Raw genomic sequence first — 131,399 nt, 5'->3', positions numbered from 1 at the left:
TTTGAATTAATGAGTTTTGATTGTATTTTTCAAATTTGATGAGATATTTTTAATTCTATATATTTTATTTTGATGATGAAAAAAAGGAAATAAATAAATAAAATTTAAATAAACCAAGAGGAGAATGTGAGACCAGGACCTGCTAGCGCAAAGATTATGGGAGTGCAGCTCATTCAATGTGCCAGCGTCTCACCACATCCTTTCCTCATTGGGCCTCTCCTCTTCCTCTTTGGCCATGTTTTCTTTGTGTCATTTGTGCTGCTCTTTGTTACTTGGCATTACAACAGGGCCACACATTGACCGTTTTGGGGGACAATAGATCCAAAAGATCCTCTGTAGTCAAAGGTTTTCTACCTAGGTGTGTTCTGTGCTCACCAAAGGCCTGAGCAAAGAAACCAAGAGAAGTGTGCCCAAATCCCAAAGCTTTGCTCCTTTGCAATCTCCCACAGATCTGGCTCACAGGTGTCTTCAATCACAGTTCCATAGGTAAGACGAGGTCATGTATTTCACTGGGAAATGATGCACTGCTTTGGCAAAGTCACCTGTATGTATATTTACCCAGGACAGCAGTGCAGCTGTGTTGTTTGCACCTTGTTTGCAGAAGGATGAGTGGCCTGGGAGGCCAATAACAAGTGACAAGGGCTCCTCAAATCTGCACTGCAGCCTGGCTGCCATTCAGCCCAGAGCTAGGGGATAATTTGTTCCCATGCACCAGTGCTTGCCAGTGGAATGAATTCCTGCACAGCTGGAAGAAGCAATTCTGGATTCAGCTCCAGCTGTTGGTGGGCTGCATGATCATTGACAATGCTGCCCTTCCAAAAATTATTCTGCAGTTTCCTTTCATAGTCATTTGAAGATTTTAAACTTCACATTTCAATTTGCTTTGCCTTAGGGAAAAACACTTCTGGGCCCAGTGCAAGCTGTAACCTTTTGACAGCAAAGTCCTCATGGTTGCCAGCTTCTGATGTTACACAATGTCACCTGGTGTGGGATCTCAGCACCTCAGGACGGAGGTGCAGAGTGGCCGAGACCACCCTTTGGGGCCTCGGGAGTCCTGGAATGCTGCCAGAAGTGTCTGGTGGCAGGATTTTGATCCTACACAGGAGACGACACCTGTATGAGGACTGGGAGGAATTCACTGGGTGAATGGTGAAGGGATAAGTTAATTAGAGTGTAAGACACAGGGTTTAGGATTTTGGTACAGGGGGGTCTAAAGAAGTAAGATGGAGGAATTGGGGCGTGTCCTGTCCTTCTTCTTCTTCTTCTTGGCCTCCATCTTCTGTGGTGATGGTGGCACTTTGGGATTGGTTATTACTAAAAGTGCACCGGTTAAAAAGGGTAGAAGGCATTGGGGAAAAATGATAAATATTGTACACGTAACTTCGGGTATAAAGATAAGTGACCGCCCAGGGGCTTGTGGAGTGTGCCCATGGCTGACTTGCTGTGCACACCTCTGTCGAGCTGAAAGAAAATCTTTTATATAAACAATTAATAAACACCAAGACCGAGACAAGATCAGAAGTCTCTCCTCGTCCTTTGAAGCGCCGGGCTCTTCAAGGCCATTCCTGGGCCTTTCCAGAACACCTAAACAGCCTGAACAGCTCACAGAAAACTTACAAGCCTAAACAGCCGAGAAACCGAGCAAATGGCATCCCTAGGCCATCTCCGGCCGAACATAAATCAGCGCCTAAAAAAAAAACATTGAAAAGCAACAAGTGGCGTTTGCTGCGTGGGCACCCCCCACCAACCCTTTCAAGGGGGGATCAGCCCTGAAGAGCTGAAGAGGTGAAGAGCCGAGAGGGCAGCTCCTGAGGAGAGAAGCCTGAAGAAAAAAGGAAAAGAAGAAAGAAGAAAAAAAACGGCCAGAAGAGTCTGCAAAAAAACAGCAGTCACTGAGAATTCCATCTCTCAGCTTCTGCCAAAGACAGTTCGTAGCAGAGCAGCCCGGATCGGAACCGGAAGGCGCCTCTGGATCCTTCTCCTGTGACCTGCTGGGCGGAGATCAGGAGCCTTCGGACAGCTCTGACGACAGATTCGGTGAGAAGGTCAAAAAATAGGAATATGGTGGGTACACTGTCCCAGGAGCAGAAAGAAATTTTGTCCGCCTTACAAGGCGTGGCTCAAACATATACAGAAAGGATCCCAAAGAAAGAATTAAAACAGCTGTTGTTGTGGGCAAGGCTTAATTACCCACTGGCCGAAACATGCCTGCTATTCGAAGTGGGGTTTTGGCAGGAAATCAATAGGCACTTATATTTTTTAGCAACAAAAAAGGACGAGACAGCGTTAAAGCTGCTCTTGCCGGCAAGGATAATGCTGGAAGGCATATCGGAGCAGTCGAAAAGACTGGGAGAGCAACGAAAAGTTGCGGCACCCTCAGAAGGAGGGTGGGGGGCAATGCTCCAGAAGAAAAAATTAGCTCTGGCCTCAAGAAACCAGGGGAAAGGGCTCTTGAGAAAAGAGAGCAGGAAATAATATTAAAGCCCCGGTCCCAAAACCCAGAAACCCCAGGAAGCTCCTAAAGCGTCCTGAAACTCCGGAGAGTACAGGGGAGTCAGGATCGGAAGGGGGGGTGAAGGGGGGAGAGAAGGGATCGGGGGGGGGTGGGCGTTTCCCGCGGGGGGCACGGCGCGGCAGCGACGGAGCCGGCGGGGAGCGCGGGTGAAGAGATAAAGGGAGACATGAGTGCAGACGCGGCTTTTGTCAGCGCGGCGCCGGGGGGTGGCGGCCGCTCTGGCTGGCCGGCAGAGTAGCGGAAACGCGCGCGGCGGACAAAACTCGCAAGAACCCAGGAGCAAAGTCGGCTCGAATTGCGGGGCGGGCCCGGGTGCTGGCGGGGGGCAGGCTGTACACGCCGGCGGGAGGAGCCAGGCAGACACAGCGTCAGAGGAGGAGGAGACAGAGTCAGGGACAGACCGAGGGGAGGAGACCTCGGAGGTGGAACTGGAGGGGGAGAGTGACGTCAGCTCGGGAGAGACAGGGAGCGGCTCGGAGAGCACCCATGCGCAGAGAGTAGAGCGCGGGCGGGGGCGGGCCAGGTCTCCCGTGACGTCTCGGGCGAGGAGGGGACGTGCTCGGGATCCTATGTCCCAGCGGCTCCACACCCTCTTTGGAATTAGCACCTTCGGTTGTAACCCTCGGAGTCCCAGTCCCTTCCCTTCAAGGAAGACGTTCTGGTGTTCAAGCTCCATTTTTAGCTGAATTAAAAGCCAAGCAGACACGGTCTCAAGTGAGATCACGAACACGGCAGTCGATAGGACGAGGGGCAGTCGAGCTCATGCTGTCATCCGAGCTGGGGAAGCCGGTGACAGCGCCACCTAGTGGGGGGCAAGGCTTTCGCTTGCATCTCCACAGATCGAGATGTGGGTGTCGGCACGACACGTGAAACCATTTTGAGTGCGAGAACATGAAAACACGTATCCCAGATACAAAGATCCAAGGAATAAAGAGACGAGTACTCAGACAGGAGTCGAGACTCAGATTGCCAAGACGACTCGGAAGAGAAATAAAAAGAAACTAAGGACTTTGAAGGAATTCTCTGTTAAGGTCCTGAATGAAAAGCAAAACAATGATGTCACACGGAAGTGAAGCCATGAGTTTCATGATGCTTATGTGCATCGTTCTTTCATTCATTGCAATAAGCAATGGGGGTAATTATTAGTCAGCCAAAGCAAAATGTATGGTAGAATTCTTTGACATCTCTCCCATTTGGAGAGGAATTTTAAGGGTAGAATTCTTTGACATCTCTCCCATTTGAAGAGGAATTTTAAGAGTAGGGTTCTCTGTTTTAATAGTTCTCCTAGTCCTCATACTTGTCGTCCCATGCATATTTGCATGTTTGAAACACGCTATGAATCGGATAACAAAAGAGGTCTTCCTGGTGCAAACAGAAGGGGGAGATGTGGGATCTCAGCACCTCAGGATGGAGATGCAGAGTGGCCGAGACCACCCTTTGGGGCCTCGGGAGTCCTGGAATGCTGCCAGAAGTGTCTGGTGGCAGGATTTTGATCCTACACAGGAGACGACACCTGTATGAGGACTGGGAGGAATTCACTGGGTGAATGGTGAAGGGATAAGTTAATTAGAGTGTAAGACACAGGGTTTAGGATTTTGGTACAGGGGGGTCTAAAGAAGTAAGATGGAGGAATTGGGGCGTGTCCTGTCCTTCTTCTTCTTCTTCTTGGCCTCCATCTTCTGTGGTGATGGTGGCACTTTGGGATTGGTTATTACTAAAAGTGCACCGGTTAAAAAGGGTAGAAGGCATTGGGGAAAAATGATAAATATTGTACACGTAACTTCGGGTATAAAGATAAGTGACCACCCAGGGGCTTGTGGAGTGTGCCCATGGCTGACTTGCTGTGCACACCTCTGTCGAGCTGAAAGAAAATCTTTTATATAAACAATTAATAAACACCAAGACCGAGACAAGATCAGAAGTCTCTCCTCGTCCTTTGAAGTGCCGGGCTCTTCAAGGCCATCCCTGGGCCTTTCCAGGCCACCTAAACAGCACCGAAAACTATACACCAGCCGACCACAAAAGGGCTCAGAGCTCCAGGCCCTGGGGCTGCCTTTTGTATCTCCTGGAAGCTGGGATCTCTGCCTTAAAGTCAGCATCTTGCATTTTGTTTCCCTCAGGGAGAATGGTGAACACCACTGAAAATCCCCTGATGAAATACACGCATCTGGATTATATTGGCAGCGTGTGAGTCCAACAGCAGTTACTCCTGCACAACCGTGGGCCAGGTGTTTTTGGGGTGGAATGTCTATCCAGCGTGAAGTCAGGCCAGCTGCAAAGATGATCACACACTGGGGATAGATTGTCCCATCTCTCAATGCTGCTCAGAATTTGTGAGTGGGCTCAGAAGGCATTGTCAGAGATGCCTTGCTACCGAGGTCTTGCCTGCATCAAGGAACAGGACCTGGAAGGTCTCCTTGTCTTTCAAGTGTGGGACAGCTCTGTGTTAATTTCTTTAGCATTTTTTGTATGTCTCAAAATCATACTGGCACACTAATGAAAATTGAAGAAACTTGCTTGCCTGAAAGAGCAACCTATGCCCTATCAAATCTGTGAGATAACAGTTCCTAGAAACAATTCTTTCCCCTGGTTTGAAGAGGGAAACACTCTGTGGTCAGGATAGGAACTACACCGTTTAGACAGTGAAACCCAAGAGGAAAGACTAACCTCCCTTTAGAAATTGAACCCCAGTGCTTCAGGAACAGGCCCAGTGCCCATGCACTTGAGAGGAAAATGCATCATCTCCCTTCTGGCAGAGCCCTCCTGCATCCTGCAGGTTTTGACACTTCCAGCAGACATCTCCTGTGTGGGCTGGCTTTCACTGCAAGATCTAAACAGCTTCTCCTTTCTCTGCTTCTGTTTTGTTTCTAGGACTTTTAGAGATGTTTACAGAGCACTTGACAGTGCCACAGGAGGAGAGGTAAATGTCAACAGCCCCTGCAGACTCTGCTGCACTCGAGGGCTTTCCCCTCTGGTGTGAGCCGTGGCTGAAGCTTTGGGCAGAGCTGTGCTGAAAAGGCACAAGAAGCACAGACTGGTGCCAGCCCACAGAACACATTTGGGACTTTGTCCTCCTCAGCTGCCAGAAGGAAGGCACGGAGGGCAGCAGTTCCTTTCAGAGAAGGACGCGCTCACTCGCTCTCCATTGCTAAAACAAAGGTGGTGCCTGCGAGCACCTCACTGCTCTTTGGGGCTACAGCTTCAGAGTCCTGAATTCTCATTTCTGGCTGCCAGCAAATCCATCTGAAAGTTACTGGTAGTTCCTTAGCCACCTGCAGTGCTGCACTTGGGAACTGCCCATAGGGAGAGACCTGCAAGGCGTCCCTGAAAGCCCTAAGCCCTGCCCATATCACAAGATGTACCCACAGAGTATTAAGGCATGGATTCCTTCTTCTGAGTCCCAAACCAAGCAGCAGAGAGTGTGGTCAGAGGTTTGTGGGTGATAACTGAGACACCGCCGTTACCAAGTGGTCAAGGCAAAATGTCAGTGGACCCACGTGCCCTGTAACTGGCTCCCAAGGGAGCAGAGAAATGGGCTGTTGGAATGTCAGTTCCTGATTACTGCAGTTCCTAATCACAAGGCAGTTTGGCACAGCTCAGCTGTGTCATTGCAAAATCACTCGCTCCACGTGCCTTGTGGTCTCGTGCCACCAACCTCTCAAGTTACTGATTTTCAATGTCATTTTAGGTGGCAATAAAAAAAATAAATCTTCAAGGAGTGAGGAGGAAGGAGCTAACCTTTAATGAAATAATGATCATGAAGAGGTATAGGAGTCCCAATGTTGTGAATTATTTAGACAGGTGAGAGGTCATGGTCTTATTCCATGGATGTGTGTTTACATAAAGCAAACATGAGAGGTTCAAAACCCACTTTGGTCAGTGGCAGCAAGTAAAGCTGTTAATTTTTATTTATTCATATTTCTCTACTCATCTCCAATGGATGAGAAGAGAGTGTATCTTGTCTGCGTGAGTCTTCCCTGGCACACCTAGTTTGACAATTACTCCAAAATTATTCAAAACCTGGATCAGCTGTATCTTCCTAACTCAATAGCCTCAAAGTTCACTGCCTCCACATTTATTTGGGATTGATTTTTTAAAGTTTCTTAAGTGCAGATGAACCATCCTAAAGTGGATTTCCCTTGGATTGTTGCCCCTCTTTGCCATTGCTATGCATGCCAGGAAGACTAGGTGCTTATTTCCAGAAACACCATGCCTGACATGTTTTTTATCTGGGCTGTTTCTAAACTGCACTTTTCATTTGCTGCCCATCTAAGACATCTCCTTTTTCACAGATGAGTTTTTCTCTATGAGACCACACAGATTGCAAATAATGCAGAGCCAAGAGGGAATGTCTATTCCTTTGATTCTGTCCTTGTCACAAAGGCATCTGGAAATAAGAAACCTGGAAGCAAAAAATCAACGTAGCCATGTATGTCCATCTCTACCCGCTTGTTTCCTTCTTTCAGCTACCTTCTGGGCGAGGAACTCTTGCTGGTTATAGAGTACATGGATGGAGGTGTCCTGAGCGACATCGTCAGCCAGACCTGCCTATCTGAAGATGAGATGGCAGCCATCAGTCGGGAGGTCATCAATCCCAGCTGTGTTTCCAAGGGCTTGGGCAGGATTGTCTGGGAAACAGGGGCTCAGAACAGGAGAGGTTTCCTGTGCCAAGCTTTGTTCTGTGTTGCTGGTATGCTATGGGCAAGTAAAAGCATCTGAAGTGAAAGGCCTGCCAGTGCCCCTGCACTCCCTGTAATCAGTGCCAGTACTCTTATCTCCTGCTGTTGTATTCTAGCTCTGTCTCTTGTGTTTGTATTTGCTGTTCTCCACCTTGCCTCTCTACATGTTTGCCTGGAGTCTGTCTTCACTGCATTCCTTGCCTGTAAAAGCAAAGGTGCTGGTGGCAGGATTTGAAACAAACAGCAAAGAAAGAAGAGACAGACTCGTTTCTCTCAGTGCTCAGCTAAAAAGGATAGGAGTGCAGCCAGAATGCTCTTTGCTTCTGAGCACATGCACTGCAGCAGGAGTCATCCTGGCTGGTTGGCAGGGGACAGCCGACAACAGCAGGTGCTGTTGCTCTTTCAAAAGCTGACGTGCCTTTCCTCAGAAAGGTCCTGCTCTGCAAGTGTTGGAGCAGCAAGCTCTTCCTCTCAGTGGCCATTACTGTTCTGCCATTACTCCCCATTCCCCTGGAGAGGGAATCTTTTAGATTCTTTGTTTCCTTTCTTGTGTGATGAAATCACATCACTCATTTTTGCCCTTCTGTTTCTGTTTTCTCGCTCAGTGCCTGCAAGGACTGGATTTTCTTCATTCAAATGATGTGATCCATCAAGACGTGAAGAGTGACAACATCCTTCTCAGAACCGACGGTTCTGTCAAACTGGGTCAGTATATTCTTGGTCAGGTGCAGCGTTTCAGGGATGTGGGTGTGGGGCTGCTTGGCGTGACTGCCAGCTCCCCAAAAATGGTGCTGGTGGCAGTGCAGGGACCGCTGCTGCGAGCTGATGGGACAGTTGCAACGTGCACAGAGGTATAAGGAGCCACAAGCAGTCAAGAGTGGCCTTGCTCTGTGTGGGTCCCTTCCAGAGGGAGGGAGTTACAAGTCTAAAGTTTCCAAAGAACAAAAGCCACTGCTAGAGGTAGTGTAAAACATGGGGGGATTTTTAAAATCGCCAATGCCAGGAGATTCAACAGAGCAATTTCAAACTTCTGCTGGGGAATTCTTCTGCTTGCTTTCCTAATTGCACAGAATTCAGATAAAACGAGTATTTTGTTTTCTCCTCAGCTGATTTTGGCCTCGCTACTCAGCTCACCCCTGAGCAGAGCAGACGGTGCTCGGTAACCGGGACTCCTTGGTGGATGGCGCCTGAAGTGGTGACAGGTCAACCATATGGCCCCAAAGTGGACATATGGTCTTTTGGAATTGTGGGAATTGAAATGATAGAACAAGAACCTCCTTACTTGAGCGAAAGTTCTGGCACGGTAAGGAGCAAATACTCACTGATCCCACTGTCTTTCTCACCTGTCCCATGTCCTGTGTGCCACTGGACAAAATCCCATTGCCATCTGCTGGAACTACTTCCACCAAGGTCCCCTCCTACAAATGTCCCTGCAACACATCAGCATCTGCTGTACTTTTGGTTGCATCAGTGGGGGAACTCAAGCCTTACCACATGCAAACAAACTCCAAACAAACTCCATTCTCACTCAACACTTTCCTTTGGGTTAGTGGTTCCAGTTCTTTTGTCTGTGTAGATGGCCTTAATAACAGGAAAAAAGCATCTTAAAAGTGTTGTTATCTTTCCAGAAATGAAGGAAGGAAACCCAAATCCAACAAAGTTTCTAAAACCGTGGTCTTTAGAGAGGAACCTAATCCTGTGTGCAGTTTCTTCTCACTGGGAAACATGGGCATGAGGGTGAAATGCACAGAGTCTCTTCTGCTTCTTGTGCAGTGCTGCTGAAACACTCAGTGACCGTGTTTCTCTCCTAGCCCAAGCAACATTCTGCACGTCACCAAGCCAGAGCCTGGTGATGTGGAGAGCCTGCCAAAACCTCCTGTTTGTTTCCTGGCACTTTCTGGCATGGGCCTACCATTAATGCATTGACTTGAGCAGCCAAATGACTAGAGGGTGTCCATAGGGATGGAACCTCTCCTTCTTCCGACCTAGACAATTTTTCTTTTGCTGCAAAAATGGGAAGCTGAAATTTTCAGACTGCTGAGAGACAGAGCTGCAGGTGGCTCCTGTGTGCCCAAGCAGGCATTTTCATCCCAATACATTTGTGCAGGCATCTTAATGTGTCTGTGTTGAAGAGGAGATTGTAAATGTTTGTTTCCCTACCTGGGTATTAACTGATGGATTTCCTTTCTTTTCTTCCAATTCCCATTGTTTTCAAGAACAGCACAAAAAGTTTGATGAGTTTTGTTCTAGGGCACGTGCGCTTAAAGGACCAACAAGCACTGCAGAGATGCCTTTCATGTACTAACCCTTGAAATCAGTTAGTATAGCAAAGTCCCTCTTCCAAAAACCATCTCAAGCTGGCATGAATCCTCAGAGAAGCAAATGTCCTTTTGCTGATGTAGTTCCCACTAACTAGGTCAGGCAATGAAATCAGCTGCCAAGGCAAGATCTGCAGGATGGTGGAAAAGCTGTGGCTGCATCGGGGTTTGGGTTTTTGGTTGGTAAAGGAAAGTCATCTCTGGGTCTCTGCCAGGGCAGAAACTGCCACTGAAGAACAGAGGTTAAACAAAGGGATCTGGGAGAGCCTTAGAGATGTGAAAGCAGGAGGTGGAGCCTGGTGTCTCCTTTCTCTCCAGGCTACACACCTGATAGCCACAGTAGGGACTCCACAGCTGCGGCAGCCCAAGCTCCTCTTGGCTTTGCTGCGTGACTTCCTGAGCTGCTGCCTGCAGACAGACGAGGAGCAGCGCTGGTCTGCCAAGGAGCTCCTGCAGGTAAAATGTGAAGGGGCTGCAGGTGAAACAGGCTCTGAGGGATGGGCTTCTCCTCCACTCAAGTCCAAGGCAGCAGATGAGCCCCCTTCCTCCTCACCTCCACTCTTGCTGCTCTTCAAATGAAAATGGTGAGGAATCCTAGACTGGGCTGGGCTGGCAGGGCCCTGTAAATGTCCTCTGGTGCAAGTGTCCTGCAATGAGCAGGGACATCTTTAAAGAGATCAGGTTGCTCAGAGCCCTTTGCCACCGGAGCCGGAATGGTTGCAGGGATGGGGCTCCTACAAGCTCTTGGGGCAAGCTGTGCCAGGGTGGCACCATGCTCCGAGTAAACAAGTTCTTCCTTAGACCTAGTAAGATTAGATGCCCTTTGTGTTTAAAAATATTTGTCCATATCATATTGTAACTGGCCCTGTTATAAAAGATGTCCCGCACTTTCTTCAAAGCCACTCTGAAGTCTTGGAAAGTGGCAATAAAGTCTCCCCGGGGCCTGTCCTTCACAAAACTGAATAACTCCAGCTCCCTCTGCATTTCCTGTGAGGAGAGGTGCTCTGTCCTCTTACTCTGTCTGTTGCCCTCTTCTGTGATTTGGTGGAGTGTTCAGTTTTATCTAATGGCAAAAGAATTGAAGTAGAGCAATGCAGGGTACAGAGACATGAAACCCAAGGAAGCCAGTCCCAGTCTAGGGGTCAGAGATTTGGCTGTGGGCAGGAGGGGCTGTGGGGGGCTCACTGTGAGCCTCTGCGGGGCCCTGGTTGGTGCCCCCCAGCCCACCCTCAGAGGTTTCTGCCACACAAACAGGGACAGCTGGGAGGGACTTGTCCCAGCCCCATCTGCTGCCTGGCACGCTCAAGCAGACGGGAACTGTGCCAGGGTTACTGCCAGGTTGTGTGGCAGAGAGGGAACTGCAGGGCCCAGTGCCACTGGTCTGGCCCTGCTGGGAAGGAAGGTGCCATCCAGCACACGAGGGGCAGGGCATGGAAAGGCAGACACTGCTTTCTGTCCATGTGGGAATCAGCACAGTGCCTGTCTTTCAAAGGCAGGGACCTATGTGAGTCATTGGAGTTTCCTGAAAGGAAGAAAGCCCAGGGACAGAAAGCGCCATTTCTAGAGCACTTGCAGGGCAAAAATCCCAGCATGATGAAGACATCACAATAAACAGATGAGTGGGATTCTGGGCCAGGTTTGCCTGTGATGGCAAGGTCTTGCACATTGGGGATGACTGGGGAGCAGATGGTCCCATTGCTCCTCTTTCTGGGTCTTTCCAGGAACTTGATGTATCCTGATTGAGTCCCTGAAGCAATGAGCTTGGAAAGTAATGGTTCACTGTTCTTTGTTGTATTTTTTTTCCGGTGGACAGCATCCATTTGTAACTTCAGCCAAGCCACCCTTCATCCTGGCACAAGTCATCAACTCAGTGAAGAAGACGAATAACTCTAACCCTAAACTCTAAACCTAAAACCTAACCCTAACCTTAAATGCTAACCCAAACCCAAACCCTAACCCTATCCCTATTTCTATCCCTTACCCTTACCCTTTCCCTTACCCTTTCCCTAACCCCAACCCTAAGCCTAAGCCAAAGCCTAAACCTAAACCCAAACCTTAACCTAAGTCTAAGCCTAAGCCTAAGACTAAGCCTAAACCGAAGCCTAAGCCTAAGCCTAACCCTAACCCTAGGAGACGAGAACATAGCAATCATGTCAAGATGTTATCTCTGTTACCAATTTAGAGTAGGATTGTAGAGTAGGGTTGCTAAAGAGATTTGTAGCATAGAATTATAGATTAGAGTTGTAATTAATAAAGTTTCTGAAACATCAACTCACTTGGAAGATTCTCCTCCTTCTGATCCCTTCAGAAAATTCAACATTTTTTTCTGAATTACCAATTGTTTTTTATTGGTGCTAAGTCACACATATGGCTTTCTTTGTATGGTTTCATAAGTGAGGAGGGCTCCTCTTCATTCATCCTCTCCAGACCGCACTGCCTTTGGAATATGACCCACTGGCTGGTTATGGCACAGCTGTGGTATTTCTAGTTGAGGCAGAAAGGGCAATGGCATTTGAAGGCAAAACCAAAGGAAGAATGAGGCAGCCCAAACACCCTGTGCAGATGCAGGCCTTCAGCTGTGACTGGAGAGCAATGGGGTTCCTGCCACTTGGATTTGTATCCCTAAATGCAATAATCTCTTTGTCTGGAGGAGAGCCTTGCTCAAGTGAGAAAGCAGAAAGATCAGAGAGGGTGCTCGGGAAGGTCTCCTGTGGCGCAGAGCTGTCAGCGCCTGTGAGGTGAGAGCGGGCCCGGCCTTGCCCGGGCTGGAGCCCCAGCAGAGCCCCGGCAGAGGCCGGAGCAGCCTGAGCCCCGGCAGAGGCAGGCTGGAAGGAGGCCCTTAGAGCTGCAAGAGGCAGCACCCGGGCCCTGGGTGCCTCCTGCTGGGAGCGGGCGAATCTTCCGCTCTCAGTTCCCAGGTGGCAGCTGGCTGCTGCCGAGGGGAAGCGCAGCCGTGCTGGGCACAGCCCGGCCTGGAGGCATTGGCCGTCTGGAGTGTGCCCAGGAGCAGGGAAAGGCCAAGGGCAGCCGCGGGCTGCTGGGCTGGCTGAGGATTCCTCCTCTTCTGCCGGCTGCCCTGCAACTCCTGGCAAAGGCCAGCAGTGTGTGCAGCACTCTGGGCACCGGGGCAGGGAGCCGGGCTGCTCGGCAGGCTGGAGCACAGGGCAGCTCCTTCAGGCCCGGCACTTGTGCCAGGGAAGCGAGGCCAGCGTGAGGCAGGGACAGCTTGGCAGGGCCCATCTGCAGGAGCCAGTGCCTCACGCAGCTCTGGGAGGAAGCGCCTGCAATCCTGCAGTTCTGCACTGAGCCACAGCAAAGGTGTGAGATGCAGAGTGTTTGGCAGAAATATTCAGGCCCACCAGGCCAGCCTGCTTTGTGCTCTGTGGCACACAGCAAGCGCTGTGCAATGCAGCTCTGAGCTGCTGGGAGAGAGGCAGTTGAGGTTGTGCCTGAGGTGAGTCAAGGGGTTAGCTGAAAATATCATTAGGATAATTGAAAAGTGCAGATGAGTTGAGGGGCCAGCTGGGGATAGATTTGGGATAGTAGGAGATTGCATATTTTAGTTAAGATTTTAAAATGAGGTAAGAAGCTAAGTTAGTAATACAGCTAGCAGAAATCACGTCCCTTAGTTAAAGAGTACCAAATATGTTAGGAACATAAAACTAGGAGTGACAGGGTTAGAGGAAGCAATTGTGAAGAAGCAGAGACCATAGAAATACCTTGCCTTAAGAATAATTGAACAGTTAGGAAAGGCTTGGACCATGAGCAGCAGGTCCAAAGGTCTTGCCAACTGACCATGGGAGAAGAGTTCACCATGAGGAAGGCGTCTTTCTTCCTCCCATACAACCACTCCCTCATTTCAAAATCCCAACAACCCAGTTAAGGGAGTATAATTTTGCAGCTGTAGTAGATATTCAGCTGATAAAAATGTGAAGCAGGCAGGAAATAATTATGTGTTATGGGTCCTTAGAAACCTTATGTAAAACCTTTTCTGTAGAAATAGAGACCAGGAGTCTGCAACTCCTTGCACATGTCTTTGGAAACTAGTTCACATGTGTCCAGTGCTGCAATAAATACCCTTCTTTTCTACTATAATTAGTCGAAGAGTTGTCTGTCCATGCTTCAAGGGTTATGCTGGAGTAGTAAACTGATTTAGATGGGAGCAGAAGAGTTTCAGCAGGCAGTTTTTGGAAGAGATGGAAGCCTCTTGTGACTGAAGGGAAAGCCATTTGGAATGGAGTAATGATCCCAAAGTCCATACAATTGTGTCTTTGCATCTGAATTTAAATCAGAATGATTATCGATAGCTTCATGCAATTTGTCTAAAAATTTATCAAAGTCTTCATTCTTTCTTTGGCAAATTTGCATAAAAGACATAGTGTGTAACTTATCTGGAAGTGCAAGGATAGCATCATATGCCAGTTGTTGGCTCATCTGTAAGACTTGATCAATGCTCCTAGCCTGGGCAGTGGCAGTAGCCCAGGGCCCTTTGCCAAGTAACTGTTGTGCTGTTAAACCATACAGAGGATACCCTGCACTCTAGGTCTTGCTGCTTCTTGAGCACACTTTTCCTCCCAGCTTTTATGAAACATCACCTGCTGATAGGGTGGCATTCAAAGTCTTTTTAGGGTATGCATACCAGCAGGAATTAAGGTGTTAGATGCAAAAATATACTGCAGAAGTGTCTGTGAAAGTTGGGATTTTCAACTAAATTGTGAAATTGCAGCTCTCAATTTTTCTAAAATCTTCCAACTGAAAGGTTCTCAAACTCTACTTGCAGCATTAGTTACTACAGGAAAAGCCTCTACATCATTGGAGAGAAAAGTCCCTTCTACAATAGCTTCTGGAATAACTTTTTTCTACTGTAGTTTCTGAGCTGCTTCTATTTCAGGGTCACATTCCAACTCTAATTCCACATTCTTTACAGTTAGAGAGGGAGGATTTTGTTTAACCAGTTCGAATGATGGCTCAGAGACAGAATGGAGGAGTTTTTGCAAGACAAGGGCCATATTCAGCCAATGCACAATCCAGCCTGCTTGTAATAATGGACAATGGACACCTTCATGAAGAATTAATTATGGACATATTCAGAAATGAGCTCGGTATATCCTTGAAAAAGACACATGAAGAAGAGTCATCAAGACTCGGCAAATTTGTCAGCAGGCTTGGGAAAGTGAGCCATGGGTGGGCCAGACAACCACAGCAAGATGCATAAAAAATTAGTTGATCCAATCAGCATTCTATTTTAGACATGTGAACAGCTTGGATTACCAATCATATATTAGCTAGAGACACGTGGACAGTAGAGATTTATTATAAATAGAGTCTTTTTAGGAATAATAAATTTAGCTCCACTGGATCATATTGGTTATGTTGTGATGTCCCTGAACCTCCGCACCACGCCCTTAAGGGTGGGTTGGTGTTGCCCATGAAATGTACACATCTGGGGAAGTGCCCTTGGAAGAGAGGGGCTTGATTCCCAAGGAAACTGCTTCCCCAGGAGCCCCCAGTGAGACAGGTGCAAGTGTCTCCATTTGACTCCCTGTGTTTCCTTCAGTCCTTGAGGCCCCTTGCACTTTGCAGAGGGGCATGCAAAGGGAGAAGGCTGTGAAGAAACACCAATTATGTTTCTTGATGCCGAGTGTGATTTTATACACACTCTGCTATGGTGCAGATGCTCTTCATTTCTACTGTGTTGATTATTCTTATCAATACATATTTCAATTTGCTCTGGCATTCTTCCCATAGAAAAGCTTTCCTTGTGTATTGGATTTACATCTGCAAATGTTGATACGTAACTTTAGGTACCTGAATTTAGCCCATTTCTCCTCTCACTTTAATTTCAGAAAATGTCAGAATTACAGATGTGTGCACTAAAGTATCCAAGATTTCTGTGCAACAGAAAGACGAGTAAACAGTAGTACAGCCCAATCTACATTACCTTTAGCAGTTACCAAAGCCAGTAGGTTTTTAGAAAAGTGTGCCTTCTTTCGGCAATATTACAAATAGATTGTTATATACAAATTATAATATTATAATATTGGCTTTACACAAATATTAAAATGGATTCTATATGTGTGACGTTAAAATTGTGATCTTTATAACTTTGTTATAAAGATATAGTTTTTATTTCTGTTGTTAATTAAGCTTAGAGAGCTCCCAAGGCCTTGAATATACTTGAGACTCATTTTGCAATAAACTATCTTTTAAAACTCTGTTTGGAAAGCAGAAGGTAGGTACATGAGTCATCTGTTGTGTTTGACTTTATTGTTATTTGAGATTGTAGTAAATACTGAGCATGAGCTGGGATGCAGATTGTAATTGCTCATCTTTCCAAAGATAGATATGGATACTAATAACATGTGCCCTGTTTATTGTTCCTAACTGACTAATTTACTGCAGTAGTTTTATAGTGCATTTTTATTGTTTTAGTATCTAAATGTAGTGGGAGAATATACATTTGACTTGGGGTAGTTTGGCTTTTGTTTTCAAATAATAAAACCACTCTCTTCAGCCTGGTGAAGAAGAAATCTGCCTCTGTCCTTGTGTACAGCTATGGATTTGTTTACATAGCTTCTCCTTCTCTTTTCTGCCTAGGCGTTCTCACCTGCAGTTTTCAGTAGAAAAGCAACAAACCTTTGAAAGGCTAAACCTCAACATAACTGTGACCCTCAATCAATACTTCCTTCTTCCAATTTCTTAAGATCTCTTTGTCCTGGGCACTCAGTATGGCCTTTTTCCTCAAAGTTCTTTGGCTGTCTTGAATGCTTACTGTGTAAAAGGTAATCCCTGATCTATTTTCAACTCCCTGCTCAGATGCAGACTGCTGGAAGGGAGCTAGGACTGGTACTGGAGACCTGGCAGCTTGTCCAGGAAGCAAAATTTTTGAAATAATGGTAATGTGGAGAAGCATGCAAGCCTGGGTGGTGAACTCATATATGCAAGTACTTGCAGTTTCCTGACAGGACTTTACAGTTCAAGAGTGTGGTCTCTTCTTATTTCTGTCCTTTAATGCTCGATCCTTGCCACATTTCTTCAACTTCTTTTGCATTGTCATCTTCCGTGTTTTCTTCCTCTCTTCTTCTCTCTGTGACTTTCTATGCAGGATGGATAACCTGTCATACACAGTCAGCTTGCTCAGTGACCGAGTAGTGATATGATGGTGTAGAAATTGTAGGTGCACAGTAGGCAAACGTGTCATGCTTCTGTGTGCCCTCTGCAGGCAGACCTGCTTCCCAAACCTTCAGTCAGACTTGGAAAAAAGGCTTGTCACCACTACTTTGTTGTGGTTTATGCATTGATGAAGAAACACTTCCATCTCAGCCCACTTAAGCCACTGCAGAGCAGGAGTTGTTGCTTTGGTAGCAGATGTGCTGTCAGGGTCCTTACAGCTCCACAAGATGTGCCTCTCCTAAAGCAGATTTTTGCATTTTTGTACAATAAAAACTATGTTTTAAATCGCACCAGTGTAAGTCATGCACTCCTGTAGATGTGTTTTCAGACAGAGACATTTATATATATGCCTAGTTAATGGCCTCCTGGGCAGCAGGAACAAATGAGGAAGGAAACTGGGCTGATAAAACATGCTTCTCCTTCAAAAAAAACACCCCAGTCTTCCCTTTCAAGAGAAGGCTATAAACTTTTTCTTGATTGGCCTAAAGAGGATAAACAAGTCTCTCCATGTCCTGATCTTTTACTAGTCTCAAATTATTTAGAAAAGTTTTAATTTCTTTTTTTTTTTTTTTGGTGGGGGGGTGGTGGTGTTGGGGTCTGCACTTCAGACCTGTTCTCCCAGCAGCCAGGGACCTACAGCTGCTGTGGGTGGGGCAGGTGCTCAGGTAATTACCAACAGGTGCTTGGTAATTGCTAACAGCAGTTGAGGTGAGAAGTTGGCTTGTGCCTGGCTGAGGGCTTGAGGACTGTGGTGACAGAAGGGATAGGGAGTGGAGTGGAAAATATCAGTTACGCAGGCAAATCTGAGGTGTAGGTGGGATTTAACTGGATTAGGTACTGCATTTCATGGACTTGATCACATGAAGAACTGAACATGAGGTAGGACTATTTAGTTGTTATTCTAAATGCTGCATTTACTAATATGTAATGTAGTTTCTTCGTATTTTGCTTATAAGCTGTCCCAAAAACATTGAAGTCCAACTAAAGTCTTCATAAACACAAGTTAATAGCTTACTTTTTGTTAAAAACAGAAGCTGAAAGGGCCAATGGCTCTTGCATTCAGTAATTCACACATTTTAAAAGAAGTGGCTCTCTCTTGTTCCTGTAGCTAGCTTGTCTCTTCAGGCTAGAAAACATTTCTGGGAGCATTTCCTTGCTGCTCCTATATCTCTATGCCCTTGGAATCTGATGCTAATACTATATTTTTCTAAAATTAGAAAATTTTAAATGTCTGTAGGCCCTTTCGTTTTGTAATCTGCACCTGTCACTCAGAGGGGAAAAAAGTCTGGTAAGTTTTTTTTCTTGTAGGCCTCTCAAATTGCAGCCCATTGCATTTAGCTGCAAAATCCTAAGTCATGCTAACAGGATGCCTGAAATGGACACTGGTAGAGAGTAAAAAAAATTGCCTGATGCAGATGCTATCAACTATTTTTAGTTCCTGACAGCCCAGTATTTCCCTTACCCAAGGACTTTTCATATTTCTTTCTCTTTTTCTTTTTCTTGCAGCTCTCAGTTCTGTGATGACTGAGAAAAAAAAATACAAAGTAAGCGTATGCAGAGTAGATTGACTTTATGAGAATTAGGGGGCAATTTGACCATACACTGATCTGTATGATTGCCTTCTTCTGTGAGATTGTAGTGGTGTTGTAATATGTGTTGGGAAATAATTAATGCTATAAAAGCATGTATTTCATATAAAGATTGCAAAATCCAACCAAGTCTCTGATCACAAGCAACCTGAGAGGCAGGAGTCTATTCAAATTCCGAAATTCCTGAAGGTGGTCAGATAACGATCAGAACTTTAGCCCAAGAATAGACACACCCAGCGCAATGATCACCATTATCCCGAGTCATCGGAAGACGCCTAAGAGCGATCATTGCCCTGTTGATAACATCGATCAAGATAGCCAAAGTCACCAGAAAGATACCTGTGAATACGTGACTTCCCTGAATCCGATCAGTGCTGGCTATCAACAAGGAAATGGCGATTGTCCAGCTCTGCACACTGCAAGAACCAACTATGAATATGCAGTTACAAAAGAAACTGGGACTTCTTTGCTCAAGCATAATAAACTATATAAAGCATCCCTACAAGAAGCAGCTCTCATGAATGGTGGAGGGTCCGATGCAATAGAGGTAGGATCCAGGTTCACCCAGCACCGAACCTGGGCTCGACACTGTCTCTTTGGCTGTGGTGGTTTTGAAGACCATATTTTAGTCGCGGAAAAAGATAAAGAAATCTTTTCACCTTTTTTATAATTTGGCTTTTGACTGATCATTCATAACACTTCCATATAGATGATTCCACATTTGGTGTCTTGATGCATAAATCAAGAGCACAATCAGTTCATGATTAGTACCAGTACAAGCTGAACTTCCCAGAGTAGCCAACTGAAAGAATCTGAAAAGAAGAAATGCAGGAAATGACTTGGTAAACCTTGCCTGAAAGATGGGTGACTTTTTTTTTCAGTAATCTGTAATCCATTCCCTTGGCTTTTGGCTTTCTTAGCAAGGCCATCTGCATCCTTGATTCCCGATGAAGTGAGAAGCCTGGGCTTGTGCAAGTGCCTGAAAGATGCCCTATTCCTCTGCAGGGACATTCAGGCTGGAACAGGAGCTGAAGCCCTCTCTGGGGCAGCTTCCTCCAAGCTGGAATTTGTGCCGTGCTGGGAGAGGAGGAGGGGGAGAAGGCTGGCGCTGTGTGGCAGGAGCAGGAGGATTGGCCGCAGGACATTCTGTCTGCACCGCTGCCCCGCAATGGGTGGCTGTGCCCGGGGCTCTGGTCCTGGCCCCGTGTGCGCTGAGCTGCCTGGGCTGGGCTCAGGTTCCCACTGGGACTGGGCAGAGCCTGGGCTCAAACTGGGGGCAGCAGCAGTGCAAAACACCTCTGGGCATCTGCATTTCCTGCTGCTGGGAAGGAGCAATGAAGTGAGTCGAGAAGTTCTGGTTTCTGTTTCTCCTGGTGGATTTTTTAGTTTAATTCCACACTGCGGAGGCAATTTCTGTGATGGCCTCTGTCAGTTTATTCTATTTCAACAGTGCCAGCAACAGGGCTCTGTTTGAGCACTGCAAATGTGGCCTGTGTGGCTTTAATTCCCCTCACTTTAGTGGTCAGGGGCTGGTGGACATTCCAGTATCTGCTGATCTTTATGCCTGTGACAAAAATACTGACTTCACTGTCATGAAAGCACCATGGGTAGCACCAACTGAAAGAGGCACTTGCAGTTTTATGGATAAAATTCAGGTGGCAAGCAGAAGAGGGCCAAGAGCAGTCATGATCCCCAATTCCCAAGGCAAAGGCGCCAGCAGCCTCCTGCTGTCACCTCAGGGTGAGTCAAACAGAGCTGAAAACAGCGCTGGAACCTGATCCTTTCTTCCTCTGAGGGCTGGCTCAGGGCAGCACAGGCAGGTCCTGAGCAGTCAGGGCTGTGTGTGGGTGCTGGTTGCTCTGCTCCAGAACTGAGCTGGAAAAAGCCCTTGGGAGCCGAGGCAGGAGCAGGCGGGAAGGGGCCGGCGCTGCTGCTGCTCCTGGCCAGGAGCCCCGGCTGGGCCGGGCCGGCGCCCCCTGCGCTGCGGCTGCTGCTGCTGCCAGAGCCGGGCGGAACTCGGGGACAGGGAACGGACACGGGGGAACAGCAAAGGCCTGGCGGCTGCAGGGATGGTGGTGCTGGGGCCAGTGCCAGCACAGAGCTTCAGCCCACAGTTAACCCCGAAGGAAACGCTGGGGAAAGGCTCCATTTCAGCCTTTCTGCACTCATGGCTGTGAAGGAACTGAAATAAAATGAGAACAAGCAGGGCCCAACCCCTTCTCCTTTTGGAGGAGCCCTGCGCCTGGGGCTGAGAGGGGCCATGAGGGGCTCTGAGGGGCCATCAGTCATGAGGCGCCATTAAGGGCCTTGAGAGGCCATGAGGGCCCATGGGGAACTCTGAGAGGCCATAGGGGTCTTTGAGGGGCTGTGGGAGCCCAGGCACCTCATGCAACCAAGGGTCCATCATGTCCCAGCAGGGCCTTGTGCAACCAAAGGGACCATGGTGACACTATGGAGCCTCATGGTATCACAGGTCCATTGTTACACAGCAGCCACAGCAGGACTGCAGAACCAAGGAGATCATTGTGACACTGCACAACTGTGCAAACCTGGGAGCCTACCAGGGAAAAGGCAGTAGCAAGGCCCTGGAAAGACACACCACAGGCTCCAGGCACTCCTCACAGCTCAGGGTGAGAAAAACGGCTTCCCCATGGTGCTCTGCAGGACTATGTTAATTTGTCCCAGTCCTGTCCTCTCCATTGGCCTTCTCTACCCCTTTTACACTTACATGTTCATGTTCTGGCGAGTTCTCCCTTCCCATTGGTGTATAACCCTGTCCATCTACCCTGGCATTTCCCACTGGTCCCACTGTACCACCCCTGAGCCCTCAGGATACCTGGTGCTCTCCATTGCACCCTCTTTCCCTCCATTTATGCCCTGGACAATCCTTTCTCTTTGGCCTCTGGACACTTTCAGCGTTTCTCTCTCTCTCTGTGTGTGTGTGTGAGTGTGTGTGTGTGTGAAGGTCCGCCCGAAATAAATGGGTGACGAATGATTTTTGGGTGCAAAAATAACCAACAAAAGGCACAGGGGTTTTGCAGTAACAAATCAACAAGGTGCAATTTTATTGATTATAACCACAGCTAAATATGTGTTTGGTTAAGGGATCCGGGGAAGAGAAGGGTAGGACAACGGAAAAAGGGAGGAAAGAAGGTCAGGGAATGGGGTATGGCTACCAAAACATGATGTCTTCGGGGTCCCGTCGCCGAAACTCGCTGGTACACGCATTGGGGAGATCTCAGAGGACAGTCAAAACCGAACCCCAATATATATACTGTTCTTGGTTGGGGGAAGGGTGGCTGAAATTAGGTTTCCATGGAGGGGAGAAGAATAGGAACAGGAGGAGGGGGTGAAACAGTTCCATTGTTTTCATGGCCGAATGCTCACAGGTACGTTAGGTTTTTCCCCCTCCCTGAGTTGGGAGGGAGTACAGTCCCAGTCTCTGGAAGGAGGTTGCCAGGGGGGTGCCACGGGGGTGCCATGAGGGTGCCAGAGGGGTTCTTGGTTCCTTGATGAGGGGATTCGCATCTCTATTGGTCCATCACAGTGGTTGAAGACAGGCAAGAGGGGTCTTCTCATGGAGCGGGGGGGACCCACCCCAGAGCTCAGTCCAGCCAGGTCAGGAGTTTGGAAGAAAGTCCAGTTCAATTGTCCAGAAAAGGGCAGCATGCCCCCTTCGAGTACAGCATGGCATGTTCTGCAAACATCACTTGTGAACACACTAGATAAGCAGGAGACTTTCTTTCCCAACTGGCTCAGCAGTTTTAACCCTTCGGCAGTCTTTTCTCATGATGATCGTGAGGCAAAAAATGAAGGATTTTTGGATGGACTTCTACACGACCCCATGACTCACGATTGTCTTGAGGAATCTTCATCAGCAGAACTCTAGAGTGTCTTCGAGACTCGTTGCACGTCGGTAGCATAACCCCGGAAAAGTAGGGATGACAGGAAAGAGGGGATAAAAGGGGAAGAGAAGGAAAAGAAAGAGGGAAAAAGGGAACCGACAAACTTAAACATAATTAATATTGATCATCATAACAATTTCCCATGTGGTTATCTGTTATAACAATTTAAAAAAAAATTATGATTAATTTTAACAATTTCAAAAAAATATTAATCAAAGCAATATCATTTGTTTAACAATTTCAAAATGATTACAACAAATCACAAATAATCAAAACAACAAACAAATCATAATATAATCATCGTCTTTTAAAATTATTTTCTAAAAATTAAAGTAACTTTCTGTAAATCATACTATATTTAAGAAGTTGTTCTAAAGCACATATGCTTGATTCATAACTGTTTCGTATAAAGTGTTTTGGGGACATCTATTGTATCGAGTACACCAGCTAAGCGGTGTGCATTGACTACAGTTGACAGTCTCTTAAGCTTTTTCATCATTCTCCAATTCAAAATGAATAGGGCTGCTGACACGATAAAGCCAAGCATAACTAGGATCAAAAGAACAACAATTGGATGGCACACACTGTTCAGAACACCTGTGGCAGTAGGTGACCACCCAAAGAGAGTATCCCACCACCTATGCTCAGCATCCTGCTTTACCCTCTCCATAACCCGGTGTATTTGTCTCACGTTGTGATGAACAGTCACCAGGGTCTTCTCCTTGATTTTCTCGAGGATGTCAACCAGGTCTTGATGGAGCAATAGTTGTCTCACGAGGGTGAGGTTCATTCCGATAGGAGTGGGCATCAGCTTCTGGATCAGTGTGTAGTTGGATTGCAGTAGGTGGTGAGAAGTAACTGGAGCTTCATAAGAGAAATCGCATCCTACTATCTTAGTAAAGTTACAAGCACAGAAATTTAAATGATTTTTAGTATCTACTATAACATTTTATATGAGCACAAAATCACAAATAGTTCTAAAGCATTCACATCTATCACCTATGTATATAAGAACTGTTTCAAAAGCCTCACTAGGACAAATCTCAAAATGACAGATATTTTGCTCTCTGTCTTAACAAATGTCTTGAGCTATGATTGCATTGCTTTCACAAATGAGCCCTTGTTGTTCTTGGGCAACACAAGATTCCAAATTAATAGTTTACCATTTCTTACCAATTTGACAGGCCCATTCTCTGTGTTCAGAAAAAATAGAGAATGGCTCCATCGTAATTCAATTCTAATGCTATAACAAGGAAAATCAAATGTACTGAGGCATTGCGTATGGTTAACACAAAAACTGTGGCTGTATTTAAAATGGGATCACAGGTCAAAATTCACTAGGTTCCACCAGGATTGGAATTCTCTTTCAGAGTCAGTGGCACTGTCCCAAATTATTTTCCGAATTTCAGTAGGAAAAGTGCCTTCTTCATCTTCTCTTAATAATTGAGGCAGCAACTGACTGCATCCATAATTGTGCCTGGATACAGCTGAGAGCCAAAGAAACATTGTTTTGTGTAGCACAAAGTGCATCAATTATCAATTTCTGATCATTTAATATGTTTGATAGCAGCCACTGGTGTGTTCACAAAAGCCAATAAGAATGACTGCAGTGGTTGCTGTACTTTGATCAAATCTCTAATTGTGACAGCCAATTTATTCAAGTTCAATTAATTTACATGTTATGTGTAATATCATCACCTGGTGTTACCATAAAGGAAGGGAAAACATTATTTCTGTTGTCCATCATTAGTGTTATCATAGTTTATCAGGTCTTCATGTCCCTTGGAGTTCTGAAAAAGCAAACACAACAGATTCTGCCACTAATAGGCAGAAAAAGTTAGAATAATGGAATTGTCAGAGAGGTTTTGAACAGCAGTGGTACTTCCCCTACAGCAGCAGGGAGTCCACCAAAAACAGGTTGTCCAGGGTAATGTGCTGGGTTCTTGAAATCATCTGGTTCCTGTAGTGAAGGAATTGTGATTGGAGCTGTTGGGCAAAAACCAGTGATTTTGGAGCACTCATTTACCCCCCATCTATAGTAAGAGGTATGAGAAGTCCATTTAATCTTTTCACCTTCTGCCCAATCCTGCACACTTTTGACAGTAAAGTGAGAAACATTACCAGATTGAATTTCCTGTGGGTTTAGGAAAATCCCAAACCATCCCTGCATTGCTTTAACAGTATTATCTCCTGTAGTTCTTTTAAAAGCATCAGCCTGGAGCAACCCAAATATAAACATAGCATAGGACTTGGTGTTAATACAGACAAGAAAGTAATTCTGTCCCTCACTTTGGAAAATACTCCAAACAGTTAACAGTTCCCCAACCTGGGCATTGTCCTGTTCCTCTCTGTTAGCAGAAGCGGGGGAGAGAGGAGGGGTTGCTTTAGTCACAGAGGCAGGTTTATTTTGGCTGCTGCCCAAGCTCCCAGTTTCTTGGATTGCCCAGTTCTCCTCCATCTCCCTGGGAGCCAAGCCAACCACAAACACTTCCCCTTCCAAGGCAGTGTACCTTTTCTCAGCATCTTTGAAACCACAGGAATAAAAACCAACAGGCTTTTTCAGACCCTCAGGACCCTGCTGCCAAATGTGTACTGAAAGTTGTGAGGAGGCAAATCCCCACTCCACCTGAAAGGGGTCTGTAGGATGGATAGGGTCCAGTGCTTGGTGAGCTGTCACTTCAAGAATCAGCAATTGCAATGTTTCCTTCTGAGAAGAAGTCCAATCCCATTTTATTCTTTTTCTCAGCAAGTCATAAAGGAGAACAAAAGGGTCATTCTGGTTACTAAGAAATTTATCTGGTCTTTCTATAGGAGACAGAGCTACTATGGTTTTCTGAAGGAGAATTGCTGTAGGTTTAAGTGTTCCCGGAAGCCTTTGAGTTAAAGAGGTCATAATTTCAGGCTTTACAGGTGATTGGATTGGAGATTCAAAACCAGGAATTAATTTCTTTTCATGAATCAATTGCAGGCAGCCGGATTTGTGAATGTTTTCCAGGAGTTGGTCGGGGGTACCGACCAAAGGGTCTCTTTTTCCCAAGGGGTTAAGCCCCTCAGCCCAATGAGCTGTGTGCTGATTTAGGGACCATGGCATGTGTCTGTCTGCTGTTGTTAGGAATGCCCCATGTCCCCAGCACCCACCGGCTTCTTGTTCTGACAAAAGAATATGATCTCCCCCAGTGAGAGACACTTGACAAATGTGTTCTGTTTCAGATTTCTGGGGGAGAAGCCCGTACTGCTTTGTAAGTTTTGTTAATTCAGTAGCAGTGTACGGGATTTCTTTAGTGGTTTTGTGTGGGTTAAGATCTTCATTATTGATATAGTTGCATTCTGTTTCAATTAGAGGTTTTATGTTGTTACAGCAGTGTTTCCCGCAATTTTTCATCAGGGTTAATTCTGTTTGAGAACAATTCTGACTAGTGTGAGGAGTTTCTTTCTCCTCTGTTTCTTTTGAGGAATCAGAGTTCTGTGAATTTTTAACATGTCCCTCTCTCAGGGCAGTCCGTAACAAGATATTTACATTTCTTTCTTCATCCAATTGTTTTTGCAAAACTTCAACTAGGTTTTGGAGGGAGTCTATGATAGCATTTTCCTCACTTTTTCACTTAAAGCGAGTTTCTATAGCTGCTGTGAGACAGGCACCCAAGACTGAGCAGAAGATGGTTTTATTTGTGCCCAGTTTAAATTTTGTTTCATGTTGCAAAGAAGATATGCTATCAATAACATTTTCTAAGTTAAACCAATTGCAGTTTGCCCATTCTTCTCCCCCTGGAGAAGGTGTGGCATTGTATTTAGCAAGCAGAGCATAAAATTCAGCTTTCCCTTTTGCACTGAAGTTTCTAGTCATTTTGTGAGGGGACCAAAGCTACACCAGGGAGTTAACTTAAGTTACACAAATAACACAGCCTTTTCACTGTCCCCTTGCTTCCCTGGGTAGTTGAAGAGACAGAATCAGTCTGGGAGGCTCTGTGAGGTTGCTTCCAATTTGTCTCTTCCTTCCCAGACAGTACAGATACGCAGTCACATGAACACACACACACACAAATGTTTTCTTTGTGAGGGGACCAGAACCTAGAACAGGGGGAAAGCCACTCAGCCTTCACTGGGCTGCCCCTCACTCCCCTGTGTAGGTGAACGGACAATATCTGTCTAAAAGGTACAGCTTAATTTCCTCAGGTCTGTCCCTTCCCTTTTAGACAGTCCAGGTACACAAATACAGCAGTAACAACAGTAACGGGTTCAGATTCAGCTCAATTACAACAGTAACAGGTTCGGATTCAACTCAAATACAACAATAACAACAACAGTATCAATATCAATATCAATATCAGTATCAATATCAATATCAATATCAATATCAATATCAGTAACAGCATCAATATCAGGATAAGTATCAGTGTCAGTGTCCGTGCCAGTAAGATCAGTAACAGAAGTGACAGTAACAATTTCCCCTGCTTTTGCACCAAAAAATCTTTTGTATCAATTCCGGAGCCTGTGTGCTCAATCGAGGGTGAGATTTGGCTTTGGTGTGTGCAGTCTGCGAGAGGTTACAAACTACACAAAACCTGCAAAATCTCACTGGCTACTGGAAATCCTGTCTGTGATGCCAATTATGTGAAGGTCCGCCTGAAATGAACGGCTGACGAATGATTTTTGGGTGCAAAAATAACCAACAAAAGGCACAGGGGTTTTGCAGTAACAAATCAACAAGGTGCAATTTTATTGATTATAACCACAGCTAAATATGTGTTTGGTTAAGGGATCCGGGGAAGAGAAGGGTAGGACAACGGAAAAAGGGAGGAAAGAAGGTCAGGGAATGGGGTATGGCTACCAAAACATGATGTCTTCGGGGTCCCGTCGCCGAAACTCGCTGGTACACATCTTGGGGAGTACTCAGAGGGCAGTCGAACCGAACCCCAATATATATACTGTTCTTGGTTGGGGGAAGGGTGGCTGAAATTAGGTTTCCATGGAGGGGAGAAGAATAGGAACAGGAGGAGGGGTGAAACAGTTCCATTGTTTTCATGGCCGAATGCTCACAGGTACGTTAGGTTTTTCCCCCTCCCTGAGTTGGGAGGGAGTACAGTCCCAGTCTCTGGAAGGAGGTTGCCAGGGGGGTGCCACGGGGGTGCCATGAGGGTGCCAGAGGGGTTCTTGGTTCCTTGATGAGGGGATTCGCATCTCTATTGGTCCATCACAGTGGTTGAAGACAGGCAAGAGGGGTCTTCTCATGGAGCGGGGGGGGAGCCACTCCAGAGCTCAGTCTAGCCAGGTCAGGAGTTTGGAAGAAAGTCCAGTTCAATTGTCCAGAAAAGGGCAGCATGCGCCCTTTGAGTACAGCATGGCATGTTCTGCAAACATCACTTGTGAACACACTGGATAAGCAGGAGACTTTCTTTCCCAACTGGATCAGCAGTTTTAACCCTTCGGCAGTCTTTTCTCATGACGATCGTGAGGCAAAAAATGAAGGATTTTCGGATGGACTTCTACAGTGTGTCTGTGTGCTGGTGCTCTCATGGTTCCTACCCATTGGCACAAGACACTCTCAAGGAAGGTTTTGTCCACACCACCTAAGACTGCATCAATAACTCATTTTCTTCATTTACTCTGTGGTGTAAATAAACCATTCTGTCTAATCATGATCAGAAAAAATCAGAGCAGTATTTATGTAAATTTATCTGGTATTCTATGATTAATCCTGTGCGACAAATAGCATTAAAGTCCAATTCCAATGTCCAATCTTTTACACCTTTGAGAAAGACTGGGGGTGGGCTTGGATCCAGCCACTCCCAGACTCCTCTCTTAGAAGGAATTTTAGAAGTCTAGGGGCCCTGCACAAGTTTGAGGCATCATGGTGGCTGTTGAGTGTCATTTTTCCACCTCACGTCTCGGCAAGAGTTTCTCCAAAAAAGAAATAAAGCTTTTGCCTGAAGCTCCCACTGTGCCCATGACAGGAACTCCTGTGAGTGTCTGAGACATCCTGGCTCTTTGGCAGCCTGGGGACTCCTGGGATGTCACCGTGGAGCCCCCATGAGTGCCTGTGACAGACCGGTGCCTTTGCAGCCCAAGGTACCCTGGGATGTCACCATGGAATTGCTGTGACTGCCTCTGACCACACGGCTCTTTACCATCCCCAGAAAGCCCTGGGAGGTCTCCATGGAGCCCCTCTCTCGGCCTGTGACATTCCAGCTCTGGAAGAGCCTGGAGATTCCTGGAAAGTCCCCATGGAACCCCTCTGAGGGCCTGTGACAAACCTGATCCTTAGCAGGCAACCATCACCAGCCCCCTGTTGCTATGGTCAGTTTCCATGGCAACCATCACCAGCCCCCTGTTGCTATGGCCAGTCCCTCGGCAGCTCCATGGAGACCCCATGCCAGGGCTGGTTGCCATGGACACCAGCTCAGGCCTGCAGCCAGAACCCATTGCCATGGCAACCATTGGCAGCCCCATCCCCAGGCTCATGGGATCCCAGAACCACAGAATTGGCTGAGCTGGGAGGGACCCATCAGGATCCTCCAGTCCAACTGCTGGCCCTGCACAGGACACCCCAACAATGCCAGCCTGGGCCTGGCAGTGCTGTCCAAACGCTGCTGCAGCTCCGAGAGCCCTGGAGCTGGGACCCTTCCCAGGGGAGCCTGGGCAGGGCCCCAGCAGCCTCTGGGCAAAAACCTTTTCCTGACATCCAACCTGAGCCTGCCCCAACTCAGCTGCAGCTGTTCCCTCCACTCCTGTCCCTGGGCACCAGAGGGAAGAGGTTCCCACAGCCCCAGCCAGGGACCCACTCCCAAGGCTGCTGCCATGGCCACCAGGGCTGGGACCAGCTGGGATGCTGGTTTTCACGGGCCGGAGTTCAGGAATGGGATTCCCCAATTTTCTGCTCTTGCTAAAACTGCGCTGTCCTCGCTGCCCTCCCGCCTGACCTGGTAAGCGCAAAAGGCAAAGATCCCAGGCTGGGATAAGAAAAATTTATTGGGAACAACAATGAGATAAGGAACGAATGGAACAGAAACAATATTGATAACAGAGTGTATAAATAAAACTGTTTACAGGGAAAACTAAAACACAACTTACTGGGTCTGCCTTGCCACGTATTTCCTCCTGCCTGGAAAGCACACCCTTCTCCTCAGGGACAGAGTGAGAGGGAGAGAGTGTCCCTTTCCTGCACCTGGAAATTCTCTGAGGTGGGAGTGAATGTAATGACACAGCCATGGCAAGACCCTCATGTTTTTCCATGCCACTGGTAGGGGCAGGGAAAGGGACAGGTGTCTTCCTAGCATGGATCAGAAGGAAAAATGGATCACCAGGGCTCTTCCCAACATGGATCCTCCAACTATGGATGAAGTTAGGGCAGTGCACAAAAGTCCTCCTGCACTGGGGCATTGGCAGAGCTTCCCTTACAGGTGCATCCATTGGTGTCTGGTTAAGACAGAGATCTGGGTGAAGCTTTTCCCACTCTGGGGACACTCATAGGGCCTCTCCCTCTCCCCAGTGGGGATGCGCTGGTGCCTGATGAGGTGGGAGTTGTGCTTGAAGCCCTTCCCGCACTCAGGGCAGCGCAAGGGCCTCTCATCCGTGTGAATCCGCTTATGCCAGACAAGACTGGAGCTGCTCTGAAACCTCTTCTGACACTGAGGACACTCGTAGGACCTCTCCCCCGTGTAGATGCATTGGTGTATGACAAGGGCAGAGCTGGAGCTGAAGCCCTTCACACATTCCCCACACTCATAGGGCCATTCCCCAGAGTGGATCCTCTGGCTGATCAGGGTGCTGCTCTGCCTAAAGCTCTTCCCACACTCCAAGCACTTGTGGGGCTTCTGCCCATCATGAAGCTGCCCATGGACTACCAGCTCCGAGTTCTGGCTGAAGCTCTGTTCACCTTCCTGGCTCAGTGTGGCTCTTTCCTCCTCAGAGAACCCTGGGTTGGGTTTGGAGCCCCTCCTCCTCATGGGGGATCTCCAGGGCTTTTCCTCCCCATTGGATTCTTTTCCCATGGAGCCACTCAAACTGGCCTCTTCCATGAGGTTGTGCTGTGGGGATTTGTTGTCCCTGATCTTGATCCTCAGTTCCTTCTCTGGTAGAGGAAGGACAAGCACAGGATGGGATTTCCCTCCGTGCAAGACGGAAGGGGAAGGAGATCCCCCCAGTGCATCCCCGGCAGGATGGCGTTGGCAGCGGGGTTGTCCTGCAGCGAGGGGATTTTCTGGGCTGGGAGATGTAGCAGGAGAGAGGGGGAAAGGGGCACTGACTTCCTTCACACCTGCCTGGGTGTCCTGAGGCATTCTCATCTTCCTTGAGGTGTCTTCTGCCATCTGGCCAAGTTTTAGGAATGGGATATTCCTAAAACAAGGAAGGAAAACAAGGGTTGAGCACAATGAGCTTTGTACTGATTTAAAAACAAACCTGGGGAAGAGTCTAAGACAGAATTCCAATTCAGTAACAAAATAAGGATCAAGGCAATGATACAGAAACACTGCCTTAAACTGACAGAGTCAAGATATAACCTGACACCCTGTTGTTCAGGGTGGTGGCAGCAGTCCCAGTAAATGGTGGCTGCAGTCCTGTTGGAGAGATGAACACAACTCTGTCGAAGCAGTGATCCTGTAGAAGGGTCTGGTCTTCCTCTGGATGTCCAGTGGTGGCTAGGGAGTTCTTGTCCTCTGGGAATTCAGTAGGCAAACTGCTCCTGGTGTAGCAAAGTGTCAGCTTATATCCAGGTAGGAATGCTTGGATCCTCCCCCTGGGCGGAGCATCCCACAATGGGAGGATGGAATTTTATCAGTTCTGCAGTGACACTCAATGGCCCATTCACAGGAGATATCTCCCCTGGAGGGCATTATCAGGGCTGAGTCATGGAAGAGATAAAGAACACTGCCCCACCTGTTTCTAAGAGTTGCTGAAGTTGGGGATTGAAAACATGCATTTGGTTACATCTTGCATGGCAACTGAAACAGTGGGGTAATCCCTGCTCAGGGGGTGAACACCACCCCCCTTACCCAAACTGGCTCAGCTGTAAAACCCCCACCCTGAAAAGGCCACACACACAGGGGACAGTGTCACACTTGGCCCCCTCCAGGGGAAGTCTGTTTCACAGGCTGGGGGACTTTGCCAAATGGTAGAATAATTTTTCTCTTTGTCCCTGTCACCTTTGTGACAGCTACACATAGCTTCCCCTTTCTTTTCATAATCCGTATTGGGCCTATTTTCCACTTTTCTTTTTTTAGAATGTGCCAGCAGCTGAGCTGGAGTTGTGCAGGACCAAAGGAATTTGGATTTGCCACAAAATAGCTTCTATTGTAAGTTTATAAAATTTTGGGATTTATTTGCCTTTTCATCACAAGTGACTTGTTGGAAGAGTAAATTCAAGGCATTTTATCTAGGGTCAATTTTGATTTCGGACAAGGAAAAACATTACTTCTTCTGGTGCCCAGAGTATGCTTGTGAAGCCTCTGTTCCTCTTGCCCTGGGAGATGCTTGGGGGGGCTTTTCCCTGTCCCTGTCACCCCAGGCCATTCCCCAGGGGGTCTCCATCATTCTCACCCCAGGGAATGCCTGGGGGGTTCTCCCTCCCTCTCACCCCTGTGCCAGGGGGTACTCAGGGCAGTCTCTGTCCCTCTCAGCCCAGGAGATGCTTGGGGGTCTCTGTCCCCTCACCCTGGGGATGCTCGGGGGGTCTCCATCCCTCTGGCCTCAGGCAATGCCTGTGCAGGGCTGGGGACCAGGGACTCTGTGTCCCTCTCACCACTGAGGGTGCTCAGGGCTGGAGGAGCTCTCCGACCTTCTCACACCTGGGGAGGCCGGGGGGGTCTCTGTCCCTCTCAGCCCTGCTGTGACCCCACCCAAACATCATCGGGGTCAGAGGGACAGAGACACCCCCAAACCCCCAGAAGGGCTGAGCCTGGGATTTGGTTTCGGGCTGAGGATTTAGGAAGGGGCTGGAATTGGGGCTGGGCTTGGAGTTGGGGCTGAGATTTGGATTAGCGCTGGGATTGGGGTTAAGGCTAGACATGGGATTAACTATCGGGCTGGGGTTGGGATTGGGTCTTGGAATAGACGAGTCTGAAACTGGGATGAGAATAAATACAGAACTGACTGTGTCTAAACATGGAGTGAGATTGATACCAGGATCACTGCCAGGTTTGGGATTGAGCTCACCCAGAGTGGGACAGAGGGGATGTTACGGTGGGAAGGTTTGGGGAAAATCCTGGTTTGGGGAAAAACAAGGTGTGAATGCCTTGGGTTGGGCATTCCTCCCACCCACGTCCATTTCTAGAAGTCACCTGATGTCCCAAAATCAAGAGTAATTAAAAAAAAACCACCAGGAGTTTCCCATTTCCAGTCTCATCCCTCTTGGGTTATGGTTGGTCCCCCATCTCAAGGCTGGTGGGGATCTCATGGGTCCTAGGGATCCCCCCTCTCCAGGGTCCTGCTTTTGGTTTCTGGGAGGTTCTGGGGTCCCAAGGTCCCCCTCTCCAGCCTCCCCTCAATCCAGCCACTTGGGGTTCCCCCTTCTTTCTACCACCCTGTCCTGGATTAGCCCAAATTAGGTCGAAACCCTCCAAAAGGTGTTTCCTCTACAATGCTGATTCAGCAGCCCCACCCTCAGCCAGTTTGGGAAAATATTTCCTTAGAGGAAAGTGGAAAAAAAAGTTACTTTACATGCAAAGCATTTACCAGCACAAAAATTGAACAATATTAAGCAATAAAACCTCTTGCTGCTCCAAAATAGATGACAAACTCCGGAAGTTCCTCCTTGGGTTGTAGCTCCCCACACTCAGCGTCTTATCAGTGTCTTATCAGTCTCTTATCAGTCTCTTTTCAGTCCCTCCAGCACTGGAAATGCTGTGGCCCAGGCTCAGCCAGGTGGGCCACAGGTGCGAGCTGCTGGAGGTGTTCTGGCTGTTCAGTGCAGAGCAGATTTAAACAGCTCCAAAGAAAAAGAAAAACCACAGTCCAGGGAACTTCTCTGCCTCAGCAAGCTACAAACGAACTAAAAGCAAAGGACAGCTCTGTCCTGCTCTCTGTCCATCCAGCAGCTGGAATGTAGAGGAATGCAGTGTATGAAAACAAACTGCAGCTTCTTCCTCCTCCCCTTTGCTCTCAGAACCAGCCTTAAAGGTGCAGAACTCATTTCTGGGCTAAACAGACCGATGGGGGTACGAGCATCACGAAGTCACCCCAGGACACCCCTGTCAGGGTCAGGGGTCCCGTCCCCGCCTCATCTCCGGGCTGCCGGGGGTCCCCCAGCTCCGGTATCGCCCCTTCCCCTCTCCCCGCCCCGGGGGTCCCCCGTTCCACAGCCCCGGCTCTCACGGGGATCCCCAAAACCAATGTCCCGCCCCGTCGGTACCGGGCCATCCCCACGTGGACCCCCGGGACCCTTCCGAGGGGCGATCGCGGCTCCTCTCCCCCCGAAAAAGCTCCTCTCAGGAAGCCCGGAGATACCCGGGGCTCGAGTCCGGGATCTGCCGGCTCCGAACACTCTCCAAAAAACCCTCCCGGAGACCCCTGGCTGGAGCCGGGGCGAGCTCGGCCTCCGCCCTCCCCTGCGGCTCGGGGCTGGGGGCGATGCTCCCGGGGCAGGGGGTGCTGCCGGCTCGGCGTGCGGGCGCTGCGAGCGCCGCGATTCTCCCGCTCCTGCTCCTGCTCCTCCTCTCCCTCCTCTTCCTCCCGCATTTCCTCCGCTCCCAGCCCGGACCCCCCTGTCCCACCGCTCTGCCCCGCGGCCCCGCAGCCCCGGCTGCTGGGTGGGGGAGCCCCCGATCGGCCCCAGGGCTGGGCAGGGGCTCGGGGACCCCCCCGGGGCGGATCCGTCCCCCCGGCCCGAGCCCCAAATTCCGCTCCGGGGCCGCCGGGCTCTGCGGGCCAGCCTGGCAACCGGTGAGTCATCCGCGAGAAAGGCTCTGGTTGGCTGGAAATTGTTTACCGCGTCCTCTGATTGGCTGGAATTGTAAAAGGCACTACTCCCTGCGGGTGTTCCTGGGAGCTGCGGAGTCCGGGCGGGAGCCTTTTCCTGTTTCTTTCTGTTCTCTGAGACCTCTTTCCTATTTCTTTCTCTCTTTGAGACCTCTTCCCGCTTTCTTTCTCTCCCTTTATCCTCCCCATTTCTTGTTCCGTTCAGTCCACGCTCAATAATCGTCGGTTGCTGTCCCACGCTCTCATTCGCTCCTTCAGTGCGGCAGAGGCGTCTCTCCCACACGGGGTCGTAATCCATGGACAGGGTCCCTTCCCACCCCAGTCCCTGGAAAATGTCCATCAAAGCCAGCTTTGCTGTGTGCTCTGGGAGCCCACAGAGCTGCTGGATCTTCTCCCCTTGGGAGAGAAGCTCCTTGGGAGGCACGGCAGGAGCAGCACCCTGAGAGTCTCGGGAATGCCCCTCTGGGATCCACGGCACACACTGCCAGGGTCTGGAATTCCAGTTCTCAGCTATGAAAAGATGTTCCTGCCCTTGAGGGCAAAGCTGTCAAGAAGGAGCCAAAAGCCAAGTGGAGCAAGATCTTACAGTGGCATTTCACTGCGAGCCTTCATAACTTCCCCCATGGTTGTTGTAGCTCCTGAATTGGGAATTAAATCTGGGCACGGTCTTTGGTGTGAGCATCCCTGGGTCAAGGGAGACACTGAGAGAGAAACAGAGCAGACAAAGAGAGGCAGGAGAGAAAAGAGGGCACAAACACAGTCAGCTGAGAAGGTGGCACTCTGAAAACAGACCAGAACTGACTGAAAAGGAATAGAACAGAAAGGAATAATTTTGCACCTTTTATTTACTATCACAATACAATTTCTTCCCCTTCTCACAAACATCTTGCCAGTGTCATTCAGCAGGGCTGTCAGAAAGTCCCTCATTCTGGGTGGATGTTCCAGGCTGCAGCCACAAGGAAAGAGGAATGGGGATTTTCCTGCTCCTGGGGAGTTTGACATCCTCAGCTGAGGAGAGGAGGAGGCACCAAAAGAAAAGGGCAGCTGGGCTTCACCCTTCCACAGGAAAAACTGGGCGGGGGAATCTCTCATCCTGTCTGCAGCTGCTCCCACAGGGATGTGAGGGCCGATCCCAGAGCCCCAGTGGTCACAGTCAGGGCTGCCCTCAGGGAATGCTTGCCTGGTACTGAGGGGCAGTATGGGAGCACCTGGATCTTGGGGCACCCAGCTGCTCCCCATGTTTGGAGGTGCCTGAGGAGGGCTGGGACAACGCCAGGGACATCCTGCAGTGACATCCCCCCTGTCCTGCCCTGGGTGAGCTCAGTCCCAAACCTGACCTTGATCCTGGTCTCAATCTCACTCCATGTTTAGACACACTTACAGTTCTGTATTTAATCTCATCCCAGTGCCAGACTTGTCTAGCCCTAGACCCAATCCCAACCCCAGCCCTAAAGCTAATCCCATGTCTAGCCTTAACCCCAATCCCAGCGCTAATCCAAATCTCAGCCCCAACTCCAAGCCCCGCCCCAATTCCAGCCCCTTCCTAAATCCTCAGCCCGAAACCAAATCCCAGGCTCAGCCCTTCTGGGGGTTTGGGGGTGTCTCTGTCCCTCTGACCCCGATGATGTTTGGGTGGGGTCACAGCAGGGCTGAGAGGGACAGAGACCCCCCGGCCTCCCCAGGTGTGAGGTCAGAGAGCCCCCCTAGCCCCGAGCACCCTCAGTGGTGAGAGGGACACAGAGCCCCTGGTGCCCAGCCCTGCACAGGCATTGCCTGAGGCCAGAGGGATGGAGACCCACTGAGCATCCCCAGGGTGAGGGGACAGAGACCCCCAAGCATCTCCTGGGCTGAGAGGGACAGAGACTGCCCTGAGCACCCCCTGGCACAGGGGTGAGAGGGAGGGAGACCCTCCAGGCATTCTCTGGGGTGAGAATGATGGAGACCCCCTGGGGAATGGCCTGGGGTGACAGGGACAGGGACAAGCCCCCCAAACCCCTGCCAAGCATCCCCCAGGGCAAGAGGCACAGAGACCCCTTGAGCATCCCCTGGGCACTGGACAAAATAATTTGGCAGAAATCAAACTTGACTCTGCATAAATCACTTTGATGAATATTTGATTTTCCCACAAGTCAGATGTGATGAAAATGCAAACAAATCCCGAACATTAATAAACTGTCAGTACAAGCAATTTTGTGGCAATTCCAAGTTCTACTGGTTCCTGCACAGCTCCAGCTCAGCTGCTAGCACATTCTGATAAAAGTGTAAATTCAGCCCAAGACAGATATCATTAAAAGGAAAGTAAACTCTTTGTAGCTGTCACAAAGGCGACAGGGATGAAGAGAAAAATGATTCTCACATTTCGCAAAGCACTCAAGCCTGGGAATTCAGGAGTTATTTGGGAATTTAGCTACTTGAGCTGAGCTTCTTGTAGGACTTTTAGCAGCCTTGTGTTCCTCACCATGGGGTGAATGAACCTTGTCAGTCTCGCTGGTATCATTTGCTCCCTTTCCTCCTGTGATTTTAAAAAACATTTCAAGGAAGGATGTTGCAGACATTTTTTCATAAAATCCTCTCTTTTAGGATTTGTCCTTTCTGGGAAGCTGAGGCCCCAGAAGAAAAATGCAAACAATAATTATCTGCTGATGTGGAATGTAACAGGAGCATCTGTGATTGGTCTTCTGGGAATGTTTGGATTTGCTGACCACTCACAGGAGAGTTGGTCCTTGCTTTCTGCTGGACACAGAACTTTGTTATTCATTCTCTTCTTCCTATTCTTAGCTTAGCAAGCCTCTGCAACTTTTCTCTTTATTCCTTTTAGTATATTTATAATGTATTATATATCATATATCAATAAATCCAGCCTTCTGATCATGAACCAAGATTCTCGTCCACTTCTCTCACTCTGAAGACCTTCATCAGGTCGCTGTAATAGAAGGACAACAAAATATTTTCTTTACACTCCAGGCCCACAAAGGCGATTTACCTCATCAGTTCTCCCATAAGTCACTCAGAGGAAGCTGCAGCCCAGTTTCAAGGAGTTCCTCCAGAGAGAACCACAACCTCCTCAGAGGAGGGAACCATGCTGTTGTCAAAGGCACTTGGGGTCAGAGAACAGTGCCTAAACTCACTGTGCCAAAATAATTTCACAGTCTGGTGAGTCTGGTTAAGAAAAGTGTTAGAGAGATTCCTCTGCCCAAATTAAGGTGATAATGAGACCGAACCCAAAATGAATTTTATTGAACAGTAAATGGGATAGAAAAGGGGGGACAGGAAGGGAATGACAGGAAAAAGAGCCCTCCCCTGGGGCAGGGTAAGTGTGATATTGTCCCCTGTATGCGTGGCATTCCCAGGGTGGGGGTTTTACACCTGAGCCAGTTTGGGTAAGGGGGGTGGTGTTCACCCCCTGAGCAGGGATTACCCCACTGTTTCAGTTGCCATGCAAGATGTAACCAAATGCATGTTTTCAATCCCCAACTTCAGCAACTCTTAGAAACAGGTGGGGCAGTGTTCTTTATCTCTTCCATGACTCAGCCCTGATAATGCCCTCCAGGGGAGATATCTCCTGTGAATGGGCCATTGAGTGTCACTGCAGAACTGATAAAATTCCATCCTCCCATTGTGGGATGCTCCGCCCAGGGGGAGGATCCAAGCATTCCTACCTGGATATAAGCTGACACTTTGCTACACCAGGAGCAGTTTGCCTACTGCATTCCCAGAGGACAAGAACTCCATAACCACCACCGGACATCCAGAGGAAGACCAGACCCTTCTACAGGATCACTGCTTTGTCAGAGTTGTGTTCATCTCTCCAACAGGACTGCAGCCACCATTTACTGGGACTGCTGCCACCACCCTGAACAACAGGGTGTCAGGTTATATCCTGACTCTGTCAGTTTAAGGCAGTGTTTCTGTATCATTGCCTTGATCTTCATTTCTTTTAAATTGTAATTCTGGTTTAGACCCTCCCCAGGTTTGCCTTCAAACCTGTACAAAAGACAATGTGCGCACCCTTTGTTTTCTTCCCAGAACAGGATTTCCCATTTCCAAACCTTGATTGGATGGAGAAGGAGGCTGTGAGGAAGAGGAAGGATCCCCGGGACACCCAGATAGGTGACGAGGAAGTCAGTTCCTATTTCCCCCTCTCTCCTGCTCTATCTCCCAGCCCAGCACAGCCCCCAGCTGCAGGACAACCCTGCTGCCAACGCCATCCTGCCGGGGATGCCCTGGGGGAATCTCCTTCCCCTTCCCTCTGGCATGGAGGCAAATCCCATCCTGTCCTTGTCCTTCCTTCCCCAGGGAAGGAACTGAGGATGGAGACCAGGGAGGAAAAATCTGCATGGCAGAACCTCGTGGAAGAGGCCGCTTTGAGTGATTCTAACGCACAGGAATCCAACAGGGAAGAAAAACCTCAGACATCCCCCATGAGGAGGGGCTCCAATCCCAGCCCAGGGTGCTCTGAAGAAGAAAGAGCCACCCTGAGCCAGGAAGGTGGGCAGACCTTCAGCCAGAGTTCAGAGCTGGTGGTCCATGAGCAGCTTCATGATGGGGAGAAGCCCCACAAGTGCTTGCAGTGTGGGAAGAGCTTTAGGCGGAGCTCCCACCTGATCAGCCACCAGATGATCCACACTGGGGAATGGCCCTACAAGTGTGGGGAGTGTGGGAAGGGCTTCAGCTACAGATCCAACCTTGTGACCCACCAACGCATCCACACTGGGGAGAAGCCCTACGAGTGTCCCCAGTGTCAGAAGAGGTTTCAGAGCAGCTCTAATCTCCTCCAGCACCAGCGGATTCACACTGAGGAGAGGCCCTTCCTCTGCCCTGAGTGCGGGAAGGGCTTCAAGTACAAGTCCGACCTCATCAAGCACCGGCGCATCCACACTGGGGAGAGGCCCTACCAGTGCGCCACATGTGGGAAGAGCTTCACCACCAGCTCTCACTTGACCAGACACCAACGGAGCCACCAGTAAGGGATCCCTGCAAATGCCACAAATGCAGGAACAGCTTCATCCACCACTCCAGCTTCATCCCCCATGGGAGAACCCACATTGGGAAGAGCCCTGCTGATCCATGTTCCCCATGATCCATGCTGGGAAGACACCAGTCCCTTTCCCTGCCCCTACCAGTGTCATGATGTGGCATTGAAAAACATGAAGGTCTTATCATGGCTGTGTCATTACATTCACTCCCACCTCAGAGAATTTCCAGGTGCAGAAAAGGGACACTCTCTCTCTCTCTCCCTGAGAAGAAGGGTGTCCTTTCCAAACAGGGGAAATTGTGGCCAGGAATACCCAGTGAGTTGTGTTTTAGTTTTCCCAGTAAACTGTTTCATTTATCCCTTCTGTTATCAATATTGTTTCAGTTCTGTTTGTCCCTTATCTTGTTCCTGTTCCTAATAAATTGTTCTTATCCTGTCAGTTTCTCAGCTGTTTAGGTGACCTGGAAAGGCCCGGGGTGGCCTTGGACAACCCGCGCTTCAAAGGATGAGAAGAGGCTCCAGATCTTGTCTCGGTCTCGGTGTTTATTAATTGTTTATCTAAAAGATTTTCTCTTGGCCCGACAAAGGTCTGCACAGCAGCCAGCCATGAGCACACTGAGCGCCCCCGGGGCGGTCACCTATCTTTATACTCAAAGTTACGTATACAATATTTATCATTTTTCCCCAATACCTTTTACCCTTATTAACCAATGCACTTTTAGTAATAACCAATCCCAAAGTGCCAACATCACCACAGAAGATGGAGGCCAAGAAGAAGAAGAAGAAGAAGAAGAAGAGGACACGCCCCAATTCCTCCATCTTACTTCTTTAGACCCCCCTGTACAGAAATCCTAAACCCTGTGTCTTACACTCTAATTAACTTATCCCTTCACCATTTACCCCAGTGAAATCCTCCTATCCCCATACAGGTGTCGTCTCCTGTGTAGGATCAAAGTCTAGCCACCAGACACTTCTGGCAACATTCCAGGACTCCCGAGAGCCCCAAGGGTGGTCTCGGTCCCTCTGCACCTCAGTCCTGAGGTGCTGAGATCCCACATTATCCCAGCCTGGGATCTTTGCCTTTGTGCTTTCCATGGGAGGCGGGAGGGCAGTGAGGGCAGCGCGGTTTTAGCGGGGTCAGGAAATTGGGGAATCCCTTTCCTGAACCCCGGCCCATGGAAACCAGCATCCCAGCTGGTCCCAGCCCTGGCGGCCATGCCAACAGCCTTTGGAGTGGTCCTTGGCTGGGGCTGTGGGAACCTCTTCCCTCTGGTGCCCAGGGACAGGAGTGGAGGGAATGGCTGCAGCTGAGTCGGGGCAGGCTCCGGTTGGATGTCAGGAAAAGGTTTTTGCCCAGAAGCTGCTGGGGCCCTGCCCAGGCTCCCCAGGGAAGGGTCCCAGCTCCAGGGCTCTCTGAGCTTCAGCAGCGTTTGGACAGAGCTGCCAGGCCCAAGCCCAGGCTGGCATTGTTGGGGTGTCCTTTGCAGGGCCAGCAGTTGGACTGGAGGATCCTGATGGGTCCCTCCCAGCTCAGCCAGTTCTGTGATTCTGGGATCCCATGAGCCTGGGGATGGGGCTGCCAATGGTTGCCATGGCAACGGGCTGTGGCCTGAGCTGGTGTCCATGGCAACCATCCCTGGCATGGGGTATCCATGGAGCTGCCAAGGGACTGGCCATAGCAACAGGGGGCTGCTGATGGTTGCCATGGAAACTGACCATAGCAACAGGGGGCTGCTGATGGTTGCCATGGAAACTGACCATAGCAAAAGGGGGCTGCTGATGGTTGCCTGCTTAAGATCAGATTTGTCACAGGCCCTCAGAGGGGTTCCAGGGGGACTTTCCAAGAGTCTCCAGACTGTTCCAGAGCTGGATTGTCACAGGCACAGACAGGGGCTCCATGGAGACCTCCCAGGGCTTTCTGGGGTTGGTAAAGAGCCCTGGGGTCAGAGGCAGTCTCAGCCATTCCATGGTGACATCCCAGGGGACCTTGGGCTGCAAAGGCACCGATCTGTCACAGGCACTCACGGGGGCTCCACGGTGACATCCCAGGAGTCCCCAGGCTGCCAAAGACCCAGGATGTCTCAGACACTCACAGGGGTTCCTGTCATGGGCAGATATATTTATATAAATATGTATTCTCTATTATGGTAATGATTAGACAAACTTGCCTTAATCAGACATATTTATGCCAGGATGTAAGAGACGTAAAATATATTATTCAGAGCACTAGGAAATTATTGCAAAGCAACTGTATTAAGCAAAACCTGTAATTAAGCAGAGATTGATGTCACTCCCCTAGACCAATGACCATGGGCAATTCCCTTTGGCTCAGCCTGGAGCAGTGACCTTGAGGGTTTCCCCACCACTGGGAGGAATCCCCACACCCCTCAAGAAGGGAAATGTCAGGAGATGCTGCCATTAAAATATGGGATGGGGCTTTTCTCGTCTGAGGTGCTGCCCTGTCAGTGAGATGTGCCCAGGCTGGGCCAGCTCAGCAGCGCTGCAGAAGCTCTCAGTGGTGTCACTTGGTTGTTCCTTTCTCTGGGGATTTTTCCAGCTCTGCCACAGCTTCAGCTCCCTCTGAGGATGTTGAACTTTGAGATGGAGGAGTCAGGCTGGTTTCAGCATTATTCACCCCAAAAACAGTGAGACACCCCTCCTTCATTTCCCACTGGGGGCTTTGCAAACAGGACCTTGTCGGAGTTGTTGGAGCCCATTGCAGGCAGAGCCTCCTGCTCCAGCTGGAACTGCCTTTCCTGTGCCATCAGCAGGGCAGGTCCCACTGCAGGAAAAGCCCCAGGCCAGCCCCAGCACAGGGAAGGGCTCGGGCACAAGGGCAGAGTGCCGTGCTGGGAGCTGTGCCAGGGAGAGCCTGAGGCACCAAAGGCACCTTGGCAGCAGCAGCTGCTTGCAGGCCATGGCCATAAGCCTCCCTTGGCAGCCCGGCCTGGTGGCCACTACTGCAGAGCTGCTGCCTCAGGGCTCATTCCTGGCTGGGCTCTGAAAAGCCACTTCTGCCCCAGGAGCCTGACTGGGAAGCCACTGGCCCCAGCACCTTGGGGACAAGATATTGATGACAAAACTCTTCATGCCCGCAGAGCCAAGACAGGGGCAGAGGAAAGGAGAGAGCCAGGCCCAGGGGACAGGGCTGCCATGGTGATGGCTGTGAGGTCACTGCCCCTGCAGCAGCCTGGCTGCCCTCAGCAGACATTCTGGCCAGAAGCCTTGTGAGGGCACCCAGCATATCAGAGAACCCACAATGCAGGAATTCTGTCACTGGAGATGAGAGGGTTTCAATGGGCAATGCTGCACAAAGCTCCTGCTCTTGGACAATTCCTGGGATGGGGAATCCACTTCTCTGGAAAATTGGTTGCAGTTTCCTGCCACTTTCTTAATTGTAAAATATTTCCTCCTTCTAACAAATGTTAATTTGTCCCCATTCAGTTTAAAGATACTGACCCGTTTTCTGTCACTGTAGGATTTAGGAGAAAATAACTTCGAAAGCTATTTTTCCCTTTTCACAGACCTTGGAGAGGACTCAAAAATCTCCCAGAATGGGGTTTGGAGGCCTCATCACAAAACCAGCAGGCAGAGTCTGCGGCCTCTGTGGTCAGTGGTGTAGAGACTGAGGACTGAAAGGGAATAGCCTGGGAGGGATGGATGGGTGGTTTCAGAGAGGCTGGAGCTTTTCTTCACAGTATGAATAAGCCTGAAGAAGACCTAATAGCACCAAGTGCAGCTTGGGAGGTGCAGACTGAACACCAGCAGAAAGGAATTTCCCTGTCAGAGCAGGGCTGTGGTACAGCACATCCCCAGAAGCAGCCTGGAGCAGCCCAAGGCTCTGTGTGGGCAGGCAGAGGCAGGCAGGAGGCAGAGCTGTCAGCAAAGGAAGGGCCCAGACACGTGGGGCAGCCAGGGATGCCGACAGCCTGCAGGGACAGAGGCGCAGGTTTGCTCAGCAGCAGAAACACCTTTCCATCGCTTGTCCCCAGCTGTCATAACTGCCACCAGTGTTCTGCTCTACCTGGAACCTGGGGACACTTTCTCAGTCCTGTCCCTCAGATGGATCTATTTAAAGTATGAGAAACTTCAGTGTTTCACCCTCTTTTTGAGTCCCTGAGAAGGTTTTTTGAGCACACTCCGAGGGACTGAGTCTGATGCAAAGAGCAGCAAAGCTGCTCATTAAAGTCCCTGTGCTGTGTCTGTGCTGCTGAGCTGGGCCGGGCTCCTGGCCCAGAGGCAGCTCCTGGCAAGGGCAGCGTTGCAGAGAGACAGCTCTGGCCAGGAGCAGCTCCTGTGCACAGCCCAGCAGGGCTGGGGCACTGCCAGGGCCCCTCAGGGACACCAGCAGGGCACAGACAGAGCTCACAAGGGCTCAGCACTGGCAGGGGCTGTGGCATGTCCCCGAGGGGGCTGTGTCACAGCAGTACCTCTGGGGCTGTGTCACAGAGCCACAGAGCAGCTGGGATGTCAGCAAGGGGCTGTGGGACAGTACAGAGTGGGCTATGTGAGGTCACAGATTGGGCTGTGACATCGCAAAATTTGTTGTGTGGAGTCACTGAGCAGCTACAGCGTCATAGAGGGGACTTTGTGACATCACAGAACAGGCTGTGAGATCATGGCATGGCTGCATGACATCATAGAGCTGGCAGTGAGCTGTGACCTTACAGAGTGTCAGTATGACATCACAGAGAGGGTTTTGTGACATCACTGAGGGGGGTTGTTACATCACAGAGCTGGCTGTGACATCATAGAGTAGGGTGTGAGGCCATAGAGCAGATCCTGCCATCATAGAAGGTGGCTCTGTGACATCAGGGAGTGGGCTGTGACAACACTGGGTGGCTGTGTAACATCATAGAACAGGCTGTGACATCACAGTAGAGATTGTGAAATCATAGAGTAACTTTCTGACATCACAGAGACTTCTGTGACATCACAGAGCAGCTGTATCACATCATAGCGTGGCATCTCAGAGTTGGCTCTGGGACATCACAGGGGCAGTGTGACATCACAGGGGCAGTGTGACATCATAGGGATCTGTGTGACATCACAGGGGCAGTGTGACATCACGGGGGCTCTGGGACATCACAGGAGCTGTGTGACATCACGGGGGCACGGTGACATCACAGGGCCTGTGTGACATCACAGGGCCTGTGTGAGGTCCCTGGGGAGGTCACTCTGCCCCGGCCCCCCTCACAGTTCCCCCAGAGCAGTCCAACCCTGCTCGTGCACAGCGGGTCCCCTGTCCCCCAGGGTCCCCCCGCCCCCGGCCCCGCAGCCTCCCCCAGAGGATGTTCCACGAGATCGACTCCAGAGCCTGACACGGGGACGGGGGGCCAGGGCCCTGGGGGTGGCACAGGGGGACAGGGACCCCCCGGCAGCGTCCCCATGTCCCCCAGGGCCAGAGCCTGGGCCAGGGCTCCTTCACCCTGTTACCAACGAGGCCTTGAGAGCGCTGAAGAAATCCCCAGCAAGGGAGCAGCAATAACCAGACTGAATATAAAGGGACAGCAGCACAAAGTTCCTTGGCAAGAGTCACTCTGCTCCTGACTGGACACTTCAGGCACACCAAGGAAACAAAGCAACAACAAAACCAAACAGAATCCAAACAATCAAACCAGAAATTTACTGAGAAATGGGGCTTTCATTCCTAAGGAAAAGAACTGTCCTTCTTATCTCGGTGCCCATGGCCAGAATTGGGATTTCACCTCCAGTATTCCCTATTGTGACAGAGTGGAGGAATTTCTTGTCTCAAGACATTTCATGTGTGGGGAGTGTTGCAGTGTGTTGCAATTTCCTGTTTTAAACTTCCCAGCCCCTTCCCAGGTGTGGCAATATCTCTCTTCCCCTTCCCCCTTGCCCCCTGCGGGGCTGTCAGTCAGTCTTAGCATTCCAGCAAGGCCATCATGTGGTTGGTCAGGTTCAAAAGATGCCCCTGTGCCCAGAGGTCATTGGTCTGTCTGGGTGTCATCGTTGCCTGAGACCCTGCCCCTCCCACCTGGTTGGTGGCTCAGCTGTCCCTTCCCTCCCCCTCCCCCCGGAGCTTAAAAAGTCACTCAGGCCTTGCGGTCGGGATTCTGTTGGTGCTGTTACCTAAGATTCAGATGTCTGTGTCCATGGAATAAACTCTTGATATTAACCCTCCAGCAGAATCTCTCTCCTTTTCCTCCTCACCTTAGCTTGAAGCCTTCTCACCTGAGGCAAACTGAGTTTCCACAAGCCGGGACTTGTTTTGGTGCTCAGCTGCACCATCCAGCCAGCCAAAAGTGTCTCTGAGGTGAAACACCACAGTTGCCGCCTTTGGCCCAGGAGCAGGGATCAGAGGAGCCATGGCACAATCTACCTGGTAATATTGGGATCTTATTCCAATAGGGGAGGAAGGGGCAGGTCCAGCCCTCCCCTGTCCTGTAAGCCCAGCCCTGCCCTGCCCTGGAACCCCAGTCCCCCCAGAGCCTCTATCCCAGCCCAGCAGTGTCTGCCAGTCCCTGGCACAGTACAGGCAATGCTCCACAGCCACCTCTGCAGCCCCAGCCCAGCTCCTGAGGGACCAAATGACCCACAGTCCCACCTGGGGGAAGGGCCCAGGAAGACCAAGGGGTATTGAAGGCTGACCACAAGGCAAGCACATATCTTGACCCTACCTCCTCTTGGAATTTCCATCTGAACGCTACTGGAATCCAGGAGTTGGTACCTCTGTGTATGCTCCTCTGTATCCTTTTTGCCTCTCTCTCTTTCAGTCCTTTTCTTCTATTTTGGTCCTTTTGCAAATTTGAGTCATGTAAAATTCAAATAGCTTAGAGTTTGTGAAGTTGAATGGGCCAAGTCAGTGCTTTAACAAGTGTTCTGTGTTGATTGAATGTCATATTAAATCTTTTGCCAAAAATTCTCTGATTATCTAAAGTTACCAGTAAAGACTGTTTTGTTGTTTTGAGCTCCTGAGGATCTCTTGTTGGTATTTCTCCGGAAGTCCAATTCAGAATAGAGAAACAATTGTAATTCCTTTTAAATATCTCCTTGACAGAGTTTTGTACTGGATGGGAGTCAGGGCTTGTCTGTCCTGCTTGGCACAGCCCAGGCAGGGCTTTCCCAGCCACATTCCACACTCCATTGCCCAGCTGGAGCCGCTGCTGCCTCTGAGTTGTGCTGCCCCAGCCCCAGGGATGCTCTCCTTGTCTGCCCATTCCCCCACGGTCTCTGGGCAGGGATGGCCTCAGTGGGGGCTGCTGACATCCTCAGCACCTTGGAGGCTGCTGCTGAATTTTCCTGCTCCATAGGCTTGTTCAGCCTTCAGCTCTTCAGTGCAGGAATTCAGTGTCCCAGGGCTCATTAGCATCGAGAACACCTTAACAAGCCAAATCTCTGGGGATAATTTGATTTAGGTGTTCAAATCAAATGTGTGGTTAATTAGTATGATTTCTGAAGCCAATTCAATGTGAATACACTGATTAAAAAAAAAAAAAAAGAGCAAGAAAATATTTTTTTAGGTCCTGTAATTTTTTTTTTACTAGTAATTCATTGAAATGTGCAATCTCCAATTGACATTGAATCCAAATACCTCCTCATGCAGTTTGACTGGGTATGAAAATCAGAACCTTTCATGGCTGACAATCAATCAGACTCTGTCCCTACCCCCACCCCACCATTTTCCCCATCCAAGGCTGGCACTCAGAGCAGCCTTGTGCAAATCTGAGCTCCCTCCAGCCCACACTGGACCTAGCCAACAGACCACAGTTGAACAGGATATAACTTAATAAAAATTACATCATTAAAATAACAATCACACAATAACAAACTCTTCCCTGAGCTATGTGCAAAGTCCCAGCATGTCTGATGAGTCCACTGTTCACAACTGATTTGCATACTAAAATTAATCTTTGACTAATGTGGTTCTGTGATAGATATAAACACAATTAAGTTCTTGTATCAGGATTCTTGTCCTGGACTGAGGACAGAACAGCTCAAACAATTCCTGATTTGCAAAGCTGTCAGTGGTGGATGGAGAAGGGAGGTCAGGCTGCTCTTGGTGTTGAGGAAATGCTGAAAGCAGCCTGACTCATTTCATCTCCTCATGCCCTGGCTGATCTCTCCTCTTTCCCCTCCTACCCATTGGCTTTGTCTCCCACCAGCCCCCTGGTGAAGAGCCTGGCTCTGTGTTCTCCATCCCCTCCTCGCTGGCACAGCCAGGCTGGCATGAGGAGCCCCTCAGCCCTCCCTGCTCCAGGCTGGACAAGCCCAGCTCCCTCAGCCTCTGCTCACAGCCCAGGGGCTCCAGCCCCACCTTGGAGGCCCTTCCCAGACCCTGCTCCAGCTGCCAGACATCTTTCCTGCCCTGGGCAACCCAACCCAAGCCACAGTGACCTGGATAATCCCTGTCCTTGATGTCCTGGTCACACAGCCCTGGCCCCTTGTCCCCTGTCAGGCTCTGGGGTGGATCCTGTGGAACATCCTTTGGTGGAGGCTGTGGCTCCAGGTGGGCCGGGGGGATCCCGGGGGACAGGGACCCTGCTGGGCATGAAGAGCATTGGACTTGTTGGGAGAAACTGTGAGGGGGAGCTGGGGCAGAGTGACCAACCCAGTGACCTGACACAGCCCTGCTGGGATGTCACACAGCCCCTCTGGGATGTCACAACCAACCCTGTTATGTCAGTCTGCTCTGGAATGTCAGATACCTGCCCTGTGATGTCACAGAGGCAGTCTATAATGGCTTTGTGATGACCTCACATAACCCACTCTTTGATGTCACAACCCATTCTTTGACCTCATGTTAGCAGATGAGAAATTGTCTCCATCAGGTGAGCTCACACCTGGAGCTTGTTCTCCAAAACCCCAGGCCTGTGGAAACTACACAATGCCCATTGTGTGGGAAGGGAACTGGAACTTCACCATCCTGAGTGTCCTGCCAGCTCAGCCAGGCCCACTGGAACATTGGGGTTAATGAGCACCAGGGACCACCAGAGACCCCCAGGACAGAAGAATACATGGGTAAAGGGGAGAGGATGATTTTGGGGAAATGATTACCATATGTGTGTTTAGTCCAGGGCAATCAATGAATATGCGTGCAAAATACAGAATATAAACAGAAACTTTCCTGTACTCAGCATGCACGGCTTTGGAAGAAGCTATCCCTGTGCATCCAGCTGAATAAAGAATGCTGCTTCTTTATGCTACATTGGTGTTAAGGAGTTTTCTGGTTTACTGAATTTTTGGTAACACTCCCACTTCCAAGGAAAGCTCTGTCTGCTGCTGTTCACAAACAGAGAAGGGCTGGTGGCAGATGTGGGGCTCGGAGGCTGCCTGGGGCACAGTGACCATGAAATAATCAAGTTTTTAATGTTCTGTGAAAGAAGGAGGGGCAGCAACAAAACTTCTGCACTGGAATTAGGAAGGGCAGACTTTGGCCTATTTAGGATGCTGATCTGGAGAGTACCAAATAAGGTCCTGATTTTTTAAGTGAAACAGCCCTTAAAAACAAAGGGATCCAGGAAGGATGGACACATTTCTAGAAAGTAATCTTAAGCGGGAAGGAGCAGCCTGTCCCAGTGTGGCAAAAGATGAGCTAGTGAGGAAAATTACTGGCCTGGCTGCCCATGGAGCTGTTGTGGGAACTCAGGGGCAAAAAGGACTGGCACGGCAGGAAGTTTTAAGGATGTTTTTAGGTTATCAGAAAGAACATTAGAGTGGTGAAAGCTCAATCAAAACTTAACCTGACCCATCCTTTAAAGAAAAAAAAAAGTTTGTATAAAAATTTTTTAGCAAAAGGAGGGCGAAGGAGAACCTCTACTCTTTATTGGATGCAGTGGAGAAGATAGTAAGTAAAGATAAGGAAATGGCTGAACTGCTTAACACCTTGTTTGTCTCAATTTTCAATATTAGGACAGGCTGTCCTCAGGACAAGTATTCTCCTGAGCTGGTAGATGGGCACAGGGAGCAGAACAGCCCCCTCTGTAATCCAGGAGGAATCAGTTGGTGACCTGCTTAGCCACTCAGATGGTCACAGGTGTATGGGATCGGATGGGATCCATCCCAGGGGGATGAGGGAGCTGGTGGATGAGCTCCCCAAGCTGCTCTCCATCATTTACCATCAGTCCTGGCTCAGCAGGGAGGTCCCAGAGCACTGGAGGTGCCAGTGTGAGCCCATCCCCAAGAAGGGCTGGAAGGAGGATCTGGGGAACTCCAGGCCTTGTCAGCCTGATCTGGGTGCCCGGCAAGGTTATGGAACAGATCATCTTGAGTGCCATCCCAGGGCACCCACAGGATGGCCGAGGGGTCAGAGCCAGCCAGCGTGGATTTAGGGGTGGCAGGTCCTACCTGACCAACCTGGTCTCCCTTTATGACCAGCTGACCCACCTGTGGATGAAGGAAAGGCTGTGGATGTGTCTATCTGGACTCCAGCAGAGCCTTTGACTCTGTCTCTAACAGCATTCCCTGGAAAAGCTGCAGCCCACAGCTTGGGCAGGTTCCCTCCTCGCTGGGAGATTTAAGGGCTGGCCGGAGGCTGGGCCCAGAGAGTGGTGGGCATGGTGCTGCACCCAGCTGGTGTCCAGGCACTGGTGCTGTCCCCCAGGGATCTGTGCTGGGCCCAGTCCTGTTTAATATCTTCACTGATGATCTGGCTGAGGGGATCGAGTCCACCATTCACAAATTGCAGATGACACCAAGCTGGGTGTGAGTGTGGATCTGCTGGAGGGCAGGACAAGAAGACACAGCCTTAAGCTGCACCAGGGGAGGTTCAGGCTGGACAATAAGAAGTTCTTCACAGAAAGGGTGAGTGGGCATTGGAATGGGCTGGCCGGGGGGAGGTGGCAGAGTCACTGTCCCTCTCCAGTGGCACTTAGTGGCATGGTCTGGGTGACAAGGCAGTATTATGGCATTGGTGGGATTGAATGATCCCAAAGGTCTTTTCCAGCCTATTTGATTCTGTCATTCTGTGATGACTGGGGGACACTGGGGCCATTGTGACACTGCAGGGCCGCATGGAACTAATAGGACCATGGTGACACCGTGCAGGCCCACAGAACCAGGGGTCCACTGTGGTGTTGTAGGGCCAAATGGAACCAGGGAGTGCATCGTGACACTCTGGGTCCTCATGGAACCACAGAGACCATTGTGACACTGCAGGGCCTTGTGTAACCAAGGATTTTCACCATTTTGACACTGCAAAACCAAAGAGAGCATTGGGGGACTCCAAAGCCCAGCAGAACCAAGGGGACATTGTGACACTGCAGGGCCTCATGGAACCAAGGGGACATTGTGACACTGCAGGATCCTGTGTAACCAAGGGACCACTGTGACACGATGGAGCCTCAAGGAATCTGCAAGAACATTGTGACACTGTGTGGCCTCGTGGAAACAAGGAGTCCATTGTGACACTGAAGAGAGTTGTAGAACCACAGAGACCATGGTGACAGTGTGGGACCTCATGTGACCATGGGACCATTGTGACACTCTGGGGCCCCATGGAACCAAGGGGCCACTGTGAAATTGCAACACCAATGAGAACATTGAGACACTGTGAAGCCCTATGGAACCAAGGAGTCTGTTGTCGTATTTTGGACCCCCATGAAACCAAGGAGACCATTGTTTCTCTGCATGGTCTCATGGATCCAAGGAGACCAGTGTTACAGTGCAGGGCCTGGAATATTCAAGAGGCCATTGTGACAATGAGGGGCCCCATGGAACCGAGGACATCTTTGCAGATTACACCAAACTGGATGTGAGTGTTGATCTGCTGGAGGGTAGGAGGGCTCTGCACAGGGCTCTGGACAGGCTGGATCCAGGGCCCAAATCCAACAAGGCAAGGTTGAACAAGACCAAGTGCTGGGTCGTGCACTTTGGCCACAACAACCCCTGCAGCACTACAGGCTGGGGACAGAGTGGCTGGAGAGCAGCCAGGCAGAAAAGGACCTGCAGGGAGTGATGGACAGCAGGCTGGACATGAGGCAGCAGTGTGCCCAGGTGGGCAAGAAGGCCAATGGCTCCTGGCCTGGATCAGGAATGGTGTGGCCAGAAGGAGCAGGGCTGCTGTACTCAGCATTAATCTGTGCCCAGCTCTGCACACAGACATTGCTGCTGCAGCTCCAGAGAAGGCAACAAAAGGGCATCTCTGCAGAAAACTCTGTTGGGAGATCCTTTAGTTCTATTAAAGCCACCAACAGTGCAGCTCCTCATTGACACAATCGGTGGCTCGAGGGAAGGTGGAGAAAAAAAAATGAGAAATGGAAAAACAATGCTTTTATTTTAGGGACAATATTGAGAAACTAAAACACAGGGGGAAAAAAGAACAAAGCCAAAAGAACTATCAAAGAATATTTATATTACAAATTATTTATATTATGAAATAATTATATTACTTGGCCTGTCCCTGCTGCAGCCCCGGCACTTCCACCCCCAGAACTGTGCCCAGCCCCGAGAGTACTCAGGCCCTACAGCAACACCAGGGCCAGGAGGGCAGCAGGGCAGGGCCACGGCAGCAGCACTGGCAACACCAAGTGCGGATGCTGCTGGGCACAGCTGCTGGGCCAGCACTGATCTGCCCCCAGCTCTGCACTCAGACATTGCTGCTGTAGCTCCAGAGAAGGCAACAAAAGGGCATCTCTGCAGAAAACTTTGCTGGGAGATCCTTTAGTTAATTTAAAGCCACCAAGAGTGCAGCCCCTCATTGACACAGTCTGTGGCCACAGGGAAAGTGGAGAGAAACAAAATGAGAAATGGCACAAGGAATGGCTTTACTTTGTTGACAATATGAAAATATTAAAACAAAGGAAACAGATCTCCAAAATGAAACCAACAAGAAGTACCAAAAATGAGTTTTATTACAAGTGATTTACAGAAATTGACCAACAGTTAAATGTTTCTGAAACCATCCAGTCATCAGTGTCCACACTGCAGCCTTGAGCTCCTGGTTCCTCAGGCTGTAGATGAGGGGATTCAGGGCTGGAGGCATCACTGAGTACAGAACTGACAGGGCCAGATTAAGGGATGGGGAGGAGATGGAGGGGGGCTTCAGGTAAGCAAATGCTGAAGTGCTGACAAAGAGGGAAACAACAGCCAAGTGAGGGAGGCAGGTGGAAAAAGCTTTGTACCGCCCCTGCTTCGAGGGGATCCTCAGCACAGCCCTGAAGATCTGCACATAGGAGAAAACAATGAACACAAAACAACCAAATACCAAACAGACACTAAATGCAATGAGCCCAAGTTCCCTGAGGTAGGATGTGGAGCAGGAGAGCTTGATGATCTGTGGGATTTCACAGAAGAACTGGCCCAGGGCATTGCCCTGGCAGAGGGGCAGGGAAAATGTATTGGCCGTGTGCATGAGGGCATTGAGTAAGCCACTGGCCCAGGCAGCTGCTGCCATGTGGGCACAAGCTCTGCTGCCCAGGAGGGTCCCGTAGTGCAGGGGTATACAGATGGACACGTAGCGGTCATAGCACATGATGGTCAGAAGGGAAAGCTCTGCTGAGATGAAGAACACAAAGAAAAAGACCTGTGCAGCACATCCTGAGTAGGAGATGATCCTGGTGTCCCAGAGGGAATTGTGCATGGCTTTGGGGACAGTGGTGCAGATGGAGCCCAGGTCGCTGAAGGCCAGGTTGAGCAGGAAGAAGAACATGGGCGTGTGCAGGTGGTGGCCGCAGGCTACGGTGCTGATGATGAGGCCGTTGCCCAGGATGGCAGCCAGGGAGATGCCCAGCAAGAGGCAGAAGTGCAGGAGCTGCAGCTGCCATGTGTCTGCCAATGCCAGCAGGAGGAAGTGCCTGATGGAGCTGCTGTTGGACATTTGAGCTGTCTTGGCATGGGGATCTGTAAAAAAAGTAATCATGGAATACTTGGGTTTGGGGAGGACTTGAAATATCCCAGCACAGCCTTGGGGCACTTTCCCCCCACTGCCTGCCCAGGGCTCTGCTGCCTGGAGCTGTCCCTGCCAGCAGCTGCTTCCCTGTGCCCAGGTCTGGGCCCTGCCAGTGCTGCCAGAGCCCAGCGCAGCCCTGGGGGCTCAGATCTGCCCTGCAGACCCCTCCCAGCCCTGGCACTGCCCAGGGGCAGCTCTGGCTCTGCAGGCTCTGATGGCTCTGTCAGAGCAACCCTGAGGAGGCTGAAAAAGCAAAACTGATGCAGCTTCCAGGGGGCCCTGTGCAGGTTTCTGTCACTGCCTGGCTTAGTAAGATCTGAGAAAAAGCTATTTTCTTTTTCTGAATCTTAACTGAGAGATTAATATTAATGTGCAATTTTTCATCCTGGCAACAGAAAGCAGTAGATTAAAAAAGCAAGATTTTCCAATTTATGCAGCCCCAGCCTTGCTGTGCTCCCTGTATAACCTACTTGGAAATATTGTACAGCTAAATGTCATACTGGGAGCAGTCCTGAACAATGCAGCATCCTCACCACACAAAGAAAACACTTCCAAGCCTGACCAGCTGTCTCCTCCCACCCAGACCTTGTCCCCCAGTGCTGGGAGCAGCTGCTGGCTGAGAGCTGTCCCTGGCAGGCAGCAGAGTCCCTGCCCCAGCACAGCACCCTGGGCTGCAGGACTCTGCTCTGCAGGACAGCCCTGGGCACCCCTGGCTGCTCTGCACAAGAGACAATCAGAGAATGTACTCACAGGGTCTGTAGGCATTGCGATGTTCCAGCTGCAGGAGATGGCTCCAGGAGCTGCAGCTGCACTGTCCTGCCGCCAGAGGTTCCTGTGCCAAGGGCTGGCAGTGATTCTGCCCCAGGCACTTCTCAGCACCTTCCCAGCCCTGACTGATTGAAGCTCTCTGTGCCTCTCTGCTGTGCCCAGGGTGGCTGCAGGCAGTGCCCCAGCCCTGCTGGGCTGGAGAAGAGCTGCTCATCAAGAGAAATGTGCTTTTGAAGCTCTTCTTGGTTACCAGGAGCTGCCTCTGTGCCACGAGCCCAGCCCAGCTCAGCAGCACAGACACAGCACAAGAACATTAATGAGCCTCTGGGGCTTTGTGCTCAGGCCCTGAACATCAGTCCGTGAGAGGGAGCTGAAGAAACTTCTCCAGAACTCCAAGTCAGAATCCAACTCCAAAGTTCCTTGGACTTTTAATGAGTCCCACTGAGGGACACAACTGAGAAAGTGTCCCCAGGCCCCAGGCAGAGCAGAGAACTGGAGGCAGTGATGACAGGTGGGAACAAAGAGAAGCCAAGTCTTGGTGCCCTGGAGCAAAGCAGGGTCTGTGCCACCAACGGCTGGGAGGAGACACCTTGTCCCGAGGCCCTGCGGCCTCCTGGCACAGCCTCAGCCAGGCTGGGCACTGTCAGCGCCTTGTCCTGCCCTCAGCATCCCCCCCACCCCACATCCCAGTGGCCTCAAGGATCTGCTGGAAGGAGTCCCTGGGGAACCTTGCTCAGCAATGGCCCTGGGGAATCCTTAATGCTCCCTGTAGGGACTGTAGGTTTTTGAAAGGACTTTGGGTTTGGCTTTTGCCTTGGAGTCTCTGAGAGATTTGTGCAATCATGGCCTCCAATTATCTGCTTTAATTCATCCCTGGAGAGGCTTTGTCAGTAACAACACTCAGTGGGGCTCATTAGTACTTCAGCTTACTTAAGTTATTTTAAGGTACTTGGTGTTTCCCTTTTGATACTCAATCTGTGAGAGGTTTATGCAATCATGGCCCCAATTATCTGCTTTAACAAGTCCCTTGAGAGCTTTGTACTGACACTCAGTGGGGCTCATTAATGGCTTTAGATACTTGAGGTTTTTAATGTACTTTATGGATTTAAGAATACTTTTAGGTAATTTTAAGGAGTTCCTTGCCCACATTGAGTCTGAGAGGTTTTTGTGCCATTCTGACCTCCAGTTCTCTCCTCCAAGGGTCCATGAGGAGCCTGTGTTGGGTATCTTCCCTCTTTCTGTTTTACAACCAAGATGGAACTGAAAGAATTTTTTAAGAATTTCTGAAAGCATCCAAACAAACATGAGACAATTAACAATACAACAACAGCTATGAAAATTAAATGTCCTGTTTTAGATAGACATCATCCAACCCTTTAGTCCCTTGGATTGGAAAAGTTCATTGACCCAGTCTTTGTTTTCCACTTGAAGCTTCTTGAACTCTTCATTCAGTATTTGAATGCTCTTGTGGATTGACTCGCTGTGGCTGGAGAGGTTCATGCAACACATGTCCTCAGAGTCTACACAGCCATGCCCATGTGCCCAGCTTAAAAACTCTATCACTGTTCTGCAAGGTGGCATGTCTGAGGTCTCTATGTCTGAGAGCAGGCCACTCAATGTTAGGGAGTAGCATTGGTTTGCTTACTTAACAGGCACCCAAGATGGTCTGCTTGTCCTAAAGCTTTAGCTGCAGCCACCCAAGGTAGTCCAAATTGGGGGTACTACGATGTGATACCTGGATTAAAGCTTTCAAAGCCATCTCTTTGATATCATCCAATACTTCTCTGGGGACACCTGCTGCTTGATCATCTCGTAAGCTTTGCTGTCCTTCTCCAGCTAGATAGTTGATTGTCAATTCCGCCCTTGCCTCATTATTAGCATAGTCTGCTATTAATTGATTTAGTATACACTTCCATCCCCTTTCCCACAGGCTGTATTCTGTAGGCAACAACAACTTGGTCATAATATATTTTAAATCATAGGGAGTTATCATGTGCTGTAAACATGGCCCTCATTAGGCCATTAAAACAAGGTAAGTCCTTCCTATGGTCTTTAGCTGCCCTACACAGATCCTTGATTTCCCTGTAAACCAATGGCTGATACCTGGGATTCTGCCCCCTTCTTTCATAACATACGGGGGCAATGAGGGGTTTTTGAGACTCTTTGCCAGTGTCCTTCCTTAACTGCTTCCTTCTGAATCCTTTCCTAGGGACGTTCTGGGGTTGAGGGGAAAGGTGGCTCTGGGGAATCCAAACTGTCTTCTGGAGAGGAAGAATAACTTGGAGGAGAAACATTTGGATTAGAAATAGTGTGACAGTTGGGCTTAGTATCTGTGACCATGGGGTTATATTATTGCTGGAGGGTGAGGCAAAGGGCACTGCTATTTTGTCAGGTGTTGGGGAGGAAGGGTCTTGATTTACGATGGCAGACTTCCGGGGTAGAGTTCTGGAGGCACAGCCCAGGGTGAAGGTGGAATGATTGACAGTAGGGACATGACCCACAGTTGTGGGGATGGAGTCTGGAGGTTTGTTCAGGGCAGAAGAGAAGGTTGTGGTAGCAGGAAGTGGAGGAGCCAAGATGGAGGGAGGATGATCCGGCTCCCAAGCCACATTCAGGCTCCTTCCATCTTGAGTCTCCAGGGCATGATATTCCAAGACCACGTGGCCATTGCCATCTTGGACCATTGTGGAAGGTCTGAGAAAGGCATGTTTGAGGGGAGGTCCTGAGTTAGGAGTGACCAACGGATTGAGTTTTTGAGACATTGCTTGCTGGTGAAGGGTCTCAAGGATGGTATGGAAGATGGGGAGCATGTGGGCTGCAATGGGCTCCCTTTCGATCGAAAGGTTGTACAGTTTAAGTCCCACTGAGTCCTAAAATTCAGTGGTATGGATTTCATCAGCAGAGGCATCTGGAAAATTTTTAATGATCCACCTCATGATTGATTTTAATTTGTTCTTTGAAAATATTTTGTCCCAATCTGTTAGAATTAACTTAAAGCATCCATATATGCTCCTTTCTACTTTGGACATCTGGCTGCCCATTTTTCTCCTTCTCCGCCTTAGGGGCAACAGCCACCAGAACACACCAAATAAATAATGGGACTTGGGTGCATATTGTAAAAAACACAGTGGCAAAATGGGCAATAAATGTCTTGCATTTCCCCAAACCCACCTGCAATCCTATGCAGGTGAAACCGTTTTTGCCCCTGCCGATCCCAGGCCGAGGTCCCTCGAAGCAACAATGAATCCGCCAGGCCCGCACAATCCAAAATCCTGGGGAGCACTGACCTATCCATCAGCTAACCCCAGCTGACATGACTGACACTGGGAGCCCTGAATGTCATGGTGCCTGTTCAGGTGCCAAATGTCACAATGAGGGTGGCTGCGACAAACCTCTCTGAGTCGCTGACTTCAGCAGGGCGAGGGTGGCAAAAATGAAAAGGAGTGGGTTCGATGGAGTTTCCCAAAAAGAACTTTAATTACAGGGTGAAAAATAATAAATATGGAGAAGTCGAGCACGGTACAAGGGACAGTATCCTAAAACCTGAGACAAAGACAAAGTCACAACATAGACACTTGGGGCTAGAAAACTAGAACAATAACCATATAGAAGAAACAAGTAACCAATAAACCAATACAGGAGTAGAACTTGGAGAACTTAGCATAACAATTCTAAAGGCATATGGGAAAAGTCTCAAGCTCACCCTAAGTAAATTGAATGATTCCTAGAACTTGAAACTCACACCCAGTTTTTCCGGGGTAAAATCTGTCTGACTCTGAGTTACAGCTGGGCTAACTCCCACACTGCTGCTTTGCACTGGCCCCTTGGGACCATGCGGCCAAACAGAGCCACAATGCTGTCCTTGGTTCCACAAGGCTCTGCAGTGTCACAATGGCCCCTTCATTTCACAAGGCTCTCAAATGTCACATTGGTCTCCATAGGAAGGAAACCACAGAGCCCCACTGTTTCAGGAGCTGATGAACGGCAGCCATCAGCAGCCAAGGCAAGCCTGACCTGTCTGTCCTGGCAGGTTTGCTTGGAGCAACCCTTGGATATTTGAAATTACGCATGCGGAGTCCTAATTTAGAACATTTGTGCCTGGAAAAGAGGGATTTTTTTTTTCCATACAAAGAAAAGCACAGAGCCCTTTCCAGTGTTTGGAAAATAGATGAGTGCTGCCACTCAGGAGTCAATGACCGGCCAGACTTGTCTGTCCTGGCAACTTTAGTCTGGCAGCAATCCTTAAATACACAGATATTTGGAGGTGGAATCGGAATTTTGGCCAGGGATTCCTGGAAAAAATGGACAGTTCTTTTCCATAAAAAGAAAAGCCCAGAGCCCCAATGTTTCAGGGGCAGATGGGAATGGCCTTCAGCATTCCAAGGTCAGGCAGACCTGTCAGGTGACCCCTGGGAAGCCAAGGCAGCCACACCTATTTCATGTTCCCTTGCTTCCACAGGGCCCTGCAGTGTCACAATGGCTCCTTGCTTACATGGTGCCCTCAGTGTCATAACGGTCACTTGATTACACAAGTCCTTAAGGATCTTAATGGTCTCCATGGTTCCACATGGCCCCAAAGTGCCGTAATGGTCTATTGGTTCCATGAAGTCCCGCTGTGTCCAATGGCCCCTTGGTTCCATTGGGGCCCAGTAGTGCAACAATGATTCCCTTGGTTCCACAACTTCCCATAGTGTCATAAGGGTCCCTTCCTTCCATGAGACCCTGCAGGGTCACAATGGTCTCCCTGATTCCATGGGGCCTTGCAATGCCACAATGCTCTCCATGGATCCACAGTTCCCTGCAGGATCACAATGGGCCTTTGGCTCCACAAGGCCCTGAAATGCAGCAATAGCCTCTTGGTTCCACAAAGCCCTGCTGCTTCACACTGGCCCCTTGGGACTGTGAGGCCCAACTGGGCCACATGTTCTTGGTTCGAAGAGAACAGAAAGATCTTCTTGGTTCCATGAGGCCGCAGAGTGTCACAGTGGCCCCTGGGATTCATGGTACCCTGCGGGTCACAATGTTCCTCTTGATTCCACAAGTCCCTAAGTGTCACCATGGCCCATTGGTTCCACAATGCACCGCAGTGTCACAATGGTCTCCATAGGAAGGACACAAGTGAGCCCCAGTGGTGCAGGGGCAGTCACCAGAGAAGCAGTCACCAGAGGTCAAGTTTAGCCCAACTTGTGTCATCCTGGTTTTTTAAGATTTTTAAGCCTTCTGATGTTGACATTCTTGTAGTGAACTTTCTCACACAATTTCTGTAAATAATTCATTTTTTTCGCATTCCTTTTGTGGAGGAGGAGAGAGTTGAAGGGCTGTTGATTTGACCAGTATCATTGGAGAGGTGGCACTGTTACTCCAATCCGCTGTTACTTTTCGAAAACTATAAATGTTGGAGTCAGAATATAAACTTCACATTTTTTCTTCACCTTGAGAACAGCGATGTGTGCTTCTGTTCTTTTCTGTCCTCTAGTGACATCAGGGGAGTGCCAAAGTGTACTGCAGCCTAGGCTGAGACAGAGTCCGGATTGACGGTGAGGTTTTATTGTCTCCCCTCTTTGGTGCTTTGCCTGCTGCTCTTGGGGTAATGGCAACCACTGTGGGTTTCAAGGAGGATTCCCTCATTTTGGATCTCTGGAGGAGGGGTCCTGGAGTGGAAACAGGTTTCTATTTCCTGGAATGATTTTGAGTGATTGCTTCTGTGGGCCCGAGACCGAGGGCTCTTTTCGGACTCTGCAAAGCCATTCTCCAAGGAGGAGTGGTCTCTTGTGGGGGTACACCTCATGGAGGCCCTCTTTGATGATTGCACCGTAGACGTGGGATCACTGCTGGTGCAGTGGAAAAAGTGTGAGGATCTTTGGCGGGGGTCTGGTTCTTGTACCCCTCGGAGTTCCCAGTGGAGCCCTTCTGTCTCGGACATGGACGAGGGGAAGTTTGAGTTTCTGTGCAATGTGGAGCTCTCTCCCCACCCTGGGATGGTGTGCTGTGGGACGGGTCCAACACGGGGGATGGCAATTGTTCCCCTGGGGTGGATTTGGCTGTGCCAGACTCCCTTGTGCCGCTCTGCAGTGATGTGGCTCCACGGGCTGCACCTCTCTTGGCACCCCTCCCCTCCTCCATGTTTGGGACAGGGCCCGGCGCCGGTCTCGTCCTGTCGCAGGCATCTTTTCATAAAAATCCTTTCATTAGGATTTTTCCTCCTGAAGCTGAGACCTTTCAACAACAAAGTGTAAACAATGGTTATCCGCTGCTGTGCAATGCAACAGGTGGATCCGTGATTAGTCTCCTGTGGATGTTTGGATTTACTGACCACTCACGGCACAGCTGCTCTTGCTCTCTGACGAGACACAGATCTTTGTTATTCATTCCTTTCAATTCTATTCTTAGCTTAGCCTTCTGAGAAACCTTTCCTTTATATTACTTTTTAATACAGTTAAAATGTAGTATATATATAATAAAATAATAAATCAAACCTTCTGATCATGGAGTTAACATTCTTCTCTCTCTCTCATCCTGAAAACCCTTGTGACCACCGTCATATCATCCCAGTCCACACTGGGTTTGCAGGCCGTGCTGGCACCTGTGCCCGCCAAGGCGCCCCCTGCCAGGGCTGTGGCACAACAGGGCACTGATGTATTTACCTTTAGTGTGAATGCCGACACGGCTGGCGGGAGACCGGTGGGTTCCCGGGGCCGTGGCACTTCCTTACTGAATTTGTGGACACTTTCCTCGTGCCAGGTGACCGTGAGTCTGAGGAACCCCGAGCATTTCGGGCAAGCAGCCAAAACCAAGTCCGATGAGATGTCTGAGCCTGCCTTCTCATGGCATCTGCAGGGTCATGGAGGGGGCTTCTCTGGCTGCAAGGGGTTCAGGGGCGAGTGGTGTCGACCTGGCTCCCAGTCAATCATCTCCTCTTGTCCCTGGAGGGCTCAAGGACTGGGACACAGCAGGTGATGTGGCTTTGTCGGAAGGTCCCCAGGCTTTCCCTATGCTCAGGGGTGTTACTCATAACACCCATGAACCGCTTTTGTATAAGCTGGAGAGGGAAGTCCATGATGTGGTTGCTCAGCATGGTTTGGAATCTGCTGAGGTTATGCAGACTCTCTGGAGGGTCGTTATAGATGTGCTGACACCTCATGACCTCTGTCGTGTAGCACATTCGCTTTTTGACTTTGTGCAGTTTGATGTTTTTGAGACCAAGTGGGCTCGTTTGGCGGCCCCAAGCGGTGGTGCAGAATACTGCGCTGGCGCCGCAGGACTCCAGGCATGTGGATGTCACTGACATGCTGCTGGGCACAGGGCTTTATGAAAATGCTCAGGGGCACGTTGGCTTCAATCCCCTTGTGCTTGACCAGTGCCACACATTGGGCATGGCAGTGATTGTTCAGACCCTGGAAATGGCTGCTCCGAGGCAGCCGTTTGCGACCATTGTCCAGAAGGATGATGAGCCTTTCATGGCATTTGCAGCAATGCTGACTGTATCTGTGGAGAGGCAGGTGCCTGATCCTGTGGCAAAGAGGATTGTGATTGCAAACCATGTGAGGTGTAATTGGAATGATGCTTGTAGGAGGGTCATAGTGGCTCTGCCTGATTTTCCTACTGTCTCTCAGATGGCGGAGGACTGTGTGGACATCATCCCCTCGGTTGGAAGTTGGCTGCCATGGCTGCCGCTGTGCAGCCAGTCTGGGCAGCACTGCAGGGTGGGCGGCCACAGCAGGGGACTGCGCAGGCTGGCAAGAAGCAGAGGAAGAAAGCACAGAAGTTCAGATTTCCCATGTTCTTATGTGGTCAGTGTGGTAGGCTGAATCACATGTCCAATACCTGCAAGGCGACTGTTCATGTCAATGGCCAGGCTTTACCGGCTCCGGAAACGTGAAGTGGAGTGCGCAGCAGGAACACACCCAGACACAAGCTTCTCTCCAGACCCTGGAGCTGATAGAGGTCTTCTTTGCCGGCTTGCAGCCAGCACCTGCGGATCAGCAGGTGTAGATGTCTGCACCACAGCAACATTTGTCTTAGAATCTTGTAAAATACACAAGGTTCCCCTGGATTCCTTTGATCCCTTGGGCGGGGGCATGAGTGCTCTCCTGATGGGGAGATCTAGTGCCACCCTTCAGGGCATCATTGTGCACCTGGGGCTCATTGATGCAGATTTCACAGGGCAGATTTGTGCCATGGTCTCCACACCCACCCCCTCCCGTCACGATCCCGAAAGGGACGCGACTTGCTCAACTTGTGCCTTTTAAGTCCTCTGTTGGCAGGACAGCTCACCGATTGCGTGTAGCTGGTGGCTTTGGATCCACTGGGCCGCGTCAAGTTCGCTGGACTGCTGTCCTGACCAAGGACCGTCCCGAAATGCTGTGTACCCTGTCTGTTCCTGGTGCGACGCCATTGGAAATCCACCTCCGTGGGCTTCTCAACAGCGGTGCTGACGTCATGGTTCTCTCCCTTGCTGCCTGGCCCGGAGAATGGCCCCTGGATCCAATGGGGACGTCTGACGCAAGTCTGGGTGGGACAGTGCAATGCTACTTGAGCTTGCGGCCCATGATGGTGGCAAACCCGGAGGGACAGACAGCCTGGGTTAGGCCTCATTTTACTTCAGCTCCTCCCAACCTCTAGGGGAGGGATCTTCTTCTGTCTGGGGGTGCACATTGGGACAGATTTTTGATGGGGGCCACTGCAGTGAAGGGCGCAGAGTATCTTACGCCTCCTATTCGGTGTCTGGTGCACAAATCTGTCTGGGAGAAGCAGTGGCTTCTCCCTCAAGACAAATTGGTCGCCCTTCAGAACCTGGTGCAGCAGCACTTGGATCAGGGTGAAGCTGGCAGGGGGGCTTTGTACAAACCACGAACCAGACAGGGCTGCTGTAGAATGTGCCTCGATCTGCTTTAATTTTCAGCATCAGTCTCATTACATGGTTATGACAATGGGAAGATGCCAGCAGCTCACATTCCAGGCAGCAGACCAGGAACTTAATGGTACAACTTTCTTTATAAGTTTCTTGACCGATCACACAAAGCAAAAGCACATTGACAGCAGTTCTAGCCAATCACCATAAGTACACGTACCTTTGGTTAAAACAATGCTTTCTTATTTTGAATACAATACCTGCTTGTAAGCCTTAAAACACAATGCAAAGAGCTCCATTATTAAGCTTTAATCTTCCTAATATCTTGCTAGATAAACTTTCTGTAGCTTACAGAGCTATTCTAGACAAGTGTTAATACACAGACCATTGTTCTATTTGCCCTTGCTTTTCTACAGTTTAAATAATTTTTCTGCTGACCTATCTCATGGCTGCTGCATAGCTCTGCTCACAGTTCTGCTGTGTCTGAGGCCTGCATCTTGAAGCTTTCCCAAAATCCTCTGATTTTGTGGATTCCCACACAGGGTCATCTGGAGCCTTCTACCAGTGTCTGGAATACTCCTGTCTTCTGCATCAAAAAGAAATCTGGGAAGTGGATGTTGTTGCAAGACCTCCGAAAGGTTAATGCCATGATGGAAAGCATGGGGACATTGCAGGTGGGCATGCCATCGCCTACCATGCTTCCCCCAGACTGGCCGGTCCTCATTGTGGATCTGAAGGATTGTTTCTTTACGATTTTTTTGCATCCCGATGACAGACTGAAGTTTGCCTTCTCAGTGCCAGTGATTATCGAGGTTGAACCCGCACAGAGATATCAATGGAGAATGTTGCCCGAGGCATGCAGAATTCTCCTGCCTTGTCTGGAGTTCACAAGCAGTTTCCTGATGCATGTCTGTATCATTATATGGACAACATTCTGGTGGCTATGCCCACCCAGGATGAGCTGCTGAGGATTCAGCCTCGGTTGCTCGATGCTTTGCATGCTCATGGACTGCAGGTGGCTCCAGAAAAGGTTCAACAACAACCACCTTGGAAGTACTTGGGGGTCAAAATTCTGGAAGGGATGATCTGTCACCAGGAGGTGCAATTTGTGCATTCTGTGAAGACACTGAATGATGCTCAGAAATTGTTAGGTGTCATCACTTGGTTACGTCCGTACTTGGGGCTAACCGATGCACAGCCATCTCTTCTGTATGATCTGTTGAAACGAGACTCTGATCTAAAGTCACCTCGAACACTGACCCCTGAGGCATGTAAGGTGTTGGAGGTGGTTCAGCAAGCTGTTTCGGCTTGCCAAGTTTATCGCATTGATCCCTCCGTTGATGTCACTGTGTTCATCAGCACTCCAGATTTGTATCCCATGGGCATCATTGGCCAATGGAGTGACAAATGGTCTGATTCCTTGCATGTGTTTGAATGGGTTTTCCTGCCCCATCTGCCACAGAAGACGGCAACTGCATTGTTTGAGCTGGTTGCTCGCTTGATAATCAAATGCCAGCAACGGTGTTTGCAATTGATGGGTGTGGATCCTGCAAAGATCATACTCCCGGTGCAACGGGGGATTTTGACTGGAGCTTTGCAAACAGTGTGTCCCTGCAGAGTGCTCTGGAAAATTTTTCAGGGCAGATCATTTATTATCTGCCCAGTCTTAGGTTACTGCATATGGCAAAATACACACAAATCCCTTTGCAGCCCAAAACTACCCAGGAACCTGTGCAAGGACCCGCTGTCTTCACTGACGGTTCAGGGAAAACAGGAAAGGCCATTGTTACTTGTAGGGATGGATCTGAGTGGCAGATTCTGGAAGGCCATGAGGATGGGTCAGCCCAGTTGGTTGTAACTGAGGGCTGGCATTTGAGAAATTTTCCCAGAAACCTTTCAAATTGGTCACGGATTCCACCTATGTGGCTGACATCGCACAGTGGTTGGCTCATTTGGTTTTGAAGGAGGTCAGTAATCCTGCCTTGTTTCATTTACTGAAGACCTTGTGGTGTGCCATTCAGGCCCGGGTTCATCCATTCTATGTTCTGCATGTGAGGAGTCACACCAATTTGCCAGGCTTTATAGGGGAAGGTAACACGAGGGCTGACAAGTTGGCTAAGCCAGCGTGGGTAGTGCCTCAGCCTGATACACTCGCGCAGGCCAAGACATTGCATGGGTATTTCCACCAAAACGCACATACCTTGCAGAAGCAGTTTCAGCTGACACCAACTGAGGCTCGTGACATTGAGTCGTGTGATGACTGCCAAGCACTTACTCCACCTTTGCTGGCAGGGGTAAACCCCAGAGGTCTTAGGGCCTTGGAGCTTTGGCAGACCGATGTCACCCAGATTGCCGAGTTTGGCCGGCTCAAGTATGTGCATGTCACGGTGGACATGTTCTCCTCTGTGATGTGGGCTTCTGCTCACACTGGGGAGAAGGCCTGTGATGTCCTTGCCCACTGGAGGCAGGCCTTTGCCGTTCTGGGCATACCTTCTACAGTAGGAGTCCTAGTAAAATATATGTATTGTATAAGTGGCCTTGCCCTGATCCTAGTTGTTCTAAATGTGCTGCAGATGTGATGTCCTTAATTGGGCGGCAGCTGTGGCTAATGAAGATTACTGGGATAAAAGGGGGTGGGTTGGCTGGTCAGGGAGAGTCTTGGAGGAGCCCTGATAAAGAAGCAGGAACAACACTGCTGTGAAGAGCTGCTTGTGTGTAAGACCACCCAGAAGTTAGGGGACTCTAGAACTATGATAACAACGATATGAATACAACAAGTGGTGACCCTGACACGATAGAAGATAGGACAGCCGAGAGCTGTGGCAGCCTGAGAGCTGGGACTCTAGAAATGTAATAACAACACCTTCTGCTGTGAAAACCAACAATGGTCCTGCTTAGCCATAGCAAAAGTGTGGCAGTTCCTGCAGTTGTAGGGTGCCTCGCAAAAGTTTGGTATCCCTCATTCTCCGACTGGTCAAGCTACTGTAGAATGCGCTCAAGGTACTCTGAAGAGGGTTCTTCAAAAACAAAAATGGGGAATGCAGGGTGAAACCCCGCGCAGTCGGTTGGCAAAAGCTTTGAGTACAATCAATCATCTCACCATGCCACAGAACTCAAATAATCCTGTCGTTTTGATCACCATCACTTGTTGCAGGCTGCGGACGAGGCACAGCAGCCTCAAGCAAAGGTTCAGGTTTGGAATTTAGTCACCAAACAGTGGGAAGGTCCTTATGACCTTATCGCTTTGGGACGCGGGTATGCTTGTGTATCCACACACACTGGGGTACAGTGGTTACCTTCAAAATGTGTTTCCCCTGACCTGCGACCGCAGAGACAGAATTCAGCTGATGAGCAAGATAGAAACCGTGACCAACCTGAAAGGCATCAAGCAGGTGAATCATTGAGTGATGACTCGGATGCAGATGATGAGAGTGATCACTCTGATGATTCCTCCGCAAATGGACACCAAAGATTGTTCATGTTTCGTTTTTCATATTGTTCATTTTCTTTTCTCTTTTTCTTTATTAAATGGAAAAGGGTGAGATGTCACCCTGGATTTTAAGATTTTCTAAGTCGTCTGATGATGACATTCTTGTAGTGAACTTTCTCACACACTTTCTGTAAATAACTCATTGTTTTGCACTCTTTTATGGAGGAGGAGAAAGTTGATGGACTGTTGGTTTTACCACTGTCATTGGAGAGGTGTCACTGTCACCCTCCAATCCGCTGTCACTTTTGGAAAACTATAAATGTTGGAGTCAGACAATGAACTTCCCCTTTTTTCTTCACTATGAGAACAACAATGTGAGCTTGTGTTCTTTCATGTCCTATAATGACACTCCTGGGCCAGCGACTCCCTCTGAGTGGGGCCTCTCCCAGCCGGGAACTCTCCCGTTTGCTGCACTTGGGGATCCCCAACAACGACGGAGCCTGGGCTGATCCCCCCACTCCTCAAGGGTCAACCCTTCACCTGCTGGAGAGATGCCAAAGGATCAACAGTGAGCATTGCATGCCCTCAAGGGAATTTCTCACAGGTGCCTCTCACTGACTCTTTGTTTCTCTGTGCATACAGGAGTGCCTGTGCTGGGGAAATGTGGCAGAAATGCTGCACTCTGAGGGGCTTGAGTGCCTTGGATAGCTGAGTCAGTCAGGCCTGTATGTAAGGTTAAGTCACAAGGCCTAAGTTAAGTAAAATGCTGCTATAAGTTGTTCTTTTGCTAAGTTGTTAAGTTTAGGTTATTAGCTAAGTTAAATATTTTTAAGTGTCATTCCTCTGTTAAATTTCTAAGTCATAGGTTTTAAGTAAGGTCAAGTAATGTTAAGTGCTGTTCTTTTGCTAAATTGTGAAGTTGAAGGTATCATTTAAGGTTAAGTCCTATTAAGTTTGATCTCTGTAAGCTTTTGGCCCATATTCCTTGTATCGTTGCTCTCACTGTTCTTGTTTCTCACACACACACACACACACACACACACAGGGACAGTTCTCAGTTCATTTCTGGTTTGATTGCCTGGATTTGGTTTGGTTTTGTTGTTGCTTTGTTTCCTTGGTGTGCCTGAAGTGTCCAGGCAGGAGCAGAGTGACTCTTGCCAATAAAATTTGTGCTGCTGTCCCTTAATATTTAATCTGGTTTTTGCTGATCCCTTGCTGGGGACTTTTTCAGCACTCTCAAGCCCTTTTTTGTAGCACGGTGAAGGAGCCCTGGCCCAGGCTCTGGCCCTGGGGGACATGGGGACGCTGCCGGGGGGTCCCTGTCCCCCTGTGCCACCCCTACGGCCCCGGTCCCCCTGGCCCCGTGTCAGGCCCTGGGGTCGATCTCATGGAACATCCTCTGGGGGAGGCTGTGGGGCCGTGGGCGAGGGGACCCGGGGGGACAGGGGACCCCGCTGTGCATGAGCAGGGTTGGACTGCTCTTAGGGGAACTGTGAGGGGGGCCGGGGCAGAGTGACCTCCCAGGGGACCTCACACTGCCCCTGTGATATGACATTGCCCCTGTGATGTCACACTGCCAGCTCTGTGACCTCACACAGCCCCTGTAATATGACACAGCTCCTGTGATGTCACACAGCTGTCTCTTTGATATCATACTACCCTTGTGACATCACAACGCCCCCTTTGATGTCACATGGACTTCTCTGTAATGTCACACTGCCCCTGTGATGTCACAAAGCGTCCAGAGATGACACAAAGCCCATGTGATGTCACAGAACCAACTCTGTGGTGTCACCCTGTGATGTCATACAGTGCTGCAAAGTCACAGAAGACTGCGATGTCACAAAGTCACCATGTGATGTTGCTCTTATTCTCTGATGTCACAGTCTTCTCTATGATGTTACACAACCACCTTTGATGTCACAACCTACTCTCTCATGCCACAGAGCCACCCTCTATGATGGCAGATTCTGCTCTATGGCCTCACACCCTACTTGTGCCATCACAGCCAGCTCTGTGATCTCACAAACCCCTCAAGAACTCAGGTACATGGAAACACTGAAGTTTCTTGTAGTTTGAAGAGATCCTTGTCAGGACACAACAAACAAAATGTCCCCATGTTCCAGTCAGAGCAGAACACTGGAGGCAGTGATGACAGCAGGGGACAAACAAGGCCAAGGTGTCTCTGGTGCTGAGCAAACCTGGATGTGTTTCAGGAATGCAAAGGGCCAAGGTCTGAGCCCCAGCCCCTGGCCAGGCAGATCCTGTCCCTCCCTCCTTGCTCAGGGCTCTTCCCGGGATGGGCACTGGCATGTGGGGATGTGCAATGCCAAGGGCAGGAGCATGGGGCAGCCCCTGCCAGGCTGCTGAGCAGGGACAAGGAGGCAATGAGGCCCCAGGCCTGCAAGGATCACTTGTCTCCTGCTCCTGCCTCAGGCCCAGTCCCAGCAGCCATGGCCAAAGTGCTGCCCAAGTTGGCTCTGGCAGGGCTGTCTTGCAGCTGCTGCCCGTCCCTGTGCCCTGTGCAGCCCAGGCTGTCCCACAGTGTCCCTGCCCTGCGCCTCTGTCCCTGCAGGTTGTCGGCATCCCCCGGCTGCCCCACCTGGCTGGGCCCTTCCTATGCTGACAGCTCTGCCTCCTGCCTGCCTCTGCCTGCCCACACAAAGCATTGGGCTTATTATCAAAAGGCTTAATTCAATTTTTACTGTGCCTGTGAACTTTCAGCTGAGAAACAAGGCATTCAGGGCCTGCTTTCCCAACAGGAATGGTAGGAAGAGAAGATGAAGACATCTGGCTGAAGAATGCAGTGATAGAAAAATCAAGGACTGAATCTGGGAATTTGGGGTTGGTTTTATGGAAATGGGTAAAATTTAATATACACATAGTGATTGTATATGAGCAATACACTGGTAGACTCACATGTCCACATAAGTAGTTATCACCTGCTGGACCTTAGGCCTGAATAAATGATGCTCTCTTAAACACCAAATTAGTGTTAAGGTGTCTTATTCTGATATTGTGGACATTTGGTGACAGCAGAGGCTCACAGAACCAAGGATCCAGCTGTGACGCTTGGAACCCCATGGAACAAAGGGTCCATTGTGATGCAGTGAAATTCCATGAAACCAAAAGTCCATTGTATCAGAGCAAGGCCTCAGGGAAACAAGGAGACTATTGCTGACGTTGTGGAAGCTCCTGGACCCATGGGGTCATTGTGACAGTGTGGGGCTGCATGGAACCAATGGTCCATTGTGCCACTGCAGAATCTTCTGGAATCCTGGAATCAAGGTGGTCATGTTATGCTATAGAACCTCATGGAACAAAGGATCCATGGTGACACTGTGGAACTCAGATCATTGTTGACAGTGCGAAAGCTCATGGAACCAAGGGTCCATTGTGGCTCTGTAGGGTTTCACAGAACCGAGGAGACCATTTGGACAGTGTGGGGCCATGTGGAGCCAAGGGGCCACTGAGGCACTGAGAAACCTCATGGAACCAATGTCTATTGTGATGCAGTGGAACCTCATGGAACCAAAGGTCCATTGTTACACTGTGGGGCCCTGTGGATCCAATGGGACCATGGTGACACTGTGGTGCTCCATGGAACCAAGGGGCCATTCTGATTCTGCTTTGCCTCATGGAACCAGGGGGCCACTACAGCACTGCAGGGCCTTGTGGAACTAAGGCAGCCTTGTGACACTGCAGGTCCCTTGGAACCAAGGGTCTGTTGGGATATTGCAGGGCCTTGTGGAATCACAGAGACCACTATAAACCTTCAGAACCCATTGTAATGAAGGGGCCATTGTTGCATGGTATGGCCTCATCGAGCCAAGTAACCACAGCGACACTGTGGGGCTCCATGGGACAGAGGAGCCATTCTGACTCTGTGGAACCAAGGAGGCCATTGCTGTGCTACGAGACATCATGGAACCAAGGAGGCCACTGTAACACATGGGCCCTCGTGGAACCAAAGGACCATTCTGGCATTGCAGGGCCTCATGGAAACAAGGGCACAATAGTGACATTGTGGAGCTCCAAGGGACCAAGAGGGCATTCTTAAAGTGCAGAACCCAGGAGGCCGTTGTGACACTCTGGGGCATCATGGAATTGAGGGTCCATTGTGACGTAGCACAGCCTTGTGAAACCATGGAGGCCATTTTTACACTTGGAGGCCTTGTGAAACCAAAGGGCCATCGTGGCACTTTGCATCCCCATGGAACCAAGGAGTCCACTGGGACACTATAAGGCACTGTTGGGCCAAAGAGCAATTGTGGCACTGTGTGGCACCCTGGAACCAATGAGAAAATTGTGACACTACAGAGCCCCATGGAACTAAGGATTCATGGAACAGTGTGGAACTCGTGGAACCAAAGGTCCATTGGACATTGCAGGGCCTCATGAAATACTGGAGACCATTGTGACACTTCAAGGCCTCATTGAACCAAGGGGCTCTGTAGAACCAAGGAGACCATTTTGACACTGCAATATACTCCACTGAAAACAATGCAGAGAGAATTATTTTGCCCTGCTTTCTTTTCCAGTTTATAGATTGATATCATCAATGTCCAATTGATATTGATCCCCAGAAACTTCTAATGAAGTCAGAAAAGATATGAAAGTCAAGACCCTTCATGGATGACAATCAATAAGACTTTGTCCCCACCTCCTCCGCACCATTTCCCTCATCCAACCACTGGCACTCCTATGGATCAGGAATGGTGTGGCCAGCAGGAGCAGGGCAGTGATTCTTCCCCTGTGCTCAGCACTGCTCGGGCAGTACCTCAAGTGCTGTGTCCACTTCTGGGCTCCCCAGTATAGGAAGGACATGGAGGGGCTGGGGCGTGTCCAGAGAAGGCCAACAAGGCTGGGGAGAAGTCTGGAACAAAAGTCTTGTGAGGAGTGGCTGAGGGAGTTGGGGTTGTTTATCCTGGAGAAGAGGAGGCTCAGGGGAGACAGGGCAGTGTCAGGGCACAGGATGGACTTGATGATCTCCAAGGTCTTTTCCAACCTTGCTCATTCATTGATTCTCTGAAACAACCCGTGCAGCAGTTGCAGGATGAGCCCTGGGCCTCCTCTTCAGAAGCTCCAGCAGCCCAGGTCCCTCAGCTTCTCCTGCCAGCCCCAAAGCCCATCCTGTCAGTCCTGCAGAGCCTCTGCAGCTCCTCCTAACTGCCCAGAACAGGGAGCCCCAGAGCCAGACACAGCAGCCCAGATGTGCCCCCCTGGCCTGGGGTGCCTCTGGCAAGGGAGCAGCACCAGGCACTGCAGGAGCCTGCAGGCAATTCCTGCAGCACTTGTAGGATGATCCTGCTGCCCAAGGGACATTCCCATGGTGCCAAGTCAGGAACTGCAATGGGGAGTGGGGCCAGAGAGGAAAGGGCAAGAAGGAATGTGCTGTTAGCAGGGCAGGGAACAGGGGTGGGCAAGAGGAAGAAATTTATATGAGGGAAAGAGTACAAAAAGCCAAGATGAAGCCAAGGAAATGCTCAGGGCAGTTTGGGGTGGCTGCCAGGCAGCCCTGGCTCTGAGCAACAGCGTCTGAAGTGGGACAGGAAGCTTCCAGCTGATGGGAACAAACTTTCTGGCTGACTGCAGAGGCCAGGACAAAGCTGAGTGGTTTCCCTGGTGTCCCCCAGCCTTTGCTGGTCCCAAGGGCTGATGGCATTTGTGCTCCCTCAGGTTCATGTCCCCACACCAACAGCATGGGGGTGCTCCCCCTGCTCTGTGCAATGCAAACAGGGGCTGCTGAGGCAGTCCTGCCGTGTGTGTGCCTGCAAGGATGGGGCACCTGTGTGAGCTGGAGGAGAGGCCAGGGCTGCAGAGGGGAGGATGTTGTTGGCAGCTCCATCAGGACGTTCTGGGACACTGCCCTGCGCTGTGCAGCGCACTGGGGATGGATCAGCCCCTGCTCTGCTGCTCCTTCCCATCTGCCCCAGGGCCCTTGCAGAGCCCCAGCCATGCTGTTTGCCCCCAGCCTGCCATGGCCAGCCTGGGGCTTCTCACAGGGCTTTTCTGTGCTGAGCATTGGCCTGGGTGTGTTCTTGAGAGAGCCTGGGCAAGGAGCCTGGAGCCCCCAGGCCCTGGGCTGAGGCGTCAGCGCTGCCCCAGCAGTGCCCATGGCCTGTCCCTGCTGCAGCCCCGGCACTGCCACCCCCAGGGCTGTGCCTGGACCTGAGAGCACTCAGGCCCTGCAGCAACACCAGGGCCACCAGGGCAGTGGGGCAGGGCCACGGCAGCAGCACTGGAAACACCAAATGCGGATGCTGCTGGGCACAGCTGCTGTGCCAGCGCTGATCTGCCCCCAGCTCTGCACACAGACGTTGCTGCTGCAGCTCCAGAGAAGGCAACAAAAGGGCATCTCTGCAGAAAACTCTGCTGGGAAGTCCTTTATTTCCTTTAAAGTCACCCAGAGTTCAGCCCCTCATTGACACAGTCTGTGGCCACAGGAAATTTGGAGAGAAAAAAAAATGGGAAATGGCACAAACAATGACATTTTTTCTGGACTATATTTAAACATAAAACAAAGGAAAAGAACCTCCACACTTAAGCCAAAAAGAAGTAGCAAAGATGACTTTGATTACAAGTTATTTGCAGATATTGCCCAGCATTTTAATGTTTCTGAAAGCATGCAGTCATCAACCTCCACACTGCAGCCTTGAGCTCCTGGTTCCTCAGGCTGTAGATCAGGGGGTTCAGGGCTGGAAGCACCACCGAGTACAGAACGTACAGGGCCACATCCAGGGAAGGGGAGGAAATATTGGGAGGCTTCAAATAGGCAAATGTGCCTGTGCTGATAAACATGGATAGCACACCCAGGTGAGGGAGGCAGGTGGAAAAGGCTTAGTGACGTCCCTGCTCAGAGGGGATCCTCAGCACAGCCCTGAAGATCTGCACATAGGAGAAAACAATGAACACAAAACAGCCACATACCGAACAGGCACTGACAGCAAGAAGTCCCACTTCCCTGGGTTGGTATTTGGAGCAGGAGAGCTTGAGGATCTGTGGGATTTCACAGAAGAACTGGCCCAGGACATTTCCATGGCACAGGGGCAGGGAAAATGTATTGGCTGTGTGCATGAGAGCATAGAGAAAGGCACTGGCCCAGGCAGCTGCTGCCATGTGGGCACAAGCTCTGCTGCCCAGGAGGGTCCCATAGTGCAGGGGTTTGCAGATGGATACGTAGCGGTCGTAGCACATGATGGTCAGCAGATAAAACTCTGCTCCAATGAAGAACATAAAGAAAAAGAGCTGAGCAGCACATCCTGTGAAGGAGATGTTCCTGGTGTCCCAGAGGGAATTGTGCATGGCTTTGGGGACAGTGGTGCAGATGGAGCCCAGGTTGCTGAGGGCTAGGTTGAGCAGGAAGAAGAACATGGGCGTGTGCAGGTGGTGGCCGCAGGCTACGGCACTGATGATGAGGCCGTTGCCCAGGAGGGCAGCCAGGGAGATGCCCAGCAAGAGGCAGAAGTGCAGGAGCTGCAGCTGCCGCGTGTCTGCCAATGCCAGCAGGAGGAAGTGCCTGATGGAGCTGCTGTTGGACATTTGCTGGGGCTGCACATGGGGACCTGTTCATGCAGAAAGGACAGTAAATACTTAGGGGAGGTACCTGTAAACAAAATCAAGGCCATTTCCCATACATCCTCCTCGGTAACACACAGACATTGCCTTTAATGTTTAAGAGTTCTGAGGTTTTCTTTATAAGCTCCCCCCATGTCTCTGCTGGTTGTTTTGGATATAAAAACAAAAGCATGTCTTAGGCCCTCAGGGAGAACAGAGTGAGTTCCCTGGGTCAAGATGATGAATGCAGACTGAGGAGAGATGGTCTGTACTTCTGACCTGTTCAGAGTTTCTTTGGGCTTTAAACTTTCTCAGGTGGAAGGTGACCACCTTCTTAAGCTTCCCTTAAAATGCCACCACCTACTGGTGAGAGCAGATGGATCCACCACAGCCCAGCTCCACATTTGTAGCCAAGGACTCACTTTGCTCATTTTACCAACCCAGCAGCATTTTCTGTGTCACAACACCTCTGCCTTTCCCCATCAATCTTATAACTCAGAAATGCTCCAGGACAGGTTTGCACCCTGGATTGAAGCTCCCAGCTTGGACTGAAATCTCAGGGAGACTCCCAAGTGTCCTCATGATGGCATTGGATTGAGGGAGATGCAGCTCCTTCCCTGGCTGCACTGACAGCATTGCCCAGAGCCAGGCACTGGGGACAGCGTCACCCTGAGCCAGCTGTGCTCCCTTCCAGAGCCCCCATGCCCGGCAGCTGCTCCCAGCCCTGCGCTCTGCAGAGGGAACTGGGCCCGGGGCTGCAGAGCTGCCCCACGGCATTGCTGCAGCTCTGCCTGCACAGGAGGGGCTGCACGCCTTGGAGCCCCAGCCCTGAGGGCGGAGGCTGAGCTGCGGCACAGGAGGGAGGGGGCTTGTTCAGAGGGAGGGGCTGCACTGGAGGGGATCCTGTGGGCATCTCTAAACTCTCCCTGCCACAGCATTCCTGGGTTTTGTTTTCTCTCATTGCCCGATCTTCTCACTGCTTCCTGGAGGTTTTCCTCCTGCAGGTGTTTCCCTGTGCCTGATCTCTCCCTGCCAGCACTCACAGACTGCAAGTCTCTGTGCACCCTCCTTGGCCGTACAGAACCCTGCCTGTTTGCAGGGCACTGGCTGGGGGCAGGTTCTGTTTGCAGCTTGTAGAAAGGACAGCTCAGACTGAGCCTGATGGGTCCAGCAAAGGTGACACTGGTGCTGTCCATGGGCAGAGTGACTGAAAGCACATTAGGGATCTCCTGTGAATCTATTGATCGCTAAAACCAACAGTTTGGATATCTCAGGGACTTGAAGAATATAATGATTAGCAATTCATACTATCTTTAATATTTAACCCTACCTTCCTGACATTCTCTAATATTAGGAAACTGAATACTTGAACTCTTAGTAAATTTCCTCACTTTTATTAAAAATCTTGTCTTGGAAATATTCTATGACTTATTAGAACCTCTCAGCATGTCAGAGCTTCATGAGCATTTCTCCTCCTTTGCACCACAAACACCCAGAGTTGTACTCACAGGGTCTGTAGGCATTGGGATGTTCCAGCTTTAGGAGATGGCTTCAGGAGCTGCAGCTGCATTGTCCTGCAGTCAGAGGTTCCTGTGCAAAGGACTGGCTGTGATTGTGCCCCAGGCACTTCTCAGCACCTCCCCAGCCCTGACTGATTGAAGCTCTCTGTGCCTCTGTGCTGGGCCTGGGGTGGCTGCAGGCAGTGTCCCAGCCCTGCTGGGCTGGCAGAAGAGCTGCTCATCAAGAGAAATGTGCTTTTGAAGCTCTTCTTGGTTACCAGGAGCTGCCTCTGTGCCACGAGCCCAGCCCAGCTCAGCAGCACAGACACAGCACAAGAACATTAATGAGCCTCTGGGGCTTTGTGCTGAGGCCCGGAACATCAGTCCCTGAGAGGGAGATGAAGAAACCTCTCCAGAACTCCAAGTCAGAATCCAACTCCAAAGTTTCTTCGACTTTTAATGGGTTCCACTGAGGGACACAACTGAGAAAGTGTCCCCAGGCAGAGCAGAGAACTGGAGGCAGTGATGACAGGTAGGGACAAAGAGAAGCCAAGTCTTGGTGCCCTGGGGCACATCAGTGTCTGTGCCACCAACGGCTGGGAGGAGACACCTTGTTCTGAGGCCCTGGGGCCTCCTGGCACAGCCCCAGCCAGGCTGGGCACTGTCAGCCCCTTGTCCTGCCCTCAGCATTCCCCCCTAGCCCACATCCCAGTGGCCTCAAGGATCTGCTGGAAGGAGTCCCTGGGGAGCCTTGCTCAGTAATGGCCCTGGGGGCTCCTGAATGCTCACAGAGTTTTTCAAAGGATTTTGGGTTTGGCTTTTGTCTTGGAGTCTCTGAGAAGTTTGTGCAATCATGGCCTCCAATTATCTGCTGTAATTAGTCCCTGGAGAGCCTTTGTCAGTAACAACACTCAGTGGGGCTCATTAATGCTTCAAGGTACTTCAGTTATTTTAAGTTACTTGGTGTTTCCCTTTTGATACAGACTCTGTGAGAGTTTTGTGAAATCATGGCCCCCGTTATCTGCTTTAACGAGTCCCTGGAGAGCTTTGTACTTACATTTAGTGGGGCTCATTAATACTTTGAGATACTCAAGATCTTTAAGGTACTCCCGATTTTCCTTTTCACACTGAATCTCTGAGAAGTTTTTGTGCCATCCTGGCCTCCATTTCTCTCCTGCAAGGAGTCCATGACGAGCCTGTGTAGCAGATGGACCTCAGTGGGATGCATCCATGGTTTGAGACACTTTGGAATTTTCTTCTGACTTGGACTCCTGGAAAGGTTTGTGCAGTCTTCTCTCAGACCCTGAGGTTCCAGGGCTCAGCTCCAAATGCACCACAGGGCTCATTAAGATCAAGCAAGTCCTGACAAACCATGGCTCTGCCTTGATTTCCCTCTGCTCTAGTGCAGTTCATCAGAAATATTTCTGTAGTGGTTTTGGTTCGCCAATTTGAGATTTCTTGGAGCATGCAGCATTTATTGTTGTGGCTTCAGTGTTGGCTAATTACCAGTGCACTCACTAGAATATAGTTACTTATTTCCTCCTGTGTGATAAGATTAGGAGAACAGCAAAGCAGGCTCAAATCTTTTAGAGGGTATAAAGAAAAGTTCATTAATAGCAACTAAAAGAAAGAGTAATAAGAACACAACTTTCAGAACACTTCTCCTCTCCCTACAACATTTTCTTTGTTACTGAAAATATAAAGAGACAAACCTAGAATTTTCAGTCAGTTTACCCCAACTAGAATAGTCTTTCTTGAGTTCAATTAAGGAGAGGAGTCTCTCTTTCATGCTACGGAGACTTGTCCAGAAGAGACACTTCTCTTGTCGCTCTCAATTTCCATGAATAGCAACTGCCCAGAAAAATCTGCAATTGTGACATCCCTCCCAGTTTTTCAAAGCTCTTTTACAGTTGTGTTTATGGGCCATGTCAACTTATGGGGTATTAGTTAAAAGATGAGTTGTGTAAGAGCAAAGGTTCTCCTCATCTATTTCTGAAATCATCTTCATCTCTGAGGACATCTTTTTCTTTTCCCTGTGAAGGCATAGGATCTCATCACGCTTCCCTTTTTCCATGTTCAAACTTCTCATGGGATCACAGCTACTTTGACATTTGCTACTTTAGCATGGAGGGCTTTGCTGAACAAGTCATCTCCCCAAATTTTCAATGTGATACAGTGAAAAAGAGAGTCTGATGTATCAGTTATATCCTTCTCCATAGCTTTACCAGAGGATTGCAGCCCCAAGATGAGGACATCTCCTCATCCCTCCCATCTGGGACTCAACTTCCTCTTCGTTGCCCTCGGTGTCTTCATGTTATTCCTCTATGTGCCTGCACTTTGTCCTTTTCTCTGACTCAAGGGAGGATGGAAGCACTGAAAGAGTTCATATCTCACCTGGGGCCTGCAGATGGTTCCGTGACCCCAGCTGGGCTCAGTACTTGCAGCCAGACCTGCTCCATGTTCCCTCAGTTCCATGGGGCCCCACAGTGTCCCAGTGGTCTCTTGCTTCCATGAGGACCTGAAGTGTCATAATGCCCCCTTGGTGACACGAGGCCCTGAAGGGTCACAATGGTCTTCCTGGTTCCATCAGGCCCCACAGAGTCATAATGGTCTCTGGGTCCATGGGGCTTTTCTGTGTCACCATGGCCCCTTGGTTCCATGGGCTCCAATGGTGCCACAATGATCCCCTTGGTTCCATGAGGTCCCCAGAGTGTCCCAGGGATCTTCCTTCTTTCCCAAGGAAAGAACCCAGCCCCAGTGTTGCAGGGGCATCCACCAGAGGCCAGCCAGACTTGATGGTACTGACAGATTTACCTGGGAGCAACCCTTGGATATACAGAATTTTGGAGATGGAATCCCAATTTCAGACATGGACACCTGGAGGAGAAGCACGGTTCTTTTACATAGGAAGGAAAGCAGGGAACACCAATATTTGAGGGGCAAACAAAAGGTGGCCATCAGAGGCCTAAATCAGCCAGACCTCTCTGTTCTAGTTGCTTTTGTATGAAAGCAACCCTTGGATATAGGGAATTTGGGAGGTGGAATCCCAACTTTGGCCATTTCTTTGTAGATAAGAATGACAGTTCTTTTTCAGAGGAAGGAAAGCACGGAGCCCAAGTGTTTCAAAGGCAGAAGAGGAGACAGGTGGCTCCTGTCCTGGATCCCAAGCCAGCCAGACCTGATTGTCATGGCAGCTTTTGTCATGGAGGAGTCCTTGGATATATGGAATTTCAGAGGAGAAATCTCAATTTTGACTTTGGACTCCTTGAGAAGAAGGATGGTTCTTTTCCAGAGGAAAGAAAGCATTGAGCCACAGTGTTTTGAGGCAGGTGAGGGACAGCTCTTAAGTGGCAAGGGCAGCTAGACCTGTCTGGCTTTCATTTGGGAGCAATCCTTGAATGTACGGAGTTTTGGAGGTAGAATTCCAGGTTTGGCTATGGGCACCGGGTCAGGATGGATGGTTTTTACCAAAAATTAAAAAAAAGCCAAGTATAAATGTTTTTGAAGAAGATGAGAGGTGGCCACCCTTAGGCCAACACAGCCACACCTGTCTGTCCTGGCACCTTTCATCTAGGGACTCTCCTTGGACATAGGGCATTTTGGAGGTGGAATCTCAGTTTTGGCTATGGGTGCCTGGACAGGAAGACAAGTCCTTTTCATTAGGAAGGAAAGTACAGTGCTTCATAGGCATATGAGTGCCAGCCCTCAGGAAGCCAAGGACAACCAGACTTGTCAGTCCTGGCAGCTTTTGTCTGGGAGCTATCCTTGGATGTTGGGAATTCTGGAGGCAGATTCTCAATTTTGGCCATGGGCACCTGGTCGAGATGGATGGTTTTTTCCCATAAGAAAGAAAAGCACATGATCCCAGTGTTTCAAAGGCAGATGAGAAGTGGCCCCTGGGTGGCCAAGGCATCCAGATCTGTCTCTCCTGGCAGATTTCATCTGGGAACAATCTTTGCATATAAGAAAATTTGGAAGAGGAATCCCAGTTTCAGCCATGAGCTCCTGCAGGGCAAGGACAATTCTCTCCCATAGGAAGGAAAGCCCAGAGTCCCAGTGCTTCAGGGGCAGAGGAGAAGCAGCCTTGACATGCCAAGGTCAGCCAGACCTGTCCAGCAGCCCCCAGGAGGCCAAACCAGCCATACCTGTTCCCTGTGCCCTTGGTTGCATAGGGCCCCACAGTGTCCCAATGGTCTCCTTGGTTCCATGAGGCCCTGGAGTGTCACATTGTTCTCCTTTCTTCTGTAGTGTCACAATAGCCCCATGCTTCCCTGAGCCCTTGCAATGTCACCATGGCCCCTCGGCTCCCTGCGGCCCCACTGTGTCCCAATGGCTCCTTGGTTCTATGGGCCCCACAGCTTCATCCTTGACCCTTGATTCCACAGGTGTCCTGAATTTTGTAATGGTCCCCCTGATTCTGTGAGGTACCAGAGTGTCACAATGGTCTCCCTGATTCCATGAGGTTCCATAGTGTCACCATGGTGTCCTTGGATGTGCATTGTTCCAATGGCCCCTTGGTTCCATGAGTTCTGTACTGTCAGCAATGGTTTTTCTGTTCCAACAGGGCCTTGATGTGTCACAATGGCTCCCTGGTTCTGTGATGTTCCATGGTGTCATGTATGGAAAATCACACTATGAAAAGCCAGTGTCCATAAAGGAGACAGAGGAGTCCTTAAACTTTAATGGAATAAAGGGAGAGAATCCACCAGGGCACATGCCCATGGAGTTTTCTCCTCGAAGTTTCAAGAGGGATCAGCCTCCTTTTATCAAAGCTCCTAGCCACATGTTGCCCCCTTCCTTTCCCCATTGGCTGAGGTACTCAGATGATACAGACTTTTTGAACCCCCTACCCCATATTCCCCTCTTGAACCAGTGATTTTAACCCAGAGTTCAGAAGTTCAGGCTTGTGCACACCCTTTTCTGTTTCAGGAGGCTTCCTATGAAATGTCTTTTCACATAATTGAGGAGAGAAACTTCTGAGCTTTTTTTCTTTTTAAGAAAACAAAGAATAGTTTTGTCACTCCGTCAACAAGAAGCACGTTCCTATACCAAGCTGTCCGGTCTCTGTAGTTAAAATGTTTCTTGAAGTTAGTAGAGACATTAAGACCCATTTCAAAGATGCTAACATCCCTACATTCACCCGTTGAATAGTCTGTGAAGACATCTTGCCTCTCAGCCACAATGGACTCCTCAGTACACGGAGGTCCACCATGTCACCGTGGACCCTTGGTTCCATGAGGTTCCGTAATGTCACTGTGGTCATTGTCAGAGGCTGGATGAGATCGATGTCCTGAGACACCTTGGGATGCTCGGAATACCCGTGTAGGGCCACGGCCTGGTCAGGCCTTGGTTTGTGGTGGAACAGAGCCTCATCCCCAGCCCTGGCCTGGCAGACCTGTCAGTCACATAGCAGGGGCAGTGTTAACCGAGCTCTGATTGGCTGATCTGTCAATCAATCACAGCCCAGCAGGTGGTGCCTACCCTGGCTCTGATTGGACAACTGGCAGTCTCACCCCAGGGGCGGGCCCTTGAAGGCCGAGGGGGTTAAAAGCCAGAGCACAAGGCCAGCTTATGGTTTGGATCCTGCCTTCTCCTGGGGTTCCTCTGTTAGCAATGCTGGTACCCCAGCAGTTGGTGCTTATGTGTGTGTCTTTCTATGGATCTGCTGTCTTTCTGTTCTCTATTTCTTCTCCTTATAATCCTGCTTACCTGGAACATTTTTGGATAACTTCACATATTAAGGGTTAAAGGATTTTAGGTTAAATGTGTGGCAATCCAGGGCACAGGGAATATTTCTGTGTCTGCTCTGAGGGGTCCTGACCCCCAGAGAAACACTGTCTTTAACCTTCGCCATGGAGAGGACTTCCAAGACTTTGAGAAAGATTAGAATTTACCAAAGTGTGAAATAGATAATGGAGAGTAGTGTAGTATGTCACTTCGATGAGAAATTTAGGTTTTGGGATTTTTGGTATATTGTAGATAGGAAGCAAGATGGAGGAATTGGGCTGTAGTCCCTGTCTTCTTTTTCATCTACTTCATGTTTTGCCGTGTTGGTGGCACAGGGTGATTGGTCAAGGAAAGCACAGTGTAGAGTTTATGTGGACAGTCAGGGGATGAGTTATTGGCAGTTAAATAGAAATAATGTACATTTTAAGAGTTAATTGAATGAGACAACATTAAAAGACCTTGAAACCGTGCATTTTAGGGCCATTTTGAGGTGTCTTTCCAGCGTGCTGAGCCTGGTGTGGACAGCAATGCAAAACTTTAGATAAGATGACAATAAACAAGAAGCTGAAGACCAAAAAAGTCCTGTGCATCTCCTTTTATCTGGCACAGAATTGCTACAGGAGGGTTTACCCCATCCAGGGAGTCCCCAAAAAGGCTCAACATAAAATAAACATCAATAACTGGTGCCCCGACAATGTTTGTAAAAAGTTGGTTCTTTTCATGAAAGTGTTTACTGAAGGGTGTTGTCTTAACTGGCCAATCATGTGAAATGTGTTGATTAAAGGACCAGTGACGTCCACCTGTAGCAAACCAAGGTATAAAATAAGAGGATAGAATCAACGGGTGGTTTTTGGCCTTTAGCCTTCTGATCTGAGTCTGTGTCATCTCTGACTCAACAGTGACATTTTGGGATCTATGGGGGGTATTGGGGATCCTTTCTGCGCCTTGTTACCCAACAGGAGCTTCTCTAATGAACTTCACCTGAAGGTACCACTCTGCCTGTAACAGGAACCCCTGTGAGTGTCTGGGACATCCTGGCCCTTTGGCAGCCTGGGGACTCCTGGGATGTCACTGTGGAGCCCCTGTGAGTGCCTGTGACAGATCGGTGCCTTTGCAGCCCAAGGTCCCCTGGGATGTCACCAAGGAATGGCTGTGACTGCCTCTGACCACACGGCTCTTTACCATCTCCAGAAGCCCTGGCAGGTCTCTATGGAGCCCCTGTCTGTGCTTGTGACATTGCAGCTCTGGAACAGCCTGGAGACTCTTGGAAATCCACATGGAACCCCTGTGAGGGCCTGTGACAAATCAGATCCTTAGCAGGCAACCATCAGGGGCCCCCTGTTGCTATGGTCAGTTTCCATGGCAACCATCACCAGCCCCTCTTGCTATGGTCAGTTTCCATGGCAACTGTCGGGAGTTTAGTTCAAGCATGGCTTAAAGAAAAAGGCCACGAAGCCATGCAGCTGAGAGAAAAGTAACAGGTAGCTGTGAAGCAGTTTCAAAGCAGTTTCCAGCCTGACTTCTATAAACAATTAGTCTCTCTCAGGCATCCTTGTATAAGCAATAAAGTTCTCAGGCAGTCTTCCCATAACAAAGGTAACATCCTCTCTGGGAAAAGATGGCACCCTGGGAACAGTTATGGAAGTTTTGGGAACCGTTCGTATCACAGTGAGAACACTGATTTTGTTTGATGTAAACAATCAACGGTATTGTAAAACAAAAGGAGTGGTTAGAGTTTTCTCTGTTAGCCTATCATAAAGCTGTATTTTGGAATATGCATGAAGTTAATTAACACTGTTATTTAAAGTGACGGATCGATCAATAAAGTCGGAGTTCGATGCATTATAGGATGGTCGTTCTCCCCCTCACTTCAACAAATTGGTGACACCCGGACATGATAGCGGACACCACGACGATCGCGGCCATCACGGGGATTGCGAACACCAAAGGATAAGTGAGGAATGGTTCAGGCTCCGAAGCAGCGGGAGCGGCAATAAGCGCGAAATTAAAGCGGAGGAAAAAAGAAAACCGCCGATACGCGCCGTGCCCTGGCGACCATAATTAGATGGGCCAGCTGATACGTGCGGCATAGAAGTCTTGGAATACGCTGCTAGGTGAAAGTGCGCACTTAAAAAGAGGTATGGAAAGACAAGCCGCATATGAACTTTTTATTACATTTTTGCAAAAAAGGCAAATTAAGGGTATAGACTTACAGAAAGAATTGCAAGGTCTTTTGGCTTATGGTCTGGAAAGGGGAGTCTTTGTGAATCCCCACACGGTTCACGAGTTGTCGGAGTGGCGTAAATTTGGTGATATATTATGGCAGGCTACGTTAGACGATGATAAAACTGCTAGGAAAATGGGTAAATTATGGCGGGTTATTAACAACGAACTGTTGCAGTTTCAGGCGGAAAAGAGGGCTGCCTATCAGGCTACTGCCGCTCACGATCGTAATAAAGAATACGATCAAGAGAGGGAGTTTGATAAAGAGTCGGGGACTCCTCCTGGCCCTGCAATGAGGACGGTTTCATTACCGACCTCGCCTCCTCCCTCGGCAAGCCAGGCGCCGAGCCAGGCTCCACAGGGCGCTTTACTACCCTCTGCGCCGCTTCTACCGCCTCCTTTAACGAGCCAGCCCCCCCTGACGAGCCAAGCTCCGCAGGGTGCTCCGCAGGGTGCTCCGCAGGGTGCTTTATTGCCCGCTTCGCCGCAGGCTACGCATAGCACTTCTGAGTCTCCCGTATTGCTTGCATCGCAGCAGCCAGGGCCACAAACGTGTGTCCCGTTCCCGAAAAGTAATCAGAGCCCTGGGTTGGAAAACGATCGAGCGGTGATGATTGCACGGGAAAGATGGGATGCGTGGGCAGCTCTTGCCAAAGATGCAATGGAGAAGGGAGACCAGGAGTTGATAAGCTTAGCGAGCGAACTGGCTTGTCCGGTTATTTTCACCCCCCAGGCTGGCGGAGGTATGCAAGCGACAATTAGTGCTTTAGATTGGAAGATGTTATCTCAGTTGCGAGCTACTGTTAGCCAGTTTGGCTTTAAAAGCGAACCAGCCAAGCAAATGCTCGACTATATTTTTGACACCAGTATTCTTCTTATTAATGATTGTCGTGGCATAGTTAAATTAATCTTTACCCAACATCAACAATTGCTGTTTAATGCTCATTGGCAAGCGCTCGTTAGCGAGTGCGTGGCAGTACAAAGGCAGCAGGGTGACCCTCTCCATGGCGTCACTGTTAGTGAGCTTATGGGTCTGGGACCTTTCTTTCGTCCTGAGGCACAAGCCTTAATAGGTCAAGAGAAGTGCCGGGAGGCAATAAGGTTAGTCAGACTCGCGATGGAAAGGGTAAAGGAACCAGAAGAGAGACCTGTATATATAGGAATCAAGCAAGGCAGAGAGGAATCATTTAGCTCTTTTGTTGACAAGGTTGCTGCAGAAATTGAAAGAGCTGAGGTGCCAAAATATCTTAGGGGAGTATTGCTCAGGGAGTGTGCTCTCCGAAATTGTAATTCTACTAATAGGAGAGTACTTAACACCCTAGGTACTAATTGGACTATAGAAGAGGCATTAGAGAAGATGGCCCTCATATCTACGGGACAGCAGGCTTTTGTGGTAGATGCGATCAAACAGAAATCAACGTCAGGAATAGGCTTGCAAGAACAGGCAAAGTCCTCTCAGAGTCAGGTATTAGCTGCTCTTGCACCTCACCAAGCGTCAGCTGCATTTGCAAATCAAATAATATGGGCCCAAAAATGCCGCTCGGACGACCAGGCACCAACAGAAGTCATCGCTGCAGCATCGGCACCTTCTTCTGTCTCCAACCCGACACCACAGGAAGCCGCCGCGGGGGGAGAGCGAAGCCGCCGCGGGGGGAGCCACGGGTGCAGCGGTGCCTGCAGCGGAGTCAGCCTGCCGGCGAGTAAACAAAGAGCCCAGCGCAGGGGGGGGGGTTTCGCCCGCTCCGACACACGCGCCGCGGGACTGGAGCGCTTTTTGCAGCGGGAGCGTTTCTCCCTCCCCCCACAGCCGGCAAAAGCTTCAGTTTAAGACCTAACAGCCTAATGGATGTAACTTTTGTCAACAAAAGGAAAAGATCCCTGTTGAAATTAAGAAACCAGTGATGGTAAACAAGGAAAGTTAAAGGAACTTTTGTTTTTCCTGGCAGAGACTGTGAAACAGGAATCAGCGTACTGTATGCATGGGTCAAATTTCGGCCGGTTTGGCTCGGCATTGGTATGCTGTCTTGAAATCACCTGTATTGGCAGAGACTTTAACATCAGAAGCCCGGATGGCTCAGTCAGTGGAACATCAGACTCTAGAATTATATTTTGAAAAGTTTAAAAATGTTAAGATATGTTAGACTGATTGTATGAGTGAGATGTTGTGAGTGTGCTTTTTGATATAGAAATGCTATAGCAAACACGTGAACAAAGTTATTTTAGCTTAATATTTTAGAATCGGGCCTGTAAGTAAGTTATAGTAAATGCTATATTTTATGTCTATAGTAAGTTTTATCTGTTATTAAGTAGTTTAAGTTAAATTAAATGCTAAATACTATTAAGGTTAAGTTTGTTAAGTTTATTTGCTGTTAAGTTTCGAGGTCTGTTAAGGTTAAATCATATTAGGTTTAAGATAAGTTAGATTCTGTTAAGTTTGATCTTACATTATTTACAAATAAGTCTAAAATCAGTTAGATTTTGTTGTGGTTTTGTTAGAATTAAGAGATTTTACATGTAAGTTCTGTTGATTTAAAATTCTATTAAGTTTAAGTAAAGATAAGTTTAAGTAATGTTAAGTTCTATTAAGTTTAAATATTTTAAGTTTAAGTATTTTAAGTATAAGTGCTATTAAGTTTAAGTGATGTTAGATAGATTTATGCTTTTAGGATAGGTGTTTGTTTTATGACTTGTGTTCAAAGTGTTGTTGTAAACATCAGAGAAACCTTGCTAGCTGAAAATACTATTTAGTTATTAGAACTGCCTATTCTTATGTTGCAAAGAGTGTAGCACAGTTAGCCCATAGAATTTTGAAGCCAGTTAAGTTCTATTAATTTGAAAATAAGTCTGCTAAGTTAAGTATTTTAAGTGCTTCAAGTGCATACTACTTTCTCACCACTCCAAATCAACAAAGGACTGAGAATCGCCCAGCTGATGCCATTTCAGCCAAATGACTAAAGGATTACAGACTATAAAACTGATTTTGAACATTTTTGAGAAACCCAGGGAAGAGGTGGATGTGAAAATCTCAAGGACAGAAAGGATCGTTTTCAGACTTGCCATTCGCCTCCTCTCCAGGTTCACATAAATGAAAACAGCTAACAGCTTTCTTTTCTTAGTCCAATTACCACCTACCGTGCAATGCCTGATAAGGCCGGACATTGTAGCTCAGCTGAGGGTGGTTTTAACCCTTTGGGATAAAACACTGTTGCCGGACGACCGGGGAACTGATTGACATTATTGAATCATTATCATCTTTCCATATAAAAGGACCGGCAAAAGAGAACTGCCTTGAATGTCACAGCCCACATTGTGCTGCTTGGGTTGTACTGTGTTGTGGAGGTTGTGATGAGACCTTTTGGGTGGATCAGTTGTCACTTTCTCGTTTGTGGTGTGATACCTGTAATCGTGGACATAACTGGGAATGTAATTGGGAGTGGGCTCTACGAAATGCAACAGGACTCAACACTGCCTCAGCTTTAGATCTTTATGAGACACATGAGCAGAAAATCTTGGCTTATTATCGGTGGGAGGTACAGTGTATTTTGAAAAGGGTTAAAGGTTAAAAACTGATAAGAAAAAAAAAAAAAAAAAGGTCAAAGTAAAAACAGAAAAATGAGGTTTACTTTTGTTATATTGCTAGGTGTAGTGGTAGCTGAAGAATTAAGGGTAATACAGTTTAATCAACCTAGAGATAATGTATGAATAACACTTGCTAGGCAGATTAATCAGACTTCGCTTTGTCTCAGCATTGGAGGAGTTACCAACCCCTTTCGAACCTGTTTGGTAGGACTCCCAGTATGGTCTCCTCAAGAATTCTGCAGTTTTATTAATAACCGTGCCTTATGTATGCACAGTATGGTAAATATTAAATTGCCTATAGGGTATACTGCCAGTCAGAGTGATGGCTACCGTCAATGCCTGTTACTTCAATCTCTTAATATTCCTTTGCATTCTCCACCTGAGGAGTTAGAGCTTTTTGGAAGTGCAAATGCTAGCATGACCAGCACTTCTGATGGTGGATGGTTTAACTTTGATTATTTTAATCCTCAAAAGATGAATCCATATAAACAAACATGGGCAACTTTGGATTCAGCCCTAAAGCCAAACATAGTGTCTAAACAACTCTACAGCCATTGTAAAGGCTCTAGCATCATGACACCTAAGAAATTACCTACAGGAATATTTCTAATTTGTGGAGATAGAGCCTGGAATGGTATACCTGCTCAACCTCAGGGTGGACCTTGTTATTTAGGCAAGTTATCACTATTTCACCCTAATATATCTGTGCTGATGCAATTAAGTCATCAGGTAAGCAGGCAAAAGCGTAGCTTACATGACTTGGACTGTAGTCAAATAGGAGATCCGTGGTTCTGGAGTAAATTTAAACAAGTGATGGTTTCAGCTTTCCTACCCTGGGGTGCTGCAAGCAAAGCATTGACTCTAGCAAAACAAATAGGGTGTTGGGCTAAGGGTGAACTAAATAAAACTTCACAGATATTAGATATGTTATCTTCAGATGTACAAAGTGTTAACCACACTGATTTACAAAATAGAGCTGCTATAGATTTCTTATTATTAGCTCAAGGCCATGGGTGTGAAGAGTTTGAAGGAATGTGTTGCATGAATTTATCTGATCATTCTGTATCTATTCATGCTAAGATAAAAGAGCTACGGCTAGGGCTTAATAAGCTTAAGGAAGAAGAAGGATTAGGTATTGATGGGTGGCTTAAAAGTTTCGGATTGGGACCCTGGCTAAGAAACCTTATAACATATGCTATAGGGATATTAGGAGTACTCTTATTGTTTTTACTTATATTACCTTGTTTCTGTAGCTGTATCCAAAAAATGGTTAGTAGGATGATAGAGAAAATGTGGCAAACTAACCTCCTTTCTTTTAAAGAAAAAGACGGGGGAAATGTCGGGAGTTTAGTTCAAGCATGGCTTAAAGAAAAAGGCCACGAAGCCATGCAGCTGAGAGAAAAGTAACAGGTAGCTGTGAAGCAGTTTCAAAGCAGTTTCCAGCCTGACTTCTATAAACAATTAGTCTCTCTCAGGCATCCTTGTATAAGCAATAAAGTTCTCAGGCAGTCTTCCCATAACAAAGGTAACATCCTCTCTGGGAAAAGATGGCACCCTGGGAACAGTTATGGAAGTTTTGGGAACCGTTCGTATCACAGTGAGAACACTGATTTTGTTTGATGTAAACAATCAACGGTATTGTAAAACAAAAGGAGTGGTTAGAGTTTTCTCTGTTAGCCTATCATAAAGCTGTATTTTGGAATATGCATGAAGTTAATTAACACTGTTATTTAAAGTGACGGATCGATCAATAAAGTCGGAGTTCGATGCATTATAGGATGGTCGTTCTCCCCCTCACTTCAACAGGCAACCATCACCAGCCCCCTGTTGCTATGGTCAGTTTCCATGGAAGCTCCATGGATACCCCATGCCAGAGGTGGTTGCCATGGACACTAGCTCAGGCCTGCAGCCAGAACCCGTTTCCATGGCAACCGTTGGCAGCCCCATCCCCAGGCTCCTGGGATCCCAGAACCACAGAATGGGCTGAGCTGGGAGGGACCCATCAGGATCCTCCAGTCCAACTGCTGGCCCTGCACAGGACACCCCAACAATGCCAGCCGGGGCCTGGCAGCGCTGTCCAAACGCTGCTGGAGCTCAGAGAGCCCTGGAGCTGGGACCCTTCCCTGGAGAGCCTGGGCAGGGCCCCAGCAGCCTCTGGGCAAAAACCTTTTCCTGACATCCAACCTGAGCCTGCCCCGACTCAGCTGCAGCCGTTCCCTCCACTCCTGTCCCTGGGCACCAGAGGGAAGAGGTTCCCACAGCCCCAACTAGGGACCCGCTCCCAGGGCTGTTGCCATGGCCACCAGGGCTGGGACCAGCTGGGATGCTCGGTTTCCACGGGCCGGGGTTCAGGAATGGGATTCCCCAATTTTCTGCTCTTGCTAAAACTGCGCTGTCCTCGCTGCCCTCCTGCCTCCCATGGAAAGCACAAAAGGCAAAGATCCCAGGCTGGGATAAAAACAAATTCTTGGGAACAGCAACAAGATAAGGGAAAAATGGAACAGAAACAATATTGATAACAGAATAGTAAAGAAAAGCTATTTACAGTGAAAACTGCAATATCAACAGCAGCCTCTTCCTGGCCACGTATTTTCCCCTGCCTGGAAAGGGCACTCCTCTCCTCAGGGAACGAGACATACAGAGTCCCTTTCCAGCCGCTGGCAGTAACCTGAGGTTGGAGTGAATGTAATGACAGGGCCATGGCCAGACCCTCATGTTCTTCAATCCCACATCATGTCAAGGGCAGGGGCAGGACAACAGGCAGGTGTCTTCCCAGCATGGATCACAGAGAAAATGGATCACAAGGGCTCTTCTCAATGTGGGTTCTCCCATGGGTGATGAAGACAGAGCAGTGCATGAAGCTGTTCCTCCAGCTGGGGCATTTGCAGGGCCTCCCTTACTGGTGGCTCTGTTGGTGTCTTGTCAAGTGAGAGCTCTGGGTGAAGCTCTTCCCACACTGGGGACACTCAAAGGGCCTCTCACCAGTGTGGATGCGCCAGTGCCTGATGAGGGTGAAGTTGTGCTTGAAGCCCTTCCCACAGTCAGGACAGCAAAATGGCCTCTCATCTGTGTGAATCGTGAATCCGCTCATGCAGGAGGAGATGGGAGCTGGTGTGAAACCTCTTCCCACATGTGGCGCACTGGGAGGGCCTCTCCCCTGTGTGGATGCGCTGGTGCCTGATGAGGTGGGAGCTGTGGCTGAAGCCCTTCCCATAGTCAGGACAGCAGAAGGGCCTCTCCTCCGAGTGAATCTGTGGGTGCTGGAGGAGCCTGGAGCTGGTGTGAAACCTCTTCTGACACTGCGGACACCCACAGGGCCTCTCCCCAATGTGGATGCCTTGGTGGGTCACAAGGGTGGATTTGTAGCTGAAGCCCTTCCCACATTCCCCACACTCGTAGGCCCATTCCCCGGTGTGGTTCATGTGGTGGCTGACCAGGTGCTTGCTCTGTTTGAAGCTCTTCCCACACTGCAAGTACTTGTGGGGCTTCTCCCCATCACGAAGCTGCTCATGAACCACCATCTCTGAGCTCTGCCTAAAGCTCTGTCCCCCTTCCTGGCTCTGGGTGGTTCTTTCTTCCTCAGAGAATCCTGGGCTGGCTTTGGAGCCCCTCCTCCTGTGGGATCTCTGTGGCATTTCCTCCATGTTGGATTCCTCTGCACTAGAGTAGCTCAAAATGGCCTCTTTCACAAGGTTCTGATGTGGAGATTTTTCCTCCCTGGTCTCCATCCTCAGCTCCTTACCTGGGGAAGGAAGGAGAAAGAGAGGATGGGATTTGCCTCCATGCCAGAGGGAAGGGGATCCCCCCAGTGCATCACTGGCAGGATGGCACTGGCACCAGGGTTGTCCTGCAGCCGGGGGCTGTGCTGGGCTGGAAGCTGGAGCAGGAGAGAGGGAGAAAGGAGCACCGACTTCCTCCTCATCTGCCTGGGTGTCCCAGGGCATCTTCCTCTTCCTCGCAGCTTTCTCCTCCATCAGGTGAAGGTTTGGGAATGGGAAATCTTATTTTGGGAGGAAAACAAGGGATGAGCACATTGAGTTTTGTACTGGTTTGACGGCAAACATGAGGGAAAGTCTAAGTCAGAATTACAATTTAATAAGAAAATTAGGACCAAGGCAATGATACAGAAACACTACCTTAAACTGACAGAGTCAGGATATAACCTGACACCCTGTTGGTCAGGGTGTTGTCAGCAGTCCCATTAAATGGTGGGTGCAGTCCTGTTGGAGTGATGAACGTGATTTTGTCAAAGCAGTGATCCTGTAGAAGGGTCTGGTCTTCCTCTGAAGGTCCAGTGGTGGTAATGGAGCTCTTGTCCTCTGGGAATCCAGTAGGCAAGGTGCTCCTGGGCTTGCAAGACTCAGATTATATTCATGTAGGAATGCTTGGATCCTCCCCCTGGGCGGTGCATCACACAATGGGATGATGGAATTTTATCAGTCCTGCATTGACACTCAATGGCACATTCACAGAAGATATCTCCCTTGGAGGGCGTTATCAGGGCTGAGTCATGGAAGAGATAAAGAACACTGCCCCACCTGTTTATAAGAGTTGATGAAGATGGTGATTGAAAACATGCATTTGGTTACATCTTACATTGCACCCTGAAACAGTGGGGTAATCCCTGCTCAGGGGGTGAACACCACCCCCCTTACCCAAACTGGCTCAGGTGTAAAACCCCCACCGTGGGATGGCAACACACACACAGGGGACAATGTCACACTTGCCCTGCTCCAGGGGAGGTCTCTATCCCTGTCACTTGCTTGCTCTCCCTTCCTTTTCCCTTTTTTCGATCTCTCTCTCTCTACCTCACTATTGGAAAAAGGCTCCCATTATTACCAGTTGGATTGTGCCTGGGCCAGTCTGACCCTCGCTGCTGGGCCAAAGGCAGCAACTGCGGTGTATCACCCCAGAGATACCTTGGCTTGCTGGTGGTTGCAGCTGGGCACTGAACAAGTCCAGGCTTGTTGGAACCCCGTTTACCTCAGGAGGAATAGCTTCAGGCGATGGTGAAGAGAAAAAGGAGAGGATTCTGCCGGAGGGTTTAATGTCCACAGGTTTATTCCATGGTTACAGAGGTCTGAACGTGAGCAACTGCTCCAACAGAATCTGACCGCATGGTCTCATTCACCTTTTAAGCTCAGGGACAGGGGGAGGGGAGGTACAGGTGAGCCACCCAACCAGGTGAGAGGGGCAGGGTCTCAGGGGGGGATGACACCTAGACAGGCCAATGACCCCTGGGCCTGAGGGGCATCCTTTGAACTTGACCAACCACACCACGCCTTGCTGGAATGTTAAACCTGATTGACAGCCCAGCAGGGGGCGAGGGGGGACGGGGAAGAGAGGTATTGGCACACCTGGGGAAGGAAGTTTACAACACACTGCAACATCTCCCCCTACTTTTGTTTAAAAAGAAGAGGACTGTGTTTGTGATGCAGAATGATTGCCAAACCATGGTTGGTAAATCAGTTCTTCCTCTACAGGAGGGTCAGTGTCTTCCACTGAGGCTTCTAGGTCATCCATTGGAGCACTGAGGGCTTTCAATTGGTAGACCTCAGGAGGGGGAGATGAGCTTGAAATTAACTTGAGAACCATGCGTTTGATTAGTCCAAAAACAATGCTAACAACTACAAAACTATAGAAAAAATAAACAGCACTAAAACACAGTTTTCAGAATAGATCCCAACCAGCCCGAGAGTCCCCAGCCTTTGAACAGTCCATTCAGCCAGTTGTCAGTTTCTCTGTTGATGTCCGAGAGCCTTTGTCAAGGTAGTCCATATGTGGTTTGGGCTGTGGCACTATGCAGGAGATCGCAGGTGGGATGATCACGAGTAGGACGAGAAGCAGGCTCGGTCTCATGGCATCTTGAGGCTACACACGAACAGTGGGATCTAAACTGGTACAAAAACTTGAAACAAACATATATTACAAACTATTCCAGATAGGAGGCTTAAATGGAATTTCCTCCAGAGAACGCGTGCGGCGTTTTCTTCTCCAGGCAGCATGAGCAACCTGGGGTGCTTCTGTAGATTTCTCTGAGACCTTGGGAACATAGGGCTTTACCCATTTGGAAGGAACCCACCTTAAACCAGAGGGGGTGGACACACAGGCGTATCCACGTCCCCAAGTAACCAATTTTATGGTCCCAACATTTTCCAAGTCTCAGGGTCCTTTACTAAAACTGGAGGTTTTTCTTTCATCAGTCTACGAGTGTTCCCCCCAAAGTGGCGTAGGATGGGTGGGTTCAGGCTGTCAAAAAACAATTCAGAAAATTGATCGTGAATAGTGCCCTGGATAACCGGATGTGGGGAGGTTCTACCTTCAGAACCTGTTGTTGCTGGTCCAGGACCCTTTTAATATCACGGTGAGTTCTTTCTACAATGGCTTGACCTGTAGGGGAGTAGGGGATGCCAGTTTTGTGCTCTACTCCCCATTGCTGCAGGAAGCTCCTGAATTCCTTGGATTTATAAGCAGGCCCATTATCAGTTTTCAGCTCCTTGGGGATGCCCATGAAAGAAAAAGCCCGTAAGAGGTGCTTAATAGCATCAATAGATGATTCTCCTGTGTGGGCAGAAGCATAGACCGCTCCAGAAAAGGTATCTACACTAACATGAACATATTTCTGCCGTCCAAAAGACTGTATGTGTGTTACATCTGTTTGCCACAGTTCACAACTGTTCAGTCCCCTTGGGTTTGCTCCCGTACTCACTGTAGGGAGTGCATGTTGTTGGCAATTTGGGCATGTGGCCACAATCGCTTTGGCCTGTTCTCGAGTGATGTTAAACTGACGAACCAGGCCAGGTGCATTTTGATGGAAAAGCTGGTGGCTGATTTTTGCCTGTTCAAAAACATTTGGGAGAGTGGCCATCACTGCAGGTGCAGCAAGAGCATCTGCCCTTCTTTTGCCTTCAGCGATAAACCCTGGCAAGTCAGTGTGTGACCTCACATGCATCACATAAAATGGTTGCTCTCGGTGAGTGACTAACTTTACCAGTTTTGAGAGCAATTCGAAAAGTGAGATGTTAGACACCTCTTGCAGTATTGCTTGATCTGCCCTGGATACTACTCCTGCCACATATGCAGAGTCTGTAATCAGATTAAATGGTTCTGAGAACCTTTCAAAGGCCCTAACAACCGCAGCCAATTCAGCAACCTGAGGTGAACCTTCCACCTCAGCAATGTCTGTCTCCCACTGCTGGGTTTGAGGATCCTTCCAAGTCATAACGGACTTGTGGGACCTCCCGGATGCTTCTGTGAAGACAGTTAGAGCCCTTTTTAAAGGTCTCCTACTTAGAGCACTTCTCAGTTTTAAGGTAAATTGAACATCTTGTTCGAACAATTTGTGAGCAGGCCGTGCTACCGAAATTTGTCCTGAGTAGGAATCCAGAGCAAACTGCAACACTTCATTTTCTTGAAACAATTGTTCCAGTATTTCATAGTATTTTGACCTGATTTTAACTCAACTGGAATGTGAATGCACTTAAAATCACATCCTGCTAACTCCCTGATCCGGGTCCTTGCTTTTCGGATCAGTTCTGCTACCAGCTCCTGAGGCTTTGTCAGTCTCTTGGACCTTTTGTGACTGAGGAAAACCCATTCTATGATCAAGAGAGGGTCGCTCTGGTCCCGGTCCTTTTTTGGTGTGTTCTTTGCCTTAGGTGTTTGTTTTTCCTCCCACTGGAAAATAATTCCATGGAGGTGTGGCAACTTACCTAGGATGATAAATTTGAATGGCAGGTCAGGCCGGCATCAGTTGGCCTGTCTTGTGGACATTGCAATCTGAACCTTTTCTAGAGCTTTCTGTGCCTCTGGGGTAACAGACCTAGGAGCACCTGGGTCCTCTCCCCCTTTCAATAAATTGAAAAGAGGGGCAAGGTCTTCATTAGTCAGACCGAGCCATGGTCTTACCCAATTCAAAGACCCACACAACTTGTGGACATCCGCAAGGGTCTTGATCCTTGGATTGATTTCTAGTTTTTGAGGAACAATGGTCCTATTTCCAATTTCTAAGCCCAAATACTTCCAAGGTGGCATCTTTTGAATTTTCTTTTCCTGGAGCTCGAACCCTGCAACAATCAATGCATCGATCGTTAGGTCAAGCGCATGTGTGAGTAAATCATCATTGGGGGCACACACAAGGATATCATCCATATAATGATAGATAATGGCCTTCTCTGCTGCTGCACGCACTGGGGAAAGCAGGGAAGAGACATACCACTGGCAGATAGCAGGAGATACCTTTAATCCCTGAGGAAGAACGGTCCAATGGTACCTTTTCATAGGGGATTCCATATTAATAGAAGGAACTGAGAATGCAAAACGCAGTGCATCGTCAGGGTGCAAGGGGATTTGGAAAAAACAATCTTTAATATCAATAACAGCTAATTTCCAATCTTGGGGAAGCATTGTTGGGGATGGCATACGAGGTTGGGGAGAACCCATATCTTCAATTACATTATTAATTTGTCAGAGGTCGCAGAGGAGTCGCCATCTCTTTTTGTCAGCTTTTTGGATGACAAACACTGGGGAGTTCCATGGGGACATGGTCTCCGCAATGTGGCCCTTTTTTAGTTGCTCTTCTACTAGTTCTTCAAGCACCTTTATTTTTTGTTTACTGAGCGGCCACTGTTTCACCTGAACTGGTTTGTCTGTTATCCACTTCAATTTTTGGGTGGGGTGCTGTTGTTCAATGACTGCTGTACAAATATGCTGTGGAGAGTCTGGAATATCAATTGTGACACCCCACTGGGCCATTAAATCTCTCCCTAACAAAGGTTCCGAATAATCCAACACAAATGGACGGATATTTGCCAATTGTCCGTTTGGTCCCTCAAACTGAATAATGTCTTTGGATTGTCTTGCCAATTGCAGACCTCCTACACCTTGAAGGTGACCAGCAACATTTTGCAAAGGCCAATGTGCTGGCAAGTCTTGTACTGGAATCACTGTGCAGTCTGCACCTGTGTCTACAAGCATCTCAATGCGTTTAGACTCCCCACCCCCACTGACATTACACCATAATTTGGGTTTGTCTTTCCCAATAACTTGTACTCAGGCGACTGTGGGCCCTTGTTTTTGATATTTTCAGGTAAAGATGGCACAGGGATAGCTTGTGCAACAATTTGTCCCTTGGGAAGAAACACGGGTGGGTGGAAACAATGCAGGCCGAGAACGAATTGCTCAGGATCTGATGTTGTCATTCCTGGAGCAATTTCGATCTCTTGTGGTGTGTGTTTGGTGTCCCCAATGACGATGTACTTACAACGAATCCGGTTCCAAGTACCTTTCTGTTCAGGATTGACAGAGACAAAATGCCAGGCAGTGTCCTCCAGGTGGAGTGACTCTGTCAGCTGCAACCTGTAAGGCTCATTGACAGAAGACATGGTTAACACAGGATCACTTAAATCATACACAGTCTTTGAAGCACCTGCTTCACTTACACAAACATTAATATTATCACGCGCTTGATTTGTTTTGCTACCCTTATTCCCTTGGCCTGCTCTTTTTGTGTCTGCGCGCCTGGCAGGCCGGCGCTGCCTCTTCAGTTTTTTTGTTGTTGTTGACCCCCAGGGAGGGCTTGTAGTTCTCCTCCGCTGCCATTTCTAAATTCATCAAATTCCCTTTTCAGGGGGCACTGGTTACTCCAGTGCCCTAGGTTGTTACAAAGCAGGCATGGTTTTGTGGGCTCAACCATTACTGGTCTCCGCTGCTGCCCAGGGTACTGCTGTGCTGAGGGGAAAGGTGCAGGGCTGGCAACGGGGACACGCTGAGGTGGTCTTGGCAGCAGCCTTGGTCTGGTGTCTTCAGCCACACTCATCAGAGGCACTTTCCTGTTACACACTAGGAGCATATCTTTTAAGGTTGGAGAAGGTTTGATAGGAGGGCTCAGGATTGCTGCCTGACGCTGTTCATTTGCATTTGTAAATGCCATTTCCTCTAAAATTGCTTCCCTAGCATTCTCTTTTTTAACTTGTATTTCAATAGCTCTAGTTAACCTTTCTACAAATTTCAAAAAAGGCTCTGATAGTAGCTGTTTAATTTTACTATAGGGCTCAAAAGGCCCCTCAGGTTGTAGGGAAAAGAATGCTTTTTCAGCTGCTTCTTTTACTTTCTCGAGTGTTTCTGCAGGAATTGCAGTAGCTTGAATTGGGGGAGAAGACCATTGGCCCTCACCACAGAGGTGCTCAATGGTGATAGGGTTACCACTGTTGTCTTTGGCTGTGTTTGGATCAGAATGCAAGCCTGGGAGAGCATCATTCAGCATTTGTTTCCATGCTATTTCCCATAATTTGAATTCCGTGGAGGTCATGAGACAGGAAAAAAGTTGTTTTAAATCATGTGGAATCACTACAGTCCTACTCAATTCAGAATTTAAAAGGCCACGGAAATATGGACTGTGTGGACCATATTCTTTATGAGATTTACAGATCTCTTTAATCAATTGTCATCCAAAAGAACTCCAATTAGCAGTTGGAGCTGCTCCCCCCTGAGCTGCAGGCTGAAAGGTAACAGGAGCCAGTGACAACATGGGACTATGCATTGAGTCTGCTGTTCCCTGCTCTGTATCCCTTGAATTGGAAGCATTGGGATCACAGATACAGGTTTGGGGGATAGCAGTGGGTGTGTCTCCACCGTGGGAACCCGGGGAGGGGGCGGGGACGCAATGGGTACAGGGGGTGGGGACGGGGGGCCGGCAAGGGGCGGAGAAACTGTGGGAACAGGGGGTGGGGTCAGGGGGCAGGCAGGGGGTGGGGACACCTGGTGACATCACGTCAGCAGACGCCCCCTGGGAGGAGTACAGGGGTGGAGCTGAGGGTACTGCAGGACAGGGAGGGGGAGGGGGGAAGGTATCACGAGGAACAGGAGGAGAGGAGGATGGGGCTGGAATTTCGGGATGCTTAAGAGGATTTTGGGAAGAAGAAGACCAGGTTTGGGAAGATGCCACGTGGCATCCACCATCTTGTGGACCCCCTAGGGACTGGGGGCCATTTTGGGTATCACTGCTCTCTGGAAAGCTGACACGTGCTGTGGGTTTCAGAGGAGGGGACACAGGGGATTGGGGAAGGTTCCACGCAGCCTGGCCAGGGCCTTGTGGACAGGGCAACTCAGGCATTTCAACAGACTCTGGGAGCCGACTTCACAATGAGTGTGCTCTCTTTAAAATGCCACGTTTTGGGTATAGAGGTTTAGGGGTTTTAGAGCTAGGAGAGGGAGAAACAGGGAGAGCAGAGGTACATGACTTTACATTTGGCTTTTTCTCCATTTCCTTTTGTTTGAGCAATGCTGTTCAAATTTGTAAACTCCAAAACACAAATTTAGCTGAGGGTGCATTGCCAGATTGTCCTAAGGTTATCAATACATTCCCAACTTTATCCCAGAATTGAATATTGTGAATTTCTTCAGGGGAGATTTGTGGGAAGTGGAGGAAAAGCCATCTTATAAACTGTTTCAATTTTCCCTTTGAGAACTTCACATTACCACTGTCTAAAATGCTAACAATATTATAAAACACTCCTTTTTGTACAATGCTGAGTTTCAAACCCATGTTGGACATAAAAAGCAAAGTACTAAATTCCACCTGACCAAAAACAAAGCTAAAATCAGCTACCGATTTCAAAAAAAACCCACAGATGGAAAGCGATAACGAGCCGACAAAAGCTTCACAATGCAGCTGTATATACTGCTTTTAAAATTCCCGGGCAGCAGCAGCAGGGCACGCCCTGCCAAGCCGAGGCAGAAACAAAGCCTCCCCCGCCGTGGAATGCAGCCCCCTCGCGGAGCAGAGAGAGAAGCCACGCCACGTGGCAAGCCGAAACCGGGGCCCCCCCGCGCCGCGTGTGCAGAGAACACCCCCTTCCCCCACAGAGAGCTGAGAAAGAGAGTCCCCTGCAGCAAGAGAGCCGAGAGCCCCCCCTTCCCCACGCAGAGAGAGAGAGAGAGAGAGAGAGATCCCCCGACCACGTGGAGAGAGCCAAGCACGCAGCTGCAGAGCCGGGGGGAAGGGCAGAGAGCTCCTGCGCAAATTCCAAAAGACAGCAAAACACACAGCAGAAAGCTAATAGCTAGAATGCAATGAATTCCCGTCTGTGGGGCTGCGCAGCCAAAAATGCAAAGGCAAAAAGGAACAGAACTCACGGCAGAGTCTGTTTTTGAGCTCCTGCTCTACCGAGAGCAGAGATACTCACCCGAAATGGAAGCTGTAGCTGGCTGGGTACAGGCAGGTCTCTTCACCGGAACAGGACCTCTCTGTGGGCAAGAGAGGCTACCCTGTCCTCCCTCTGGAAAATCTGCTCACCAGAAAGGAGCTGGGCATTCCAGAAGCGCCGAACAGTCCACGAAACTTCTTCTGGGAATATTCCCAAAGTCTCTAGCTGAGGGCGTTGCAACCAAAGCCCTTTTCAGCTGGATGCACGGCTGCCAGAAGGTTCTCCGAGGTGCTGCAGGTCCGTCTCAGGCTGCAGAGTCGCTTAGCCCACCCAGGGACGCCAAATATTGGAAAAAGGCTCCCATTATTACCAGTTGGATTGTGCCTGGGCCAGTCTGACCCTCGCTGCTGGGCCAAAGGCAGCAACTGCGGTGTATCACCCCAGAGATACCTTGGCTTGCTGGTGGTTGCAGCTGGGCACTGAACAAGTCCAGGCTTGTTGGAACCCCGTTTACCTCAGGAGGAATAGCTTCAGGCGATGGTGAAGAGAAAAAGGAGAGGATTCTGCCGGAGGGTTTAATGTCCACAGGTTTATTCCATGGTTACAGAGGTCTGAACGTGAGCAACTGCTCCAACAGAATCTGACCGCATGGTCTCATTCACCTTTTAAGCTCAGGGACAGGGGGAGGGGAGGTACAGGTGAGCCACCCAACCAGGTGAGAGGGGCAGGGTCTCAGGGGGGGATGACACCTAGACAGGCCAATGACCCCTGGGCCTGAGGGGCATCCTTTGAACTTGACCAACCACACCACGCCTTGCTGGAATGTTAAACCTGATTGACAGCCCAGCAGGGGGCGAGGGGGGACGGGGAAGAGAGGTATTGGCACACCTGGGGAAGGAAGTTTACAACACACTGCAACACCTCACATTTACTGTTTAATAAAATCTACTTTGGATTTGGTCTCGTTAGCACCTTAATTGGTGCAGAGGCATCTCTCTAACAATTTTCTTAACCAGATTGCGACATTATTTTGGCACAGTGAGTTCAGGCACTGTTGTCTGTCCCCAAGTGCCTTTGACAACATCATGGTTCCTTCCTCTGAGGAGATTGTGTTTCTTTCTGGAAGAACTCTTGGAAACTTGGACACAGTCCCTCCTTCATCCTGGGGAACTTATGGGAGAACTTATGAGGAAAATGGCTTTTGTGGATGGCCAGGGAAAAAGAAAATATTTTCTTGTCCTTCCTTGAAAAGTTTGTTAAAATCACTGGAGGAAAGGGAGGAAATGATACCAGCAAGACTGACGAGGTTCATTCACTCCAAGGTGAGGAACACAAGGCTGCTGAAAGTCCCAGAAGAAGAACAGCTCAAGTAGCTAAATTCCCAAATAACTCCAGCCAGGGGTCTCCAGGAGGATTTTTTTGGTGAGTGTTCAGAGCCAGCAGAACCCGGACTCGAGCCCCGGATATCTCCGGGCTCCCTAAGAGGAGCTTTTTCGGGGTGAGGAGCCGCGATCAACCCTCAGGGGGGTCCAGGGGGGTCCACGTGGGGATGGCCCAGTACTGATGGGGCAGGACATTGGTTTTGGGGATCCCCTTGAGAGCCGGGGCTGTGGAACAGGGGAGTCCCGGGGCGGGGAGAGGGGAAGGGGCGATATCGGAGCTGGGGCACCCCCGGCAGCCCGGAGATGAGGCGGGGACGGAACCCCCTGACCCTGACAGGGGCGTGTCCTGGGGTGACTTCATGATGCCCGTACCCCCATCAGTCTCTTTAGCCCAGAAATGAGTTCTGCACCTTGAAGGCTGTCTCTGAGCGTGAAGGGCAGGAGGAATAACCTGCAGTTTGTTTTCAGATACTGCACTCACTCCTCCACATTCCGGCTCCTGGAGTGTTGTGATGCCTTAAGGAGATGGAATAGAGGCCAGACGGAGTTAAGTGGAGTAAATTAGATATTTATTGAAGTACCTTCAAAGGTCACACCCTGGGAGTACTGGAGCCACAGATGTGGCTCTGCCTGGATGGCTCTGAGATGGGAGCAAAAGAGGGCTTGGTCACGAGATCTCACATTTTTGTAAATTTTATTACATTTATATATAGGAGTTAACTGCCCAATTAATAGCTTCAATAGCTTCAAATGATGAAGTTTTGTCTTCCTTGCTTGCTTGCCTGCCCTCCTCTTTTCATGTTGTTTATGCTTTGGGCCTGAAGTTTGAAGAGATTGTCCTTGAGTCTCCAGCTAGAACAGGATTGTTTTGTCTTCACCACTCTGTGAAAAGATATTAGTAACACTTAATATACAGCTAAAAGCTGCACACCAAAACACAATAGAAAAACTTAAAACCTAAGGTATCAGTTGTCTGCTGACAGACAGACAGCAGGAAAGAGCTCTCCTTTGCTTTTAGTTAGTTTTTAGATCACTTGAGGCAGAGAAGTTCCCTGGACTGTGGTTTTTCTTTTTCTTTGGAGTTGTTTAAACCTGCTCTGCACTGAACACCCCGACCGCACCAGCAGCTTGCACCTGCGGCCCGCTAGGCTGAGCCTGGGCTGTGGCATTTCCAGTGCCAGAGGGACTGATAAGAGACTGAGCTGAGCTACTGCCCACAGAGGGAGTTTCTGAGTTTGTCATCTCTTTTGTAGCGGCAAGAGGTTTTATTGTTTAATATTGTTCATTTTTTGTGCTGATGAATACTTTGCCTGTTAAATAAACAGGGTTTTTTTCCCGTTTTCTCTGAGGAAATATTTTCCTGATCTGGTTGGGGGAGTGGCTGCTTGAATTTGCTTTTCAGTGAACACCCTTTTGGAGGTTTTCTCCCAAATTTGTCCAAATCCAGGACAGGTTGGTGGGAAGACAGAGGACCCCCAAGTGGCTGGAGTGGGGGGAGGTTGGAGAGGGGGACCCTGAAATCCCCCAGCATCCCTAAGCAGGACCCTGAAGAGAGTGATTCCCAGGACCCATGGGATTCCCAGCATCCCTGAGGAGGGGAACCACCCGAACCCCAGAGGGATGAGACTGGAAATGGGATGCTCCTGGTGGCTTTTTTTTTTTTTTCTTGATTTTTGGAAGTTTTTATGGACACCAGATGACTTCTGGAGATGGATTTGGTTGGGAGGAATTCCCAATCCAAGGGATTCACACCTTGTTTTTCCCAAACCAGGATTTCCCATTCCCAAACCTTGGCTGAATGGAGGAGGAGAAGGCTACAAGGAAGAGGAAGATGCCCTGGGACACCCAGGCAGGTGAGGAGGAAGTCAGTGCCTCTTTCCCCCTCTCTCCTGCTCCATCTCCCAGCCCAAATAGCCTCTGTTGCCTTCTGGATCAAGGCAGGCGACCTGGTTCTGAGGATCAGCACGACAGCCCACTCTCCAGGGCCGTTCGGGCCAATGACACACGCAAACATCAATATGATGGACGGTCAAAAGGCGTTTATTACTTCTTCTCATGGGGTCTTATAGTCTAAGGTGTCTCTGCGTCAAAAGGGAACCCGTGGGCGTTCCGGCTGCTCCCAGGCCGAGCAGCATTGCGATAGTTATACCTGTCATTATTTCTCTTTTGTGGATCCGGCTGGGTCCCTCAAGAAGATGGTACACTTCTTCGTCTGAGTGGTACAGGACCCTAGGAACAATCAGAACTTGGACACAGAAGTCGATAGAGTCATTGAATTTGGGAAGGAACACACAAGGACTCATCCAGATTGCTGGCAAACCCACATCCTAGATGCGGATGGGACTGCCCACTTGTTGTTTTTCCTGTTAGGCTTGACAATTTTGGTGCAGTTGTTTCCTTTCGGCCTAGCTAGGGTTGCATTGCCAAAGCATCTGCCTCGGCCTGTGACTTTACTCAGGGTGATTCCTTTGAGAGGGGTACCCCATCTGCACTGGTGAGGGGCGTCGGCTGAGGAATAACTGAAGGGAGTGTTTAGAGCGACTCCTTCGTAAAAGGGGGGTTTGACATCGTAACAAAGCCAGCAGGAGTCAGTTAGGTTAGGGTTGGATTCGTTCAGGGATACAAAGGTAGCTTCTAACATACGAAGGATTGGGTCTGAGTCTGACTCGGTTAAGCGGCTCATCTGAAAGGTTTCCGCTTGGCCGGTCGGGACATTGCTGACCCCTGTGGGTAAGGTTTTGGGGTAGGTTACGTTTCTCCCTTTTGGCACGCTTTTAATCGCTTTGTTGGGTCCGACCGCTCAGGGTGCCGATGGCTGGAGCCTGATAATTTGCACGTTCACCCTCTCTTTTGACCCTTGAAGGACTACTGTCCACGTTCTGCCTATGGCCCAGCTAGGGTGATCTGGCTGCAAGACCGTCATGTTGTAATCAGTGCATGCCCGAAATCTAGGGATTTTATATCGGTTTCAATGGAAGTTTTCGTGAAAGAAGAAGGGTGTTTTGCAGCCGATGGGTGCCCAGGTGAACTGTAAGAATTTGTCTGGCTCTTGTGGATCCCACGCAGGCCCCGACGGTCTGGCATCTGTAACTATGGTTCCGCAGCCCCAGTGCCCACAATATCCCCACCCTGGGTGATTGCAGTAGCTTTTCCCATGGTTTGAAGCTGGGCACCAGTAGGATAGGTACAAGTGTGTGACATGTAGGGAATAAGGGTTTATCCTTGGCTGTCCCGGAAACAGGTCGGTGATGCGGAGCACAAAGGATGGGGTGTTTGGTGTGGTGATGTCTCTGAGTGCTTTGCCACTACTAAGGTGTTGCATGACCCACCTGAAGGGCTGATGGGGGTAGTGATCTGGGCTGGCTTACCCTCTGGCGACAAGCCCCAACAGCAAAAGCACATAGAAACACCATTGATGCTTGGGTCTCACCCGTGCGGGTCTTTCCGGTGCTGCCTGACGCCTTGGTGGTCTGTCGCTTTCGTCTGGAACTGGGATGTACACGTCACAAGGACGTCCCACGAGCATGTCCTGTAAACAAAGACTCGCAATTCTTGTCAGTCTCATTCTGCTCGCTATGGTGGTCCGGTTTAATCGACTTAAGTGGACACCACCTGATTTTGCCGTCCTTTTTGACAGCTGCATACCCTCGCCCCGTGAGCATCAGCCTCCAACCCCGTTCCCACTCGCCTAGCTCGTTTCTAATTACCACCTGTGGGCCCTCTTCTAGCGTTCGAGTGGCCCAGTGTTTTTGGCAAAGCCCTCTGCTTTTGCCAACACTTCTAACTTGGTTTTCAGGGTCTGGTTTGCTCTCTCTACTATGGCCTGCCCGGTACTGTTATATGGGATGCCTTGCACTATCGTGATGCCCTATTTCGAGGCGAATTCCTGTACTGGTTTGGAGGTGAAATTGGAGCCATTGTCCGTTTTAATCTGCTTGTTGATACCAAGCCAAGCCATGGCTGTCAGCCAGTTCTGAATTGTGGCTTTGGAGTTAGTTTTGGGGTGCTGTGTGGCTATGATCGTCCCGCTATAAGTGTCCACTGTCACTGCAAGCCATGCTCGGGGCTTCAGCAGTTGACATAAGGTGAAGTCCGACTGCCAGATTTCTGAGGGCTTGAGACCTCTCGGGTTGACCCCGCAGGTCCAAAGGGGTGACTTCTGGCAATGAGGGCAGGTGGCTACCACATGTTTCGCGTCCGCTGTCGAGATTTCGCATCTCTTCGCCAGTGCTTTGGCTCCGATGTGGAGCGACTCGTGCAGTCGACGAGCTCTTTGCAAGGTCCAAACGCCTTTTGCTGCGGCGTCCGCTTTGACGTTGCCAATCTGGAAGTAACCTTTGACTGGGTCATGGCTGTTGATGTGGATGACTGACACGGTGCCCTGTCGCGAGGAGAGTGCTTCTTCCAGCATTAGGGCTGCTGCAGATGTTGACACTCCTGGTCCTGCCATGGCTAGGCAGAGCCTTGCCACGAATATAGAGTCCGTTATGATGTTGAGGTGTTTGTCTTGGAAGAGTCCGCACGCCAAAACCACTGCTGCTGCCTCCCGTTGTTGCACTGACAGTGTGGGGTCACACGCTTTGACGCAGTGCCATTGCTCTCCTGCCTGCCACACTGCTGCTGCGGTTGAAGTTGTGGAGGAAGCGTCTGTGAAGACCATTGGTCCCGGCTGCGGTTTGTCCTTGACCTTCGGTGGCATGTCCATGTCGACTACAGTCAGCAGCTGAGTCCAGGTGGCTTGGAGGAGTAGGAGATTTCTCCTCCGGAGCCAGAGAGAGCAAGGGCCAGGTACTCCAATATTGTGCCTGACTCCGTGGTCGGCTGCTTCGAAACGGAAGGTGGATGCTTGTTGGCTCGGTCCCTAGGTGTTTCAAGGCGAGTCTCCTGCCTTTCATGATGAGGCTGGCGATGCATTCGATTCCTGGGGAAAATGCACAAGCGGGTCTTCCGAGGACCACCTATTGGATTGGCCGGGCCTTTTCAGCAAGTCCTTGGGCCAGTGCTCCCACTCCCCCCTTCAGTGTAAAGTGGACGTACAGGTCCAGTGGCATGGCTGGGTTCCACCTGGCAAGTGTGCCAGTGGACATCTGGTTTTCGATGAAGTCGAGGGAGCTCATTGCTTGCGGTGTCAGCTCCTTGGGTTCCCAGGGGTGCTTTCCTTTCAGAGGGTCCATGACCTCGGGAGGAATCAGGACAATGTTGTGAAGCCATTGCAGCGATCCCACCAGGCGTTGCACGTCGTGGAGCGTCTTGACGTCTCAGTTGACCTTCATCTCGGGGGTGTCACGTAGGAGCTTGTAATTCCTACTCCCAGGAAGGTCACGCAGGGTCCTCTCTTGATCTTTGCACTCGCGATCTCAAAGCCGTTGGCCTGAGGGGTCTCCGTGATTGTGGACACCAGGTGATCTATTTGGCTTGTTGATGGTGCTGTGACTAGGATGTCATCCATGTACTGAATGATGGTTGCGGTGGGATAGGAGTGTCGGACTGGCATTAGTGCTTTGTCCACGGTGATTTGGCATATGGTCGGGCTGTCAACCAGGCCTTGGGGAAGCACTCTCCATTGGAAGCGAAGGTTGGGCCACTCGCCATTTCGAAACGCCACGGAAAAGGCGAATCGTTCCCTGTCCTCAGGGTGCAGGGGTATCGAAAAGAAACAGTCCTTGATATCCAGTACTGCGCACGGCTGCCTTCGGGGATGGCTGAGTTTGCGGGTAGCAGTGTCTGGACTGGACCCATGGGTCGGATCGTCTTGTTCACTTCTCTCAGGTTGCGGACGAGGCGATAGCCTTCTCCGGACCTTTTGGGGATCGCAAATACGGGGGTGTTCCATAGGCTGGTGGAGGGTTCTACGTGACTCTTTTGCATTTCGCGGTTGACCAGTTCCAGCAAGGCTGCCATTCGAGGCTCTGTCAGGGGCCACTGCTCAACCCATACAGGGTCTGATGATTTCCAAGTCAATTTGATTGGCAGCGGAGGGTGTACGGCAGTGGCCCTCAGGATAAATTTGCAATCCCCCGGGGCCGGGATGCTAGGAGTGAGGGTGCTGCCAGGGAAAGCTGTGCCGGCTGGGGACAGCTCGCTGAGTTGCTGCCCTTCCCCGGAAGCCTGGGCTAACGCGGTCGTCCTGCCATTCCTGCTTAAATACAATCCGCCCCGCCCCATCATAAAGCATGCGGCTTATTTGCGTAATATCAAAAGTGAGCAGATCGTTATTGCTAGAAAGGTCATCCTCAAGAGTGGGTACTACAGCTGAGTTGATCCCTATTTCTGAAACCGCTTTGGCTTCTTTTGGGTTAACTGGGGTATATGCCCTTTGTTGGTTTCCCTGCGCTCCGGCAACCCCCACCGGGAAAGCATGCATGGAGGCTGCCGGTGCCCGATCCCCACAGGCTGCTTTTATTTTTCCCCAATCGGTGAGTTTGTGTTGCGATTGTTTCCCGATATTGTTTAAAGCTTTATTCAGTTTCGCTCAAAACCGCATTAATTCTGCTCTCTCGGTTTCCGAGTCCCAGCCGGACTCGGTCGGCTCTTCTGAGCTGTCTGAGCAGCTGTTACTTGACTCTGAGCCGGAAGCTGACTGCCGGTACACTTCCAGCGCTCCGTGCCGTCTTGTTCGGCTTCGACCTCGCTCCTCCCTTTGGGGGTGGTGCCGCTCCCTCCCCCTGGGGTCCCCCCGCCTCCTGCTGGGGGAGGTCCTTACCCTATAAGGACCTAATTTGAATAGAGCGCTCTGGTTGGTTTTACGCTCCTCCACGGGGGCCGCCCCTTCTCCCTGCTCGTCTGCGCATGCGTTGTTAAGCAGGCTGACTGCGTTTCCGCCTCCCGCCTCCTCCCTTCCGCTCTCGCCATGTGGTTCGGGGCCATTTTTAAACGCACATGGCGGGGGCAAGTTTTTACTGATCATGGCGGGGTCTGACAATCCGGCCTCGCTCCGCGCCTCCTCTGCGAGTCCCTGCCAGAAGCATCGCGCGCGCTGCTCTGCCTCCTGCGCCGGATCGGCGGCCGGCGGGGAAGAGACGGATAGAGAAACCGCGTTTTTTTCAGACGGTTCCGCGGGAGGACTAGGACCCGGCAGGCTCCACAGGAAGGTCGGGGGGTCCCCTGGGGGTTCCGGGGGGTCTCCTGGGGGCTCCGGGGGGTCTGGGCTCAAGCTCAGGAAAGGGTGGAACGCGCCTGGCCCCCGCATATTCCCGCCTTCAATCCGATCACTCTCAGAGGCGGTCTGCGTCGCGGCCCCCACCCCCGGCTTTGGTGTAGCTAATAAACGTGTACGCGCGGCTTCCCGCGTCTCCTGTTCTTCTAACATCTTGCGTAGGGCCTCTTCTACTTTCCCCCACGCTTTGAGGTTTTTACCACTGCCTGCGGACTTAGAGTCCTCTGCTGAGGCGGCAGTGCACTTCTCCCGCGCTTCCCAATGTATTTACCGGACGTTCGATTGTCCCCAGCTCTAGGAGCCTTGCAATAGCAAGATTAGAGTTCCTGAGCTCACCTTTAATTCCCCATTGCTCATGAGCCTGACTTACGACCTTCGCTGTGGATTCCATGGTCCACGCTGGTCTGGAGGCGTCCCTCCCGCTGTGGTCAGACCTGCTGCCACAGCCGCTGTCCTCTGTCCAGGAGAATCCCCGTTCCCCAGGCGCAGATCGCTTTCCCGGGTTTCGGGCACCAAATGTTGCCTTCTGGATCAAGGCAGGCGACCTGGTTCTGAGGATCAGCATGGCGGCCCACTCTCCAGGGCTGCTCGGGCCAATGACACACCCAGACATCAATATGATGGACGGTCAAAAGGCCTTTATTACTTCTTCTCGTGGGGTCTTATAGTCTAAGGGGTCCTCTACGTCAAAAGGGGGTTTGTCCTTCTTATCTATGGTTAGTAAGGAATGGAAAAGTACTGGATAAGGAATGGAAAGTTACTGGCACTACTGTTAGTGGGGCCACATTCCTACTGTTAGTGGGGCCACATTCCTAGGGTAATCTCTTATTTTAGAGGAACAAAGGGTCCTGGCTTTATGCGACATCGCATGATCTTCTGCAGAGCCTTTCCCTATCTACCACAGCAGACAACTGATACCTTAGGTTTTAAGTTTTTCTATTGTGTTTTGGTGTGCAGCTTTTAGCTGTATATTAAGTGTTACTAATATCTTTTCACAGAGTGGTGAAGACAAAACAATCCTGTTCTAGCTGGAGACTCAAGGACAATCTCTTCAAACTTCAGGCCCAAAGCATAAACAACATGAAAAGAGGAGGGCAGGCAAGCAAGCAAGGAAGACAAAACTTCATCATTTGAAGCTATTGAAGCTATTAATTGGGCAGTTAACTCCTATATATAAATGTAATAAAATTTACAAAAATGTGAGATCTCGTGACCAAGCCCTCTTTTGCTCCCATCTCAGAGCCATCCAGGCAGAGCCACATCTGTGGCTCCAGTACTCCCAGGGTGTGACCTTTGAAGGTACTTCAATAAATATCTAATTTACTCCACTTAACTCCGTCTGGCCTCTATTCCATCTCCTTAAGGCATCACAACACTCCAGGAGCCGGAATGTGGAGGAGTGAGTGCAGTGTATGAAAACAAACTGCAGCTTCTCCCTCCTGCCCTTCAGTCTCAGAACCAGCCTTCAAGGTGCAGAACTCATTTCTGGGCTAAAGAGACTGATGGGGGTACGGGCATCATGAAGTCACCCCAGGACACGCCCCTGTCAGGGTCAGGGGGTTCCGACCCCGCCTCATCTCCGGGCTGCCGGGGGTCTCCCAGCTCCGGTATCGCCCCTTCCCTTCTCCCCGCCCCCGGGGCTCCCCTGTTCCACAGCCCTGGCTCTCAAAGGGATCCCCAAAACCAATGTCCTGCCCCGTTTGTACCGGGCCATCCCCATGTGGACCCGCCAGGACCCCCCTGAGGGGTGATCGCAGCTCCTCTGCCCCAGAAAAAGCTCCTCTTAGGGAGCCCGGAGATATCCGGGGCTCGAGTCCGGGTTCTGCTGGCTCTGAACACTCACCAAAAAAATCCTGCGGGAGACCCCTGGCTGGAGTTATTTAGGAATTTAGCTACTTGAGCTGGGCTTTTTCTGGGACTTTCAGCAGCCTTGTGTTCCTCACCTTGGAGTGAATGAACCTCGTCAGTCTTGCTGGTATCATTTCCTCCCTTTCCTCCAGTGATTTTAACAAACTTTTCAAGGAAGGACAAGAAAATATTTTCTTTTTCCCTGGCCATCCACAAAAGCCATTTTCCTCATAAGTTCTCCCATAAGTTCCCCAGGATGAAGGAGGGACTGTGTCCAAGTTTCCAAGAGTTCTTCCAGAAAGAAACACAATCTCCTCAGAGGAAGGAACCATGCTGTTGTCAAAGGCACTTGGGGTCAAAGAACAGTGCCTGAACTCACTGTGCCAAAATATTGTTGCAATATGGTTAAGAATACTGGTAGAGAGATGCCTCTGCACCAATTAAGGTGCTAACGAGACCAAATCCAAACTAGATTTTATTAAACAGTAAATGTGAGGTAGAGAGAGAGATCGAAAAAAGGGAAAAGGAGGGGAGAGCAAGTGAGTGACAGGGACAGAGTGGAGCAGGGCAAGTGTGACATTGTCCCCTGTGTGTGTGTTGCCATCCCACGGTGGGGGTTTTACACCTGAGCCAGTTTGGGTAAGGGGGGTGGTGTTCACCCCCTGAGCAGGGATTACCCCACTGTTTCAGGGTGCAATGTAAGATGTAACCAAATGCATGTTTTCAATCACCATCTTCATCAACTGTTATAAACAGGTGGGGCAGTGTTCTTTATCTCTTCCATGACTCAGCCCTGATAACGCCCTCCAAGGGAGATATCTTCTGTGAATGTGCCATTGAGTGTCAATGCAGGACTGATAAAATTCCATCATCCCATTGTGTGATGCACCGCCCAGGGGGAGGATCCAAGCATTCCTACATAAATATAATCTGAGTCTTGCAAGCCCAGGAGCACCTTGCCTACTGGATTCCCAGAGGACAAGAGCTCCATTACCACCACTGGACCTTCAGAGGAAGACCAGACCCTTCTACAGGATCACTGCTTTGACAAAATCACGTTCATCACTCCAACAGGACTGCACCCACCATTTAATGGGACTGCTGCCACCACCCTGACTACCAGGGTGTCAGGTTATATCCTGACTCTGTCAGTTTAAGGCAGTGTTTCTGTATCATTGCCTTGGTCCTAATTTTCTTATTAAATTGTAATTCTGACTTAGACTTTCCCTCATGTTTGCCGTCAAACCAGTACAAAACTCAATGTGCTCATCCCTTGTTTTCCTCCCAAAATAAAATTTCCCATTCCCAAACCTTCACCTGATGGAGGAGAAAGTTGCAAGGAAGAGGAAGATGCCCTGGGACACCAGGCAGATGAGGAGGAAGTCAGTGCCCCTTTCCCCCTCTCTCCTGCTCCATCTTCCAGCCCCACACAGCCCCCGGCTGCAGGACAACCCTGGTGCCAGTGCCATCCTGCCAGTGATGCACTGGGGGGATCCCCTTCCCTCTGGCATGGAGGCAAATCCCACCCTCTCTTTCTCCTTCCTTCCCCAGGTAAGGAGCTGAGGGTGGAGACCAGGGAGGAAAAATCTCCACATCAGAACCTTGTAAAAGAGGCTGTTTTGAGCTACTCTAGTGCAGAGGAATCCAACATGGAGGAAATGCCACAGAGATCCCACAGGAGGAGGGGCTCCAAAGCCAGCCCAGGATTCTCTGAGGAAGAAAGAACCACCCAGAGCCAGGAAGGGGGACAGAGCTTTAGGCAGAGCTCAGAGATGGTGGTTCATGAGCAGCTTCGTGATAGGGAGAAGCCCCACAAGTGCTTGCAGTGTGGGAAGAGCTTCAAACAGAGCAAGCACCTGGTCAGCCACCACATGATCCACACCAGGGAATGGGCCTACGAGTGTGGGGAATGTGGGAAGGGCTTCAGCTACAAATCCACCCTTGTGACCCACCAAGGCATCCACACTGGGGAGAGGCCCTATGAGTGTTCCCAGTGTCAGAAGAGGTTTCACACCAGCTCCAGGCTCCTCCAGCACCCACAGATTCACTCGGAGGAGAGGCCCTTCTGCTGTCCTGACTGTGGGAAGGGCTTCAACCACAGCTCCCACCTCATCAGGCACCAGCGCATCCACACAGGGGAGAGGCCCTCCCAGTGCGCCACATTTGGGAAGAGGTTTCACACCAGCTCCCATCTCCTCCTGCATGAGCGGATTCACACAGATGAGAGGCCATTTTGCTGTCCTGACTGTGGGAAGGGCTTCAAGCACAACTTCACCCTCATCAGGCACTGGCGCATCCACACTGGTGAGAGGCCCTTTGAGTGTCCCCAGTGTGGGAAGAGCTTCACCCAGAGCTCTCACTTGACAAGACACCAACAGAGCCACCAGTAAGGGAGGCCCTGCAAATGCCCCAGCTGGAGGAACAGCTTCATGCACCGCTCTATCTTCATCATCCATGGGAGAACCCACACTGAGAAGAGCCCTTGTGATCCATTTTCTCTGTGATCCATGCTGGGAAGACACCTGCCTGTCGTCCTGCCCCTGCCCTTGACATGATGTGGGATTGAAGAACATGAGGGTCTGGCCATGGCCCTGTCATTACATTCACTCCAACCTCAGGTTATTGCCAGGGGCAGGAAAGGAACTCTCTATGTCTCTTTCCTTGAGGAGAGGAGTGCCCTTTCCAGGCAGGGGGAAATTGTGGCCAGGGAGACCCAGTAAGTTGTGTTTTAGTTTTCCCTGCAAAGTTTTATTTATCTCTTCTCTTATCAATATTGTTTCTGTTCTGTATGTTTCTTATCTCGTTGGTGTTCCCAAGAATTTGTTTTTATCCCAGCCTGGGATCTTTGCCTTTTGTGCTTTCCATGGGAGGCAGGAGGGCAGTGAGGGCAGAGCAGTTTTAGAAGGAGCAGGAAATTGGTGAATCCCATTCCTGAACCCCGGCCCGTGGAAACCGAGCATCCCAGCTGGTCCCAGCCCTGGTGGCCATGGCAACAGCCTTGGGAGCGGGTCCCTGGCTGGGGCTTTGCGAACCTCTTCCCTCTGGTGCCCAGGGACAGGAGTGGAGGGAACGGCTGCAGCTGAGTCGGGGCAGGCTCAGGTTGGATGTCAGCAAAAGGTTTTTGCCCAGAGGCTGCTGGGGCCCTGCCCAGGCTCTCCAGGGAAGGGTCCCAGCTCCAGGGCTCTCTGAGCTGCAGCAGCGTTTGGACAGCACTGCCAGGCCCAGGCTGGCATTGTTGGGGTGTCCTGTGCAGGGCCAGCAGTTGGACTGGAGGATCCTGATGGGTCCCTCCCAGCTCAGCCCATTCTGTGGTTCTGGGATCCCAGGAGCCTGGGGATGGGGCTGCCAATGGTTGCCATGGCAACCAGTTCTGGCTGCAGGCCTGAGCTGGTGGCCATGGCAACCACCCCTGGCATGGGATATCCATGGAACTGCCAAGGGAATGACCATAGCAAGAGGGGGCTGGTGATGATTGCCATGGAAACTGACCATAGGAACAGGGTGCTGGTGGTGCTTGCTGGCTAAGGATCAGATTTGTCACAGGCCATCACAGGGGTTCCCTGGGGACTTTCCAAGAGTCTCCAGGCTGTTCCAGAGCTGAAATGTCACAGGCAGAGACAGGGGTTCCATGGACACCTGCCAGGCATTTCTGGGGATGGTGAAGAGCCCTGTGGTCAGAGGGAGTCACAGCCATTCCATGGTGATATCCCAGGGGACCTTGGGCTGCAAAGGCACCGATCTGTCACAGGCACTCTCTGCGGCTCTATGGCGACATCCCAGGACTCCCCTGGCTACCAAAGAGCTGGGGTGTCCCAGACACTCACAGGGGTTTCTGTCATGGGCACAGTGAGACCTTCAGGCAAAATTTATTAGGGAAACTCCTGTTGGGTCACAACGTGCAGAAAGGATTCCCAATAGCCCCCATAGATCCCCAAATGTCACCATTGAATCAGAGATGACACAGATTCAGATCAGAAGGCTAAGGGATAAAAGCCACCTGTTTTTTCAACCCTGTTCTTTTATACCTTGGTTTGCTACAGGTGGACCTCACTGGTCATTTAATCAACACATTTCACATGATTGGCCAATTAAGACAACACCCTTCAGTAAACAATTTTATGGAAAAAAGCCAACTTATTCCAAACATTGTCAGCCAAGTGTTTCCGCAAAAATCCACTCAGATAAAACCATTTATTGATGTTCATTTTATGTTGGGCCTTTCTTGGGGTTCCCTGGATGGGGGAATCCCTCCTGTAGCAGTTCTATGCCAGGTAAAAAGAGATGCATGGGACTTTTTCAGTCTTCAGCTTCTTGTTTATTGTTATCTCATCTAAAGTTTTGCATTGCTGTCCACACCAGGCTCAGTACACTGGAAAAGCACTGCAAAATGGCCCCAAAACATACAGTTTCAAGCTCTTTTAACATTGTCTCATCCAATAAACACTTGAAAGGTGCATTATTTCTACTTATCTACCAATAACTCATCCCTTGACTGTCCATATAACCTCTGCACTGTGCTTTCCATGACCAATCACCCTGTGCTACCAACAGTGCAGAAAATAGAGCAGATGAAGAAGACAGGGACTACACCCCAATTCCTCCATCTTGCTTCCTATCTACACCATACTAACAACCCCAAACACCTAAATTTCTCACCCAAGGAACATACTATAGTACTCCCTATTACCTATTTCACACTTTGGTAAATTCTAATCTATCTCAATGTCTTGGAAATCCTCTCCATGGGGATTGAAAGGCAGTGTTTCTCTGGGCGTCAGGACCCCTCAGAGCAGAGAAATATTCCCTGTGCCTTGGATTCCCACACGTTTAACCTAAAATCCTTTAACCTGTTTTGCGGAGAAAAGAAGAAACCTCACAACTTTATAAAAGTTGTAAAGCCCGGTATGTTTATTTACGACACGCGCCGGACGCAAGTCCCCCAACAAGGCATGCGTACCTCTGAAGACCTCAGGTCGTCTTTTATCCCCCTCCCAAATGCATATGCATACAGTTTCACAATAAGTTCATACATATTCATTCCGCGTGACATTTAGCACTAGTTCTTCTTTATCAGAGGAATTCCTAGGTCTGGGGCAGATCGACCTTGCGGTAATTTCTGTTTTTCTTTCTCTGTCTCCTTGCTGTCTCTGGAATGCGGCTTTTCTTTCAGCTTTGGCCCTACAGACCTCTCACCTCTTCCAGGCACTTCACCTAATTCAGAATGGATCTCCACTCCGTCTCAAACCCTTAATATGTGAAGTTGCCCAAAAATGTTCCAGGTAAGTAGGATTAGAAGGAAGAGAAAGAGAGAACAACATAAAGACAGAAGATCCATAGAACATCATGCACATAGGTACCAACTGCTGGGGTTCCAGCATCGCAAAGAGAGGAACCACAGGAGAAGGCAGGATCCAGACCCTGGACTGCCCTCAAGCCCCGGCTTTTAACCCCCTGCTCCTTCATGGGCCCACCCCTAGGGTGAGACTGCTAGTTGCATGTCCAATCAGAGCCATGGTAGGCACCAGCAGCTGGTGTGTGATTGATTGACAGCTCAGCCAATCAGAACTATGTTAGCACTGCCCGTACTGTGTGACTGACAGCTCTGCCAGGCCAGGGCTGGGGGTGGGGTTCTGTCCCACCACAAACCAAGGCCTGACCCAGCCCTGGCCCCACATGGGCATTCTGAGCATCCCAAGGTGTCTCGGGACATCAATCTCATCCAGCCTCTGACAGCAACCACAATGAATCTCATGGAATCAAGGGTCAGTTGTGACCTCATGGTGCCTCATGGAATCAAGCAGACCACTGTGCAACTCAGGGGCAGTATGGATGCAAGGGTCAAAAATCAAACACTGGGGCCCATAGAAGCAAGGAACCATTGTGACACAGCGGGGCCGCATGGAGCCAAGGGCCCTTGTGACTCTGTTGAGGGTCATGAAACCAAGAAGCCATTGTGACCCTGCAAGACTTCATGGAATCAAGGAGAATACTGTGACAGTGTGGGGACCCATGAAATCAAGGAACCATGTAACAGGTCTGCCTGCTTTGACCTCCTGGGGGCTGTTTGACAGGTCCCACTGAATTTGACATGTCAAGGGCCACTTCTCATCTGACTGTGAAGCACTGGGGCTCTGTGCTTTCCTTCCTATGGAAAAGAGCTCTCTTTCTTGTCTAGGCTTCTATGCCTGAAATTAGGATTCCACCTCTAAAATTCCCTTTATGCAAGGGTTTCTCCAAAACAAAATCTGCCAATACAGTCAAGTGTGGCAAGACTCAGCCTCTGGTGACTGCCTCTCATCTGCCCCGGTGCTCAGTTGTTTCCTTTCTATGGAGACCATTGTGACAATGTGGGGGGTTGTGGAGCCAAAGGGCATTGTTACACTGTAGGAACTTGTGGAACCAAGGGAATCATTGTGACACTGTGAGTACCATGGATCCAAGGGGCCATTATGACACTGTGGAGACTTGAGGAACTATGGGGGCCATTGTGACACTTTGGGGTCTTCCGAAATGCAGGGAATATTGTGACACTGCAGAGTACAACGGATCCAAGGGACCATTGAGACACTGTGGAGCCTCATGGAACCAAGGACATCACTGTGGTTCTGTTGGGCTGTATGGTCCCAAGGGGCCAATGTGAAGCCACAGGGCTTTGTGGAACCAAGAGACAATTGTAGCATTTCAGGGCCTCATGGAGCCAAAGGGTCATTGTGATCCGGCAGGGCACCATGGATCCGTGGAGAAAATTGTGGCATTGCAAGGCCCCATGGAATCATGGAGACCATTGTGACCCTGCAGGGCCTCATGGAGGGAAGGGGCCATTGTGACACTATGGGAAGTTGTGGAGCCAAGGGGATCATTGTGGTACCACTGGAGCCCATGGAACCAAGGGGCCATGGTGACACAGAGGAGCTTCATGGAACCAATAGATAATTATGATAGCCTGGGCTTTTGGAACCATGGAGACCATTTAGATCCCTAAAGACTTGTGTAACCAAGGGGCCATTATGACACCAGAGGGCATCATGGAAGCAAGAGAACCACTGTGACACTGCAGGGCCCTGTGGAACCAAGGGAACATGAAATAGGTGTGCCTGCCTTGGACTCCCAGGGTTCACCTGACAGGTCTGGCCGACCTTGGAATGTGGAAGGCCACTCCCATCTGCCCCTGAAACACTGGGGCTCTGGGCTTTCCTTTGTATAGAAAAGAACTCTCCATCTTTTCCAGGTATCCATGGCCAAAACTTGGATTCCACCTCCAAATTTCTCTGTATCCAAGGAATACTGCCAGACAAAAGTTGCCAGGACAGAGAGGTCTGGCTGGTCTTTGATTCCTGAGTGCCAGCACTTACCTGTTTTGCAAACACTGGAAAGGGCTCTGTGCTTTTCTTTTTGTGGAAGAATAACATCCGTCTTCGCCAGGCACAAATGTCTGAAATTAGGATTCCACATCCATAATTTCAAATATCCAAGGGGTGGTCCAAGCAAACACGCCAGGACAGACAGGTCAGGCTTGCCTTGGCCTCTGGTGGTTGCCATGCATCAGCTTCTGAAACATGGGGGCTCCGTGGCTTTCTTCCTATGGAGACCAATGTGACACTTGGGAGCCTTGTGAAATGAAGGGGCCATTGTGACACTGCAGAGCACCATGGATCCAAGGGACATTGTGACACTGTGGAGCCTCAGGGAACCAAGGACATCATTGTGGCTCTGTTGGGCTGCATGGTCCCAAGGGACCATTGCAAATCAGCAATGTGAGAATTAGCCCAGCTGTACTCAGAGTCAGCCAGATTTTACCCCAAAAGAACTGGGCGTGAGTTTCAAGTCCTAGGAGTCATTCAAAGAACAAATTAAAATCAATCATGAGGTGGATCATTAACAATTTTCCAGATGCCTCTGCTGATGAAATCCATACCACTGAATTTTGCGACTCAGTGGGAGTTGATCTGTATAATTTTTGTTCAAAAGGGACCCCATTGCACCCTGCGTGCTCCCCATCTTCCACACCACACTTGACCAGCAAGCAGTGTGTTGAAAACTCAATCCGTTGGTAACTCCTAACTCGGGAACTCCCCTCAAACCTGCCTTTCTCAAACCTTTAATGATGGTCCAAGATGGCAATGGCCATGCTGTCTTGGAGCATCATGCCCTGGAGACTCAAGACAGAACGAGCCAAAATATGGCTCAGGAGCCTGACCACCCTCCCACCATCTTGGCTCCTCCACTTCCTGCTACCACAACTTTCGCCTCTGCCCTGAAAAAAGCTCCAGACTCCAACCACACAACTACGGGTCCTGCCCTCACTGTCAATCATTCCCTCTCCACACTGGACCATGCCTCCAGTTAAGGAAGGAGACTGGCACATAGCCTCAAAATTCCTCATTGCCCTGTTATGTTATGAAAAAAGGGGGCAGAATCCCAGGTATCAGCTACTGGTTTGCAGGGAAATCAAGGATTTTTGTATCTAAAGACCATAGGAAGGACTTACCTTGCTTTAATGACCTAATGAGGGCCATGTTTACAGCACATGTCTCAACAACCTATGATTTAAAATATATTATGTTGTTGTCACCTACAGAATACACCCGGTGGGAAGTGGGGTGGAAGTGTTTATTATGCTAATAGCAATGACTATGCTAATAATGAAGCAAGGGCGGAATTGAAAATCAACTATCTAGCTGGAGAATGACAACACAGCCTACCAGATGATCAAGCAGTAGGTATCGCCAGAGAAGTATTGAATAATATCAAAGAGATGGCTTTGAAAGCTTTAATCCAGGTATCAGATGGTAGCACCCCCAATTTGAAATACTTTGGGTGGCTGCAGCTAAAGCTCTAGGACAATCAGACCATCCTGGGTGTCTGTTAAGTAAGAAAACCAATGCTACCTACCTCACAATGAGTGGCCTGCTCTCAGACATAGAGACCATCAGACGTGCAACCTTGCAGAACAGTGATAGAGTTTTTACTCTGGGCACATGGGCATGGCTGTGTAGACTCTGAGGGCATGTGTTGCATGAACCTCTCCAGCCACAGCGAGTCAATCCACAAGAGCATTCAAGTACTGAAGGAAGGGTTCAAGAAGCTTCAAGTGGAAAACAACGACTGGTTAAATAAACTCTTCCAATCCAAGGGACTAAAGGGTTGGAAGATGTTTATCTAAAACAGGACTATTAATTCTCTTAGTGGTTGTTGCTGCATTGTTAATTGTCCCATGTTTGTTTGGATGCTTTTAGAAAGTCTTACAAAATTCTTTCAGTTCCATCTTTGTTGTACAAGAGAAAAGGGGGAAGATACCCAACACAGGATCCTCATGGACTCCTTGGACGAGAGAATTGGAGGCCAGGATGGCACAAAAACCTCTCAGAGACTGAGTGTCGGAAGAAAAATCCATAAAAGTATCTAAAAGTATCCTTAAATCCATAAAGTACCTTAAAAACCTTGAGTATCTCAAAGTGCTAATGAGCCCTACTGAGTGTCAGTGCAAAGCTCTCAAAGGACTCATTAAACCAGAGAATTGGGGCCATGGTTGCACAAACTGCTCACAGAGTCTGTATCAAAAGGGAAACACCAAGTACCTTAAAATAACTAAAGTACCTTGAAGCATTAATGAGCCCCACTGAGTGTCATTAGTGATAAAGGCTCTCCAGGGACTAATTACAGCAGATAATTGGAGGCCATGATTGCACAAAGCTCTCAGAGACTCCAAGGCAAAAGCCAAACCCAAAGTCCTTTGAAAAACCTGCAGTCCCTGCAGGGAGCATGAAGGAGCCCCCAGGGCCATTCCTGAGCAAGGCTCTCCAGGGACTCCTTCCAGCAGATCCTTGAGGGCACTGGGATGTGGGCTAGGGGGAGATGCTGAGGGCAGGACAAGGGGCTGACAGTGCCCAGCCTGGCTGGGGCTGTGCCAGGAGGCCCCAGGGCCTCAGGACAAGGTGTCTCCTCACAGCCCTTGGTGGCACAGACCCTGCTTTGCCCCAGGGCACCAAGATTTGGCTTCTCTTTGTCCCCACCTGTCATCACTGCCTCCAGTTCTCTGCTCTTCCTGGGGCCTGGGGACACTTGCTCAGTCGTGAACCTCAGTGGGACCCATTAAAAGTCCAAGAAACTTTGGAGTTGGATTCTGCCTTGGAGTTCTGGAGAGGTTTCTTCAGCTCCCTCTCAGGGACTGATGTTCAGGACCTGAGCACAAAGCCCCAAAGGCTCATTAAAGTTCTTGTGCTGTGTCTTTGCTGCTGGGCTAGGCTGGGCTCGTGGCACAAAGGCAGCTCTTCTTAACCAAGAAGAGCTTCAAAAGCACATTTCTCTTGATGAGCAGCACTTCTGCCAGCCCAGCAGGACTGGGGCACTGCCTGCAGCCACCCTGGGCACAGCACAGAGGCACAGACAGCTTCAATCAGTCAGGGCTGGGGAGGTGCTGAGAAGTGCCTCGGGCAGAATCACTGCCAGCCCTTGGCACAGGAACCTCTGGCTGCAGGACAATGCAGCTGCAGCTCCTGGAGTGATCTCCTAAAGCTGGAACATCCCCATGCCTACAGACCCTGTGAGTACATTCTCTGATTGTCTCTTGTGCAGAGCAGCCAGGGGTGCCCAGGGCTGTCCTGCAGAGCAGGGTCCTGCAGCCCAGGGCACTGTGCTGGGGCAAGGACTCTGCTGCCTGCCAGGGACAGCTCTCAGCCAGCCCTGGCAGCTGCTCCCAGCACTGAGGGACAAGATCTGGGTGGGAGGAGGCAGCTGGTAAGGCTTGGAAGTATTCTCCTTGTGTGTGGAGGTTGCTGCATTGTTCAGAACTGCTCCCATCCCGGCATTTAACTGCAGAATATTTCCAAGTAGATAATACAGGGAGCACAGCAAGGCAGGGGCTGTATAAAAGGGAAAAATTTATTACCCTACTGCTTTGGGTTGCTGGGATGGAAAATTGCACGTAGATATTTATCTCTCGGTTCATGTTTAGAAAAAATAAATAATTTGATCTCAGCTCTGAATAAAGTAAGCAGTGACAGAAATCAGCACAGGACCCTTCACAGGCAGTGTCAATGTCACTTCTCCAGCCTCCTCAGGGTTCCTGTGATGTTGCCATCAGAGCCTGCAGAGCCAGAGCTGCCCCTGGGCAGGGAGGGGGTCTGCAGGGCAGAGATGAGCCCCCAGGGCTGGGCTGGGCTTTGGCAGCACTGGCAGGGCCCAGCCCTGGGCACAGGGAAGCAGCTGCTGGCAGGGACAGCTCCAGGCAGCAGAGCCCTGGGCAGGCAGTCGGGGGAAAGTTCCCACAGGCTGTGCTGGGATATTTCAAGTCCTCTCCAAACCCAACTATTCCATGGTTACTTTTCTTACAGATCCCCATGTCAAGGCACAGAAAATGTCCAACAGCAGCTCCATCAGGTACTTCCTCCTGCTGGCATTGGCAGACACGCGGCAGCTGCAGCTCCTGCACTTCTGCCTCTTGCTGGGCATCTCCCTGGCTGCCCTCCTGGCCAACGGCCTCATCATCAGCGCCATAGCCTGCGGCCACCACTTGCACACGCCCATGTTCTTCTTCCTGCTCAACCTGGCCCTCACTGACCTGGGCTCCATCTGCACCACTGTCCCCAAAGCCATGCACAATTCCCTCTGGAACACCAGGAACATCTCCTTCTCAGAATGTGCTGCACAGCTCTTTTTTTTTTGTGTTTTTCATGTCATTAGAGGTTTCCCTCTTGACCATCATGTGCTACGACCGCTACGTGTCCATCTGCAAACCCCTGCACTATGGGACCCTCCTGGGCAGCAGAGCTTGTGCCCACATGGCAGCAGCTGCCTGGGCCAGTGCCTTTCTCTATTCACTGCTGCACACAGCCAATACATTTTCCCTGCCCCTGTGCCATGGCAATGCCCTGGGCCAGTTCTTCTGTGAAATCCCACAGATCCTCAAGCTCTCCTGCTCCAAATCCTACCTCAGGGAACTTGGGCTCATTGCATTTAGTGTCTGTTTGGTATTTGGTTGTTTTGTGTCCATTGTTTTCTCCTATGTGCAGATCTTCAGGGCTGTGCTGAGGATCCCCTCTGAGCAGGGACGGCACAAAGCCTTTTCCACCTGCCTCCCTCACCTGGCTGTTGTCTCCCTGTTTGTCAGCACTGGATTTTTTGCCTACCTGAAGCCCTCCTCCATGTCCAGCCCATCCCTTGATCTGGCAGTTTCAATTCTGTACTCAGTGGTGCCTCCAGCCCTGAACCCCCTCATCTACAGCTTGAGGAACCAGGAGCTCAAGGCTGCAGTGTGGAGATTGGTGACTGGACAATATCAGAAACATTAAACTGCTGGCCAATTTCCGCAAATCACTTGAAATAAATGTCATCTTTTATTGTTCTTGTTGCATATGGTGGTTAGTTTACTAATCTCAATAATTTTTTTTTAATATTGTCCAAATAAAATGCTACTGGTTTCTCCATTTCTCATTTTGTTTCTCCCCACATTTTCTGTGGCCCCCAGACTGTGTCAGTGAGGAGCTGTGCTCTCAATGGCTTTAAAGGAACTAAAGGATCTCAAAGTTAAGTTTTAACCAGAGTTCCCCCTCTTGTTGCCTTCTCTGGAGCTGCAGCAGCAATATCTGTGTGCAGAGCTGGGGCAGATCAGTGCTGGCCCAGCAGCTGTGCCCAGCAGCAGCAGCACTTGGTGTTGCCAGTGCTGCTGCCGTGGCCCTGCCCCGCTGCCCTGGTGGCCCTGGTGTTGCTGCAGGGCCTGAGTGCTCTCGGGGCCGGGCACAGCCCTGGGGGTGGCAGTGCCAGGGCTGCAGCAGAGACAGGCCATGGGCACTGCTGGGGCAGCGCTGACGCCTCAGACCAGGCCCTGGGGGCTCCAGGCTCCTTGCCCAGGCTCTCTCAAGAACACACCCAGGCCAATGCTCAGCACAGAAAAGCCCCGTGAGCAGCCCCAGGCTGGCCGTGGGCAGGCTGGGGGCAAACAGCATGGCTGGGGCTCTGCAAGGGCCCTGGGGCAGACGGGAAGGAGCAGCAGAGCAGGGGCTGATCCATCCCCAGTGCGCTGGACAGCCCGAGGCAGCGTTCCAGAGCGTCCTCATGGAGCTGCCAACAACATCCCCCCTCTGCAGCCCTGGCCTCTCCCCCAGCTCACACAGGTGCCCCAGCCTTGCAGGCACAGACACGGCAGCACTGGCTCAGCAGCCCCTGTTTGCATTGCACAGAGCAGGGGGAGCACCCCCATGCTGTTTATGTGGGGACATGAACCTGAGGGAGCACAAATGCCATCAGCCCCTGGGGCCAGCAAGGGCTGGGGGACACCAGGGAAACCACTCAGCTTTGTCCTGGCCTCTGCAGTCAGCCAGAAAGTTTGTTCCCATCAGCTGGGAGTTTCCTGTCCCACTGCAGACGCTGTTGCTCAGAGCCAGGGCTGCCTGGCAGCCCCCCCCAAACTGCCCAGAGCATTTCCTCTGCTTCAACTTTGCTTTCTTTACTCTTCCTACTACAAATTTCTCCTTCTTGCCCACCCCTGTTCCCTGCCTTGCAAACAGCCCATCCCTGTTTGCCCTTTCCTCTCTGGCCCCACTCCCCATTGCAGTTCCTGACTTGTCCCCATGGGAACGTCCCTTGGGCTGCAGGATCACCCTACAAGTGCTGGAGGAATTGTCTGCAGGCTCCTGCAGTGCCTGGTGCTGCTCCCTTGCCAGAGGCACCCCAGGCCAGGGGGGCACATCTGGGCTGCTGTGTCTGGCTCTGGGGCTCCCTGTTCTGGGCAGTGAGGAGGAGCTGCAGAGGCTCTGCAGGACTGACAGGATGGGCTTTGGGGCTGGCAGGAGAAGCTGAGGGACTTGGGCTGCTGGAGCTGCTGAAGAGGAGGCCCAGGACTCATCCTGCAACTGCTCCAAGAGTGGTTTCAGAGAATCCCAGAATCAGCAAGGTTGGAAAATATTTGGAAATCATCAAGTCCAGCCTGTGCCCTGACTCCACCTTGTCTGCCCTGAACCTCCTCTTCTCCAGGATAAACAACTCCAGCTGCTCTCTCAGCCTCTCCTCACAGGACTTGTGCTCCAGACTCCTCCCCAGCCTTGTTATCCTTCCCTGGACATGCTCCAGCTCCTCCATGGCCTTCCTAAATTGGGGAGCCCAGAACTGGAAACAGCACTTGAAGTGTGGCCTCACCAGTGCTGAGCACAGGGGAAGAATCACTGCCCTGCTCCTGCTGGCCACACCATTCCTGATGCAGGCCAGGAGAGCCATTGGCCTTCTTGCCCACCTGGGCACTCTGCTGGCTCATGTCCAGCCTGCTGTCCATCAGTCCCTTCAGGAACCTTTCTGCCGTCCTGTCACTCTGTCCCCAGCCTGTAGCACTGCAGGGGTTATTGTGGCCTAAGTGCAGGACCCAGCACTTGGTCTTGTTAAACCTCACCTTGTTGGATTTGGGCTCTGAATCCAGCCTTTCAAGTGCCCTTTACAGAGCACTCCTACCCTCCAGCAGATCCACACTCCCAGCCAACTTCGTTTCACCACAGTTCCATTGGGCCCCACAGTGCCCCAATGTTCTCCACGATTCCATGAGGCCTCCCAGTGTCACAATGTCCCTTTAGTTCATTGGGACCCCTTTGTGTCACAAAGTCCCTTGGATCCTTGGGCCCTGCAGTGTCACAATGGCACTGTGGTACCCCAAGGCCCTGCAGTGTCACAGTGGATCCTTGGTTCCACGAGGTCTGGCAGTGCAGCAATCCTCTTCTTGGTTCCATAGTGTCACAATGGCCTCTTGTTCCCAAGGGCCATCACAGTGTCAAACATGTTTCTTGCTTTCCAGGAGTCCCTGAGGAGCAGCATTGGCCCCTTGGTTCCATGGGGCCCTGTAGTGTCACAATGGCCCCATCATGACACCAGGTCCAGCTCTGTCACAATGCCTGGCATTCCACAAGGCCCTGCAGGGTCACAGTGGCCTCTTGGTTCCATGAGGCCTCAGAGTGCCACAATGAATTCCTTGGTGCTGCAGCGTCACAATGGAGCCCTGGTGACACAAGATCCTGCCGTGTCACCCGGGATCCTTGGTTCCATGGGACACCACAGTGTCACAATTGTTCCCTCAGTTCCCAGAGTCCCTGCAATGCTGCAATGCCCACTTGATTCCATTGTCCCCACACTCTCCCAAAGGTCTCCTTGGTTCTGCAGTGGCACAATGGCCCCTTGGTTCCACAAGGCCCCGCAGGGTCACAGTGGCCTCTGTGGTTCCAGGAGGACCCAGACTGTCACCATGGACTCCTTGCTTCCATTCAGCCCCACACTGTCACAATGGCCCCTTGGCTCTGTGCTGCCATGTCACACACAGTGTCACCATTGTCCCCTTAGTGCTACCAGGCCCCGCAGTGTCACAATGGCCCCTTGCTTCCCCAGGGCCTTGTTTAGTGTCACAATCATCAGAGAATCAACCAGGCTGAAAAGGACCTTGGAGAGCATCAAGTCCAACCTGGAACCCAACACCACATTGTCACCCAGACCATGGCACTGGGTGCCACATCCAGTCTTTCCTTAAACATTTCCAGGGAGGGTATCTTACCTGTTCCTGATCCATAGGATTCTCAGGGTTTGGATGAGGGAAATTGTTGGTAAGTGGTGGGGACAAAGCGTTACTGATCGTCAGCTTTAAAGCTCTTGATTTTAATATTTATTCAGACTGCATTAGAAGGTGCTGCGGTCAATATCAATTGGACATTGCTGAAATCACTGTATAAACAGTAAAAGAAAACTTAACAGGATAAATCAGTTCTCTCTTCATTGTTTTCAATACAGTATATTCAGTTTGAATACACTTCAGAAATGTGTCTAATTAACCACAAAAGAATTGAAAACCTAGAGTATTCCCTGTGGCTTTTCTTGTTCAGGTGTTTGTGGTAGATAGGGACAGGCGATCAGAAGATCACGCGATGTGACGGAAAGCAGCGGGACTCCTTTTCCCCCTAATCCCTTAAGATAAGAGATCTCCCAAGGAATGTAACTAGGAATGTAGCCCCCCTAACAGTAGTGCCAGTAACTTTCCATCCCACTCCTGGTAACTTTCCACTCCTTACTAACCATAGATGGTACTGCAGACCCCCTTTGACGTAGGCAGACCCCTTAGATTATAAAACCCCACGAGAAGAGATAATAAAAGCCTTTGACTGTCCACCACATTGGTGTCAGCATGCTCTTTGGCCCGAGTGACCCTGGAGAGTTGGGTCACCGTGCTGTTCCTCAGAACCAGGTCACCTTGCCTTATATCAGAAGGCAACAGGTGTTTTGAACAGATGTTTATGAGCCTTTTCCCGTGAATTCCTGAACTGAAGAGCTCAAGAAAGAAGAAGCCTCTACAGTAGGAAAATTCATCATCAAACGCCAAGAAGCTGAGAATCAAACCCCATCAGAGCAGCAATGAACAGAAATGTGCACAGCTTTGTGGCTGCCCCAGCTTTGGCATGGGCCCTGGGCCTGGAGCAGGAGCAGCTCTTGAGAGTGCCAGGGCCGGGGCTCTTGTGCTGCCCTGGGCAGATGGGATGGCAGCAGGGGCTGCAGAGCTCTCAGCACCTCAGCCCAAGGGGAGCAGGGAAGCCAGGGAGCCTCCTTTGGCCTTGGCCCAGCACCTTCACCCATGGCTGGGGCTGAGTCCTGTGGCAGCTGCAGCTGCTGCTGTGCCCTTGCCAGGGGCTAAGGCCATGGGGCAGTGCCCAGAGCAGTGTGGCCTGAGCAGAGCTGTGGGGCCAGAGCCGGCTGGGCTGGGCTGGGGAGAGGCCCTTGGTGCTGCCCAGAGCTCAGGGCAGCTGGCAGAGCTTGCAGGGAGCTGGGCTGGGCTCAGAGAGCCTGGCCCAGAAACCATCAGTGTCCATCTCAGACTGGCTGAGCGTGCAGGGGCAGGACTCAGGCCAGGCCTTGTGGGGCAGGGCCAGCGCCTGTGCAAGGTATTGCAAACAGGCAAGTGGTCCAGAGAGGAGACTCCTCTGTGCCCTTGGTGGCATGGACAGAGCAGGGAGGGGCCCCAGGACATTTGTCAGCCTCTCTGCCCATGCATTGGCAGCCCTTGTCGTCTGAGCCCAGCTTTGGCCTGGGCTGAGTTTGGCTGTGGCCCAGCTCCATCCTCCTGCGGGGCTCAGGGCCTGTTCCCGGCCATGGCCAGCCCTGGCTGGCCTCTCTGCTGGCCCAGAGGCCGGCAGAGCCCGGGGCAGGGCTGTCTGTGCAGCCCCACAGGTGCCAGGGGCTCTGCAGGAGCTGGCAGAGGCTGCCCAGCAGGGAGGCCATGGGGTACAGAGCCCCAAGGCTGCTGTGGGCACCACGGCACAGGGGCCGTTCCCAGCCGCAATGCTCCTGGCCTGGGCTGGGCCTGCACAGGGGCTGAGCCACCAGGGCTGGGCCAGCACAGGGCCACAAAGGGGCCACGCAGCTGCTGCCGAGGCTGACAGCAAGGCCAGGCACACACAGGGAATTGCTGAGCATGGCCTGCGCTGGCCAGGCCTGACTGTGCCAAAGGCAGAGCTCAGATGCCCTTGGGGGCTGCAGGAACAGTCCAGAGCCCAAAGAGCCTCCATGGCTGTGCTGGAGACCAAGGCTGCAGGAGGGAAATGCAGGGCTGCTGTGGGATGGGGAGGGCATTGAATTCCAGAACACACCTCAGCTCTCTGATGATCCCGGCACCATGCTGGGCCCTGTTTCAGACTGGAGCAGAGCAGATGTTGATGGGACAGGAGCCCTGCGGGGCTGTCAGGGACCTGCAGCTTGCAAGGTGCTCTGCTCTCTCTCAGGTGCTCTCTGAGAGATCCAATCCCAGCTGGGCACCTCAGGGCACAAGTGGCGCTGCGTGTTCATGGGCACACAGCTGATGTCTGCCTGGAAAGGGGCACAGGTTTTTTAATACCTGTTAGTTTCCTAATATACAAGCAAATCTTTATTATCTGACTCACTTGAGTACTTTTAGGAGATGGCATATTTTTCCAAAAGGAACACGAATTTTCTGGATCTACTGGATTCTTGTACTGATTCCAGGAAAAAATATCAGTCTTCTTCTCTATGTTAGTCACCAACATTTAGTCTAATATTTCATGATCCTCTTCCTTCCAGTATTTCCAGTTCTCATGTTTGAATGGCCACATCTAAGGACATCTCTTCACTCGACCAGCCTGATCTATGACCTTCCCATTGATCACAGATTTCCTTCTTCAGATGCTCTCTGGTCATTCAAGTGCCTCTCAACTGAATGGCTTCATGCTTTGAACTTTAGGGAATTGTCCAGACATTCTGATTTTCAAATATATATCACATTATACAACAACCTAATTGTCATTATATCTATCACAGAATTACATTTTCTTATGTCTCTGTCTAAAACTGTTCCAGAACAGAGATCTCCTGGGGATGGTGGACATGTCAGATGCTGCTGGGACATCACAAAGAGCTGAGGTAAGAGCTGTGATGGTTATTAAACTGTTCAAATGTTCAACTTGTATTTGTTGGCAAGAAACCTTCCTGTGCCTCTGAGTGTCACCAGGCCCTGAGCCCAAAGGACACAAACCTGATGAGTTGTGGTTCCCACTGCAGGGGGTGCACTTGGACCTTGCCTCTGCACAGGGGAGCTCTTCATCTCCTTTCTCTCTTTTCCTCCCTCTGGGCATGGAGGGAGCTCCTGAATTCAGCCTGTGACTCGTGTGTGCAAAGAGCAAATCTGGGCAGAATTGGGGCAGGAAGGGTTTGGGGGGACCTCGGGATCTGTGCTGGGCACAGAAGGTGTTTTCCATTCCTCTGAGAGTATCTTCTGTGCAAAGTGGATTTATTATCCAGCAGAGGAATGACTTTTGCATTTGATGGAGCTGTGCCTTCCCTTGGCTTTGTTGGCTGACAAGAAATGAACATCCCTCTGTGTCTCGGGCAGCTCCTTCTCCAAGGAAAGCAGGTGGCAGTTGGAGCCAAGGAGCTGAAAGCTGTACGTGCAGCCTGGGCTGGAGGGAGCTCAGATTTGCACAAGGCCGCTCTGAGTGCCAGGGCTGGGATGGGGGAAATGGTGGGGTGGGGGTAGGGACAGAGTCACATTGATTGTCAGCCATGGAGGGTCTTGATTTTCATATCTATTCAGACTGCATGAAGAGGTACTTAGATTCAGTGTCAGCTGGAGATTACACGTATCAATAAATTAACAGGGAGAAGAAACCTAAATTAGACCTAGGAAATCTTTTCTCACTGTCTCTTTAAATAGAATCTATTCAACTTGAATACACTACTGGAATTCGTTTAATTAACCACAAAAGATTTGAAAATTTAATCAAATTAGTCCCAGAGGCTTGGCTTGTTCAGCTGTTCTGAATGTCAATGAGTCCTGGACCACTGAATTCCTGCACTGAAGAGCTGAAGGCTGAACAAGCCTCTGCAGCAGGAATATTCAGCAGCAGCCTCCAAGGTGCTGAGGATGTCAGCAGCCCCCACTGAGGCCATCCCTGCCCAGAGACCGTGGGGGAATGGGCAGACAAGGAGAGCATCCCTGGGGCTGGGGCAGCACAACTCAGAGGCACCAGCGGCTCCAGCTGGGAAATGGAGTGTGGAATGTGGCTGGGAAAGCCCTGCCTGGGCTGTGCCAAGCAGGACACACAAGCCCTGACTCCCATCCCCCAAAGCACTCTCAAGGAGAGATTTAAAGGAATTACAATTGTTTGTGTATTCTGAGTTGGACTCACTGGAGAAATACCAACAAGAGATTGTCAAGAGCTGAAAGCAATCTAACAGGCTTTACTGACAACTTCAGAAAATCAGAGAAACTTTCCCAAATGGTTTATTATGACATTGTAGTGGTTTTGGTTTGTTAATTGAAGATTTTTCTAAACTTGAGATTTCCTAATTAGCGGATTGATGAGTGTTGTGGGTTTTAGGGTCAGTTAATTATTTATGTATTTTTTTTTGTTGTGAGTTAGGATTACAGGAAAGGTAAAGTAGGCCTAAAATTTTCAAAGAGTAGAAAGAAAATTTTGTTAAAAAGAAATTTTAAAAGAATTTTTAAAAGAAAATGATAGTAAGAATTAAAATAAACTCTTCCGAATATTTTTTTTCTTTACAACTTTGTCTTTTTTCTGACAATGGAAACAAAGTAAACTTAAAATTTCTAATTAGTTTACTATCTCTAGAATAGTCTTTTTTTAGTTTACTTAGGGAGAGAAATTTTTCTTGTTAAGTTTATGAAGATTTTTATAAGGGGAAAAATTAGTTTTTTTGTGGTTCTTAATTCTCTCATGCATAACAGCTGTCTGGGGAAATTTGTTATTATGAATCTATTTTTATAATTGCTTCAAGCTTTTTTACAGCTTGTTGATGGGCCATGTAGACCTATTGTGTTTTGTTTTAAAGATGAGTTATTTAAAGGAAAATGTTTTCATAATTTACTTTTAAAATTATTTTTAACTCTGGAAATGAAATTACATTTATTTTAACATTTGTTTTTTAATATTGAGTTTTTTGTTTGATATTGTTTTGACTATTTTAGTTTTATATCGTTTTATGTGTAATAAAGAAAAAGAGATTTTTCTTTATAGTTTAAAAGCAGATTTTACTTTTAGGTTTAAGGTATTTTTTTCTGTTTTATTTGGGATTTAATTTCTTCTTTACTGACTTTGATGGTTTTATCTTTTTTATTTTTTTTAATGTTTGTATTATGTTTCTTCCCTTACTTGAGTGAGGATTGAAGTATTGATAGGATTAACACCTGAGCCGCCAGTAACTTGTGCTGGAAGTTGTGTTCGGATTAGTTTTATGGTTGGTTTTTTGGTTTTCATGTGTTTAATTTTAGTGGTAGGGTTATTTTGTATGAGTTGAAGGTTGTAGGAGTTTTTGGTTTTAATTGTGTAATTGGGGGTGGGGAGGGACTTGACAGTAAGATTTTAAAAGCTGTGGGTAGCTTTGTTCTGGTTGGGGTTTTGTGGCCTCTTCGGTTTTCCTGTTTGTTAGTTGTTGGGGTTTAGTTTGGTTTGAATGGGGCCAATGGGGTGGGGACAGCCTGGTGAGGGGAGAAGAGGCTCAGCCCATGGCAGGGCTGCTTGGATTGGTTTGGTTTGGTTTGGTTTGGTTTGGTTTGGTTTGGTTTGGTTTGGTTTGGTTTGGTTTGGTTTGGTTTGGTTTGGTTGAGATGCGGGCCAGGGCCAGGGCCCACTGCTTCTTTGTTGACTGAAAAAGAAAGAGGAGGTTCCTGGATTTTTTTGTCTTTAACTTATGTGTTTCACAGAGGCGTGTTCAGTATCTTAGTGGTTGAACAGGTTGTCAGTTACACAAAAACTTTTGTACTACTTTTAAAAATTCTTCTCACGTCAGACTATGACAGATATTCAGTCAACAAAAAACACTTCTCAAGGCATTGACTCGGCCCATTCAACTTCACAAACTCTAAGCCTGTTCAATTAATTGTTAATCAAAATTTGCAGGAGCACAGAAACAGAAGAAGAAGACACAGAAAGAGAGAAAAACATAAAAGATTTAGAGAAGCACACACAGAGCTACAAACTCCTGGATTTCAGTGGTGTTCAGATGGAAATTCCAAGAGGAGGTAGGGTCAAGATTTGTGCTTGCCTTGTGGCCAGTCTTCAATTCCCCTTGATCTTGCTGGGCCCTTCAACCAGGTGGGACTTGGGGTCATTTGGTCCCTCAGGAGCTGGGCTGGGGGCTGCAGAGGTGGCTGTGGAGCATTGCCTGTGCTGTGCCAGGGACTGGCAGACACTGCTGGGCTGGGATAGAGGCTCTGGGGGGATTGGGGTTCCAGGGCAAGGCAGTGCTTGGGTTCCAGGGCGGGGCAAGGGTGGACCTGCCCCTTCCTCCGCTCACACGCAGTGTTTCCAGCCAACAATCTCCTCCAGTCTGTCACAATGGAAAATGTTGGAGGTGAAATCCCAATTCTGGCCATGGGCACGTGGATGAGAAGGACAGTTCTATTCCACAGCCTCAACCCCCAGTGTTTGGAAGGCAGGTGAGAGCCTCACTAGGCCTAGGCCAGCCAGACTTGTCATGAATGGCAGATTTTGTCTGGAAGCATTCTTTGGACATAGGGAATTTTAGATGTGGAAGCCCAGTCTTGGCCATGAGTGCCTGGAGAAGCAGGACAGTTCTTTCCCATAGGAAGGAAAGCACGCTGCCTTCCCCAGTGTTTCAAGGACCAATGAGAGGTGATCCTTGTGAAACCATTGCCAGCCAGACTTGTCCTGACCATATTCCTATGGGAACAATCTCTGGATATAAGGAAATTTGGAGGTGAAATCCCAATTTTGGACACAGGTTCCTGGAGGAGAGGGAGAGTTCTTTTCCATGGCAAGAAAAGCATGGAATCCCAGTGTTACAGCAGCAGAAGATAAGAGACCCTCAACA

At 49.7% G+C, this 131,399-nt stretch overlaps 2 protein-coding genes and 2 pseudogenes across 2 annotated transcripts; 2 read left to right on the top strand and 2 right to left on the bottom strand.

The window, feature by feature from the left end:
- Window positions 1-29,570: 29,570 nt before the first annotated feature.
- On the bottom strand, window positions 29,571-34,062 carry LOC132085544 (zinc finger protein 572-like). The gene is made up of 4 exons (XM_059491009.1): window positions 33,680-34,062; window positions 30,757-30,859; window positions 30,438-30,513; window positions 29,571-30,247 (listed from the first exon to the last, which is right to left on the bottom strand). The coding sequence occupies exons 1-4, from the start codon at window positions 34,060-34,062 to the stop codon at window positions 29,571-29,573; spliced, it is 1,239 nt and encodes a 412-aa protein (XP_059346992.1).
- A 4,085-nt stretch (window positions 34,063-38,147) lies between these two features.
- LOC132085543 (zinc finger protein 239-like) lies at window positions 38,148-111,469 on the top strand. Its single transcript, XM_059491008.1, has 4 exons — window positions 38,148-38,210; window positions 38,574-39,045; window positions 60,234-60,243; window positions 110,881-111,469. The coding sequence occupies exons 1-4, from the start codon at window positions 38,148-38,150 to the stop codon at window positions 111,467-111,469; spliced, it is 1,134 nt and encodes a 377-aa protein (XP_059346991.1).
- LOC132085601 (olfactory receptor 14C36-like) lies at window positions 72,572-73,504 on the bottom strand (annotated as a pseudogene).
- Window positions 111,470-120,498: 9,029 nt separating the features above from the next.
- Window positions 120,499-121,369, top strand: LOC132085542 (olfactory receptor 14J1-like; annotated as a pseudogene).
- Window positions 121,370-131,399: the final 10,030 nt, after the last annotated feature.

The sequence above is a fragment of the Ammospiza nelsoni genome, chromosome 31, assembly GCF_027579445.1.
Source record: "Ammospiza nelsoni isolate bAmmNel1 chromosome 31, bAmmNel1.pri, whole genome shotgun sequence".
NCBI lineage: Eukaryota > Metazoa > Chordata > Aves > Passeriformes > Passerellidae > Ammospiza > Ammospiza nelsoni.
Note: the sequence above shows the minus strand (reverse complement) of the source record. Positions and strands in the feature narration are given on the sequence as shown.

Excerpts from the sequence above, each read along its gene's own strand:
- LOC132085544 (XM_059491009.1), bottom strand. The coding sequence starts at position 34,062 with ATGACTCACCGGTTGCCAGGCTGGCCCGCAGAGCCCGGCGGCCCCGGA. Across the intron at positions 30,860-33,679 it reads CGCCCCGGCTCCAGCCAGGG|GAGCAGTTTGCCTACTGAAT; the intron begins GTCTCCGGGAGG and ends TTGCTACACCAG. Across the intron at positions 30,248-30,437 it reads GAATGCCTCAGGACACCCAG|AGAAGGAACTGAGGATCAAG; the intron begins GCAGGTGTGAAG and ends TTCCTCTACCAG.
- LOC132085543 (XM_059491008.1), top strand. The coding sequence starts at position 38,148 with ATGGAGAAGGAGGCTGTGAGGAAGAGGAAGGATCCCCGGGACACCCAG. Across the intron at positions 38,211-38,573 it reads CCCAGATAGGTGACGAGGAA|GAAGGTGGGCAGACCTTCAG; the intron begins GTCAGTTCCTAT and ends ACCCTGAGCCAG.